Below are 141428 nucleotides of genomic sequence, written 5' to 3'. Positions count from 1 at the left end.
TGTCTCTGGTGTGACGTTTACAAACCACATGGCCACTTTCCCAGCAGCTGACCTGAATCAAGGCCAAATCTGTGCTGGGGCAGGCCCCACTGGGCTCCCTGCAGGTAACTGAAAGCAAGTTGGTGGGGGAGAGCTTGACCCACATCAAGCACCCGGTGCACAGTTACGATGCTGCAGAAAGTAATAAACCGTGGCATTTTACCCGGCAGCAGTCACTCGGCCATGGATATTTTCTTATTTTACTGTCCCACCTCAGCTAATTATCTGCTGCCGCTGCAAGGACCTCTCCCCCATGGCCGCGTACGTCCCGACACCACAGTCAACAGGGAGGTGGAAGCCCGAGTCCATAAGCATCTCTCGCTCTTCCACTGAAGCCCAGCTCCTTTAAGTTGCATGTTTTAGATGCCGAAGACTCACGCCCCTGACAACCCTGATGTCTGTATTTATGCAGCTGTACTAGAAAAGGGTACTGCAGGTGGAGTTTGAACTCCTGTAGATCTAAGATGCATGGGACGAGCAGGGACTATTATTATTATTATCTGTTCTTATGGAAGCGCCGATGAGCCCCCATCATGGGCCAGGACCCCATGGTGCTAGGCGCTGTACAGACAGATCAAAAAGCTGGTCCCTGCCCCACAGAGCTCACTGCGTAACATAGGTGCTGGAACTAGGGGTGTGTGTGTGTGTGTGTGCAGCCCCCCCACCCCCCACCCCTTGGCTTCAAGTGGTTTCCATTATACACAGGGTTCACAGTTTGGTTCAATGGCTCTCAGCACCCCCACTATACAAATTGTTCCAGTGCCCCTGCTGTGTCAGAGTGCACTACCTTCACTTTAGCGCTGGATGAAACTTTTCAAACCTATTTTGGGGGGTCAAAAGTGGCCTTTTTCAGAAAGGAAAAATGTTGTGAAAAACGGTTTTTGGTGATGGTTTTGATGGAAAACATAGAAACGGTCCTTGAAATGGTTCTCGGCATTCTTTCATTTGCCAAAACACGTTGGAAGGGGGGCTTTTATGCTCACCAAAAGCAGGTTTCTCAGTAAACAACGTCATCGACCACTTCAGGAATCTTTTTGATTTGAAACTGGCATGAAAGTTTTTGAAAAAAAAAAAGAGAGAGAGAGAGAGAGAGAGAGAGAGGTCATTTGGAGCCTGTGAAATGGAAACATTTCAATTTGTTTTGTGAATTAAATCCTCCCCCCCAATCTAGCAGCTCTAATTGCCTTAGTCCGTGTGACTATGTTCCCCTCTGGCAAACAATCAAGTGACTCTGACAGCCTCCTACTTACACACAGCTAATGGGATTACACCTGTATCTCCCAGGTCCCTCAATGGCGATTAGTAAAGATGGTCGGGGGGCAACCCCAAGTCCTGGGTGTCCTAAGCCTCTGACTGCCAGAAGCTGGATGACAGGGGATGGATCACTTGATAGTTGCCCTGTTCTGTTCATTCCCTCTGGGGCACCTGGCATTGGCCACGGTCAGAAGACAGGCTACATTGGTCTGACCCAGTATGGCCGTTCTTATGTTCTCATCTCAGCTGATACAGATGTGTGTCGGGTGCAAAGGTTCTGGGTTTGGCTGCTAATATTGACGGATGGTGCCTGTACATATGTGGCCACCAATTCGTTACACAGTCCTACACTGGGCCAGAGCCTCTTCCCACTGACCCTATTACCCAGAACCACTGGATCGAATGGGGGAAGGGGCACTGCGTTATTTTGAGTACAACTGTTTTGCCTTGCCCTTGTTTTGATCAAATGAGATAGAAGCTGGAGCTAAGCAGGGGGCCTGGACTGATTGGGTGGCACTGTACAGATGAGAATCAGAGATCTAGGAAGATAGGACTGGAAGGGACATGCTGGGTCATTGCGTCCATTCCCCCGCTATCACGGGCAGTCCCGTCATATGACCCCACGGTGTGACGACAGCACCAGTGCTAGGTCTGACAAACGGTGTGAAATTCACCTCTGTCCAGCGGGCTAGTGCGAGCCGGGAACACCAGTTAAGTCCTGCTTATGCCACAAAACTCAATGGCTGTAGGGCTCCCTTAAGAGCTGTTAACTCCAGCGACGTCGTGCTGGAGGAGAGGACGTGGTTTGCTTTGTATTTTACAGAGACTGTCACGTTTCTTCTTTTTTATTTGCAATTCCCTAGACGGATGGACCACCACCGTTCCCAACGTGACTGTTGACGACCTGGTGGGCGACTTTAAAGTGCCAGTCATCATTGGCCTGATCATCGCCGGGGCCGTGTTGCTGGGGCTTATCACCTACATACTCTTCATCACCGCGCGCCGGACGGGAGGTGCGTCGTGGCAGGGGCGAGCGGGGCCCTGACAGTCTGCTGCCCTTCCCCTCCGGTGCTGCCGTTGGGGGCAAGCCAAGGCTAGCTGCAGAAAAAAGGGTGGGGGGCAGGAGGGGTGCTCAGGGACTGTGGTGAGCAGAGGCTTGTATAGACTGACCCGACAGGGCCGCTGTGGACGGGACGGCTAGCTCAGCCATTCTGCCTCCATCCCAAGAGGTGCTGAGTGCTGTTGAGCTCGGCGGGCCGAATGCTGGGGCCCTTCCGGGGTGTTAACTCGGGTGAAATTCCCCCTGGCTTCACTAGGAGTGGCCGGTGCTCAGCGCCTCCCAGGCTTGGGCCCCAAATCTCTGACATTCCCCCAACCCCGCATTAGATTGGCTCGGCCCATTGTAGGGCCAGTGGTGGGGACGGTACAAGGAGCCTTCCCCCTGCCTGGAGCCCCCATGTAAAGGGCAGTGAGCCCCCAGCCCCTGTCTGGGTTGGGTGGGGCCGTGGCCTGTGGAGCTGTCTGTGGGGCCCCAAGAGAAGGTGTGGTGGGTGCCCTCCCACTGGAGCAGGGTCATGCCTCCCAGAGCTCCCCTCCATGCTCCTCTTCCTCAGGCCTGGCCTTAGTGAGCCCACGGTGGGCAGGGCTGTGTGAGTGCAGGGTCCCCAGACGAGGCTTGGCCGGCTCACTCAGTGCAGCGCTCTGTCTCCGTCCAGCGGCAGCCGGACTCGATGAGCCTGCTGCAGCCTTGGCTAGCAGAGCGGGGGCGCATTTATTGTGTATCCACCGGCTGGTCTCTCCACTAGGCCGGCAGAACGCTGGCTGCTGGCTACCAGAAACTGAGAGTGCAGCGTGGCCAGGGAGACTCCCGGCTGCTGCCCAGAGACCTGTGAGGTGATTCCAGCCCACCAGTCCCAGCAGAGCTCTCCCCGTCTGGATACCTGGGCTGGTGGCTGGGATCCAGGAGCTTAGCTCCCTCACTCGTGCACATGGGAGAAGAACCTGAATAGAGCAGAATCAGGTCAGGCCCTAGTGATCAATTGCTCACGATTGGAGCGCTGGAGTAGAAAAACAGGGCACGATTCTCCCCACGGTGGGCCTCTGCTCCAGAATGCCAGGCCCAGCCCTGCAGTCCGTGTGCCAGTGACTCTCCCGCTGGCTTTGAGGGGAGCTTTGGGGACCTATGTCTGGATCGGTGGATGTCGGCACATCCTCCAGTGGGATCTTGCTGAGGGCAGGAGTCTGTGCAGCCCCAGAGTCGTTTGCAGGGAGCTGCAATGCCGCGGGAAGCAGAGCTAACTCTGACGCCCACTCCCCTTGTGATGTTCGCTGCAGCCCAGCTCCTGTGCCTGGTCTAACCAAATGTGTTACTTTGCAGGGCAGCAGAAACCACAACGTGAAAACGCACTCTTGGTAAGTTCCCCGTCGCTCACGTGCGGCTGGCAGGAAAGAACCTGGGCTTGTCAGATCTTTAGTAGCAAGTGCCCAGATCCATGCCAGGGCGGCAGGCAGAACTGCACAATGCCACAGCTCCTCACCCGTCCCCACAGCCCAGTCCGAGTCCTTCACGGGCCAGTGCCACCGGGAGAAAGGAGAGAGAGAGAAAAGAAACAGAATGAAAGACTCTTAGATGCAGCTGAAGTACTTTGCTTTGCAGGCAATGGATTGTTATTATCAATAATCGTAATGGAGTGACTGTCTGTTTGTATGGCCCCTTTTGTCTCCAAATAGCCCCCAAGCTCTCTGAGCAGTGACACAAACACTTCTGATACGGATCGCTAATGTGGTGTCCATGCTCGGCAGCCCCAGAGCACAGCGAAGAATATTGCATTGGAAACAGCCAGCGGGAGAAAGCAATTCTCTGAGCTGGAGTTGGGCCGGGACAATTGGATTAACGTCCCTCCTTTTGATAAAAGGGCCAGGAGCGTGTGGACCTTGATTGTATGTCAGGCCCCAAAGGTGGCACCCGTGGTGTGTCTGACTGCCACCCTGGGGCACCTGGGCCAGCCTTGACGCACAGAGGAGAGCTCCCTGCGAAATCACTAGCACCCCCCGTCCCTTGCAGTAACGTCCAGTTACTAGCCAAGTCCAATCCTCTGAGGTTGTGAGAGCTGATGGGATCACAGTGCAAGGTACTTTGACTACAGCCATGCTGATTGCATAGAGTTGGATGCTCTCTAGTAATGCCTTCTAGTGAGAGACTAAAGAAGCTCAATCTATTTAGCTTATCCAAGAGGAGGTTAAGAGGTAACTTGATCACGGTCCGTAAGTACCTACTTAGCTGAAGCTAGACCAATTCAGACTAGAAGCCAGGTGCATGTTTTTAATTCAGAGTCATTAACCACTGGAGCCACCTACCTGGGGAGGCGGTGGATTCTCCATCTCGTCGAGTATCATAGACTCATAGGGTACATCTACACTACAGGGGGGAGTCGATTTAAGATACACAAATTCAGCTACGTGAATAGCGTAGCTGAATTCGACGTATCGCAGCCGACTTACCCCACTGTGAGGACGGCGGCAAAATCGACTTCTGCCGCTTTCTGTCGACGGCGCTTACTCCCACCTCCGCTGGTGGAGTAAGAGCGTCGATTCGGGGATCGATTGTCGCGTCCCAACGGGACGCGATAAATCGATCCCCGAGAGGTCGATTTCTACCCGCCGATTCAGGCGGGTAATGTAGACCTAGCCATAGACTTTAAGGTCAGAAGGGACCATTATGATTATCTAGTCCGACCTCCTGCACAACGCAGGCCACAGAATCTCACCCATCCACTCCTGTAACAAACCTCTGACCTATGTCTGAGCTATTGAAGTCCTCAAATTGTGGTTTAAAGACTTCAAGGTGCAGAGAATCCTCCAGCAAGTGACCTGTGCCCCACGCTGCAGAGGAAGGCAAAAAACCTTCAGGGCCTCTGCCAATCTGCCCTGGAGGAAAATTCCTGCTGGGTGCAATCTGTAAATCAAGGCTTTTAAAAACATACCCTCCTGCTCAAAGAGAAGTTCTGGGCTTGAGGCAGGAATTACTGGTTGAGGTCCTACGGCTTGTGCTCTACGGGAGGTCAGAATGGCCGGTCACAGTGGTCTGTTCTGGCCGTAAAAGGTCTGAATCTGTGTGAGTGCGTCTGCCTGTGTGTGGGGTACGTAGAGAAGCCAGGAGTGTGTGGCTGTGACTCTTAGTAAAAACGCCCTCTCTTGTTGTTTGCGCAGCAGAAAGAACAGGTGACGACGTACACGGTGGATTATGGCGTGTTGGAATTCCAGCAGGATGAGCACACAGAGGCTTCGGTGGAGAGTTACCCACCTGACAACACAGAATATGCCGTCATCGTGTTCCCTGAAGAGAAGCCTGTCACCCCAGAAAGGGGGAAGAAAACGAAACACCAGAGGACCTGTCAAATCTGAGCGCAGCCCCGCTGATGGGTCAGGAGCCCGACCGTGCTTCTCCTTCTGTTTGTCGTCTCTCTACAGCTTTCTCGGAGGCTTTCGGACAGGAAGGCCTGGCGGCAGCATCTGCACTATTTGTACACGCTGCGCCCGGTTTTACGCCAGCCCCTGACTCTCCTTCTTCCCCGTATCGGACAGCCGCTCGAATGACTGACATTTTACGGCAGCCTTCATCGGGGTCCTTCCCTCCACCAGCAGGCCGCAAGCAATTGTTTGCTGCTAAGGAAGACGTGCAGTCAGAACACGCTTGAGGATCTGGACTAATGGACATGTGGTTTGAGCCCTGTGTTGCCGTGGCGGAGAGCCACGTTCATCCCGGTCCTTGGTTTCTTGCGCTGCAAGAGGCCGCATGATCCATCCCTTGGGGGCCGGGAGGGGAGGAAAGAGGTACAGTCATGGGTCACTCAGCAGTTACCCTATTGGCCAGTGATGCTGGGCTCCAAAGAGAGGCCTTGCCCATCCTCCTCGTTCATTAGGATGGTGATGGCAAAGCTGGGTCTAAAGGATGGGAGAGGGTAAACCGGTGGGAAAGGATGGGATCTTTAGGGCTGGAAGGTGGATGCAGGGGCACCTGCTGGAAGATGCTACCATAGACTGTTGGAGCCCAGTTCTGCCTTGCTTACGGGCGAGGGATACAAGCTGCCACCTCACAGATAAACTAATGCTGACCTGCAGCCCTGATATTTCAGTTCCTGGGCTCCCCAGTCATGCCAAACGGAGCACAAACCTGCCTCTTTTGACTTCCTGCTGGGTTTGACCCTACTAAGAAATCTTAACATTGGGAGAAATTTGTGAATGCATGCCAGTGGCTGCAGTCTAAACGGATACTATGAAACCGATTGCAGCTCTGATGCGTTCTAATCGTCACGAGAGCTGCAGCACCCAGCTGAAATCAGTGGGTCTTCTTGGGTGCAGTGGACAGGAGAAGGTTGCTCCTTCTGTTCGGTACCGAGCTAGGGGCGTCTCCTAGCTTTGTGGGAGAAGCTGCGTTGCATGTAACTATTTAAAAAGACTAATGGGAAATGTACTGTAATGTGGTTTTTTTTCCTTCTGTAGTGTCATATATTTGCACTTGAAAGTTAAGAGCTGCAGCTGGATGCAGCTGGATTGAAACCAAATCAGGTGGAAATCCGACCCGTGCACGGGCGGAGGAGATGGCAAGAACACGGAGCACTCTGGAGCACCTTACTTCTCGACCAGCCCTGCTGGAATCAATGGGGCTGTCGGAGCAGTAAGGTGTCACTCCTGGGGTTCACAGTCAACCTGAGGGCTTGATCCTGTTGAGTGGGTGCTTTGCCCTTAGCTTTGGCAACAGGGGATCAGGCCCCGGGAGTTTACACTGAAGTGGTCGAAGGTCTTTGTGAATAAAAAGAAGCTTTAACTTTATCTTCAGTTTTGTTTATTGCTTCTGGACTGATACGTGGCGAGGAAAAGGCTGGAGATTGTGCTGGGGCTGGGGGTGTCTTTTTGTCCTGTGTCTGTACAGCTCGCAGGGCAAGGGAGTCCACAAAAGGTGCACAGAAACCAACACTGGAAGACAAAAGACATTCCAGGGAACCGAAATGCCGGTGAACTAAACTGACTACACAGCCCTAGGAACATCCCTAGGGGTGGCAGGTTTGTATAATTTTTGGTGGTGCCCAGAATGGTCCAAGTCTCCCCCCCCCACAGAGCTGCCCAAGGCTCTGGGAGGGAATTTGGGTGTGGGAGGGGGTTTGGGGTGCAGGCTCTGGGAGGGAGTTTGGGTGCTGGGTGCAGGCTCGGGGCTGGGGCAGAGGGTTGGGGTGCAGATGGAGGTGTGGGGTGCAGGCTCTAGGAGGAAGTTTGGGTGCTGGGTGCAGGTTCTGGGCTGGGGCAGAGGGTTGGGGTGCAGAAGGAGGTGTGGGGTGCAGGCTCTCAGAGGGAGTTTGGGTGCTGGGTGCAGGCTCTGGGCTGGGACAGAGGATTGGGGTGTGGCAGGGGGTGCAGGGTGTGGGGCTGGGCCAGGACTGAGGAATTCGGGGTGTAGCAGGCAGGCTGCCCCGGGGCTGGGGTGGGGGGCCAGAAAGGAGCACTCCTCCCAGCCCTCTCCCCGCCAGCAGCAGCGAGCTCTTGGGGAGAGCGGGAGGGGGGCCCCCTCCCAGGCCCCCCCCCGGCACAACACTCACCCAAGTGCCCCCAGGCTGCTGCTCAGGAGGTCCAGCCAGGATAAGCCTCCCTCCTCGGAGTCAACGAGTCAACTCGGAGTCGCCTGCTGGCGGCGGGGGCTGTCACGCACCTGTTCCCCTCCTCCCTCCGCAGGTGCAGGATCCGCCTCGGCCTGCCCCTTGTAGCCGGCAGCGGCCGGCGACGGAGCGCAGTGCAGAGCTGCAGGGGGCAGCCGCCCGCTGCCCAGGGCAGGCAGGGACGTTCGGGGGACACACGCGGGGGCGGCAGGTGGGGTCGGGGGACACTCTGGGGAGGCGCGCGGGGGCAGCAGGTGGGGCTGGGGGAGGGACCCGGCCCTGAACATTGGTGGAGCCGGGCCCCCGGGCCCTGAATTTGCTGGAGCCCGGGCACCACGGGCCCGTATAACTCACCGCCCCGCCTAGGAAATGATCAGTAATAACCAATATCTCATGCATATTGAGTGCTGCTCATCGGTGTCTTTTTCTTACCATTGACTGAGTTCCCAAGAAACCTCAAATTCCCAGAGAGGGTTACATCCTACAAATCCTTGGCTCACGCGAGAGGGCAGGTTTGGGGATCCACCCAGTGCGGGGTGTCTGGGGCTGTGAGCTCTCTCAGAACTGGTCAGCTGGTAGGATTAGGGCCACAGAGCCCACTTGGACATTCATCGAATCATAGATACGTCGGCTGGAAGGGATCTCGAGAAGTCATCAAGTCCAGCTCCCTGTGCCGAGGCAGGACCAAGTAACCCTAGACCGTCCCTAACAGGTGTTTGTCCCACCTGTTCTTAAACCCCTCCAATGACGGGGATTCCACAACCTCCCTTGGAAGCCTGTTCCGGAGCTTAACTACCCGGAGAGTTCGAAAGCTTTTCCTAATATCTAACCTAAATCTCCCTTGGTGTAGATTAAGCCCGTTATGTCTTGTCCTATCTTCAGTGGACATGGAGAACCATTGATCACAGTCCTCTTTAGAACAGCTCTTAACATATCTGAAGACTATCAGGTCCCCCATCAGTCTTCTTTTCTCAAGACTAAATGTGCCCTGTTTTCTTAACCTTCCTTCATAGGTCAGCTTTTCTGAATCTTTTATCGTTTTTGTTGCTCTTCTCTGGACTCTCTCCAATTTCTCCACGTCTTTCTGAAAGTGTGGTACCCAGAAATGGACACAGTCCCCGAGCTGGGACCTCCCCAGTGCTGAGTACGGCAGGACAATTACCTCCTGTGTCTTACCTACAACACTCCTGGTAATACACCTCGGAATGACACGAGCCTTTTTCACTACTGCCTCACACTGTTGACTCATATTCAATCTGTGAGCCACTAGAACCCCAGCTCCTCTTCTGCAGTACGACCACCTAGCCAGATATTCCCCATTTTGTAGTGGTGGATTTGCTTTTTCCTTCCTAAGTGCACTGGTCTCCGTTGAATTCCATCTAGATGAATTCAGACCAATTCTCTACTTTGTCAAGATCATTTTGAATCCTGTGCCTGACCTCCAAAGCGCCTGCAACATCGCGCGGTCTGGTCTCAAACCGGATTGAGGATGTTGCTGCTCCACTCCCGCCTGAGTGTGTGTGAACAGCCTCCTTAGAGCCAAGTCATGACGGGTTCTTGCATGAGCTAAGCTTGGTAGACTCAGACCTGAATACTGTACAGCAAGTGGGCTGGGGCCAAGTCACCAAACTGAAAGAGCGCTGATAAGCATCAGCCATTTGCTTTTAATAGTGAGCCCAGGCGATATTTGCTGAGTGCATCAGAACAGCACAGAAGACGTGGAGGCAGCGGGGGTGAAGTGTTAACTCAGTCAGCAGTTTTGTTTTTCGTTTTCCCGTAAGACCTGACACTTTCTAGATGCAGCCCTGGGACTGGTTCACTCTTTCCACTCTGCCTCCATAGCAGAGAGAGGAATCAGAGCTTCAAGGTGTCACTGGCCGCGCAGTCGCAGGTAGTGTGCTGCGGTTTGCTGAGCACACACGTGTGTTTGTGGATGGACCCTGCCAGGTGCTTGTTTACGTCCCACTGTGCTTTCTACCTGCCAAGGAAACACAGCTTGGGGCTGTAGTGTGGGGGGTTGGGGCCAGAAAGAAATGGCCTCCTGGAAAACAAGGGTGTTTGGCAAGAGCTCAGGGGTAGTTTAAGGAAGTTTGAGCCATATTCTTGGCACAAGGAATGAAGTGCTAGTATCATGGCTCCCCTGACACTAAAAACACAAGCCTCAACTACTTCAGCTAAAGGAGAAACTCCATCAGTAATAGCAGTATTAGGCTCTTATCCTCTTTACAGACAAGCCACTAGCGTGGGTCAGGACACAGACACTGGGCTCGTGTGGCTTTCAGCAGCAGCTGAACAGGGGATGTGACGGTGTACCACATAAAGCTTTATGGAAATATGCTTATGAATGTATATATGACATAACTGGAGTATGTTTTAGGCTACATATGCCATGTAACACATCTCTACAAAGGTTATGAGCCACTGAATCTATTCATCCTATTTGTATGCATGTATCATTTTTGTATTCGAAGTTATGAATATTGTCTTGATTTTTAAGTAGCCTTTGTAAAGCATTTGGTCAGCTTCTTGAGAAAGGAATGTGCAAATTAAGTGCCCAATCAAGAAACACTTAACGAACAATGGATCTTGGAAGCTCCAATCCACATAAGAAGTCGTCCTGGAGACATTCAAGATAGCATGTGGGCAGTGGCGGCTGCCTGTAAAAACTGAGTCATGCATGGACATGTGACTTGCCCATGTGACTCCAAAACTCCATCTTGGAGCTGAACTTTGCATAGGAGAGAGGAGGGGGTCTCCAGCCACAAGAGAAAGTCTATTTAAGCCTGTGGGAGACCCCTCCATTTTGTCTTCAGCTGGCTCAAGAGATAGCAGCTCCACCCCAAAGGAAACTCAGGGATCTCAAACTCAAAGGACCATGAGGGCCACCAGGGCCGGCTCCAGCATTTCTGCCACCCAAGCAAAAAAAAAAAAAAAAAAAAAAAGCCGAAAAAATACAAAGCTTGTTAAGCTGGTGCTTGGAGCCGGCCCTGAGGGCCACATGAGGACTAGTACCCGAGGCCTGCCTCACTGACACACACACCCCTGCTGCCCCCGCCCCCACTCCACCCCCTTCCATGAGGCCCCGCCCTGCTCCGCCTCTTCCCACCCCTTCCCCGCCCCCATTCCAACCCCTTCCCCAAAGTCCCCATCCCAACTCCGCCCCCTCCCTGCCTCTATTCCAACCCCTTCCCCAAATCCCCGCCCCTGCCCCACCTCTTCTCCGCCTCCTCCCCTGAGCGCGTGGCTCCCTGCTCCTGCTCCCTCCCTCCTGGAAAGCACTAAGCGCCGCCAAACAGCTGTTTGGAGGCGGGAAGCACTTGGAGGTAGGCAGAGGAGCGGGGACATGGCGTGCTGAGGGGGAGAGGGAGTGGCAGGTGAGGGGAGCTTGGTGGCCACAGGAAATAACTCGGGCAGGGGGCCGCAGGGAGCTTGGCAGTCCGCAGCTAATAACTCCACCCGCGAGCCGCATGTTTGAGACCCCTGCCTGAAAGAAACTGGAACAAAGGACAGTAACCACAGGAGGTGTGAGTGATTGCTGGACCCAGACTAGAAGGAGACTAATCTGTAAAAGGAAGCTTACTGGAACACCTCTGAGGGTGAGGTTTTATCGGTATTCAGTTTTCTTACTGTATTAATAGACTTGCATGTTTTGTTTTATTTTGCTTGGTAATTCACTTTGTTCTGTCTGCTATTACTTGGAACCACTTAAATCCTACTTTCTGTATTTAATACAATCACTTTTTACTTATTAATTAACCCAGAGTATGTATTAATACCTGGGGGGGGGGGGGGGCAAACAGCTATGCATATCTCTCTATCAGTGTTATAGAGGGTGAACAATTTATGAGTTTACCTGGTATAAGCTTTATAGAGGGTAAAACGGATTTATTTGGGGGTTGGACCCCACTGGGAGTTGGGCATTTGAGTATTAAAGACAGGAACACTTCTTAAGCTGCTTTCAATTAAGCCTACAGCTGTTAGGGGGCGTGGTTCAGGCCCTGAGTCTGGGTTTGCAGCAGGCTAGTGGGTCTGGCTCAAACCAGGCAGGGCACTGAAGTCCGAAGCTGCCAGGGCAGGAAAGCAGGGGTAGAGGTAGTCTTGGCACATCAGTTGGCAGCCCCCAGGGGGTTTCTGTGATCCAACCCATCACAGGGGGTTCCTCAGCCAACCTGCTTGCACAGGGCAGGATGGAGCAGGACAGCCGGGGAGGTAAAGTCCTGCAGTGCTCCTTTCTGTCATTCAGAGCAGCGTTCTCTCCTTTCCAGAACCTGCTTCCGGTAGCAACATCTTTGCTGGAGGTCTGGCTATGGCCTCCCACCTTCTGGCTATGGAGATATGGAGCACCGGCAGGTGCATAGCCGGACACCCCACCCCAGCGGTAACCCAATGGAGCAGGATTCTGCTCTGCCAAAGCCAACAGTATCACTGCCACTGACGTCAGCGGGAGCAGGGAGGTTAAACCCGTGGGTCCTTTGTTGTCCCTGCTCCTGTGCCGTTGCACTAGGTAGGTGTGGGGAAGGGTCTTTCCCCCCATTTTCGCCCCTTCACACCTGCAGGAGGCTGGCCAAGATTTTGCCCATCAGCTGGGCACCCCGTTCTGGCTGAGGAAGGGCGGATGCATTGGGGGTGAGTACATGGCAGGCAGCGGCCTTGGGAATACAAGGCTGTGATTCCCAGGCATCAGACCTTTGGGAGCCTGGTGTCAGCAAACGATGCACGTCCCAGCAGTGCCTCTGAGACAGTTCCCAGCGTGCCGGGCCTAGTGGGGTGTGGCGTGGAGAGGAGGGAGCCCCCCTGTGACACTGCAAAGCAATGAACAGAGAGGGGAAGCAGAGAGGAAGGGGAAGGAGGGAAGGAGCCAGGTCTATCCAGCACCCAGCATTACATGGCCTCCCATCCCAACTGGCACCCGGAAGCGCCAAAGTCATAGAAATAGGAAAGGGCAGGGAAGAAGCAAGGCCACGGGCCCCTCCCATCCGCACCAGCCAGCAGAGCCTGCAGGATGTGCAGTGGAGAGCAGGTGGGGTTCTCCTCAAGGCGCGTCGGTGGGCGAGCTCATGGGATGTCTGGGAGCTCCAGAAGGGACGCCAATGGAGGTAATCGCTCCCAGAGCTCCCCTGTGCCAGTGGGCTGAGACTGCAGTCGGGCGTTGAGGCTGTGAAGGAAACGAGAAAGAGGAAGGGAAGGAAGGGCCGAGGCGGTGGAAGGAGGTTGTGGGACAGAGCTTTGCTCGTTCTCAGGATAGGAGCAGGCCCCCTCGGTGGGGGGAGGATGTTAGTTCAGGCAGTTCCAGTTCCACTTCACACGAAACCGAGAAAATCAGTGCGGTGGGTTCAGGCAGATTGTCATTTTCCACACCGGCTCCCCAGGGCCAGGGGACATGCGTCTGCAGAGCTGCTGGGCGTTCATGACTCTTCAGCAGGAGGTTCCACACCAAACATCTCTTTGGAGCGCCTGCAACCGCAGCACAGGTGGGGCACCCGAAAGGCACCCGAAAGACAAGGAGCTAGGCCCCCCTCACACAGAACTCTGCTGGTGCGCCTCAGCACCCCCTGCTGGTCCAATCCTGGACCTCTACAGCTCTGCCCTGGCCCGATGGACCGGCAGCCCCCCCGTGCTATCCTAGTCCTGTGGTCCTCACGCCTGACCTGCAGTGCCCCCTGCTGTTCCAGTTCTGCAGGTCTTTATAGTCCAGGCTGCCAATGGTATTGAAATGCCGGGTAATAGCTGCAGTGTCCACCCTGCACTAAGCTGAGCCCTAACAAACTCATTTTCCCTTGTGATCCTAAGGCAAGCTTGGTCGTGGATCCTCCAGAGGGGAAAGGCTAATGCTGCAAAGCCACCTCCCCACCCCCGTTTACCAGCTTGGGACAGAAGCTGCCTACAGACCAGGCAAAGGTCGAAGGCGCCAGCAGGCTGTGGTAGCCGGGAGACTCTGGCCTTTCAGGAACGTTCACTTTGCTGAACTGGCTGGTTGGTCTTTCTAGGAACAGAGATAAGACGAGGTGGGCTCTGTGGTTTTGGTGGGATTAGGTTTCGGCTGTTGAGAAAGCGTTTTGTATCTAGAATGACTAACCTGAGTCACCACTGCACCGACCTCCAGCTCTGTGAGGTGTCACCTCACGGATTTCAGCGGCGTTACAGCCGGGCCGGAGGCTGGCCTCACTGCAGTGTTACAGCGGTGTCGCTGCACTGCCTCCTGAGGAGTTACGCCCGATTCACACTGATGTAAGTGAGGAGACTCGGGCCCACCAACATTAAATGACAGGTAGCGATAACGTCGTGGATTTGATTGTCCATTGTGCTAGCGTAAGGGTTCTCGAAGTTCATTGAACTGCAGCCCCCTTCTGATAACAAAAATCACTACGCTCCTGAGGCAACCCAAGCCCTGCCGCCCTGGGTGGAGGGGGGGCAAAGCCAACCTGAACCTTCGCCCCAGGTAGGGGGCCAAAGCTGAAGCCCCAGGCAAGGGGCCTGTAACCTGAGCCCGCGACCCAGAGCTGAAACTCTCGGGCTTCAGCTTCAGCCCTGGGCGGTGGGGGTTGGGCTTTGGCTCCGGGCCCCAGCAAGTCTAACGGCAGCCCTGGCAACCCCATTAAAAACGGGGGTCGCGACCCACTTTGAGAACTGCTGCCACTAGCGCTTTGGGTCAACATTTATACCTGTGCACAGTCTCGTGTCTACAGAAAGGTACATCCAGTGCTTAATTTGTAATGACAGAGGTGCCCGGGCTCAAGCAATTTTTTTACTTTCATAACTGACATGACAAGCCCAGAAGTGCCGGGCTCTGAACTGCCAGGCCCAGAGGTGCCGGGGCTCTGAACTGCCAGGCCCAGAGGTGCCGGGCTCTGAACTGCCAAGCCCAGAGGTGCCGGGGCTCTGAACTGCCAGGCCCAGAGGTGCCGGGGCTCTGAACTGCCAGGCCCAGAGGGTGCTGGGGCTCTGAACTGCCAGGCCCAGAGGTGCCGGGGCTCAGCCCTGGCATGCCCTGGCACAAATTAAGCACTGGGTACATCAGTGGGGATGGGGAATCAGACCCACTGAATTCGCTCCAGCCTATGCCAGTAGCTAAAGCAAACCTGTGCTTGACCAGTGCTTAATTTGTGCCAAGACTTGCCAGGACAGAGCCCCGGCACCTCTGGGCCTGGTAGTTCAGAACCCCGGCACCCCTGGGCTTGGCAGTTCAGAGCCCTGACACCTCTGGGCCTGGCGGTTCAGAGCCCTGGCACCTCTGGGCCTGGCAGTTCATAACCCTGGCACCTCTGGGCCTGGCGGTTCAGAGCCCCGGCACCTCTGGGCCTGGCGGTTCAGAGCCCCGGCACCTCTGGGCCTGGCAGTTCAGAGCCCCGGCACCTCTGGGCCTGGCGGTTCAGAGCCACGGCACCTCTGGGCCTGGTGGTTCAGAGCCCGGCACCTCTGGGCCTGGCAGTTCATAACCCCGGCACCTCTGGGCCTGGCAGTTCAGAGCCCTGGCACCTCTGGTCCTGGCAGTTCAGAGCCCCGGCACCTCTGGGCCTGGCAGTTCAGAGCCCCGGCACCTCTGGGCCTGGTGGTTCAGAGCCCCGGCACCTCTAGGCTCGCAGTTCAGAGCCCCAGCACCTCTGGGCCTGGCGGTTCAGAGCCCCGGCACCTCTGGGCCTGGCGGTTCAGAGCCCCGGCACCTCTGTTCTTGCCGTGTCAGTTATGAAAGTAAAAAAATTGCTTGAGCCCCGACACCTCCTTCATTACAAATTAAGCCCTGCCCCTGACAGTATGTTCTCCAAAGCCACTTCCCAAGGGAGACTATTGCACAGTCTAATAACACAGTAGATCTCACTGCTGGGAAATGCCGATAGTCTCACACACACACACACACACACACACACACACACACACACACACACACACACACACACACACACACACACACACACACACACACACACACACACACACACTTCTCTGATACTCTCACAGCCAAACTGAACGGAGAGGTGTCTGTTCAGAAAGCTGCTGTTATCCGTGCTGGACAGCGGGTCACTGGAGCTGTACATGACTACGCGTGGTTCCCCCAGTGCGCCACTCACCAGTAGGAAAGGAATGTCAAGGGGAGCAGGGACAGAGGCAGCAGGTCAGGCTTGCAGGGGGAGAATACCCCCAGCTGGCGGGGGAGCATGTCCAAGGTAGAAGGGAAACAAGCGTGGGGAGAGGTGGTGGTGACCACCTAGTGGAATAGCATGTCGATGGGAGCAGAGGGAGAAAGGCTGGTGACTTCAGGTTCCCAGGGGCCAAAGGCTCACTGAGCCAGGGTTGGGAGAATGTTGTTCGCAAGTGGCAGGATGGGGGCTGGGGGTAACTGAGACCAAGACCACAGAGAGTGACTGGTGAAATAGGGTGGTAGTGGACACATGGCTACCAAACTTCGGAATGAGGAAGGAGATATGAGGAAGGAGATAAATCTGGGGAGTTTTCTCTGATCACTATGAAAGTTCTGCTCACTGCGGACACTGGTAAACCCACATGGGTACAACTCAGTGAGAAAAACTGGGGCCCGAGGAAGCTGTGTATGGCAATACAAATAGTCTTGCAGAGGTGTGTGATCAAAATGAAAACTGTCTCTGAGATTCAGTACTCGGTTTACCATGGTGCCAACGGCACTGCCACACCAGCCCCACACTCACAAGGGACCCATAGCGACTACATGGGGGCCCACAAATATGTTTGGTGCCGGGCCCACAAAAGATTAATCTGGCCCTGGCTTCACACAGGGCTATGGCAGGCTTGGTTCTTCCTCTCGCTGATTGCCACACAGGCTTGCATCAGTGTGGTAAGTGTGGTCTCCAGAGCAGCTCTCCTTTTCCTGTGTACTTTGGGCTGTCAGTTAGTGCAACCACTTCCGACCACCAATACCTGGCGCCGCTCTGACAACTGGGCCAAGTCCAGGCGCACTCAGTCTTGCTGCATCATTCTCCCACCGGCTGGGATAAACACCTTCCCCCAGCTAGGGCTGAGCTCACAGGTTCTCTGCAATGAAGACCCCTCAAACCTCCTTCTACTCCTGGGCCAAACACGAGCTGAGACTTTGATAAGAGACCACCCCTCCCCTTCCCAGCATGACCCCAGTCTCCTCCCTGCATTTTCCCCACCTTCAGTTTTGCCTACATTGGTAGGTCTCAGGGGGCGCCATCACACCCATCTCCAGCACAGGGGGTCTCCCCTATGGGGTGACCAAATTGCCTGCTCCCCTCCTTTGGTTCTTGTTGTCTGGATGGGCGACCCGTCTCTGACTTCAGCGGAGTTACTCCTGATTAGAGGGGTCTGAAACAAGGGGCTTTCAGTTCGTTTAAAAGTTTCCGTGTTTTCCAAATGTGCTTTCATCCCGATTGGGAATGTGCTGCCGTGTGCCGGTGAACAGGGGTGATCATGATACATCCCTGCGCAAGGGGGTAGTGTGAGCCTTCATTAATGTTTCTAAAGGGCTTTGAGATCCGTGGATGGAAGGTGCTGCTACGGAAGGACAAAGGAGGCATCCTGGGACCATTGGGATCCGAAGCTGAGCCTGTCCCTAGGTGGCTAAACATGAGCCATGGACTGGAGGCTCACACTGGGATAATGGCTGATGGCCACTCTGGGGCTTATAATGATGACCTAGAGTTGAGAAATAAGGCTTCCATCCCTGCATCCGGACAAGCAGTAAACTGGAAGGGCCTATGCCGTAACAATCAGTGGATCTAAGGATACGTTCACCAGCATGCCGTCCGCTGGCACCTCCTCACCAGCTTCTCTCTCTCAAATTTCCCTCTGTCAGAAAGTCTCCTCCATCTTTCCCCCACTTGAGAACTCTGGCTGCCTTTCACTGAGCGTGCTTCAGGGCTACATTCCGTCTGCATTTCCTCCCTGTTGACTAGTTTTGCTTTCTCTAGTTTTGCTTTGAGTTTGCTCTGGCATCTCGTTGTTCTGTGGCTTCCTTCCTTCCTAAATACCGAGGCATCAGCCCTGCATGTGGCTGGATTGAACTGGATCAACAGTGTCCTGTCCTGGAAATACACCAGCTTCCAGGGGTTGGAAAGGAAACACGTCTCAGTGGGGTGTCCCCCCGGGAGGGAGCATCTCACTGGGGTGCTGCCGTTGCGGGAGCAACCAGATCCCTACTTTCCTAGAGGAGGCGCTAATGTTTGTCTTGGTGGGTATCGCTTTTAGGGTTTCCATACCAGAAGTGCACAGCTTTCTACTCCTCCCTTTACACGACGGTCCCCCCCCCCCCGAACTTCTGTTTCCTTTCTAGAACCTCAAGGATCATTTCATCTCTGCAGTTCAGTGAGTGTCTGGGCCTAACTCCCATCCCCTACCTCCTTTAGAGTTCAAATCCCACACAGTTTGGAGGAAGTGGATGGCTTACAGGGTTGGCAGAGCCTTTCTCCATGGTCACAGATAGGAATTTAGCCTGGCTCGGGCGTGAGCTGGTAGCTCTTCACTGCACTATGTTACATGAGGCCGGCGGTCCTGTTCCGGCATCTACATCACAGCTGGCACTTCTCCTAGTACCTTAGCAAGGAGGACTGAAGGACCATGCAGATCTAGCTATTTAATGGTCCCCCTCTGCACTCTTCACAGTTGTTAACATATTCATCCTCCCAACGCCCCTGGGAGGAACCAAGGCACAGAGGGACTAAGGGACTTGCCCATGGTCACACAGGCAGCAGTGGCAGAGCAGGGAATTGAGCCCAGCTTTCCTAAACCCCAACCCAGTGCCCTCACCACTAGACCAGACTTCCTCTCAGGTACAGCTCCACGTAGGGAGCATGCAAAGTATAGACGCTGCCCGCCCAGCAAGCGTGGGTGGAAACAGCAGTGTAGACGGCAAAGACTGCATAGGTGGGTAGAGTAGAGTGCTCTACATGCCTGAACGCCAGGGTATGTACCCTACACAGCTCTCTACACGCCCAAGCCGTGCTTCCCATGTCTACACTGCTGTTTTTAGCAGCGTGCTGTCTGGTTGCCTCCCCGCTGCCGGAGCCTTTCCCTGTTGCCGGAGACTTTCCCTGCGGCGTGTAGCTACGCGTGTGCTGCCTGCACTCTATACCCCCACCATAAATGTAGATGTAGCTTCGGATGGAGACATAGTTGGGGGATCCTTGAAAACTGGATGCGAGGCATAGCCAGGGGCAGAGGGTGTACGCAGGGAGCCTGCAGTTCATACCGCAGCCCCAGAGAGGAGGGGTGGTGTGAACTGTGCGTCTGGGACAGGGAACAGAGAACTATTGGGTCCTGCATGGCAGGGGGTGGGTCACAAAGAAAGAGAGGGAGCTGGAGGTGACAGGCAAAGGGGAAGATTGTTGGGGGCCGTGGGCTGCTATACCCCGAGGCCAAGGGGAGGACAGATAAGAGAAAAGGAAGAAATGGTGAGGTGAGGAGAAGAAGAGAGGCCCAGCTCCACCCAGTCAGTTAGGAGGCCTGCCTCATTAATAGAGCTCAGGTTAGATTAATGTGGATGCTTAGTTTAAGCACAAACAGCTCCAGGGGGTTTGAATGAGGCAGGGGAGCTACACACTGGGCTGTACTGCCTTAAAAGTCTCTCTTTATTCTGATGAGCAGCCATCACGGAGGTGTCGGCGTGCCATCCTACCAACCAAGGCGCTGGTACTGCAGGGCGCGCTTTCGTTTCCACGGTGACTGCCGGGAAGAGGCAGGGTGCCCGGGCAGGGCTGGTAGGTGTGTGCATGCGATGGAATAGGACGTCAGCGCACTTTCAGGCTCGGGGGCGGTAACGGGAAAGTCCCCTTTAGTAATAGCAAATCAGAGACTTTAATAAAGGGAGCAGAACCCAGCGATGACTCCGGAGTCTCAGAACTTGAGGAGTTGTGATCTGAGTATTGTTACCGTGGTACAGTGAGGGCTGATTTCCATGACACCAGCTTTTCTAAGGCGGGGCGCATTTCAGATGCAGAGGCTAGAAAGAGATACTGGTTTACTTTACATCTGCAACAGGCACATTTCTCATGATCGGTTTGGAGATGAGAGGGCATTCGGGACCAGCTAGCTACCAGAGGGGGGAAAGAATAGACTCGATTACCAGGCTCCTTCCTCCACGGCTGTAGCAGACGGTAGGAGGAAAGGATATTCTGCTCGTACCACATCTGCTCCTGCTGAAGGGGCTGGTTTGTATGGGCACAAGGAAGAAAAGTTACAATGCACCGATGACAGGCTAACTTCACAGGCGTTTTACTCCCATTCAAACTGGACTGAGATTTTTAGACCATCCTAGAGGATTTGGGCACATCTGCCATTAAAATAAATGGAAGGCATGTACCTAAATCCCCTAGCCTGCTCTGAAATTCTCAACCAGTAACGCCGAAGGAAGATGGGCAGGTACCATAACCAAGTGACCACATGCTCTGAGCGTTGGAGCCCATGTCCTTACCCATCCTCTCCACCAACTCACGTCTGCATCTGACACAATGGGGCCATAATCGAGGTTCCCAGGTGCACTGCTAGCATAATAATAATATGATAATAATTAATTAACCACAACAACAATAATAATTAATAATAAATACATAAATAATGTCGTGTATAAAGTTAGCCTGCAAGCACGTTGGGGCAGGGATTATGTCTTTGTTCGGCAAAGTATCCAGCACACTATATGGCACCGTATACACATTCTATAAATAAATACGAATGCTAATCTATGGCAGTCTAAAATCCTGTACGTGACTGATCAGTGAGAGAAACGAGCAGGTGACTGGTGCTTTAATGTTGCCAGTTCTCTTTTCTCGTCCTTATGGGGCCGGGGCTTTCGTTCCCCATGATGGGTTCGCTCCATGGTTCACTAGGAGACCATTGGCCCATGGTTCTGCTGCTGGGATCGGGATGGAAATTCATGTCCCGGGCTCGACCCTTGCTGAGTTGTGGGTTCTGCTCTGAAGGCAGGTTCTGTTCCCTGGGAGAGAGGCTCTGTGTGGGGCTTCCACAGGGACCATGGATAACTGGCCAGCACTCTCATCCAAACGCCTTTGAGCCCATCCACCTCCAAAGGCAAGTCCATTCAGTATCTGCTTCCCTGGCGTGTTCTCAGCATTAAAACGGTGGCCTGGGTATTGCCTGGCTACGCTCAGGCAGCTTGAGAGTGAGAAGTGACTAAAGTTCTCACCCAGACACAAGGAGCTTTAACTTCAAGAGAACATCAGTTTCCACTGTAGGAGGAAGAAGCGTCTGCCTGGGGTTCGCACCCCGCTGCAAAGGTCACGGTGCTTTGCTGATCAGCCGTGGAAGTTTGGATCCAGTGGGCAAGCGCTCACTAAGGCAGACACAGCCCATCTTTGCACCCTGTTCACCGTTTGCTAGTGGGGTCTGAGCTCCAGTGGAAGAGACCTTTGGGGGCTCGTGAAAATGACCTGTCACTGGTGCATCTGGTATTTTACACTCCGCTGTCTGGGCTGAGTTCTGATCTCAGTGACACGGCTGTCCCGGTGACTCCAGAGCGATCCATGGAGTCTCCCCAGACTGCGGTGGGGGTGGGGTGGAAGATGGGAATGTCACCCTATGTCATTGTGAATTCAAGGAACACGCTGAGCAGCGGGGTTGGGGGTGGGGTGGGAGGTGTGTGTGTGTTTTGTCTGGCCTGTCGTGGAAACAAAGGGAGAAAGAAAGCAGCCCACAAACGGCTCTGCCCCCGCTGTAAACATGGAAAGTCTGTTTCAGTGCAGCTCCCTTGAAAAACAGCTCAGGGACTAGATGTAGCCACATGAAAAGGCTCTGGCAGCCAATGAGTGAGAGCAGGGAGAGCTGGCAGCAGCAGGTAATTTGCACACAGGGGGTTAACAGCCTCTGCCTGAAAACACTGCAGCTCCCTGCTCAGCCAGGGAGACTGGGGTAGGCACAGGTGGAGCTGGGTACTGATCCCCACCGTGGTTAGCTTTTGCCCCATAGCAGCTGGGAAATGCCCTGAAGCAAGCAGTCGCGTACCACTTCCCTCACCTTCACCGGAGAGATCCCCCAAAGAAGCCCCAAGTCTGTGTCCCACAACCAGACGCAGCTTGTCCCAGGCCTCCAACCCTCAAAACAAAATCTCCCACCTCCTTTTCTCCCCCGCCCCCCAAGAGCAGGGCATTTCCCAACATGGAGCTCTCCAGAGAGAGTCAGCGAGGGGAGGGGATGTAGGTGCCTTGCAGGTGCCCCTGTATCATTCATTGGAGGTGGCTATAGCAACCCCAAACTGAGCAGGAGGCAGGATTGGTCAGATAGTTTACTGGACAAATTCCTTCCGCCAGTTTGAGTCAATACTGGTTACAGTTTTTTCACTGTGGGTATTTGTCGTTGTGACGCATGGCTAGAAAGGGTTAAACAGCCCACCAAATAAATAACCCTCAAAAGACACAGGGGGAGATAGTGTTTGTGTTTTTGTGTATTTACCTATGTATGAGTAGGGTGGACAAAGTAATCAACAGTCCCTGTCTGTGCTGTACTCTGATAATTCAGAGGTCAAAAGAAGATCCTAGCACTTAAATGAATTGTAAACACGGGATATCTCCGGTACTGTGAATGGCGGAGGAAAAAGCAAACGGCCTTACGTTAATTCGTATAGCTAAGTACTGGTGATGGACCTCCTTCAAAGTCATCCTAATGACTTTTTGTTCCTCGAGGAAATCCCAAAGAGGACATGAAATTGTATACAAGATCCTTGGGTCCTGATTCTGTCATCTCAGATCTGCTTAGACTTCATCAGGGGAAGTTTGAGTCGCAAGACTGAGGTCCCAGTTCTGCTGGGACACCCTGAATATGAGATTTGGATTGGATTATGACCTATGACCTGAATTCTAAAGGAACTCTTTGCAACTACAAAGCTCACCATCTCTGCTGTGAATCTGCACCTCAATGGATTGAACTCATGTCTGTCTGTATATTGATCTTTTAACCAGCCTCTCTCTCTTTTGTTTTTTAATACATTTTAGTTTAGTTAATAAGAATTGGCCGTAGTGTGTATTTGGGTAAAATCTGAAATATTCATTAACTGGGGCTGGAGAAATGAACACGAGATGCAAACAACATTCTTATAAGAAAGTTCGCAATGCATTTTTGCCCGGCACAGGAAAAGATCCTAAGAAGTTGTGGGAGGAAGACTGTGGCTATAGGGAGGGGAAGTCACAGAGGGAAATCGTGAGAGATGGACCCACATGGCTAGTATTTGCCTATGGACACATACTATAAACCCTAGCTTGGGGTGAACAAATACATAGGAACTGGGTTAAAGCAAAATGAAAATAGCAAGGAATGGGGTGAACTGTGTTTCCTGAATCCTCCCCTGCGTGTTGTCTATCTAGACTGCAAACGCTTTGGAGCAGAGAACTGTCTTTGCTTTATGTTTGGGAAGCAGGGTGGGGGCTAGAAACATCCTGATACTAGTTTAATCATTATCATTTGAACCCCGCAAGTGACAACACTCCCTAGGACACTTCCTAAGCACCCCCAGATTGGCTGAAGTGCTGGGTTGGCATGGGAGATGCACAGAGACACTGACAGACAGAGCCACCCACGTGAATGGCCACTACTTCACCCCCCCACAGCCCACAGGTGCAAAACCAGCAGACTCCTTTGGGAGAGCTGTTCTGTATTGTGTTGTGGCCAAATTCTGCCCTGGCTGGAACCGCACGGCGTGCCCGCACTGTCAGCAAAGTCATTCTGGGTGTGACTCAGGGCAGGGACTTTGTCTGGAAGCAAAGGTCGAGCTTCACAAACATCAAACTTGGTTCTGTGCCATGGGGAAAGGAAAGCAACCCGCAAAGGTCTCTTCCCCAGCCACAGCCGTGGAAGTCACAAGCCAGGAGACTCAAATTTCAGTCCAGATCGCTCCAGCAGATCACGGTCATAGTGCAAAAACGGAACCAGCTCCAAAGGCAGATGAGTTGGGACCATGGAGATATGGCAGCAAATATTTTCTCAGAAGATTGGGCAGATGAAACCAGGAGACAGGTGGACTCTGAAGGCGGATTATAACCTTCAGTCCAACGACCTGGACCCTGGATGGAAGCAATTCCTGCAACAACATGCGTTTGCCAGGTGAGGGGTAGGGAGCAGGAGAATGGGGTTAGCAAAGGGCTTTGTGAAGAACAGCATCTTCCTTGCATAGCACTACCACAGGCTGTTAAGAGCTGGTTAAATAGTAAAGGAAGAACTAATGCACAAAGAGTCGGGCTGGTGGCAAATCTTCCTCCTAAATGATTATTCAAAGGGAAATGGCTTTTTGGATCGAATGGAAATTTTCATGAAAAACAGCTGTTTTTTTTTTTTCAAAAAACGTTGGGGTTTCCCCCCAAAACCCCAAACGGAAAATGTTTTGGTTTTTCGACATCCCCTCAAAATTTTTCATGGGGAGGGGGGAAGGGAGGAATCACTTATCGGCTCTAACAAAGAGATGTTTACTGACAAATTTTGTGGATTTTTTGCACCAGTTTTGAACTTTCAGGCAAGCTCTATTCACTAATAGTCTGGCGAATACAGACTCCAAGTTCCGTTTCCTGTGATGAGTGAGATCATATTATTCTATATTTGTAAATAGCTGCACAACTAGTGGGCATTTGTCAAAACGTGTGCGAAACCCAGGAGTTTCACGAAATGTAGCAGCAGCGATTGATTCATCGCCTGAAAGTTCACACCTGAACTCCATCGTTTGTTAGCCTCTGCTTTAGAATGCTCGCCATCCAATCAGGGCGCAGAAGCAATAGCGTATGGCTCAGGTGACCAGTTAAAGAGCCCGGCTTGGCAACAATTGAAGACGGTGAAGGCTATTAGCCCAAAGTATTTGGTGAATCCTTACAAATAGCAAGCCCATGAACAAATGTAGAATCAGTTGATGAATGGTTCACTAATAGGGCTCAATCATTGCAAATAATCGTAAGGAATAATTTGACCAGTTCTAACAATGTCTAGTTACCTAAATATTTGCAGTGTGACCATCATTGTAGTATCTGGGTGCTGGATTTTTATGATAATATCTATTGCTCTGGAGCTGTCACAGACCACAGAAAGCCATGGGCGGGGAGGGAGAAGTGTCTGGAAAGTACAGCAGGGAGGGAGATGGTGACAGAAGGGGAGGGCGAGGAAGAGGGGGTGAGGAGAGACCAAGAGGCTGACCCAGAAGGAGGGAGATGAGAAGGCCGAGGGGTAGGTTGGGGGTGGGTGAGTGAGGGGCCAGGCAATGCAGGGGTGGCCGTGGAGGGCTGGGTCATGCACATGGACGGGGCTGGGGGAAGCAGTGAATTACACCCACCTTGGCTCTTCTAGACATTGTCAGTGTCATCTCGAAATCTGACCCAGTGCCGCCGCCCACTCATTCTGCTGATTTTCATCCCCGGTGTTTATTTCCCCACCCCCAGGGCTCCAGGCCTGCAGCTTCATGGCTGCTGAATTATGCTGAGCTTGCTCTCCTCGGAGGTGCCCACGGAGCCACCATGCCCAAACTGGGTCAGTTTTGCTGCTGGCTCTTTACTTCTCTAGGGTCGCCTCTTTGTTTCTCGCCTGCATTTCCAGGCAGCGGGGCCAGTCCTGGCTTGAGACGGAGAGGAAGACTCTAAGGGTCAGCCCGAATCCATGTAACAATGGAAAGATCAGCTGGAGCCAGGGGCCGGTTGCGGTGGACAGGCAGCAGCCTAGGAGTGGCTTGCAGAAGGATTCTGGGAGCAAATATGGATGCAGAAGCAGCTAAATCTATACCTCGTTCTACTGAACACTTGGATGATTGTTATATGTTACTTATGGAGCACTATGGGGCTGTCCAATACAGCAAAAGTGAGATTCCCTGCCCCAAAGAGTTTACAATCTCAATTAAGAAGGAGATGGAGGAGCCGGGAAAAGGGAGAGAGGAGGGAGAGGACAGTATGAGCGTGTGGTCACTTGGGAAGCTAACGCATGTGATGTACAGTTATTTGGATGGTGATAGGACCCGAAGGCCTCTGTCAGCTTGCACTCCCTTGGGCTAGGCATTCTCAGCCATAGAGCAACGAATCTCTGCCCCTAGAAAGCTCTCAATAGATGGGGCCAAAGGGGATTTTTATGACCATGACCATTATTATTTTTAAACCTCTGAGGGGCTACAGCTTGGAAGCCTTCTTGAAGCAGTAGGTTTGGAGGAGGGGTGTGAAGGTGGCTGTGGGGATCTGTGGTGTTTTCGACGCAGTGAGGGCATGGCATGCAGGGGGGCTGGGAACAGACTGGTCTTTATTTCTTGGCCCTCGTCACCGCACCTGGGACAATGTTACAGAAAGCTGTGTGTTGGGTCAGTATCCGATAGCTGCTGCTGCAGATCAGGAGGGAATTCTAGGCATCGGGGAAGCGTGAGAGATGGTCCGGAGGCTACTAGAGTCCATAACTATTTGAATGTCAAACATCTGTAGCCAAAACCAGCTCTCAATATCTGTCATATAGAGGAGCAGAAGTCATCCTGTTTAGAGTGGACTCGTGCCGGAAACCATTTGCAAGGCATAACAACGACAGCTGTATTGAACCTACTAACTAATAAACAATGCTCTACATCCCTCAGTGCTAGTAGATAGCGCTCCGTCGAGTAATACCTACACCTCTCGAGCTCCACTGCCCGTGTACAGCGCTCCGGAACCCATCCTGCGGGACAGAGGCTGTGTTCGCAGATTAGCAGCTGCAGCCGGTTGAGGGCTTTGAATCCGGGTTAAGTTTTGTCTCCTGCTTTCTCCTGTTAGGTTTCAGTGCTCACAGTGCTGGCACACCTGGCACTCGGCTCAGGTGAACATTCTCTTCCACATGCACCTGGACCGGAAGCAGAGACGGGGCCAGGTGAAGATGAAAATCTTCAGACAAGAGTGCAAGAAGTGCCTTGTGCCGAAACTGGAACTGCCTGAATTCAGCCAGGAGAACGTCGAGAGAGTCCTGGAGAACCTGATGCTGAAGATTCGCGGGAAATGCTACAGAGAGGCCATCAATCCCCACGACCTGTCCAAGATCATTGTGGAAGCTCAGATAATGGGGCCGCATGATAGCTCCCACTGTGAAGCCTGCCGGTTGGGCATCTGTTGCATGAAATATGAAGCCCAAGCACCAGCCAGCACCTTCTTTAGGCCTGCTTCTCTATTGCCACGCATCTTTCCTGCCCAGGAGGAATGGAGCGAAGCAGAGACGGGGAGTGGCCGTGACTCGGGGAGCAGCTGTGACTGGCGGCGCTTCTGTTGCTACAGTTGTTGTTTGGTCATATTTTTGGCTGTGCTCATTTTTGTTCTGCTTTATTTCAAAAACCAGTAGTGGAAATTCGACACTCATACTTGTCCCTAATGTAACTGAACTGTAATAACCTGATTAGTCTGTATCCACAATCTGTTAGTCTTCAAGGTGCCACCGGACTCCTTGTTGCTTTTGTAATAACCTGAGTAATAATTGGGCTTGGAAAGATTAAATTTTTATCTGTAAATGTCAGGAAATGTCAATTTTCACCACACACACATAAACCAACATCAGTAATTGAAATTTACCGATAGGCAAAGTAAGAAAAATGCTGCTTGGGGCCTTGTTAGCATTTGATTTCAGGATGCCGAAGTGGGTATTCACCCACTAAGCTTATACTCCAATACTTCTGTTAGTCTATAAGGTGCCACAGGACTCTTTTTACAGATCCAGACTAACACGACTACCCCTCTGATACTTGATTTCAGGATATTTACTTGGTATATTTTGATGGGCGATGTTGACAGTTTGCGCTTTAACGGTTATAAAGCTTTAATTTTTTGAATCGCAACAGTGTCTGTCATGAAGTAATTATTGTCTGACCCGCCCCCAACTGCCTCCTAATTTCCCACAACTATGAACATTTAAATCAATAAACATTTGGAAAAAAACGCCTAACCCATTTTTTTTTTGCAGCTGTGAAAATTTATAGAGATAAAAAAAAAATGCTTAAAAATAGCCATGGATATTTTCTGTTAAAATTATATCAGTAATCAAATTCTGCCAAGCCTAGTAATAATAGATAATGTACCTGTATATGTAGGGTTGAATGCGTGCATTGGGCTGAGAGCTAGAAAAATATCTTTTTATTGGCCAGCTGAGCACATTTCATCTAAGAGCCATTGGGGGACGGTAGCTATGGACCCCTAAGTTCCCTTTTTGCGTGGTCAGTTTTCAGAGTAGAACGGCTCTTTAATTGTTGCATATGTAATCTTCCCCAGGATCCAGCCCTGGATAAGCCGAGCAATAGAACAGAAAGATGTACGTCAGGCAAAAGACCTTTGAATTCGCTCACCTGATTCTAGGGAGTTCAAAGGAGTGTTTAGGGCTTCATTGATTCTTGAATTGGTGGAACCCCTGCCCCTAGATAGAGAACTTGGGCATGATTTTCTAAGCTGCCCGAGGACAGACAGCCTCCTGTTTAAATATCTATGTAGCTGCAGTTGAGTTGGGAGGAGTCTAGATACCCTCCGTGATGCCTGTAATTTTAGTGCCTGTAGATACAACGTTTCCCGCCTGCAATTGGGAGGCTGTTTCACAACCTCAGGCCCTTTGCCTGTCAGCTGATTGGCCAGGCCTTGAGCCTTTACATTCAACGAGGGTTTGATGCGTTCCTATGAAACGTCCTGGAAACCTCTCCGTCCCACGGGCCAGGTGTTGTTGCCTGCCTGTGACAAACTGCTCGGAAAGTCTGCTGCAAACCCCTGGCAAGTTCTCCTCTGCGTCCTTTGCTTTAAAGGGTGGTGTTACCAGTGCCCCCCCAAGGAGATGCCCTAGATTCCTGGGGCTCTGTCTGCTGGCAGCTCAGGGAGAGGCGCACTGTCCCTGGTGGGAGGGACAATAGGGAGTGAGATGCCCCTCCCAGGGAGTTCAGGAAAGGGGAGGAGCCATTTTTTTGAGTCTGTCTGGAGCCAGGCAGGGCAAGGGCAGCACTGGCTGTGTGGGGAGCTAAAGTGTCCCAGGCCAGAGTTCCCCCTGAGAACTGGCCTCTAGGGACCTGACAGCAGATCCCTCAGCTGGGCTTTTCCTTCTCCACTGATAAGTCCCAGTTTGTAGAGTTTTGCTGGGAAACTTCCCCAGCCAGGCTGAGTTTGCCCTCCAGCTCCCTAGGGGAGACCAGTCCCCACATGGTCAGCTCTGCTCTGGCTGCTAGTCCGGGGCTGCTGCCCACTGTGTGTGTGTCTGGACGCTGGGCTAGGAGACGACAGTTTGGATTTTAGTACAGTTGTGTAACCTGCACCTTGAGCCCTGCACCCCTTTGTGGGGAGGGGAAATCCTGGGACCGAAGCAGCCTGACTCCTGCCTGGAGAGGATCCCGGCCAGCAAAGATCAGCCCCTCTGCAGTGACTGAGGAGTCCAGAGTCAGCTCTGAACGTGAGGATCATTCATGGAGTTTGTGAGTGCACCATCTTTTAGTCAGTCACGGAACTTGTTTTGGGGACCCCCTACTCCCTGAACTGTGTCCTCGAGCCAGGGAGTGAGGGGTTGGGGATTTTATAACCTGCTGCCTATTAAACCTGTGGGGGAATTTACCATCTTCTCCCACTTGTGAGTCCTTTGCGCTGTACTGAACCCAGTCACTGCTAAACCACTGCAGAGACGATCTCGTGGTCATAGGCCATCAAGGGCCCCAACAAAGTACGCGTACCAACGGGACACTAATCTTACATTTGCTACATCAAGTCACGTGACTGGGGAAAGTCACGGGTATTAGCAGCGTGGGCGCCGGTGACCCTAAGAATAGTGTTTTACCCTGTTACGTTGTATTTGTCTCCTGTTTAATATAATTACTGTGCTGAAGATATTGTATGTGTTTGTGTTATTTCTTGGGAGTCTCCAACTATCTGGCAAGTAAGTGGGGGTTACCCTGTGGTTAGAATTTTCTTCCCAAGCTGCCCTGGTGACCCTGCCAGGATGGAGCGAGGAGGTATCTTCATAGGGAAAAATAAAGAAGATACACCCTGCTGAGTGGGTGGCGGGATCCAGAAGAACCCAGACCTAGCCATCAAAACCTGTCAGCCGATTGGCATTAAAGAGGGTAACCGGGTGGAGAGGGGGCGCTACACAAGACTACGCTGTGTGCGTATATCAGTAACTAGATACTAGAGAAGGTGCCGCTAGATGGCGCTCAAGAATACATTGTTCCTGGCGTTTGTAGGACCAGGAAAACGTCTTGTGCCCTGCAAATGGCTTCTTGTGTGTCGGTTTTTACACGGCTCTTCCCAGGAGGGCTTTGCAGCCTTTTGCAGGGCAAGGAGAGGGTTGAGGCCTGTTTCCCGAGGACGGCTGAATGATGCAGAGGGCAAAAACATTGATCCAGAGACCGTTGGCCCCGGCTGGAAGTCCCTCCCCTGTCTCCCTGAAGCAGTGCCTCCTGGTGGCAGCAAAGTGGCAGCACCACCCTATGGAAAGGGAGGTAGATGCCTACAGGAAGGAATCAGTGCTGCAAAGTCAACTGGGATACAGTGGGGTCTGCAGCTGAGGCTGTGTGTGCACGAGGGGACGAGAAAGCTGTGGAGTTCCAGCAGGGATCATAGAATCATAGAATATCAGGATTGGAAGGGACCTCAGGAGGTCATCTAGTCCAAACCCCTGCTCAAAGCAGGACCAATCCCCAGACAGATTTTTACTCCAGTTCCCTAAATGGCCCCCTCAAGGATTGAACTCACAACCCTGGGTTTAGCAGGCCAATGCTCAAACCACTGAGCTATCCCTCCCCCCCAGGGATGTGTGGTCCCCGGGCTGAATGTGGCCCAGGGGAAATACCGTGGAGTTGATCCCTGCGGGGAGGGCAGTCCTGCACACAAGCAGCATGTTAGTTCCCCTTTCAGTTTCGTTTCTCACAAGCCCTGAGTTTCGATCCACACCCAGGTTCCTGAGTCGGTAGCAACCAGGCAAAGGAGACCACCTGTGCAAGGCTGTTCCTCAGAGAGGGAGGGGACGGTTGCAGACCCGGAGCCCCCCCCCCCTTAAATAAGTCACATTCCTGGTTCAGACAATAAATGCTGCTGCTCAAGAGAGGTTGTAAAGGGGAAGGTGAGAACACGAAAACCTGGCAGCGGATGTTTGATCAGAAGATGGAATGGGAGAAGCCAAATGACACCTGGTCTCTCACCGTGGAGGATAACCTCAGTCCTCGAAACCCAGAACGCCGATGGCACCTATACCAGCAGAGAAAAGCATTTGCCAGGTGAGGAGGAGCAGACAAACTGGGCAGTGAATGATGCTTGAAGGCATGGATGGCGTGTGAACCCCGCCTTTGGGGAGGCGAGCCTCCCGTCCCTTCCACCTCCCTTGCCTGCCAGAGCCCTGAGCCCTCTTCCCCCACTGCGGCCAGAGGAGCCCAGCCAAACCATGCTGAGCCCTGCCCACTGGCCCGAGCTGAGCCCCCGCCGGCTTTGGGGCGGAGGGGGAGCAAGGACAGGGCCTTGGGGTGGAGCGTGGGCAAGGCCACAGCCTGGGTTAGGGGAGGCTTAGCTCAGTGTTAGTGGGGAAGGAAGCAGGGAGGGCAGGTGCGAAATTGGGGAATAGCTGCGACTGAATGATCGATTGGGCTAGTCCTTGTGTTCGCTGCACACGCGTGTAAAAGGGATTTAGCTGTACGGCACCTAGCCATTAGTGCTGATGAGTCACCGTGATGGCACTAAATATTTGCCTCCTGTTAATTAGCATTTTCCACCACTGTAAAAGTCTGTAGAGCAGGAAATTGTGACTCCCCCCTCCCAGGAGTGGAAATGATGTCATGGTTACAGCAAGACAGCATATTTAAACAAATTCCCTTGAATTTCCATCAGTAGTTTAGCAAACAAGCAGAAAGCTGGCGGAAGCAGTGAATTTACTAGTGCAGGATATATGCATCTTTCAATTTCATATCTGACCACACGTCTTCACTCCAGATACCGTCAGCTAAGAGCTGTGTTCATCCAATCCGGGAACAGAGATGGATCATGTGATATACATGGCATGTCAATACTGATCACATTTCGAATGTCAAATACTCACTAAGGAACAGTAGGCCAAGATTTCAGGGTAGCAGCCGTGTTAGTCGTATCCGCAAAAAGAACAGGAGTACTTGTGGCACCTTAGAGACTAACAAATTTATTAGAGCATAAGCTTTCGTGGACTACAGCCCACTTCTTCGGATGCATATAGAATGGAACATATAGGCCAAGAATTATTCACAGAGATTATCCCTCTAATAATATATTATTATCACTACATATTTGTATTACCAGAGCACCTAGGAGACCCAGTCAGGACCTCATTGTGCTAGGTGCTGTACAAACACAGAACAAAGACAGTCCTTGCCCCAAAGAGTTTACCGTCTACATATAAGACAAGAGACAACAGATGGATACAGACAGCACCAGGAAACATTTAGTCAGGATTGGTCAGTGTGATAGGCAGCGGTCAAGACAATCGTGCTCTGCTTGCTGGCTGTGACGAGAAGGAGAGATGAAAACTGTGGAATAAATGATTCCAAATTAATTTTTTGCTCATCTCTCGTTATGGGTGAGAGACTGATCCACAAATGCAAACAAATTCAGGTTGGAGGCTGCTCCTGAATGAGCCTAGACTTCAGCTGTAAATTGAAAAGTGCCCCAGTTCTAGGCTCAGTCCAGCTCGGAAGGCTTAGTTAGAAATCCGTTGCAAAGCTGCAGTGGGCCGTGCTGCATGAAATATGACCCATGGGCATGCTGAGCCCAGGTGGAGGAAGTGACTATGCTCCCAGGCTGGGTTTTGCTTGGATTGATTAGTAAGTAGAGTCTTTGCCCATCTAGAACTAGGGGAGGAAACTTAATTGCATTGGCGCTTTCCTCTGGGGAAGTCATTTGAGTTGGCAATGTTTGCAGAAAGGTCTGGAGATTAAGGGCAAAACTCCCATTGAGTCCAACAGGAGCCGGCTTTGAAACCCAATACGTTGAATTTGTAGGGTGGCCAGGTGCCTGGTTTTCGACCGGAAAGTCCGGTCGAAAAGGAGACCTGACAGTGTCTGATCAGATCTACTGACCAGACACCCAAAATCCGGTTACTGCGAGCAGGGAAGGCGGGGAGGCGCCGGGTCATCACCCTCTCTGGCCCCTACTCAGCCTGGGCTGCCTCCTATCTTACCTCTTACCTTCATCAGGTAGCTGCAGCTCCCAGACCCAGCTCCACAGGCGAGTCCCTGGGCGGCCGGGGGGGAGGTAAAAGCAGCGAGCAATGGGGGGAGGGGAGAAGAGGAGTGGACGGGGGCGGGGCTTTGGGGAGGATGGGTGGGGCAGGGGTGGGGCCTCAGGGGGAAGAGGCGGGGCAGGGGAGGTTCTGGCACTTCTGCTGGAGTGTTCAGTTATTAAATATTACCAAGTTGTGAACTTGTCCAACACTTTGCTGCCTGACCCTTCGGGGTGGCAGGTGAATGTGAGTGAATGCTATTAGGACTATGCCATTTGGGCACTCGATCCTGCAGAGCGCTGAGCGCTGCTTGCGTGGACAGCAACAGGGTTTGGGGGTGCTCAGCCCCTTTGCAGAATCAAGCCCAATGTCAGGGGATGCGTCTTTCTCAGCATTGAGCTTGGGGGCTGGTGTGGGCGCCGGGTTAAATGTCCCTTCCTTTCCCCCCCGTAGGTTTCAGTGCTCATGCTGCACCCGTCACTGGCCATCGGCTCAAGTGCTCATTCTCTTCCACATGCACCTGGACCGGAGCCAGCGCCAGGGGCAGGTAAAGATGAGGGTCTATGGGCAGAAGTGTAAGAAGTGTCATGGAGCGAAGTTTGAGACGCCCACGTTCAGCCAGGAGAACATTGAGAGGATCCTGGACAAGTTGGTGCTCAAGGTCCGTGAGAAATGCTACCGAGAGTCCATCGCAAACCGTGATTTAGCTGACCCCGTAGTCGAAGAAGATGTGGGAGGGCCACATGACACGACCCGTTGTGAGGCGTGTGCTCTGGGGATCTGTTATCTGAAGATCCAGCCCTACTCATCTAGCTACGGATTCGTTCGCCCCACTTCTCCGGCTGCGGCTTCTCAGCCTGGCCAGCAGGCGTGGCAGGGAGCAGACGCAGAGAGCGACTGGAAGCTCTTGTGTTTTGTGGTGGTTTTGCTCATCTTTGCTGTGCTTTTTAGTGGGAAGTAGGCAATTCAGCGCTCAGAATGGTTCCCTAATATTATCCACACGGGTTGCTAATGCACCTTCCCTTTTTCATGGAGAAAAAAAAATCTGGCCTGGGAAATCACCATATGCTTAATATTACCATGAAATGCTTTAGAGAGACTGATCATGCCCATGGGTAATGCATCAGGGTAATAAACAGGGGCTGTAAAAAACAGGCCTCCTCAAAAGCAAGAGGGCACATTATGCCCCTTCTTGTTGGCACCTGTGCCCCCCTCTGGAGGTCTGATCCAGTGCCCAGTGGAATGAATGGAAAGACTCCCACTGACTCCAGTGGGCATTAGATTGGGCCCTCTGCCCCGTCAAATCCTCATGCTCCATCTCTATGCCTTGTACCCCCCTGAGAGGGGAAGGGTAGGACCCCAGAGGGGGCTTTGCTGCCCGAGGAGAGGCTGGACTTGAGAGTAACTGCTCTTGTGTGCAAGATGCATCCTGGATCGTCTGCACAACTGGAGGGCCATTTCCCCGTCCCTTCTGGGGTGGTGGGAGGGGTAAATGCCAGGAGTCAGAGCCACATAGCTCCATTGCTGATTTCACCAGCTGAGGAGTTAATCGATCCCCGGATAACTTGCCCCTTCCATGGGAGTGGGGCTGATGTATGCCTAGATTTGAGTAGAATCCCCAGTGGAGGAGATTGGCACTGGCGCAGGCCAGAAGCAGGAACCATGTTCACAGGACAACGAGTTCAGATCCTTAATGACAGCCTTCTTGGGCATTGTATACCTGGGTGTTTGCATGGCAGGAAACAAGGGGCTGCTCGTCAATCACTGGTCACATCCCGCTTTGCAGTGTGCTTTTCTGTCTCACAGACAGAATCCTGGGCAGAGCAGCGGTCTGAAGATGAAGGAGTTTCTTGGCTTGGTTTACATGTAACAAGGAAAAGGCAACTCCGTCCGTGTCCCTGTTGAAAAACGGCCCCTGCTGAGTTTTAGTGCCTCTGCAATACTATATAAGGACCTGTACTGGATAGAGCAGTTCCTTTTCCTGCTTCCTGTATTTTCCATGTTAATAGACCAATACTTGGCTTTGGTATTTTCTCCTTATTGTATCAGTTCAATAAAGCATCACATTTAAATTGAAATATCAGAGGACGCAGGGGAGCTTCCCTCTCTGCTGGGGTGTTGTGTGAACCCTACACCCTTTGGGGAGGCAGGAGTTCACTCAGCAATTGCCCTGGTGCACAGATCTATCCTGGTCCCTTTATTAGCAGGGGCAGCACCCCAGGGTGATTGCCAACAGTAGCCACTCAGTGGGAGTGTAACAGAAATCCCAGATGCCTGAGAGGAAGCTCTGCGTCCATCCAACACTCAAAGCCTCCACGATCCCTCCAGCCTTAGCGTCTCAGTCCTGGACTAGGGCACATTCTGAGGTGCAGTGCAGGGTGACGGGCGACATGCTCAGGCTGTGCCCTGGCCTTGCCCCGCCGTCCCTCCCAGCTCAGGCTCTGGTTGGGCGGGCTTTATCCAGCCAGCACACGCCCTCTCCGTGGGGGTGTGGAGAGATGCTTCTCCTGCTTGCCCGTCCTTTAGCCAATCACGGCTCTGGTGGCAGGGCTGGCCTTCACAGCACTGCTGCTGATCTGGGGTGTGGGGACTCCACAGATCCGTGGCACATCTACACCGTAATGGCTAAAGTCTGGAACTAAAACTATTGGCCTAGCAGCACGCTGAGGTCTATTAACCTCTAAGCTACCCGCTGGAGAACAAGTGAAGGATCCCCACTGTACAGCATGTATCTGTCCCATCACGTCCTGCCAGCACATGAAAACGTCATTCCCAATATCTGCCCAGAGGGCTGTATTCTTAATGCGTTAACTGCCTGATTACATTTGACCAGGAGAAAGTTCTTGAAATAGTTACCGCGATGGCTGTTGGTGGGATCACGATGCCTTCCAATTTTAGCTAGGAGTGTCTTGGTTTGATGGAGTAAGAGATACCAGCCCAGTTAGTGCTCTGGGGTCTACACAACACGTGGTGTTCGGATGCAGAGCTGATGTAAGTGGAGGTAACTCCACTGAGGGAGAAGGAGGAGGAATCGCCAGAGGAGATGCTGAAGAACAACCACAGAACAAAGTAGTAGCCGCAGTTCAGAACTGGAGGACTAAGTGACAGAATGGCCCAGTCCTGCAGGGCTGAGTGCTGGAGAAAGACTTTCCGGGAGGCGTTCTTGACCAGGGACTGGCTGACTGGTCCTGCTTCCATGGGTCTGTCCTAGTATAGCAGCCAGGGGCAATACAGGAGCCCATCTTTTCTCCAGATGTCATGACATTCGCATTTTGACACAAGGACATGGGAAAAACCTAGGCCCTGGGATGACGTCTGTGTCCCGTTTTCTTCTCTGCCTGTCTCAGTAATCACCTGGCCGCGGCTCTGCTGAATCTGAATGCCAATGGGGAAAACAAAGCCAGTCCAGCTTTTTGTTTGAGTGACTATTCACACACATCATTTGGAGGCATTCACCCATCTTGGAAATACAGTCCTTATCATATACCCCAGGCGGAAACTGGAGAACCAGATTAGCTTTGGAAACAAAACTCCTTTTAGTTTCATTTCTCACACACACAGAAGTTATCCGGTATCTAGCAGCGAAGGAACTCAAATCCCCACCCTGCCGCTCAGCAGGTGATGAGATAGAAGTGGGAAGTAAACAATCAAAACTCCATTTGTAACGCAGCACACTTTGGAGTGTCCTCACGAACATCTGAAGAGATGAAGAAGCTGAACATGGATTCTTGGAGAGAAATGTTTTATGAGAAGATAGAGGAGGTGAACCCACAAGACTATTGGGACCTAAAGATGCACCAGAACCTTGATTACAATGACTTGGGACCTGGTTGGAAACAATCACTGCAAGAACATGCATTTGCCAGGTGAGAAGCAGCAGCTGATAGGGCAGCTGGGGATTTCTTTAGGACTTCACATGTATCACACCCCCTTAGTCATTGACAAATGATCTATTTTTAGTGAGGGATGCAGTATGTGTGTGTGGGGGGCGTAGTAGCATATATGCAGTTGCTTTAATTATGCCTTGGAATTAATTATGCCTTTAAATGCATCCCCCGATTTCAAAAATGTTTCCTTTTTTTAGAGGCATTTTCTGTTCCAGCCACCACACGCCCCTCCCTCCCCCCGCTTCTGCAAAAGCTGCTGCTACTCCTCTTGGTTTAGAAGTTTAGTTTTTTGTTTGGGTTTTATAGTCTCTCTCTTATGCTATTTGAAAGTTGTTGGACATGGAGATAGCACCAGGACAGCAACCCAAGCCAGTGCTTAATTTGTAATGGAAGAGGTGCTGGGCTTCCGCCTCGACAAGCACAAATTAAGCACTGGCTGGGCGGTTGGAGAGCGGCGTCTGCTGGCCAGGCCCCCAGCTCTGAAGGCAGCGCCGCTGACAGCAACAGCACAGAATAAGGATGGCACGGTCTGGTGTATTGCCACCCATACTTCTGCGCTGCTGCGGGCGACGGTGCTGCCTTCAGAGCTGGGTGGCTAGAGCGTGTGGCCGGGAGCCCAGAGGTGCAGGGGCTATGAATTGCCGAGCCTAGAAGTACAGCAAGCCCCCGGCAGAAATTAAGGACTGTCCCCAGGGCCTAGTGAGGAGGTGCTCCTTCTAATGCTTCAGTAGTTATGGCACTATCATACGGTTTGGGGGACCTGGGTTTGAGCCCACGCCTGGCTAAATAGGTCTGAAGATCTGGGTCTCAGCCTCTCTGTGTCTCAGTTTCCCATCTGTAAAATGGGGGTGAGAGCACTGCCCTGCCTCACAGGGGTGTTGTGAGTATAAATGCTTTAAAGATTGTGAGGTGCCCAGATGCTATGGTGACGAGAGCCAGATAAGTACCTTAGACCAGGGGGTTTCAAACTTTTCTTCTGGCGACCCAGTTGAAGAAAATTGTTGATGCCCGCGACCCAGTGGAGCTGGGAGTGAGGGGTTTGAGGTGTGGGAAGGGCTCAGGGCTGGGGCAGGGGGTTGGAATGTAGCAGTGAGGGCTGTGGGGTGGGGACGGGGATGAGGGGTTTGGGGTGCAGGAGGGGCTCTGGGTTTGGGGGGGCTCAGGGCTGGGGCGGGGTGTTGGGGTGCGGGAGGGGGTCAGGGCTCTGGGCTGGGGCAGGGATGCGGAAGGGGGTCAGGGCTCTGGGCTGGGGGTGCAGGCTTTGGGGTGGGGCGGGGGATTGGGGCGTGGGTTGGCGCACGGGCTTACATCGAGTGGCTCCCGGTCAGCAGCGCAGCGGGGATGCTAAGGCAGGCTTCCTGCCTGTCCTGGCACCGCGGACTGCGCTGTGCCCTGGAAGTGGCCAGCAGCAGGTCTGGCCCCTAGGCGGAGACGCGCAAGCGGCTTCACGCAGCTTTCGCCTGCAGGCACTGTTCCCCCCTCCAACTCCAGTTCCTGGCTAATGGGAGTGCGGAGCTGGTGCTCGGGGTAGGGGCAGTGCGCGGAGCCCCCTGGCCCCCCAGCCTAGGAGCCGTACCTGCTGCTGGCCACTTCCGGGGTGTAGCACAGTGTCAGAACAGGTAGGGACTAGCCTGCTCCTCACCTGTTGTAAATCAGAGTAGTTCCTTTGGGTGCCCTGGAGCTAGGTCAACTTACACTGGCTGAGGATTCGCCCATCAAGTAGCTACAGTATGAATATGTATAGATCTATGTCCAGTTGCCTGGCAGTCAGGGCAATACCACCCCAAGGGCATGTATTGTTGTGAAAGCCTCTGGTACATTTAGTGCTGGTGGAAGGTGCTGGACTGACATTGATGGTGCCTGATACAAGGTGCTACTCCGGTTTTACCTCATTGTAAAAAGATTTGGGGGTGGTGGTGGATAATCTGCTGTATATGAGGCCAAAAGTGCTAATCCGACCCAGGGACGCATAAACAGGAGAATCTCACGTAGGAGCAGAGCGATTATTTTATCTCTGAATTTGGCATTGGTGCGAGTGCTGCCGGAATCCTGTGTCTGGTTCTGGTGCCCACAACTCAAGAAGCATGCTGATAAATTGGAGGGTTCCAAGAAGAGCTATGAGAATGAATAAAGGATTAGAACGCATGTCTTATAGCAATAGACTGAAAGAGCTCCATCTATTTAGCTTAACAAAGCGAAGGTTAAGGGGTGACTTGATTACAGTCTATAACTGTCTACATGGGGAACAAATATTTAACAATGGGCTGTCAATCTAGAAGAGAAAGGTCTAAGAGGACCCAATGGCTAGAAATTGAAGCTAGAGAAATTCAGACTAGAAATAAGGCGTACATTTTTAACGTTGAGAGTAATTAACCATTGGAACAACTTACCAAGGGTCGTGGTAGATTCTCCATCAGTGGCCATTTTAAAATCAAGACTGGATGTTTTTCTAAAAGCTCTGCTCTGGGAATTATTGTAGGGCAGTTCTCTGGCCTATGTTACACAGGAGGACAGACTAGATGATCACAATGGTCCCTTTTGGCCTTAGAATCTAGGAATCTGTAATTACATTGAAATGCATTAAAATAAGGCAAGGCAGTGGCGGACACAGCGTGGTGAGCATTACATCTGCTTACACCAGATCTGAGGTTGGCCACAGGCCTTTAATTAGCCCTGAGTTTGATTGCAGGCGCTGCTGGTTGGTTGCTGTAATGGAATCTACAAACCCCATACTGAGCTTGGGCAGGAGCGGGAGTGGAGCCTCTCCTGTCTGCAGGCAAGCAACTCAACCGCATCTACAAGCAGCTGCCGGAGCTGCCAATCATGGAGACACTTTTTTGGGGGTGGGGGAGGTAATAGTTGCCTATATAAGACAAAGCCTCTAATATCAGGATGGTCCCGATAATATTGGGACATCTGGTCACCCTGTGCATGCTATATCTCTTTCCTCTTTTTAGCTTCCAGTGCTCATCTTGCCAGCATTTCTGGTCATCAAGTCAAGTGGTTATTCTGTTCCACATGTACCTGGACCAGGAGAAAAGGTTGGGTGAAGATGAGAGTCTTTAGACAAGAATGTTATGAGTGCTCCGAGGGTAAGTTAGGAGAGCCAAATTTCAAGGAGGAAAGCGTCCAGAAGGTCTTGGAGAACTTGGTCATCAGCATTAGAGAGAAATGCTATGGAGAGTATGTGGGCCAGTTATCTGAGGTTACAGTGATAGGACGGCACTATGGACCACATCGGAGTGACCATGGTGAGGCTTGTCGGTTGGGAATACATCAGAGGCCCAAACACACGATGTATTATGGAAGACCCAAGGACACAGTGTACCATGGGACATCCAAAGACACAATGCCACCAGTTCAGCTACCATCACACAATTTACCCCAGGACACGATTTGCGGTAGTTTTGTGTTTTGCTGTGTTTTATGGACTATTTGCATTTTGATTTTTATTTATATGAACAGTTGAATACTAAAGCTAGTCAAATAGTGGGGGTAAACCCCCTCGATTCATGAATAATTGCAAATACAGTCAGTAGTTTTGTTTGCTCTGACTGGTGAGCTTGTATTTCTTACTTTACCTGAGTGTGTAGATAATTACTAGGGATTCAAGAACATTTTTGAAGTCCCCAAAAACTTCATGAATTCTGGTGGGAATGATTCTGCGTCAGAAAATTCTAACCAGAACTACATCATTCATCCCTTGCTTTTCTCTAGTTATTGTTCTCCTGTTTGAAAACTTCCAGTTGGCTAATCAAGGAGCAGAAACAATACCACTTGACTTAGGTGACCAACCACACACCAAGAGTAACAAATGGCTAAAACGAACGGTTTGTGAACAGTCCAAGAGACTGAAATTATTTGTCTGGACTATTTGGCAAATCTAAATAACCAACACGTTGGATCCATGAACCTAGAAAGGAGCTACGTTAATAATGAACATGATTTGTGACGACTTATGCAGCTGGCTCCATCTGTTACCTTCCTGCTTTTTGAGGCATTTGACATTGAAAACTGAACAAGGAGAGAGACTGGATTTAGCAACTGAACTATTTGAGGAAAGATGGGCCAAAGGAAATGAGCTAATTCAAAAGAGAATCATACAATGTCAGGCTGGAGGGGAACTCAAGAGGTCATCTAGTCCACCCCCACTCCCATGCTAAGGCAGGATAAAGTAAGCCTAGACCATCCCGGATAGATGTTTGTCTACCCTGCTTTCAAAAACCTTCAGTGACGGAGATTCCACAGCTCACTTGGCAACCTGTTCCAGCGCCTAGCTATCCCTAAAGTTTTTCCTGATATCCAACCTAAATCACCATTGCTGCAAACAAAACCCATTACTTGTTGTCCTACCCTTGGTGGACATGGAGAACAATTGATCACCGTCCTCTTGCCTTGGACAGAGTTGAAGAGAGTTATCACATCTCCCTCAGCCTCCTCTTCTCTAGACTAAACATGCCCAAAATCGTGGATCCAACTTTTACAAAAACGATATGTACCCCTAATGCAACTCATAACACCGACTGATTCGCTGTGATGTAGTCAGTTACCTTTTGTGTTTGTCACCCTTTTTTCCCCTTGTGCAGGAAATGAATTATTCCGTCAATAATTGTGTGCCTCTTTAAAAAAAAGTAAGTAACTGAAAAAGCCAAGGTGATGGGGAAGCTTAGTTGCTGTCTCTTTAAATGCCATAATGCAGGTTGGGTAGTTACAAAGCCACATGTGTAATGTTGTGGTTAACAGTGAAGCAACTCTTCGGTTTGCCCTTGAAATGGGTTGTTCCTGTTGACTAATATACGCTGACTAGCATACTTACATTTTATGTTGGTAATACCACCCGCAATATATATTCCAAGCATTTAAGTATATATATTATTAAGCATTAATACAACAGTTGTATAGCCCAGCTTGGCCTGTAACTTTATTATGATCTGTTCACCTATGCTAAGTGTCCCATAACACCTCTCATTAGCTGAAATTGACTTTGGCTTAAGTAGATGCGAAAACGGTCAGGATCAGGACATGTGAGCATTGCCTCATAGCTACCGTGTCAAGCCTGTTTATCCTGGTACAGGCTGAAAGGGTGTCTTCACACCCCTTAAGACCTGGAAAGCATGTGGTCAGAAGAACAAAAGCTACACTGTGGTACCAGGAACAAACAAGGTGAAAAGCTGATTAATGAAATCCAGTTTCAGGTGATGTATGTACTAGCTTTTACTGGTAAATAAGTAGGGTATAAAAAGATGGCTTTAGGGCTGTCACTTTGGGGAACACACCTGGCACGGAGCAGCTCTGCGGAGACTGGTATCGTATAGAACCTTTGCCCTAGACCATATTAATAAACCTGAGTGACATTGATTATTTAGTCTCTTGAGTATATTTCATAATGAACCAAAGGGGGGTGAAGCAACTGACTAGACAATTTACTCACAGTTCTAAGGATTCTTTTGTAGCCTGGATTCAGTGGTTCCTCTCCCTTGGCTGGGGGGTGGGGGGGGCACAGGCTCACCCATCACAGTATCAACTTCTGCACCAAATGAGGCAGGGGCTATCTAGCCTCATTTGCTTCTCAGGCCTGCGTCGTTCCCAAGAACCACCTCTCTTGTGCACTGAAAGAAGCAGAGGTCTTGGGGAAAATATAGTGCCCGATCATGTAAATTACCTTATCAGAATTCATAGGCACAAGGGAGCTGGATTAAAGCTGCACGGGCGACCTTAGTGCTGGCATTTCCGGAATTCAGGAGGTTGCAGTCTTAATGTTTCGAGACGCCTGCTCTGTCCATCTCTCTCTTGTGTCCAAGGGGCAGCGCTGACTCGGCTCAAGGAGGTGTTTGAGTTACACACATCGGATGGGCACAGATAATCCTCACTTGTAACCATTCCCTGCATGGCCTTGCTTAGTGCAACTGTGCAACGCTCCCACAAGGTGCTCTTCCGGTGAGTTTTCTGCCCCCACCCTCCCTGCAAGCCCCCATTCCCACCCCTCTGTTAGGCTGGGTAGGAAAGGGAATCTCTGTCCTGAACCCAGAGGAGAGAGGCATCAACCAAAGTGTTGCACTGAGCCTGTGCCTGCAGATGGCGCCCTGCGCCCTTAGCCTGCGATTTTATTCCTCCCAGACAACACTTTAAACCACCTATTGCCTTTGGGCTACAATGATTGACTCAGGGACAGACGTAACCTAGAGAAGCCTGGTTGGGTTAAATCTCCGTCGGGGGTCTGTGCTGTTGAAGGGCAAGGCATTGAATGTTCCTTCTCTCGTCTCAGTTTTGCCCCTTCTGCCCAACCAACCCCTCCCAACCAAAGCCAAATCGAAATTAATAAAAGCGAAACAAATGTCAACCTGAGTTTTTACCCTGAAAAGGGAGAAGTGCCATAAAACCCACTCTGGACTTTGCTATTGCTATTGACGTACTTGGAAAGTGACCGGATGCTGCGATGGTGGGCAGTGGTATAAAACTCTATTAGAAAGATAGAGCCTCAGAAATATTCCTCGGGCCTTGCACAGAATCCAGCCTGAAGCAAATGAATCCGCATTGAATCAAACATATGGCTGGTCTAATTTAAAGGCAACCGAAATCTCATCTGGGCAACCCTGGGAGAGTCCCGAGCTCCGTGCTCCTCTGCATTTTACCTACTAGCCAGCTAAGATGTTTGAAAATTTCTGCTGGGCTCTTTCAGCGGTGAGAAAGTTGCTGTGACGGAGAGTTAATTATTCTGCTTGCTTTATACTAAACCCAGCGCACGCCGCTGGGCATTCTAATGAAGTTGAATTCTTTTGTAGCTCTGTCTTTCAAGCCAAAGTGGCTTTTTGGCTGCTAAAAAGCGGCCAGGGACTTCCCACCAGGCCTGTGTTTGTCTACGCTGTTTCTTAGCTATTGAACTTTGAAAATACACATCCAGTGAAACATAACGGGCCAAAGTAACCCTTGATGAAAGGCCACTGGTGCCAACGATTTCAGCTATTCCACTGAGGGCACAAGCCAGCCCTGTGTTTTCTGAGGGTGTTTTTTAGGGAGGAGCAGCTGTGTTCCTTGTTTCCAGGAATAACGTGTTTCCCATTGCGTTTGCAGGTGTGACTCGATGTCTCCTGCCAGCTCTTGCCTGTCCCGGTACACATGCACACTCACACCCTCTGTCTCACACATGGGCACGTTGTTCATGTACGTGCAGATGAGACCGAAATGAAATGACACACTAAGAGCTCTGACGTGGGCCCCGTGCACCTGGGGCCCCTCTGACTTTAGGAGCCTCCCCGAGGTTCCTCAGTGGAAGAAGGGGCTCGGAGCGGGTGCTGATTTCAGTCACGCTCACCGTCCATCCCCTCCTTTGCTGCACCAGGCCCAGGTGGTGACCAAACGCCCCACCCCACCATTTGCGCTCGAGTCTTCATTCCCACTGGCAGGGAACGGCCAGGAAAGCGCCACTCCCCAAACCAGGGGTTTGGCTGCTGGAACAATGTCTGGGACTGAACAGCTCGGGAGGCCAGGCCTGGCCAACGCCCTCACCCAGAACAATGCCGGGTGCTGTGCCCGAGATGCTCCATTCCAGTCAATAGGAGAGGGACTTCCACAATCTCCAGGCAAAGCAGACTGTCCAGGGGTTCTCTCCAGCTCCGATGTCGGGGGGTTTGTGCTGCATCCCTTCCCCCCCTTCTGAGGGGAGTGTGTGTGTGTGCGCACGCGCGTGGGTATGACAGCAGTGCCCAGCGCTAGTTGTGATGCCCCTTGTCTCTGTTGGGAACGCTCTGTCTGTTCCAAAGAAACACACTGACTGTTGGTTTCCATTGTGCACCAGCCCCGAGTCTAATCACGCCGTGCCTAATGGCATTCCTGGGACGGATGCTATAGAAACGTACCGGGCCTCATTTTCTTTGCTAAAAAAACATTTCTTCAAATAAAAAGAAGATTCTTAAAAAACTTCTTGTTGTAGCTTCTCTGCCACAGACTCCTGGTGTGACCTTGGCATGTCACTTACTCTCTCTGGGGAAAGGAGGATGAAGATCATTGTTTTGTCCCACTCTTTGTCTGTCTAGACTGTAAGCTCTTCAGGACAGGGCCTGGCTCTCGCTACGTGTTTGGACAGTTCCCAGCACAAACTGGAATACAGATGATAGAATTCTGAACTCAGCAGCAACCTAATCTACCCTCACAGTGGTTTTCTGTCTAATTTAATCGCTCTGCCTGTAGGCATTTTTAGGGCAGTATCTTTGTGCCATTGACTTCATCTGAGTAACTCCGTTTTTACCCTGGTGTCCATGAGATCAGAATCTGGCTCTAAGTCCTTGCAACTCCCCCTTTGAAGACGCAACTCCCTTTGGTAAACATCCCAGGAAAGGAATTTGGTTTCTTTTGAAGTAAAGCTTCCGTCCCCTCCTGCTCAAGAATCTCCCTTAGTCATTCTCCTTTCTTCTTCCTTGACTGAGTTTACACAATAATCGATCAGTGAAAGGAATTCATGGCAGGCTCAGGTACTGCGGGTGGATAACGGCTGGCTTACTGACCACTGGGCATTACGAGAAATAGTTCGATCAGAGTTTAAAAAATAATATTATTGAGCAGTTATATTTTTGGAGCACAGGGCAAGCATTCCTGGACCATGGTTACCTCCATTTTGCAGATGGAGAAACTGAGGCACGCAGAGGTAATGTGATGTAGCACAGAAAGGCTGGGATTCAGTCTCAGTTCTTGGTGGAGGTGGCGTTCCAGAGCTGAATTTTGCAGCAGAGCCATGCTGTTACCTAGCTCCTCTGTGATGGCCGAGGAGCACAGAGTTACAGCTCGTGTGTGTGTGTGTGTGTGTGCATTTGTGTGTGTGTAAGGGTCAGTTACTGCAGCCGGGGACCAGCTGGCAATTCCCCCCATGCCAGCAGCATGGCAGGGTGGGATAGCAAGCGCACACTGAGGTTCTCCTCCTGAGGCTAGGTCTGGAGTAGCCCACCGTAGTGCCCTGTATCCCAGCTTCTCTGGGCCAGTATTCTCTAGCAAGCCGGGGTGCCCCCCGGCAGTTTTTGCGTGGTGCGCACCGCTGACCCATTCTCCCTTACTTGTCCTTGTTGTAGCCGGTCTAGAGGCTGTCACTGAGTGAGTCCGGTGGGCAGAACATAGGGGCCTGCCCGTGGTACGCACCGTGCATAAGACGTGTACACCTGCGGGTGCCTGACCCCTTGTTGGTCCCGGGGTCAGCGAGTGGACATGCGCCATCCCAGTGACCTTGTCCTCGTCCTTGGACGCAGCAGCCAGACTCTGCCTGCCTCATGCTCGCTGCAGAACAGGGCTTGCGCCACCGACAGGTCGAGAGGTGCCAGCAAAGGTGGTGTCCATCATTGCTTTTTCTTTTCTCTGCGCCCTGTTTTCTAGCCCTCCACTGCAAGGATCAGCTGCTGGGCGAGCACAGAGGGGCCAAAGCCCAGCACAGCACCTCCGTGCATTTAATGAACAGGGTCCTTAGGGGCCTTTGCTGCAGGGATTTGGGGAGATACGGGGCCTGATTCTGCTCTCGCTCACCCCAGGGGAAAGCCAGTACCAGTGAGATCAGGGTCAGGGCCAGGACATTTGGCTCCCGACTCAGAGCTCAGACCCAGGGTTCTGCTTCAGCCCCATCTCTCCTGTATCACAGACCTGAGTGAGTGTTGTAAAGGGGGAAGGAGGTGAGTCTCCCTGGCTGAGCTGAGATCTCTCACCCCACAACAGGTCACCCCATTCTTCCCTTCCACTGTCTTTTCTGGGAAGTAACCCAGTGGCCTTCTACCTGCCATCCCCCCCATGCCCCCGATATCTCCCCCATCCTGCCTTCCTCAGGGGAGAAAGACAGCCAGTAAGCTTGTATCACCAGGGTCTCCCAGAGGTCAGTGTCTGGCCCACTCCCCATTCTATGGCAGAGAGCTGACCCCTCCACTCAAGACATGGCAGGGAAGTAGAGGCACTGGTTGGTTTTCAGCTAGTTTGATGTGAAATGTACTTTTCTGGGACGGTAGCTGCTTGCTACTTGCCCAGCCAGATTGTTAATTTCTGTTATTCTCTCTGTTCTCAGCCTATGTGCAGCTACCTCCCCGCTGGCTGCCGAGTGCTTCTTTAAGGCTGTTACAAGGTTATAAATATTTGAACTGCAAGGTGCAAGCCATAGTCATTTTTAACAAACCCTGTTCACCTGCAGTTGTAGAGACCTGCTTCCGATCTTCCTTCCTGAGCGATGCTAGAAGAGCAATAGCTAAACGGCGGCCCTTACGGTAGCTCAAAGGCATGAGAGAATACGAGCCCAAGTATTACACAGGTCGCGTTGGAGTGCTGCACATGCGCTGTGTTTCCTATATGTTGCATACATCTTCTATGTGCTTGAGGTGTTTTTTGCATGTGTTACATGTTGCATCTTGCAAGGATCACTGGGTGTTTGGCTTGCCCGCTGTGGACTGACTGAGTCGACCGGGTCTGGTGGGCCTTTCAGACCATGCCAACGAAGCCAGGAAAAGCCGACGCTGAAGCTGGCAGAGTTGACAGAATGGGGAGCTTTATTACGTGATCATTGCAGCCTTTTGGTACCCGACTGGTGAGCATCCCCCAGCAGGAGCCATGGTGACCTAGGGCCTGATTCAAAGCCCACTGAAATTTGCATCTGTCTGTTGAGTTCAGTGGGTTTGGATTGATCCTGTGGGCACCGGTTGTCTCAGCATCACCTAATTTTAATAGGCTTTAATTAGAGTATCAGACAGGTAACTCCTCAAGTGCAAATGCTAAATGCCACCGGCAGGCCTGTGTATTCCAGTAGGCAGTGGGTCTGACCCGGCTGCTGCTCTGTCCGGGGGAGTTTTATTATTGGTTTCAAGGGGGGCAGAATCAGGGCATAGATTTGGACAAAGTTCCGCTCGCTGTAACCCCCGCTCCCCTTTCCTTGGTATGAATATTGGGTGTTGAAAGAATAACATTGTTTAACCTGTGGGTTACTGAGACGCAGCTGCCTGCTAGAGACAACAAAGTCATTGGGAAAGGGAATGGAGAAGTTAGAGCCAAATTTAGAGCCCATCTAACAATCATGGGTTGTACGCTGAGGAAAGAACTTGAAACATCCAAGGGTCCAGGACCCTTTTGCTTTGGCAGATCCTGAATTTGGAGCGGCTGCATGTTTTGAAAGACATTCTTCTGCCTAGGTAAAAATTCACCCCTGGGCAGACCCGGACATGCCACCTAAGTCCCACTTATGACTTAAATGTGATATAGATCTTGTGTTGGCTTTACACAGAGGGGTGAATTTCATCCACTCTATTCCCAGAAGGAGTATCTTTTTCAGGCTTGTGTCTGTAATTTTCACTCCATGCATCTGAAGAAATGTTTTTTACCCACGAAAGCTTATGGCAAAATAAATCTGTTAGTCTTTAAGATGCCACCGAACTCCTCGTGGTTTTTGTGGATACAGACTAACAAGGCTACCCCCTGATACTATCTTTTTCGGGGTTGATCCTGGAAATATTACTGGGCATAATACATCTCTACCCCGATATAACACGACCCGATATAACATGAATTCGGATATAATGCGGTAAAGCAGTGCTCCGGGGGGGGGGGGGGGGGGCTGCGCACTCTGGCGGATCAAAGCAAGTTGGATATAATGCAGTTTCACCTATAACGCAGTAAGATTTTTTGGCTCCCGAGGACAGCTTTATATCGGGGTAGCGGTGTACTTTGAATGCTCCTATTAGCATCACAGTAGGGAATACTTAAGTATTTGCAGCATTGGGCCCTTTGCTTGCATACCATAGGCTGCCAATTAATTAGAAGCACTTTACAAATATTCAATGGTCTTAAAAATAATTATTTGGTTTCAGGTGCAAACTTTCCTTTGCAGTGTTTCATAACAGAGAAGTTTTGCAAAACCCCAGCTTTTTAAAAACATAAAAAAAGTCTCATGGGCTTTGTAAAACCCCAAACTCTGGCAGGATTCCCCCCAGTCTAAATCATTAGTATTGATTATGGCATCAGGTTTATCCTGTCCTTTCCTGGTAAGCGCACAGTTACAAGGAATTGCAGAGTTGTCCGTGCGTGGCTGTCGGTGCCTGGAAACCAAAGGGAAATTGACTTATCCCTGCAGGGTCGGCTGCAGAGATGGGCTCAGGTCACTGGTCAGTTCAGGTAGGTGCAGGAATCCAGTCTCAGCCTTTCCTGCCACTATATTTACACTCTGAGGCATCCAAGGCATCTCCCTGAGGTGGCTTTTTTGGCAGAAATTGGAACAACCCAATTATGTATCACCGACTTCATTGTCTGCTGCAGACCTGGCAAACTTGCTGCACCTCCCAGCTGTTCTCACCTAGCCGGGGTTGTGAGCAGGCCAGAGAATTCAATATTCCACCCCAGTGACCTGCTGAATCCAGGCCAAGCTCTTGGACACGCTGGAGTACACTCCATATCGATCGTTCTGCCCGCATCCATCTCCCCAGGACACTGTGCCAATCAGCTGCCAGTGGTTATTCTGGTTGCTTAATGTGACCATGGGCCCCCCTGAATCTCCGCTACAAGCGTCTTTTCCTCCTGCGGGAAGAAGAGAAGGTTGGTCATTTCTGGGGCGCCCAAGGGACCCAAACGTGCTGCTGACTTTGCAAATTGCTACTTCAAAGTTACGGACAGGGTTAGCCGTGTGCCCCCACTAAAATGCAGCCACCTCTGAGTGGCAAACTTGGCAACTCTTTACCAGTGCACAGCAAGGCTGAGAAGCGATTTAAGACAGGAAGGGAGGAAGAATTCTGGACCTAGTTGAAACTAAAGGAGAAATAGAGGGAGGCAGAATGACCCAACCTAAAATTTGGCCAGGACATCAGAGTTAACACTCTGATATGGAAAGTGGTGTAGAACTTTTAGTGACTACATGTGGCCAGGACCTTGGTTTGATGTTTCATGCAAAGTAGGGTGACCAGATGTCCCAAATTTATAAGGACAGTCCTGATGTTTGGGGCTTTGTCTTATATAAGCACCTATTACTTCCCACCCCGTCCTGATTTTTCACACTTGGTATCTGGTCACCCCAATCCAAAGACATCCAGCACAGGAGAAAATATGGGTTAACTTCTCAAGCTGGTTTCAAGGAGATGTGAAAACCAGGTGTTAAGATGTGACCACATCTTATCAGGAAACAGGACCTGGCATTGTATGGACGAATCTATCTGTCCGGAACCAAACCGGATGCTGCGTCCTCTTTGATTCCCTTGCAGGAGCTGCATGGAGTAAACCTCTGTCCATAGCCCATCCCCACTGCGGAACTTCCCAGAGTTCATGGCTGTAAGGCCAGACGGTGAGCATCCGTTCTGATGTCCCGTCCGACGCAGGCCAGGGCAGCTCACCCAGGAATTCCTAACAACAGCCCAATAACTTTTGGTTGCATTAGATCAGAGATTTTCAAAGTGTGGGGCATGACCCCATCAAAGGTGTAAGGGGGAGGGATAGCTCAGTGGTTTGAGCATTGGCCTGCTAAATCCAGGGTTGTGAGCTCAATCTTTGAGGGGGGCATTTAGGGATCTGGGGCAAAAATCTGTCAGGGATGGTACTTGGTCCTGTTGTGAAGGCAGCGGACTAGACTCAAGGTTCCTTCTAGTTCTACACTTCTATGATTTTATGACCGGACAGGGCTGCGCTGAAGGGTCAGAGTCAGCAGAGGGATCTGTCTGGATGGGAAGCAGGAGGGGCTCCGTATAGGCCGTCTCGGCTGCCAGGATCAGGCTCCCTGCCCATCTTGCTCCCCCACGGCTGCAGCCACAAAGTGCAGTCACCCTCCTCTTCTGGAGAGGCAGACACAGACTCTGAGTGGGGGGCTGCAGGCTGCACCCTGGGAGTACTGCTCTTTCCCTGCCAGACAGAGCCCCCTGCTGGCCCCAGCCCTTCAGCACAGCCTGAGGGCACAGAGCCCCATCCGGGTCCCCTGACGGATAGCACCTGTGCGGGGGAAGCAGATGGGGCCATGCTGATGGGTCACACCACGGGGTGGGTCAGCACAAGGGCTGTGCATCTCTTCAATCCACTGCAAGCTCTGCTGGGTGGCGCGTAAGCCTCGAGCTGGCCTCTGCACAGGGTGACGTGCCCTCTGCCCCCTCTTCAGACGAGGAGTTGGTAAAGAGCTGTGACCCCCTTCGAGTTCACCCCCTCGCCAGGTGTCTAACAGGCAGCATGAGGGTGAGACCTTCCCGCTGGGGCGGATGGAAGGACACCCTGGCACCAAAGCTGGTTTGTTTAGAAGGAAGCTGCACCTTCTTTCTCTCCAGCGCAGATCATATCATCCGTCACCTTTTTCTTCAGCCTCCCATAGGCTTCCTGGCACAATGCATGGTCAGTGAGTGGGATCTCAATCTGCAAGACAGGAAAAACAGTTAGTTACCAGGTGCCCATTGGCTAGCGGCGGCCCCTGCTGTACCTACGTAGGCTTGGAAGGATCAGATTTGTAGTGGTAAATGTCACTAAATCTCACACACCGAACTCTGTAGACACACAAACCGCACACACACAAACCAACGGAAAAATATTTCCGTGAAGAGCAACTGAAATTCACACGTGGCCCAAGTCAGAAAAATGCTGCTTGAGAACTTGTGAGCGTTTGAGTCGAGGCTAAAATGTTGACATCTGATGGTCGCAGTTTGCATCGTAATGGTTTATGAAGCTTTTGCTTTTGGAATCTCAGCCTCAACTGGCATGAAATAATTGTCTGAGCCCCACCTTTGCCTGAACGGCCCAGGATTTCCCACACCCGTGAATATTTAAATTGATAAAAATTGCAAAAAACAAGCGTATAAATAAACACTGATATTATCCACTGAAATGATAAAGAAAACACAAACTGAGTTCTGCAAGCACCTCCCCCACCTTCTCTTTCTAATATCCTGGGACTGACACAGCTACAACTACAGAAGCCCAAAATCCTTTATTCTTTGTTATACGCACCCTTGGCTGGGGGTCGGAAACAGGGATCGAACCCGGAACATCTAGATCCCAAAGCAAAAGTGTCTAGTGCTTGAGCCAAAGGAGCCTTCCCCCCGTACTCAACGCTGTAGCAGGTTTCTTAATTGCTACGTGGCCAAGCCGCTGTCAGAGGGGTCAGACCACCACGACAAGTCGGCGTGGGGGCCTACACCTGTAACCACATCAGTTAACCTATAGAAATCAGAGATGGAGAAGACCCAGCTCCTTGTGTATACTGAAAGCTTCCTCATCATGTCCTACTAGAAGAGGGCAGGTGTGGGCGTTCACGCCGAATGCCTTCACGCAAAGGGTCTAATCCTGCCCTCAGATACGTGTCTGCAGTTCCCGTTCACACTCGTGTGTTTGACCACAGAGTCTGGCCCAAAGTGCGATGGAACAGGGAGCCAGCTGGAAAAGCCGCCGGCATGAGTAAATCCAGTAATGGAAGAGACGAGCACAGCTTAGGAACAGGAAGGGACATGAGGACACAGCTAAGCAGAGGTGGTGGGATGAGGAGGTGGACGTGAGGCTCCGAGGTGCCAGATGATTATGGGCTCTCCCAATATTTGCCAAAAGGTGTAATAAACCCTCCCTGATCTGCTCTGGTCTCCACTGCATTGCTCCCTGCCCCCATCACCCCACCAGTGCCGCAGCCTCATCCATGCACTTGTCTGCTTCTCCCACACACCTCGTTGCACCTTCTTCCATGCTGCCCTCCGAGAACTGATCTGCAAGGCCACCAACATGGCCTCCTTTCAGACCCACCCCTACCACGATGCCTACAAGAAACTGGCCTGCTAACCACGGATAGGTTGAGGGCGGCTGTGTATTTTTTTCTAAAACACACACACACACGCTACCTATCCTTGATTGTCTCACGCGCTCTTCTTGACTTTGTAGGTTTTGTCTACACTGCAATCCCAAGTGTGACTCCAGATCAGGTAGACAGACCCATGCTAGCTTTACCCATGCTAGCCTGGTGAAAAAGATCAGTGGAGATGCAGTAGCGCAGGCTACCCTGGGAACACGCTCACATTGCTGAATTCAAACAGGAGTTATTGGTGGGACGTCCGAGGGCCTGTGTTATACAGGAGGTTTGACTAAGTGATGACAGGGGTTCCTTTGGGCCTTGAAATCTAATCAATGAGTGCACTCACACCTCAGATTGCTGTGGAGACAAGCCGTTAGATTTTTAAGCTCTTCAAGGCAAGGACCACGTGTTCCTGTGTATGTGGACAGCCTTTGACCACGTTGTGGGCACCACCATCATCCAAACAAATAATAATTATGCTCCATGGGCTACACTGGCACCATGAGATCTGCCTGTAGGTCCCCCAGCACCTCCTGTTGGGGTTTGTCTGGGAAAAGGATGACTAGGACGAGCCATCTGGGCTGACCCGCAAACTAAGATCACACTGAAGCAACAGGTGAGGCCTGGTGGGGCTAGAGTGAGTCGAATATACCATGTTCCCATTTGATGCAGCGTTCATGAACAGCCTGTTGTAAAGGGAGAGAAAGCCAAGCCATTTGGATTCCATTAGCACAGCTGATCTTACACGTCTCCAGTTGATGCTGAAGATTTGACCTGCTTCTCCTTTGGACTCTGCTGCTGGCAGCCTGGTCCGCAATCGATGTCTTTCAAAGCCCCCGATGTCTCATAGCCGAGTGAAGCGGTTGAGCAAAGCGCTCATATTTGCTCATTGCTCAACACGTGTCTGTTGGTTTCTCTCAGGTCGCTGGCCGCATGCAGTGATTTTGGGGAAATGATGCTAGGCCGAGAGGTGGGTTTACTCCCGTTCAAGGCCCTGGTGGCTGTTTGACTGCAGCGGTGTACCCAAGAGGCATGGAGTTTGGAGCCACTCTGGCTTTAGACAGATTCATTTTTCTGCAGAGTTTTCCAGGCAAGGCACTACCAGGATTCCAGCAGCCCTTGCACTGCATCGACGGCGGCACTTCCTGCCGTGTCCGTCGTGCTGCTCGGCTCCCAGCGCTGGACAAACCGAACTCTCACTCGGCTGCCGAGAAGGAGGCCAGCACCAGCATCCTCGTTTTACAGCTGCGGTAGCTGAGGCACACAGAGGGGAAGTGACATGCCCAAGGTCACAGAGGAGGCCGGCGTCAGAGGCAGGACGCTAGACCCCCATCCCTGTGCTTAGGCCCCTAGATCCTGGTATTCTCAGGTTAATAATTCTCACCTCCATCAAGGCTTCAGGGCGTTTTTTCAAGAATTCCTTCCCCCATCCGCTGACAATGACCATGGCATCTGAAAGCAAAATCAAGAAGAGTTTGCTAGTGAAGGGATACTCAGGTGTGGGAAGAGGATTCTGCTATTAACTGGACCCTGCTGAACATGGCAGTGAATCAGACTATGTGAAGCCATTCTTTCACTACCCCAGAACTGGCCTGTGCCCAGGCAACTGTTAGTTCCCTCAAAGCAGATTTTGTATCCAATGTGCCTGGTTTGTTTTACAAGAGGAGTCCAGGGCAGGCGTATAAATTCCTTTCATGTAGCCCGCTGCATCGTTAATCCTTAAAAGTGCATCTTTCCACTTAGCTGCTCTGATATTGGCCTGAGGCACTGATCCTAGCTTGTAAGTCCCCTCTTCCGAAACTAGGTGCAGTGAGGGTCACAAGCAAAGCAGGTCTCGGGAGGGACGGCTGCCTGGGGAGATGTGGGGCTCACACACATGGCGAGCGGTTCTTGAGACAGTCTGTGTCTGACTGTCTCAGGCAGAGGAGATGCCTTTTGGAACAGTCCTCTGTTCCCTTTGCCCAGAGACAACGGGATAAAGAACACAGCAGCCAGGAGAACCAGAGAGAAAGGAAAAACTCCGGGGGTTGGATCAAAGAATCACATGGGTCAGAGCTGGGCACCTCTAGGTCATTTAGTCCATCCTGAACCCAAGTCAAGCTTGTCCCTGTCGCGTATTTGCTAGCACTTTGTCCAGTGACTGACATGAAGGACCATCCAAACCTCCTTTGGGGAGATAATGCCATCATCCCATAACAAACTGCCCACAGCTAGGCTGGGTGTCGTGAAAATCTTTCTAGCCTTTGGATCAGTTTTGCCCCATGGCCTCTCACTAATAGCCCCTTGAGGCACCATAAGCACTTCCTCTCCTCCCTCCTTGGGGTCTCTGTCTTGCACATATCTTTTGGTTACCACCTCGGTCTGTGTTTAGCCTGGCAGTTGGGCTTTATGGCCTGCTCGCAGCGGGAGCGACCAACCGATTGGCACCTCTGCATGGTCAGTCCCTGAATCTCAAGAGCTGTAGCCAGTTTTCTGTTGCCCGTTTCGGAGCTGGCCCAGCACTGTCCCTGAGTGGGCGAGGAGAGAGAGCCAGCTCTTGCCTTTGTGGTGCGAGCCATCAGGAAAGCAAATCGGCATCACGTAATCATTCAGCACCGCCTGCTCAGACAGCTCCACCAGGCCTATGTCGTACTCCAAGGTGGCCGCCCTGTAGGAGGGGTGGATGATGATGTTCTTCGGCTGCAGCTGCTGCTCCGTGTCGTCTTGCTTTAAAGTCCGGTGTTTCCCTGTGAAGGAAGGAGGGCCAGGGAGAGGTGGCTACATGCAGTTATGGGAGGCCATCACCCTGCCTTCCCAAAGGGGAGGGAATTCCCATTAAAGTCGTTCGGGGGCTTGGAGAAGCAAAGAGCTCAGAGCAGGACACGTCCTAGCAAATTTGTGCCTGGCAGACATAACATATCCTCATGGCACAACTAGCTTGTGGGGCTCCCGCGGCAGGGAACCCAGCTCAGCAGGCGGGGGCAGAGAGGAGCCACAGAGAACATCAGACGCTGTATATTGAAGGGTTCCTAGAGGAAGTGGTGAGCCAGTGTGTGAACCAAGGACACACACAGCAATCGCACAGGGGAATGGCATGAAGGGTGCTGGCCTGAGCTCACTTTGCCTTTAATTACCCAGGCCATGGGATCGTGGGAGATGGCCATGCCTCTGCCCGCCTCGAGGGCCACGTAGCCAGTGACCTGTCTCTGCCCCATGGCCACCCCTTGAGCCAGTGTGCAGTGCGGATTGCTGGTCACTCACCCAGTATTATTCTGAATGATGAAGGGCTGAGAACATCCGAGCTGCGGAACACTGGGTTCTCCGGTTCCAGTTCCTCGTGGAGGCAGTGAGCAGCAGTGACAATCCATTTGGTTCCTAAAACATAACAGAGTCAGCACATTTGTCCAGTCCAACGCAGTCCCCACCCATGGGATAGCTCACAACACCCGTCCAGCGCAGTCCCCACCCATGGGATAGCTCACAACACCCATCCAGCCCAGTCCTTACCCATGGGATAGCTCACAACGCCCGTCCAGCGCAGTCCCCACCCATGGGATAGCTCACAACGCCCGTCCAGCCCAGTCCCCACCCACGGGATAGCTCACAACACCCGTCCAGCGCAGTCCTCACCCACGGGATAGCTCACAACGCCCGTCCAGCCCAGTCCCCACCCACGGGATAGCTCACAACGCCCGTCCAGCCCAGTCCCCACTCACGGGATAGCTCACAACGCCTGTCCAGCCCAGTCCCCACTCACGGGATAGCTCACAACGCCCGTCCAGCCCAGTCCTCACCCACGGGATAGCTCACAACGCCCGTCCAGCCCAGTCCTCACCCACGGGATAGCTCACAACGCCCGTCCAGCCCAGTCCCCACCCATGGGATAGCTCACAACACCCGTCCAGCCCAGTCCTCACCCACGGGATAGCTCACAACGCCCGTCCAGCCCAGTCCTCACCCACGGGATAGCTCACAACGTCCGTCCAGCCCAGTCCTCACCCACGGGATAGCTCACAACGCCCGTCCAGCCCAGTCCCCACCCACGGGATAGCTCACAACACCCGTCCAGCGCAGTCCCCACCCATGGGATAGCTCACAACGCCCGTCCAGCCCAGTCCCCACCCACGGGATAGCTCACAACGCCCGTCCAGCCCAGTCCCCACTCACGGGATAGCTCACAACGCCCGTCCAGCCCAGTCCCCACCCATGGGATAGTTCACAACGCCTGTCCAGCCCAGTCTCCACCCATGGGATAGCTCACAACACCCGTCCAGCCCAGTCCTCACCCACGGGATAGCTCACAACACCCGTCCAGCGCAGTCCCCACCCATGGGATAGCTCACAACGCCCGTCCAGCCCAGTCCCCACCCACGGGATAGCTCACAACACCCGTCCAGCGCAGTCCCCGCCCACGGGATAGCTCACAACGCCCATCCAGCCCAGTCCTCACCCACGGGATAGCTCACAACGCCCATCCAGCCCAGTCCTCACCCACGGGATAGCTCACAACACCCGTCCAGCGCAGTCCCCGCCCACGGGATAGCTCACAACGCCCATCCAGCCCAGTCCCCACCCACGGGATAGCTCACAACGCCCGTCCAGCCCAGTCCTCACCCACGGGATAGCTCACAACGCCCATCCAGCCCAGTCCTCACCCACGGGATAGCTCACAACACCCGTCCAGCGCAGTCCCCGCCCACGGGATAGCTCACAACGCCCATCCAGCCCAGTCCCCACCCACGGGATAGCTCACAACGCCCGTCCAGCCCAGTCCTCACCCACGGGATAGCTCACAACGCCCGTCCAGCCCAGTCCCCACCCATGGGATAGCTCACAACGCCCATCCAGCCCAGTCCCCACCCACGGGATAGCTCACAACGCCCGTCCAGCCCAGTCTCCACTCACGGGATAGCTCACAACGCCCGTCCAGCCCAGTCCCCACTCACGGGATAGCTCACAACGCCCGTCCAGCCCAGTCCCCACTCACAGGATAGCTCACAACGCCCGTCCAGCCCAGTCCCCGCCCACGGGATAGCTCACAACGCCCGTCCAGCCCAGTCCCCGCCCACGGGATAGCTCACAACGCCTGTCCAGCCCAGTCCCCACTCACGGGATAGCTCACAACGCCCGTCCAGCCCAGTCCTCACCCACGGGATAGCTCACAACGCCCGTCCAGCCCAGTCCTCACCCACGGGATAGCTCACAACGCCCGTCCAGCCCAGTCCCCACCCACGGGATAGCTCACAACACCCGTCCAGCCCAGTCCTCACCCACGGGATAGCTCACAACGCCCGTCCAGCCCAGTCCTCACCCACGGGATAGCTCACAACGCCCGTCCAGCCCAGTCCTCACCCACGGGATAGCTCACAACGCCCGTCCAGCCCAGTCCCCACCCACGGGATAGCTCACAACGCCCGTCCAGCCCAGTCCCCACCCACGGGATAGCTCACAACGCCCGTCCAGCCCAGTCTCCACCCACGGGATAGCTCACAATGCCCGTCCAGCCCAGTCCTCACCCACGGGATAGCTCACAACACCCGACCTCCTCTCTAACAATAACCCTGCTTATAAAGTACATGGCACCTTTTATCTATGGCTCTGCGGGCACTTTACACAGATCAGTGACATCTCTCAACACCTCTGCTCCATGGGCTGCACCACGCTGAGAAAACATCGGATGCCCTCCAGGCCATCTGCTGCTTTCGAAGGGTTTCTTGGTCCCCAGGGCTGGGCAGTTGTGGCATCTGAACTCCTTCCGCGGAGGGGTGTGTGTGTGTGTCACACACACTAGGGCCAGGCACTGCTTACGCCCAAGTGGGACGCAGACCCCGTGTGCTGGACTCTGGGTTGAACTGGGGCTCACGTGGGAGGTAGGCTTTGTGCTGAATTTCACCCCATGCGCAGAGGGGCTGCTCCACACTCCTGGGGCCCGGGGCTGAACACAAGCGAGAGGCCGCCAAAGCCCACTCACCCTAAGGGGAGTCCCAGCTCTCAGGGCCTTCCAGGAGGGGAGCCCTGAGACCCGCTACTGGCTGGTCAAAGGAAACAGCTGGCAAGAAGGTGGCCAAAGAGCCGCTGATCCATCAAACTGACCCAGGAGTTGCTCAGCAGGAGGCGCTCTCCTGCTCCCCACTGCCCCGAGATGGCGCCCATCCAACCCAGCCACCCCGCTCCTATCGGTATTTCGTGTGTGTGGGGGGGAGAGTTCCACGAGTCTTTGCAAGGAAACCAGCGGGCAGCACTAGGTCGTTCTGCTCCCCTGCCGCTGGGGGCAGAGCCCACGCGGGAGCTCCAGGCAAGGTAAGCAGTAGGCACAGAATTCGCACAGAGAGTCTCTGTCCCCCTGCACACCCAGGCCTTGTCATGCAAGAGTTCAAGGTCTGCACAGGGACCAGGCATATCTGACACGGTCTGACACTTGGGCCTCAGCCTGCTAATGCAGCTCGGAGGTGCTCATTCCCCTCCTAGGCCTCCCCGCAGGAGTGACCGTGCTATGCAGGATCGAGCCCCGCAGCATAGGTTTAAAGCAGAGCATATCTTTGCTTCAAAAGTAGTATTATTTTCACACAGCGCACAGTCAACCTGTGGAACTCCTTGCCAGAGGACATTGTGAAGGCCAAGACTATAACAGGGTTCAAAAAAGAACTAGATAAGTTCATGGAGGATAGGTCCATCAATGGCTATTAGCCAGGCTGGGCAGGGATGGTGTCCCTAGCCTCTGTTTGCCAGAAGCTGGGAATGGGCGACAGGGGATGAATCACTTGATTCCCTGTTCTGTTCATTCCCTCTGGGGCACCTGGCGTTGGCCACTGTTGGCAGACAGGACACTGGGCTAGATGGACCTTTGGCCTGACCCAGTATGGCCGTTCTTACGTTCTTATATCTCCTTTATAGCCCATCCCCCAGCAGTGCGTGTGCTCAGACACCAGGGGCATGGCTCACTTAACAGTGGGCCTAGTGGGCCAGTCACTGGTGGGTTCATGTCTTGCGTGTGGACTCCAAACCATCCCCGTTTCTGTCCCAGGGCAGCACGAGGGGGTGTCGGAGATGCCTTTTTGGAAAAAGGTATTAAATTGTCCCCTCTGCTGGCTGCCTGGTTGGAAGTTAAAGGTCGTGTTTCACCCACGGAAAAAAATTAGTGGGTGCTTAGCACCCACTGGCAGCCAGCTCCCCCTTCTCCCCACCAGTGCCTCCCGCCTGCTTGCTGCCCCGCCGAGCAGCACCTCCCCCTCCCTCCTAGCACTTGCTGCCTGCCACGATCAGCTGTTTCGCGGCATGCTGGAGGCTCTGGGAGGGAGGGGGAGGAGTGGGGATGGGGCACGCTGGGAGGAGGGTGTGGAACTGGGCAGGAAATAGGCGGGGCAGGGGCAGGGGCAGGGCAGGAAGAGACAGGGCTATGGGGTGGGGGCAGGGCCTGGGGCGGAGCGGGGGTGGGAAGAGGTGGGATGGGGGTGGGGGCTTGGGGGAAGGGGTCGGGTGGGGGCAGGGCCTGGGGTGGAGCGGGGGGTTGAGCACGGCTCGGAGGAAGCCGGCACCTATGTCGTGTCTGAAGAGATGAGGGGAGAACCCTGGTGTCTGATCTGAATTTCCTTCTCCCGGTAAAACAAACTCTGCTCTCCAAGGTTGCATGGGACCCACTGCATGTAGAGACATCTTCATAGCCCTCCACGGTCACTGAGCATTCAGTGTCTAACTCATGGCTTTGCAATGCACTCTGTGGTCTAATCTCAGATTACACTCAGTACCAAAGAGATTCTTACCAAGCAGAGAGCCTCCGCAGAAGGGCTGTCCTCCCCTATACAGCATGGCGATCCACGGAGATATTCCTCGCTTGGCATAGTGTCCACTGGAAATCCGGGCCAGCCAACTCCTGGAAAACTTTGGCTTCCCACACACTGAAACCGCAAGGAGTAAGGTCAGACACAAGAGAGACACACACAAAACCCACCTGAGACTCCAAGTTTTCTAGCATAGATGGAGGCAAATCCCCAGATCAGTTGTTTACTCTGTTTTATTGGGAATTTGAGTAAAACTGGAGTGAAGAGTGCATCAGGACTTCAGGATTCGGCCTAGTCAGATGTTACTACAAGACATCAACAAGAAATCATCTCCTGTTGAATTCTAAACAGTTCCCAAGACCCCTTTCCCCTCAGTTCACCTCCCCCGCATCTGATGTCATTTCTCTAAATATATCCGACATAAGTGTGATGGAGTTACCTGGGAGTTACTGGATTATCATGGAGCAAAATATGGCCCCTTAGCATCCCTGAGACCCAACCAGTGGGGACCCCAGGCCTCCAGAGAGAAAAGGCTCATGGAGCAACTCACTTTGCAGCCTGTATTCCGGAGATATTGTTTTTCTTTAAAAATGTAGCTGCACTGTGGGACAAGTCCCGAGTCCCTTGGCTCAGTTCTTATGTAGGCAAGTTGCCAAGGAGGCCGACGGCAGTAGGCGGGGAGAGTTCCAGAGGTGACCAAGTGACTTAAAAGCACCAATAACACTGAATGTCAACGGGACTGATGCTCGTAAATCATGGAAAGTTTGTCTTCCACGGCGCTGTAAACCCGGGTCTTCATAGCTCTATCATAGACCTGTCACTCAGGTCGACGGCTGGTCATGCTGCAGTGTGGACGCAGGCTGAGCTGCAGACCTGAGTCAGAAGGTCTGCATGGTGCAGTATAGACACGTTAGCACGGCTGGGAGACCCAGGTTCAGCGATTGTAAACCCAGCCTTGGAAACACCGAGTCCACAAGCCCGGGTCCCACAGACCCTAGATAAATTCATGGAGGATAGGCCCATCAATGGCTGTTAGTTAGGATGAGCAGGGATGGTGTCCCTAGCCTCTGTTTGCCAGAAGCTGGGAATGGGCGACAGGGGATGGATCACTGGATGATTCCCTGTTCTGTTCATTCCCGCTGGGGCACCTGGCATTGGCCACTGTCAGAAGACAGGATACTGGGCTAGATGGATCATAAATCCAGTATGTGCATGGTCCATGGTCTCCCATGGTATGACTCTGAATTATGTAGGTTACGCTTTCTAAAGGAAGGCACTATTCACTGGGGATGATGGGATGGGAATCAAAGGCCTGGCACTGTGCGGGGGTGAACTGCACTCAAAGAATTAGCCATGCTGGAAGATGGACCAGCACTCGAAGAGCTAGGACGGGGGTGGTGGATTGGCACGGCGCATGCCAGCAGCTGGGGATGGGTCGGCATGGCATGAAAAGCTGTCAAACCACTTGGAAACTTTGAAAGCAGCCTTCTAGTTAGCCCCAGTTTTGATACACCTCTATCCCAATATAACGCTGTCCTCGGGAGCCAAAAAATCTTACCGTGTTATAGGTGAAACCGCGTTATATCGAACTTGCTTTGATCCGCCAGAGTGCGCAGCCCCGCCCCCCCGGAGCGCTGCTTTACCGCGTTATATCCGAATTCGTGTTATATTGGTTCGCGTTATATCGGGGTAGAGGTGTACTTTATCGTCCCTCTCTCTCCTTTATTAGAAGGATGTTTGCATGGAGGTATTTGCTTGTTTCATATTTGCAGTTCCTCTGCTCCTTCCTCTCTGCCTGAAGACACATCACAGATGGTCTCGATGCAGAGGTGCGCGGTTTGCAGTCTTCAGCAAGGAGAGGACACTTGGTCCTTAGTAGGTTGAATCCCACTGATGCACACAGGGCTAAACTGATCGTGGGTCAGGAAGGAAATCCCCACCCAAGGGCACATTGGCAGGACCGTGGAGTGATGTTTCACTTCCCTTTGGGAGCAGGGATTGTCTGCTGGAATCAAATAGGTGTATCCACATATGGCGAGTTCCCCGTGGCCGCAGGGGTTGGGCGTTGGTGAGCCTCACCCGTCCCATTATTCCCCGTGCTTTGATGCATTATTTTTGTGATTGGATTAAGAAGAGGATAACGCTTGTGGTGCCAGGGCATTGGGAGGGGATGCACAGAAAGAAGAAGCCCCGAGGTTGTGGAAGGGGAGCAGCACAGCACAGCAGGGTGAATGCAGGGGGCAGTCCCATGAACTTCACTCAGGCTGCAGTCTCCCGGTTAGAACAGTGGATTGCCAGCACACAGGCTTTGTACATACCAGGGCTTTATTTCCTTCCCGGTCAGAATGATACAGACAGTCCATACACAGCGTTCGACAGCTGACAGAATAGAGTACAAAAAATATAATATCTTCTAGCTACGCGGCATAGTCGGGAGTACAGGCCATAGCATGTGTGTATAATAGACACGTTCCTTTGGTCCCTGGAGGATCTCGCTCCTCTTGCTGCTATACGACTGCTTAAATGATTGTGGGTCAAAGCCTGAGGGTCTAGCTCGGTGTTTGCTCACCCCGTACCCAGGCAAAGCTCCCCGGGTCTGAGTAAAAACAAGCCAGAATAGTAAGGTTTGGCCCAGCAGAAGCTACATGCACGTATCCATCGGAGAGCAGCTACCTTTCCGCGTTTTACTACCCGGCATCGCTATGGGAGTGTACGTGGGGGTTCACAAGCACACAGAGGAGACCGACCCTCATGAGGGTGACGGTTTAAACACGTGGCGAGCTAGACGTGCACGGAGTGTGTTGTTTTGGTCTGTAAAAGCCGCTTTCGCTGAAATGGTAAATAAACGATTCTTTGCTTTAAGGAGGGATCCGGTCACTGAGTACCACCGTCCCGGCCCATTGCAGGAGCTGAACGTAATGGGAGTGTAGCCCAGACCCGGTCTGAGAGAGGGAGAATCGTGTGATTCCACCCTATGCCGGCTGACGACTCGAGGCCTGAGGTTCAGGATGGGGGAGGCGCTCAGAGAGACAGGAGGGGTCAGCAGTGCCGTTTGCCCGGTAGCTGTGACATGCACCACACCCAGAAATGAGTCTCCAGTGAGCCTGGGGCTGACTTCTGCCCAAATCTGGGTCAGTTTATGGAGTCGTGCTGACCCCATTCATACTCAGGAGTTTTATGTGGCTTCAATGTGCAACCACGGGAGGTTTGACTCAATTTGGCTTTGGGAACCCTCCAACGCAAAGGAGAACTCACATGGGGCATACCCCGCTGGAAATGAAGTGCAAGGAAAGGATTGCAAACGCCTGCCAAGCTGCACTATGTGTGTGTGTGTGTGTGTGTGTGTAGAGCGTGGATGCAAGCTCCACTCCTTTGCCTGGCTTTATTCTGCTTTATCCTCGGCCCATCTCGCTCTCGGAACAAGCTGGGTTTGCTAGCAAGAGGGGTTCGTCCTCTCACCAGGCACTGATGGTGTTAAGCTCCATCGCACGTGCTGCAAGTCCCAGCATGACGTGCTCAGCGGGGACAATGTGGCCCATTTAACTCTAGAGCAGGGGAAGGGTCATGCATAGTAAGTGCCATGAAATGCACCCGGACTCTCCCCATCTGGGATAAGCTCAGGCCGTTGCATGGCAGTCTGCGCTTTGTAGGGGGAAGAAGGAAAAGCCTGGGTGTAGTACAGTACAGAGGCCTCTCAGTGCACCTCCGTGTACTGTGCTTATAGGCGTCTCATGGCACAGGTGGAACGGGCGTATCCTTATCATCACTGAACTACTGATGCTATACTAGGAAAGGGAGCGAGGAAACCTCCTCCCAGACTCCAGCCTAGGGCACCAATGGAAGGGAGCGGGATGGATTTCACACCTTTGCTCCTGTGTGTCCACACTGAAAAGCCAGCAGAGAAGACAGAGGCGGGAACAGCCGGGAAAGCGTGCACCGGGGCTTTCTTGCTAACCAGTGGGTTGTTGAAGTCAGTGGAGTGACTCTGGATCTACACCAGTGTAAACGATAATCAGGACCTGGCCTCAGAGGACAGAGCTGGGATATCTTGTTTCACTCTGAATTCGGGCCAGTGACCCCCTTGCCCCCAAATGCATGTCAGTTAAGGGCCTGATTCTGGTGCCTTGACCCAGCCAGTTCAAGCCAGAAGCCCTGGTGGAACCATGGCCTTTATTCCGGGCTGATGTTAGGACACCACCGACTGCCTGGTGCTGAAGGGAGCTCCCAGCAGGAGTTTGGTTTGAAGATAAAGCAGGATAAATTGATCAGCAAGAACCCCCTCCCCTTCCCTGTTATTGCTACCAAGGAGGTGAGTTCTTTCTCTAGAGTCAGGGTGAAGGGCTTTGTGGGCCCTGTGTCGGTACAGCTGAGTTTTCCTGCCTCTCCCCGCCCCGGAGGAATTTCAGAAGTGGGTGTAGAGCTGGTGGAATGTGCTGGCTTGACAGCCCTGGGTACTGATGGCCTCTCTGCACAGCGCGAGATGCGGGTCAGGCAGTGGCAGGCACGGCTTCCCCCGTGAGGGTACGTCAACCCTGACCTGAAGGAACCATCCCCCAGCAAGAGTGAGGGTGCAGGTCAGTCTCCACAGCCCCACCCATTCTTTGGCCCCTCTGCGGAGATGCCGGCACAGGGGCCAGGTAGTTGTGGTGGTATCTTCTGGGTGAGGTGGATGCCTGTCCCGCTAAGGAACCTGTCTGAGGCCCATCAGCTCATTTCCCATGAGCTGCCGAGTGGACGTTTCCTATGACAGCACATGAAGGAAGGTGATGCCAAGCAAACCCCGTGAAATAAGGCTGGAGGGGACTTAGAGTTGCTGCTACCGGTTGCAGAAGACCAGAGTCGTGCCTGCTGGCTGGGGCGAGCTCATCTCTTCAGTTCAGGATCCAGGAATGTCCACCTCTGTGAGGATCCCATCTTCTCCTCTACCCAGTCCACGTAGTTAGACACTTTGGTGTACACCCCATACACTTGCTTGCTTCCACACTCTTCTGGCCCACCCCATGAGACCAGGCCTTGGGCCACCCACCTCTGGGTCCCGGGGTCCTGAATGACGAAGGCTCCTCCGCTGTCTCCCAGGCAGGTGTCCTTCCCCCCTTCATAATAGCCGGCACAGAACATGTTCTCGGTCACGCTGTAGTTGCCTGAGCGGGACTCGTAGCTGGTCTTGCATTCAGCATGCAGCACCACCGGCAGCTTGACGTACTGCAGGATGTCGGACAGCGTCCTCATCCCCGAGCTGATGATCTCGTCCACGGTGATGTTGGGGTTGGAGATGCCCCAGCCGGCTACCAGGCCCAAGGTGTTGGGGTGAGGCCCTTCCAGCTCGTGCTCAAACTGGGGCAGGCAGACTGGCATTACGTAGGCATCCATGGTCACCTTCTCCTTCAGCTTGACCAGGGCGATGTCGTGGTTGTAGTTCTGGATGTCGAATCCCCCATGCAGGATGATCTCCTCCACCGTCCGGTTGACGGCATCCTTCTTGTTCCTCACGTCATGTAGGCCCAGGTAGACGGTGACGTGCTCCTTGGACACTGGGATGATGGTGTTGTCCCGGCGCTGGGAGCGGAGGACGTGAGCCGCCGTCAGCACCCAGGAGTCAGAGAGGAGGGCCCCGCTGCCGAACCACTTGTCGTTGGGGACCCTGGACGTGTCCTCCACCACGATCAGGGCCTGCCAAGGGAAGAAGCCGGGCTCCGCGTTCCGCCCTCCAATGATGCGCTTGATTATCCCAGGCAGAGGACGAACTGGCTGGCCACACACTGGTGAGAGAAAGGACAGGACAGTTAATCTAACAGGGGCGAGCACTTCCACAGGAAACAGTAGAAAGGCGATTCTCCAGTAGATTATGCCAGTTTGGATTGGTCTCTTAAGAACCAAATACTCTTATTTCTGTCCCCAGGGGACAATCCTTATTCTCGTGGACATCTCTGCTGGAAAAGACCCAACCCCGTCTGCCTCTGCAGGTTTGGTTCCTACAATATATGCACCAGGGTGTGGAGCAGGCTGATTTTAAATGACATGGGCACCCCAATTCCATGTCCTGAATGGGCCCTCTCTGTTATGTCTGGAAAATGGGTACATACATTTTCTACCTGGTTTGCGTCCCTAAAGATAGTCACTTGCTCCATAGGTTTGTACCTCCATAGCTTGGTGGAAGGTGGAATTACTTGGGTTGGAAGGGACCTTCTAGTGGAATACCATGGTCCATTACGCTAGTGTTGTGACAGGGATGGTGATGATGGTGGTGGTGATAATAACCATAATTATTTAGCATTTCAAGAGCCTTATTCTGCTCCTGTTAATGTCAGTCAGGACCTATAGGGGCTGCTCCAGAGTTTGCTGAAGTCACTGGGTCTGCCCATTGATTTCAATGGGCTTTGGAGTAGGGCCAGATTACTTCCATCACTAGGTCTGAGCAGTCCAGTAGACAAGGCACTGGAATGTGCCTCAGGAGACCTGGGTTCTAGTCCTACCTCTACCATTAATCCCCTGAGTGACCTTTGTGCCTCAGTTTCACCTCTCCCTATTTTTCTGTCTTGTCTATTTAGACAGTGAATTGGTGGCAGAGCCGGCATTAGAACCAGGTCTCCTGCCTCTCCTGCCCATGTCCTTGCCTCTTGGTCATCCTGCTTTCCCTTGGTGACCTCTGTCCTGTGCTGTCACTGATGTATGTAATTAAATGAACTACCCTTGCACTCTACTACCAATGCATGTGTTACCCCTGAAGGCTGCTGGCAGAGTTTCCTCTTGGATTTCTGACCCCACAGGACGGACTCACATTGTAGGAAGGACATGCTGTGAGTAGGCAATGTGCCATATTATCAGCATCACTTAGGCGGAAAAGATAGGCCCTTGGCATAATCTACCAGCAATGATGCATGTACACTGCCTAGCATCATCCATCATTGCACCTTTGAAGCCCAGAATACCTTCATGGGGTGGGGGGAAGAGTTTGAACTCTCTCTGTCCCCCCCAACACACACACTGAAACGAGGCTGCAAGGGTCCCACCGCCAGTGCACCTCGCCCAGAATTGGATGGTCTTCGGTTCTAGCCTAGGCTGGCAAATGAAACAGAACAAAAACAAGTTGCACCATCCCCACCCCACCCTGGAGCTGGGATGGAGGGATCCGTGGCGCTGGATCCCACCCCCGGTTTGCCATCAACGTGCCGTGCAAGTCAAGCTGGAATGCAATGCCTGTGTAGATGAAATCGAATTGATCCCAAGACCCGTGGCTCAGTTAATGGGATGGACTCCCTCCCCGTATCCTTTCTTCTGCCCCATCATAGACCTTGTGGCCATCTTCTGTCCCCTCAACAGACATCACTGGTTTTCTTGCAGCTCTCAAAGGGAAAGCATTCGGTTTCCTAATGCAGTTGATATATTACCGGGCCGATGCCAGAAGAACCTCAGAAACAGGGAGCGGAGCCCCAGCTCACTGGCACCGGTTCTGCACTGATGTAACTCAGCTGGTTTCGTAGCTGTTAGCAAAGCAGCTAAGCCTGTGCGTAACCTTAAGCGCGCGAGGAGTCCGTTGACTTGAATCAGGCCTTGCTCCTGTGTCGCTGAGAGCAGCATCCGGCCTCTGGTCTTTATCCGGGGACCATGTAGGTGGGTATCATCCCATTTATGCTAAGACCCCCAAATACTAGGCCCGGGTTACATGTCTTCTGCAGTGTCCTAGGGCTGCGGGGCCGGGTCGCAATTTAAATGGCCATTCTAAAACAATGCTTTAATCGATGCTATTAACAAGACAGGTGCAAACTGATGCTAAATAAAGACCTGATCCAGGGAAATAAATACAGAAATAAAAGAGAAATAATAAATATTAACAGCAAGAGGCCAAAGGTTTACTGGTCTAGTGGATGGGTGGGGGGAAATAATAGACACGAGGTATCTTGACTTAAATGAAACTAGAGTGAGGCTTTTGACACATTCTCATAAGCGAACTGGGGAGCTGTGGTCTAGATGGATGCCCAAGTGGCTGGAAGACCGTGCTCAATGGTTCACCGTCAGACTGGGAGGACGTACCTAGTGGAGTCCTGCCGGGGTCAGTCCTGCGTCTGGTACCGTTTAATATTTTCATTAGTGACTTGCAGAGTGGAGTGGAGTGTGTGACTAAAATCTGCAGATGACACCGAGCTTGGGAGGGGTTGCAAGCACTTTGGAGGCCAGGATTAGAATTTAAAACGACCTTGACAAATTGGAGAATTGGTCTGAAACCAGCCAAATGAAATTCAGCAAAGCAGAGTGCTACGCTTAGGAAGGGAAACTCAAAGGCACAACTACAGAACAGGGAATAACTGGCGAGGTGGTAGCACTGCTGAAAAGGAGCTGGGGGCTATAGTGGGTCACAAACCGACTGGGTCTACAATGGGATGCAGCTGTGAAAAGGCTAATGTCATTCTGGGGTGTAGTAACAGGAGTGTAATACATGAATATGGGCGGTAATTGTCCTGCTCTGTGTGGTACTGCGTCCAATTCTGGGCACCACCCTTTAGAAAAGATATGGGTAAATTGGAGAGAGTCCAGAGAAGAGCAACACATATGAGAAAGGGTTTAGAAACCCTGACTTCTGAGGGAAGGTTAAAAAAACTGGGCATGGTTAGTCTTGAGAAAAGACTGAGTGGGGACCTGATCACAGTCTTTAAATATGTTCAGGGCCGTTATAAAGAGGATGGTGATCGATTGTTCTCCATGTCCACTGAAGGTAGGACAAGAAGTCATGGGTTCAATCGGTACGTTAGATATTAGGAAAAGCTTTCTAACGCTAAGGGCAGCTAAGCTCCGGAACAGGCTTCCAAGGGAGGTTGTGGAATCCCCATCAGCAGAGGACTTTAAGAACAAGTTGGCCAAACACCAGCCGGGGTTGGTGAAGGTTTACACGGTCCTGTCTCAGCGCAGGGGACTGGACTAGCTGACCTCTTGAGGTCCCTTTCAGCTTCACACGTCTGATTCTGCAGAAGCCTGACATTCTTGTGCAATTTCGACTCAGTCCTTACTCATGCGACACTTCCTGCTCTGCGGGAAGCCGGGGGAACTGAACTCCGACGCTCTCGCAGTGCGCCCCCTTTGGGTGGAAATGTTCTCACTGCTGGCTCAGCTCCTTGTCCCAAGATCTGTTCGATACAAGGGTTCTTTAAGAAAATCCAGCTGATATGTCGGCTCTCTCCAGAGCATGGTGCCTGGAGGGTACACAGCGTTCTGGTGCACCTCGGAGAATTGTCTTCCCTTAATGACTCCACGAGCAGTGATTCCTCTCCAGCCCCCACCACATTTCTGGCTACCAAACAACCTTCCCCTTTGCCAGGCTGATGCAAGCAAATTGGTTTGGCTGCCAAGCACTGCAGTATAGGCCTTCAGAGCCTGATCTATAGCCCACTGCAGTCAATAGGCCCCAAATGAATCTCCCATGCCTGTGAATTATCCCCTTTAACTGTTTCTCCAGTTCATTTCTCTCCGCTTGGGAAGGAAAGGTGCCCGCTAGAGGAAGACAGTTGGCAATTCCGATTTCTAGCCAGGCCTTCCGAGGGAGGCTGGCATGGTGTAGAACAGAGCAGAGAAGATAAAAGAAAGCAACAGGAGGACAGATCGCGGCTGTTCTGTTTGGTGCCTGGGAAAGTGGGTCACAGAGCAAGCCAGGGACAGATTCAGACACTCACAGACTTCAGTGAGGGGAGCCACTAAGTAGCTGATTCGGTTGATTCACGGCTCACAGCCACATGCTCAAGCCGGTAGACTGCTCTGCCTCTCCGGGAGAGGGCCCCAGTGATTAAGGAAGCACAATAATGCTGAGCTCCAGAATACGGAGCAGGGACATGATCAGCTTCATTCCTCCGTGCTGCCGATTTTGTTACACAAGCATGACACTGTTCTGTCTGAAATCCAGCACTGGGGAAAGTCTGACTTGAAAAGATGAAACATCCCGGAAATGTGTGTGTGTGCGCGCGCATGCATGTGTGTACATGTGTACATGTATGTGAGTGGGCAAGTGTGTGCGTGTGTATGTGTACATATATGCGTATGTGTGTGTACACGTGTAGGTGTGTGTATGCGTATGTGTGTGCACACGTACATTTGTGTATGTGTATCTTGTGTACGTGTGTGAGCATGTGTGTATATGTGTATATGTGTGTATGTGCCCGTCTGAACATGTACACGTGTGTACATGTACATGTGTGTATGTGTGTATGTGTACGTGCACATGCGTGTGTGCACATGTACATGTATGTGTGTACATGTATAGGCATGTGTGTACATGTATAGGCATGTGTGTACATGTACGTTTGTGTATGTGGGTGTGTACGTGTGTGTATGTATATGTGTACATGCATGTAGGTGTATGTGTGTATGTGTACTTGCATGTGTGTGCACATGCACATGTGCGTATGTGTACATGTAGGTGTGTGTAGGTATACGTGTGTATATGTAAGTGTGTGTATGTGCATATGTTTGTACGTGTATATGCATGTGTGTGTGTGTGTACATGTACATGTGTGTATGGATACGTGTGTGTGAATGTGTAAGTGTGTGTTTACGCATAGGTATGTGTATGTGTGTGTATGTGTACGTATGTATATGTGTACGTGTATGTGGTGTGTATGTGTATGTGTGTGTACGTGTAGGTATGTGTGTGTGTATACATGTATATGTGTGTGTGTGCATGTATGTGTGTGAATGAGTATGTATATGTGTGTGTATGTGTACGTGTGTGTACATGTGTGTGTGTGTGTGTGTGTGTGTGTGTGTGTGTATGCATGTGTGTGTGTTTAGGGTCCCTGCCATGTCAAATACTGTCAGGAATATAAAATGTGCTTAGCCAAACAGTTCCAGTATCCCAGCTCTGGCCAGCTGTCCGGCTGCCGGGACGCTGCCTTTCCTCCTAAGGCGATGGGCCGCGTTTAGAGGAAGCTCTTCTAGCCAAATATTTATTCTAATAAAAATATAAGACACACTGAAAGCCCTGGAACTGCTCTTGCTAATGGCAGATGCGGGATGCAGAGCAGGGGCTGAGAGAGGGGTTTAGTAGCGATGGGCACCTGGCTGGAGCCAAAAGGGGGAGAGGAATCTAACCGCAGCTGAACGGACACAGATATTTGGACAGCTTTTCCCCCGCTGTTACGCTTCATTACCCCCGAGTCTCTATGAGCTCCTGGCTGCCCTCGGGGCTCAGAAGCGGGCGCACTGGAAGTGGCGCACAAAGGTTGCCTGCATTGAGTCCCTAGCCCAAACAGCAGCTCCAATGACTCAAGTCCAAATGTTTGTCACCGAAGGCTCCCGGTCGTGTGGAGCCGGAGCACCGTGGACGGGGGCAAGGAGCAACCAGAAAAGAGGAGGTTGCCACAGTCACAGTTTAGGGGATTCTCACACCTTCCTTTGGAGCATCTGGTGCGGCCACTGCTAGAAACAGTTTACTGGACTAGATGGCCAGGGGGCTGAGCAGGATTGGCAACTCCTGTGTCCTTGGCAGTGGTTCAGAGAGCATAAATATGGAGCCACAATGTCATTTATTCTCTGGCTTTGGCCCCAACCCTGCAATCAAACCCGTGCACCCCTCCAGAGATCTGTCCATGCAGATCCAAGTGCAGGATTGGGGCCCATAATTGTACTTAAAAACACACACACACACACACACACACACACACACACACACACACACGGTAATCAATCCTCTTCACTCTCCATTGGCCCTGAAACCCTTGAACCTTGGGGGTGGGGGGGGGAACACACACATGTTCTGGCGACTTTTATCCTTTTCCATTTATCAATGTATGTTTTTGCAAAAAGAAAATAAGAGTTTTAGGAATGGGGCTGAAATTAACATGGTTGTGTTTGTTTCACCACGGAGACTGTGGTGCAGAGATCAGGGAGAGAAATGGCAATAGGACATGAGGCTCCATTTTCATCTCTAAAGGTCACAGGTCGGACCCGAGCTCAGCTGATAGTGAACAAAGTGAAGGCACCACCATCTGGCTGCATTCCAGCAGCCTGGGCCCAAACATCCCAAACGATGGTGGGTTCCAAACCCAGATGCTTTGCAGCTTGGGCTGTCCCTGGATTGACCGGGTACGGCGTGTCGGGTCGTTGAAACGTACTACACCTGCACTCTCTCGGTTCGGTGTGATTTGCCAGCCAAGTCCCATGATATTGTGTCTAGTCCTCCCTGACTAGGGGAGCTTGCAAGCACTTCATACAGGGGTGTGTGGCTGCAATGGTCAGTTTCAGTGAATAACTGTGAGCTTGGCCTGAAATTCGCTTCCCACAAACACTCCTGCCAGCGCATCCCGACCACAAAGGCTCTTGGGACAAGACCGCTAAAGGAGTGTGGGATTCCTGAACGAGTCCCAGCAAATATTCCCAGAAACCACGTGCTGGGATTTGCCCAGGGCCAGGTCAGATCTGGGTGCATTGTGAGGCGAGGGAAAGGGTGAGGGAGGGTGTTTCTAAAGGGCAGACAGCTCTGCCCAACGCTGTATGTGCTGTGAGCAGAGGGGAATGTTTGCCTTTTTCATGTCCGCTGAGAGGTATCATTGCTGGCCTGCGGGGTCCCAGGAGATAGCGGCACGCACTGTAGGGGGTGGGCGGGTAAGGCAGGGCACGTTTGGCTGGAGTGCAGCTGTAGCAAGCCGTATGCTTGCCAGAGACTGGAGTGAGGCGTGTGTGCCAATCAGAGGGAGGGCAGGAGTCGGGGGTTCTCTCTTTTCCAGAGACAAAGCAGGCAGTGAGCTGGAGGAGTGGAGGTGGGAGGGGGACAGATACATGCCTTTCCTCACCCAGGAGCCAGCTGAGGTTTTGCTGCCTCTCTCTGTGGCTCAGACTCTAGGGTCTAATTGCTCCTAAAACACTGCATCGTGGGTGCGCGTACACAGAGAAAACCTGCATTAACAGCCACTGGCCTTAGGCAATCGGCCACCGAAGCCACAGTATGAGGTGGTCTGACTGCAGGCAGGGTACCTAGCAGCTGCTGAGCCTAATTCCCTCCTCGGACAATGCCTCTCCTTGCCACCTGGGGCCAGACCCTTACCTGCTCAGCCTCAGTGTCTCCAGCTGTGAAGTGGGGCTAGTTCTCACCCAGGGGCCTAGTGGGGACCACTCAGTAAATGTCTGTGGAGCACGGTGTGCTGTCGGAGTAGATCTCAGCGGGCCCAGTACAGCACCCCCCAGAGGGGATGCTGTTGGGCCGTTATTTAAGATCCGCCCCTGCCGGGTGTCTGAATTTTGCTGGGCTCTCGGGTGGCGGCTTGAGGCAGGTTCTAAGGTGCTGGGCCAAGTTCCACCAGTGCAATCGCGTTAACACCTCTGGTGACCTGCAGGGCAGGAGTTGGCCACCTGGCATTAGAGATGGCCCTGAACCACCCCCCCGGAGCTCAACTCCTGTGGACTTTGGAGTGTTCAGAATCCAGCCCCATCTTGGTGACACACAGTTACCGCTCCTTGCTCTGCCCTTCATAGCCACAAGGCCCCTCATCCCCTGTGTACAGCGCTGCGGATTCTCACTGTCCCTGCCTGCTGCTCAGGTGTTCCTAAGGTGACGTACCTGTGGATCACAACCTGAGGCACCACTGTATAGTGAAGGCATCGGGCTGCCCCAGCCATGGAGTGAAGCCAGCGGAGCTGTGCTGAACAGACCCCCACCTTCCCCAACCTGTACCAATTGCGTCATGCTCTGTTACCCCTTGGAGAGCGAATGATGGATTGGCCTACTCATGGCATAAACAACCCTGCTACGAGACGGCAGTTCGTTTGGTGGTGCATCATGCCAGAGCTCTCTAGGTACCTGGTCGACAAGACGGCAGCTTGGTCCCCAGCTCCTCGCTCTTCCACACCCCTTTAGCATCACAGGTGTACGTGCCTGGAAGAAAGCGAAACGTTAACTGGGAGCATAGACGCACACCTGCATGACCGGCTGTCTGTTGCCTATGCAGGGTTTGCACATGCAGCAGGTGTATGCGTTGTTGGCTGTGGGTCAGCTACGCATGTTCAGACATGCAGCCAATGGGGTATTGCCATAAATATATTCTAGGAGCCAGAGTCTATGCTGGGCTTGCAAAGGTGCCCTGAAGGTGGAATTTGGCCCTATGTGTTTGTCAGAGGGGAGATGGGTTGTGTGAAAGGCCCCTCCCCTGCCTTCCTCCCCTGAAATGATTTTGCAGGGCATGGAGAAATTACAGACGTTACTCAGACTGCACCGCGGGGCATCTGCACGCCGATGTTTATGGGGATTTCCGCTCCCCTACAGCCTTTTCGGAATGCTTGTGGCATGTCACTGTCCGGTGTCCTAGTGCCAAACAAGTGGTGGCCGGAGCCCTGCACTGTCCCAGGGCACTGTGCCCATTATGCTCAGGCCGAAGACTCTGCTGTGATCTGCTTCTCCCTGCCAGGCTGTTAGTCCCTGATAAAGTAGTGCAGGACAGATGTGCTGGGCTGGGCTGATCCAGGAAGCAACCAGCATGCCAAAGGTTATTGCACACTAGGCCTGGAGGCCGATTGGGTAGCAGCAGGATTATGGACAGGGGGGCTGGGATGTGAGCAAATCCTTCCAATCTCCACCCCTAGCCTGGAGCAGCAGGTCTGTTTTTCTGGATGGGTTTGGGGCAACCTACGAGCCGCATCCCCTGGTGCCAAGGCGTGCCCTGAGGGTGGCCGTGAGAACAAATGTGGCTGATGGAAGTTGGCAATGCCACTGTCATCACTATGGAGCAGTAAGAGTATTTAAAGCGGAGCCCTGGCATGCACTGAAATCCAGGGGAGTCAGGCACCTTGTAGCAGTGTGGTTACCCCGCTCCTGGGATAAAAGGAGTGAGAGCAGCTGAGGGTGTGGCCAGCTCAATCAGGGCACAGCTGGCCCTGATAAGAGGCCTGTGAGCCAGGACAGTCTCACTAAGGACCTAGCTGCCTGGGAGCACCGGGTACCTTGGGCAGACCAGTGCTGGGGGAAGGCAAGGGCTGAGGCCTTGGTAAAGGCCCAAGGAGGTACTGGGGCTGCAGAGGTGTAGCCCGGGGATAGGCAGAGGCAGCCTGTCCACCCCCCTTGCCAATGAGTGCCCATTACAGACTGCAATCTGCCCCAGAGATAGGGGGCTGGATGAAGACTGGCAGTAGCCACTGAGGCAAGGTGGGTGTAGGGGGGTTGGAGTTCCCCAAGGGAGGGGAGACCCAGAGTGTGGGGGTACTGTGGGGCAGCACCCCAAGTTAAGGGGCACTGGGGTCTGGGAGGGATGCGGGGCCAGAGGTGGTAGAGACAGCAGGGCTGGTAGCCAAGGGAGAGAAACTGGCCAGCAGGAGGCGCTCAGAGGCTGGAAAGAGCTCATTCCCGGATGACCAGCAGGAGGCGCCATGGCGGTCAGTTCCCGCCGTGTGACACACCTACATTCCTTTGAGGATCCGGGCCTCAGTCTCTGCAGACTGCAGCTGCTCGGGTCCGGCTGGAAGCATTGCATGCTGGGACCTGTCGTCGCTGCAGACCACTCCCCGTAAGAGGGGAGAGTAGCGGAGACGTTACCAGGCTATCGATGCTCTGACCACTGTACCGTGAGCGTATTTCTACACTGCAATCAGAGCCCCAAGGCAGAAGCTGTGGCCAGCCTGGGGCAGCCGACTGGCTGGGGCTGCGGGGCTATGAAATTGCAGCGTAGATGTTCAGACTCTGACTGGAGTCCGGACTCTGGGTCCCTCCCTGTGGGGTCTCAGAGCCCAGGAGGCACGTGGAAGCAGGGATCCGTGGGTTCCTTTCTAAGGAAGCTGCTGAGGAGTGGGGCTGTGTAGGGAGAGGTACCAGAATGAAGCTGGAGGGAGACCGGGGCCTGCCAAGGCAGGGAATGGCTGCTGGGAGGGAGCAGACTCCAGGCAGGGAAGGCCTGGGAGCTCCCAGCGGGCCGACTGGGAGCGCAGCTTTCACAGGGATTGGAGAACTCCATTTGGGGAATGGCTGAGCTAGAGATGAGTTTGGGTGGGGGGTTCTTAAAGGGCCCTGAAGAAGGGAAACAGAGGCAGAATGCCGCAGGTCCACCTCTGGCCACGAGGGGGAGCTCAGGAAGCAGCCGACCCTGTGACAATTGTATTGTCTCTCGGTGATTCCAGGGGCCTGACCTGGAGGGGTGCTAGGCGCCTCCAGCTCCCATTAGCTTCATCTGGAGCATTGGCCGCTCAGATCTTCTGAAGATCAGGCCCTGTGTCAGATCCATAGGACCAGGAGAGCAGCTAGTCTGACCCTGGAGCGGGGTGGTTACCCGCTCCTGCCCTGAGGGGTTTAAAACAGCCCTGGAGGAGGGCTGTGGAAGGGCAAGGGGCCTGGGCTGATTGGGAGGAAGCAGACTCAGCTGGGGCCACGCCATAATCAGGGCCCAGCTGGCCCTGTAAAGGCTTGAGCTCAGGCAGTCTGTCTCTGTTTGCAGAGGGAGATGGGCCTGGCTGCAGGGTGCTAGAGACAGGGTACCTGAGTGGAGCAGGGCTGGGGACAAGCTGAGGAGCTGGGGAGCTCCAGCCTGGAAAGCCCCAGGCTGCGGCCTAGCAAAAGGCAAACAGGTACTGGGGGTTGCAGAGGGCAGCCCAGGGGTAGGCAAAGGCAGTAGGTCCAAACCCAACCTTGCCGATGATGAGTGGCCTATACTGCAGTCTGCCCCAGGGCGTGGGGACTAGTTGGTGACTGGCAATGGCCTTATTCGTGGGGGTTCCGTGGGGATGGGAGACCCTAAGACTGAGGGGTTACTGCCAGGGGGCAGCACCCAGAGAAAAGGGGCACCGGGGTCCTGGGAGGGACATGGGGCCAGCGGCAAGGCGGATCACTGGCCTGCAGAGGGCGCTCCAAGGCTGGCAGAGCTAATTCCCAACAGAGACCAGCAGGAGGCGCAGCAGGGTGAGACCCGCACTGTTACAGACCCTCCTGCATATCACAGGCTGTTACATTTCCCCCTGACACTGAGCCCACTAACATTAGTTAGGCTAAAGCATTTCAATCCACTGTTGTGAGGGAAAGACTGGTTCTTCAAACCGCCATCCCGGCAAGCGTCCCCGCAGTGGTGTGCGCCAGGGAGGGCTGGTTCACACCCTGCTGCAGCCCTGATTTAACGGAGTCAGGTTGGAAAGCCATTTAGTTCAATCGGTGCAATCCTCTTGCATGCACAATCTGGGTTTGGCAGCCGAATGCTTTATACTGATTGGCTTCAATGGAGGTGTCAATACCGAGAGGGAAAATGGCTTTTGTGGTGAGCCAGCCACTCCCGGTCCCTATTCAAGCCCCAATTGGTGGTGGTAAGTTTGCAAATGAATTGTAGCTCTGCAGTTTCTCTTTGAAGTCTGTTTTTGGAGTTTGTTGTTGTGGTTGAAGGATGGCTACTTTTAAATCTGTTATTGACTGTCCAGGGAGATTTTTCCCTGCAATTTTCCCTCTCTTGATATTGACACCTCCATCAATTATTGGGAGTGGACCACATCCAACCTCATTGAATTGGCCCTGTCAAAATGGTTCTTCACTTGTAAGGTAACTCCCTTCTCTTCATGTGCCAGTATATTTAATCCTCTCTCTGTAATTTTCACTCCAGGCATCTGATGAAGTGGGTTTTTTACCCACAAAAGCTTATGCCCAATCTATGTAATAGATACACTTAGATACCCACTAGATTATTTGCACAATGCTCCGCAGATGCGTGCTTATTATTAACACTAGCCTCGTGCACATCGACTAGCCCAGCCATGAGCATGCCGCCCGCTCTCCCTGTTCAGAGCCCCACCCCCGCTTGAGTGGCCACAGCCCCTTCCCCAGCGGCGGATGGTCTCACCAGTGATATTTGGGGCTATCTGATAGTAGGGTCGCTGGCAGGAGTACCGGATCCCTGAGCGGTACGTGGTGAGATTGTTCCTCGTGGCGAAGGTGACGGACCCGTGTTCCAGCTCCACCGGTGCTTTGCAGTCAGCAACTAAAAGTCCACAAGGAAAGGAGATTTTTAGTAGCCTACGTACATATCCCGCCGTAGCAGGCTCTGCCCACTGCCTCTGTTGGGTATTGCTGCATGGCTTGCCCCTGGGGGAGCTCGAAAGGGGGTTGTATGTCAGCTGGCCTGCCAGCCCCTCCAGAGCTAGGCCGGCAGCAGGTGGGGATGTGTGCAAGTGAGATGGTTTTAACCCTTCGGGCCCTGAGGAGGGGTATATCTGTCTTTAGTTCCTCATCTTTCCCTTTCCCATTGGAATCGCTCCCATTGAAGACCTGGCCCTGTTGAAGTCAGTGGGAATTTTGGCAATTTGATTTCACGATTTAGCCTCGCCACACAACACCTTGCAATATGCCCCCTACCAACCCTTCCCTCTGTGAGTTTGCCCACTCCATCCCTACGCAGGGCAATGGTTTCCTGTGATGAACCGTAACTCCAGTCAGTCTGTGTGCAGATATGACTCTAAGTCCAGGTCACTGATGCAATGAACTAGCCAGTGTGTACGTGCACCCTTGTGTTGCACTGGATTGCTCAACTGTGTGTCATAGGCATTATACTGCTAATAGCAAAGGGAGATTCTCTTTTGGCTCCAGTGGTAGGGCCTGGCCTTTAGGATGAGGAGACTGTGAGTTCTAGCCCTGCTATTACTGTCAAAGTCTGAGCGACTGTGCTGTGTATTGTAGTGTTAACTGAAATCACTAGGCAGCTATGGATTTGTTACCATAAAATCCCTATATATTCCTGGTTAGGGAATGAATACTGCACAGGTGAGTAGGAGCTAACCGGTCAGACACGCGTGTCAAAGGGGTTCTGATGGCATCACGGGAACTCTGCGAATGAACTGCGAAGGGCTCATGCCATTGCTGGACTGAGTACTGCGTGTGGAGCTCGGTACCTGGGCCGTGGTTGGATTCTCAAAAGATTTGACCATGTTCAGAGCTTGTAGACACTCAGTTATGACACTTTGCCTTGCTTCCTGCTGAGTATTCATTCCCATCAGAGCCTGGGAAAGGCAGGCATCGGTGTAATCATGACCAGCCGGGCCCAGACAAGGGGGATCCCCTGCTAAACACGTCAGTAGCTTTATCTGGCTGCACGGTTGCTGGTGGACAAATACGTAGAACTGTCAAGCAGCAAATTAATCACTAGAAGGAGCAATGCAGCCCCAGGAACGTAACACCCAGCACAAGAGCAAACGAATGATCTAAACCCAAGGGCAGGATGTTCAAAGGGCAGCCCCTGCTCATACTAACCCCTGCAACTGCCTTTTTCGTAGGACGTAAAGCCTGTGAAAAAGGCCACTGGATCTTTAAAGAGCCTATGGCAACTTGGTGCGGTAAGCAGGATGTGCTCTGAATTCTGATCCTCTCAATGGGCTGCTACTTATTATGACACCTTAGCCCACACTATGCCCGGCACTGTGCAAACACCGGGCGAGAGATGCTGCCTGCCCCGATGAGCTTACGCGCTGACTAGAAGATGGATAGACACAGGGTGGGAGGCGACCAGAGGCAGGAAACGCCTGGTACAAAGTCATTCAGTAAGTCAGGTCAGAGACAGGAAGAGAACCCACGTGTCCTGGATCCGAGCCCAGCGCTCTATCCATTGACTCGCATTGCGGCTTGGATTCATGCTTTTGCTTAAACGTGGGCTTTTGTTGTACCCCATCCCTCACTTTGTCTAGAACTCAGCGCTGCCAGAAACCAACAGAACGACTCCCCTAGCAAGCACCACGCCAGCTAGGAAGTGTTTGAAGGATCAGAGACTTAGGTTTTGTCTCCACTGTTACCACCCTGAAGTGATGAGCTAGCTTAGCGTCAGTGAGAAGTGGCCACGCTGCAGAATAATACCGGGGCGACACAGCGCGATTGGGTCAGCCGCTGATGACTTGTGTTAACACCAGCGGGAGTCCCATGCCCACTGCATTAGTAGATGGGGCAGCAGTAAGACTTGAGCTTCCACCATGCCTGAAACATGTCAGTTTAAAGCCCCACTGAACTTAAGCAGAGATTTGTGTGCGTGGATGGGCATCAGGGTAGCAGCAACACTCAAGTTATACTTTGAGCTAACATGTTGGTTAAGACAAGCTCTGCGAATTCTACAACTTGAGAAGGGGGGAGGGATAGCTCAGTGGGTTGAGCATTGGCCTGCTAAACCCAGGGTTTTGAGGTCAGTCCTTGAGGGAGCCATTTAGCGAACTGGAGTAAAAATCTGTCTGGGGATTGGTCCTGCTTTGAGCAGGGGGTTAGACTAGATGACCTTCTGAGGGCCCTTCCAACCCTGATATTCTATATCAAGACTGCCCATTCTGCTGGACAAGGACATCATATTTGTCTCTGAGCTGCATAGCACATGGTTAGCGCTCTATAAATAATAATCAGCCAAGGGGCCACATTTGTGATGTCTGAGTCACGCAACTGACCTTCTAGGAAAAAAATGGATCTTCACGGTAAAACCGGACAAACCCCACATCACTTCAAAACTTCCTCCCCTGCTGTTTTATTTTCTTGTATCTTCCTGGCTGGGGCTTTGTCACATTTTAAAGTGGCAACACGTTTGGGTTGGAAATGGAGGCGGCTGTCATGACTCTGGGGCTAATCAACATCTGTGGTGACCAGGGCCGGCTCCAGGCACCAGCGCAGCAAGCAGGTACTTGGGGCGGCATGTCCGGCTCTTCGGTGGCTGGAGGGAAGGACCTGCTGCCGAAGAAGAAAGCGGCATGGTGGAGCTGCCGCCAAAGTGCCACCGATCACAGCTTTTCTTGTTTTTTTTTTTTACCGCCGCTTGGGGCGGCAAAACCCCTGGAGCCGGCCCTGGTGGTGACCTGTTGACCATGAGCAGTAACACCGGGGTGTTATAGGAAAGCCCAGGGGAAATGTATGCTGTTGTTAATTATTATTGTTTGTATTAGGGTATCACCTAGGAACCCTAGATATGAACCAGGGCGGCATTGTACTAGGCACTGTACACACACAGAGAACCACCTGTAGTTACTAAGCGGCACAGAACTTTCATAGACTACAGTCAAACTGGCTACAAGAACCGTGGTGAGGTCTCTAAGATCAGCGCTCTCTTACCTGCTAAGCCTCAGGTACCTGCTTGGGGGAGCTGAGGGCCCAGGCAGAGATGGGCACTGGCTTGGTCTTCCACACGATTGGTTTTCGGTAGAGACTCTGAGTTACAGGTGAGCAATGAGCCTCTTGGAAAAGAATCATCAAACAAAGAGGGGTAGGGTGGTGTCCAAACATCTCTCTCCAGACAGACACACTCTGTCTTCTTTCTCCGCTCTGCCTTTGCTTGTGGCACTCCTGGATGTCAAAGCCATCTGGGCTGAGACTACAGATTATGCCCTTGGTGACCAGAAAGCCCTAAACCTAACCCTTTACCATCAGGAGTTAGAAGGGACCCAGACAGCCCTGGCCATTCAGGTGTCCGTATGCAGCAGTATTATGGCGTTACCAGCGTGTATCAATCAATGCCCCCCACAAGATATTACCACTGGGGATGACGGTAATTCTGTCACGCCATTCCCAGGGCCTCTGCCTTCAACTGCCGCTACTTCTGGGCCTGTGCACACTCAGTTGCACCAGTTGCTGGGCCTTTGCTTCAAAACACTGCGCAAGAGTTGAGTGGCACCCGAGCAGACTTGGTTAGGAGTCGTCGAGGGTGGGTTTGCAGTAGGAGAAAGACTGTGGTCTCTTGAGATGGACAGCAAAAGGGGAGGGTCAGGAATGGAGAGACAATGGTTATCCAGAGATGGCAGCTTCTTCTGCACCATCATCATGATCTTCCTCCTTCTTTCAGTCTCATGCTGCCCGCTGTGGGGAAAAGGCCTCCAGTTAGCAAGGTCTTCAAGCTGCCAGAGACGTGCCGGGTCACAGGCCTTCCTCATGAACGACGAGTGGTGCAGAGTGGTGCTGGCAGCAATGGCCTGAGGATGTGGCCTTCTCAGGGTGTTGAAATCTGCAGAGTCTAGAGCCGGGATCTAGTTCTCCTCTGCTCACCCCTCACAATGTCTGCTCCCACCCCCCGCTGCCACTGGAGGAGACAGTCGGTACAACCTGTGACCCAGTGGCCATTTGTACCCTTCATAAGAATGACCTAACCTGATTCCTGGCCCTCCAGGGTGCCTGTGTTATGAAGAGAATTTGCATTGGATTATGGATGGAAAATGTCGTGCCTTGTGACTTGTACACGCAGGGTTTGCCTCAGGCCTGTCTTTGCAGGGAGGTGGTGTTCGGGTGGTATGGGGTGAAGTTAAACTCCATGGTCCTGATTCTCAGTCACGCGAAGACTCCTTTTCACTGGCATGGCACTACCCCATTGGGGAGATCTCTGAGGCTTCACAATAATGCTGATTCCAGGCCTTAAATATTACTGAGGTTTGTGTCACAGTGTAGCCCCCAGGAACCTAAGAACAACCATGCTGGTCACACCAATAGTCCAGCTAGCCCAGTACCCTGGCTTCCGACAGTGTCCAGTGCTAGGTCCTTCAGAGGGAATGAGCAGAACAGAGCAATTTATTGAGTGATCCATCCCCGGCCGTCCAATCCCACCTTCTGGCAGTCAGAGGTTTAGGGACACTCAGAGCATAAGGTTGCATCCCTGACTGTCTTGACTAATAGCCATTAATGGACCTATCCTCTGTGAGCTTTTCCATTCTTTTTTTGAACCCACTAATACTTCTGGTCACAACATCCCCTGGCAATGAGTTCCACAGGCCGATGGGCGTTGTGTGAAGGATACTTCCTTATGCTTGTTTTAAACCTGCTGCCTATTAATTTCATTGGGTGACCCCCTGGTTCTTATGTTATGAGAAGGGGTAAATAACCCTTTTTCTCCACACCAGTCATGCTTTTATAGACCTCTATCATATCCCTGTTAGTCGTCTCTTTCCTAAGCTAAACAATCCCAGTCTTTTTAATCTCTCCTCCTATGGAAGCTGTTCCAGACCCCTAACCATTTGTGTTGCCCTTCACTGTACTTTTTCTAATTCTTCTATATCTCTTTTGAGATGGGTTGACCAGAACTGCCTGCAGTATTCAAGGTGTGGACGTTCCATGGAGTTATACAGTAGCATTATGATATTTTCTGTCGTATTATTGATCTTTCCTAATGGTTCCTAACATTCTTTCAGCAACCTAGCAGATGCAGAGTCCTGGGAACAGAGCAAAGGGGATGGGGCCTTAGCAGGTATGTCCAGAACTGTGGGGCTCTCACAGGAAGATACATTTGACCTGGACAGTGAATTTGGCTTGGGGTGAAGGTAGTTATGAATTCTGTAGCTTTTCTTCCATGGGGGTCTACTGCTGCCGGTCCCCATGGCAGGAAAGAGAAGACAGATCTGCTGGTCCTCCCATGTGGGGCAGATGAAGGGAAGCTCTCAAGAGCCCATCTTCATCCACTCTCTCCCCATCACTCCTGCTGCGGTGTATCATTTCCCCTGCCCATGCCCGTCACTACCACCTAGCCCTTCCCCCGCCCTTGACTCCCCCGCTCCTTTCCCTGGCTTGCTCTATTTTCTTCCCCCTTTCTGTCCCCAATAGCATGGTTCCAGCCCTTGCCCCAATTCCTGCTAGCCAGTGCTCTCTGGCCCTGGAGGTCTCTGCTAGATCTGGGATGGGTGGCAAGGAGATGGAACCCTCAGCACGGAACCATGAAGAGTCCAGTTGTGTCAGGGCTTTGGGCTGGCAAAAGCAGGTTAAAGAGACTTGTGATCACAGACAGCTTCCCCGTGGATCTATCTTGTAAGCACCTTTTAGTCCCAAAGAGCTGGGGGCAGGGGGTTGAAATGCACTGGAACATGCTGACCTAGGCTGGCATTTTTTGCCTCATGCTATTTAGCTAGAGTAGAGGGAGGAACATTTCTTATTCATTACACTGAAACAGATTCCCAGATTTACCCAGAGAGCAAAGAGTTAAATTAAACCAAGCCAACAAAACAAGCACAGACAAAGCCGCCAAGCTGTGCAGAACGACTTTCATTGCGGTGGGGAGCGGGGCTGGGATGGAGTGGGAGGAGCGGGCGTGTCCGTGGAGAGTGCCAGGATGCGAGCTCCCTGGCGTGTGTTATGTCTCCCAGCAGCCTAGAGGGTTGTTTGTTTGTTTTCCGGCGGGGGCTTGAGCGTTTGAATTTGTTTCAGTTTTGTTTTTTCTTTCCCTTTCCGGAGTTAAGCGCGGGCCGGGCAGAAAGGGGTTAAGCGCACAGCCCTGTACGTACAGCAGCGATGAATCCCATTGTGTCCCATACAGGTCAGGAAGGGTGACGGGGTGAGGATACCCCGCTGGAGCCCTAGTGACTCCCTGACACGTCTAAGAGACACTCTGGCCACTCTAAGGGGTGTGGCTTGATGGCACCCGGGCTCATGCTGTCGCTTGGTCCGACTCAGCTCCTCTCTCTGGCCTGGGGTCGGTTGTTTCTGCAGCTGCACCGAAAGCAGAGGAGAAGGGGGGAAAGAGGAAAGCAGAGAGAGAGAAAGCAGAATCAGTGGATGAGCAGAGGAAGTTCATGCAGGAAAAACAGCCCAATAACACCAGAAATCGTTAACGCTCCGCGGTATCAATTCAGCAAGCGTGAAAGGCAGCTTGGGTTGTACACATTGACTGCTGTGCTCTGGAGTTTGTGCACAGGGATTCATCTCTATTCAAAATCTATAGGCACTACAGTGCAATGGAATCTGCTTCAAGGGAAACCTCTCTTAGAGGCGTAAAAGTCCTCTATCGGCTTCCTCATTTCACACATCCTCCTCGGCCTCACTGTGCTGACATCCCCAGTGGGACGCAGCCCACACCAGCTTGGCCAGCTCCCGTTCCAATGAAACTTTCCTCATTGGGCCCAAGTCAGCTCCCCCATCAGTGTTTATTAGCGCTCGGTCCAAAATCTATGTATTTACGGCCAAATGTTTTGGGGGGAAAGTTTCGTTTTTGTGCATCTTTTTCATCGATTATTTCTTTGGAGGGATTTTAATTGACAACAGTTTCCCCCCCTCCCTCCATTTTTTTTTTTCAACCAAAACTGACAGTTTTGGGGGGTTCAATTTTTCAACGAAACCTTGAAAAGATTTTGATGACCATTTCTCTTTGGTCCAAAAGCTGGTGGGGGAAAAACATTTGTGAGGAAAAACTTCCAGCCAGTTCTAGTTTTTATTCAGTCTCCGCACAAGCAGAGCTCCCAATGAAATCAGTGGGAGACTGGGATAGTAACAGGGGAATTGGAAACTCAAGGTTTGACTGAATTAGGGGCATTCCTTTGTATTTTACAGTAACAATTGCTCCACACGCTTCAAAGACAATATTGTAAGATATGATCATGTTTAGCAATTCTAGCAGCGTCACGCTTTCCATCTTCAGCGAGATTTGCAAACCAAAATGTACCCTTACAAACACCACCGGGCAGCGGGTTCTGCAGATGCCTGTAGTATTATTATTTTCAAATAAAGATCCCGCCCGCAATGATATTTGCGAGGAGAAGGTTGTGGATCAGGAAAACTCCAGCCAGCAACGTTTCTGGGTCCTCAGAGTGTCCCCTGTTCCCAAGTGTCCCCAATACAAGAGAGGAACAAGAGCCAAAATGTGCATCTATGGCTCAAAGCAACTGCATGGATTAGCAAGAGAGTAGAATCCTAGGCGCCTATCCTGGATATCCATGGGTGTGTGGAGAGAGAGAGTAGATGGGGGAGAGGCAATGTTTCCTCACAGCTACAGAAGGGTCCAAGCCACAGGATTTGGATCCATGATTCCACACAGGGGTTTGGATTGATCAGCCGAATGGGTCCCAAGACTCCAAAGATTGAAGCGGGATCCAGGTCCGAGCTCCACCAAAGATCAAAGGCTGGGAGTGAGCTTCCTGGGCTGGTATGGGATCAGAAGCGGCAATCCCAGCATGCCCAGCCTAGCCACAGGCTGGATCTACTGGAAACCTTAGGACGGGGGTCTGTGCCCGTGACATTGTAACTGTGATTTTTTTGAAGCCCAAAAGCTCTGGTCAACCTCCAAAATGCAGGGGCCTTCTTCGAGCTGCGCTACTTCCCAGAGCCTTCGGAAGCTCCTCCATCCATAACCAACAAAACCTACCTTGGTCCTCTGGTCAGCCACCAGAGTGTTTCTTCACACAACGCACAGTCAACCTGTGGAACTCTTTGCCAGAGGATGTTGTGAAGGCCAAGACTATAACAGGGTTCAAAAAAGAACTAGATAAATTCATGGAGGATACGTCCATCAATGGCTATTAGCCAGGATGGGCAGGGATGGTGTCTCCCAGCTTCTGGCAAACAGAGGCTAGACTGGGCGACAGGGGATGGATCACTTGATGATTCCCTGTTCTGTTGATTCCCTCTGGGGCACCTGGCATTGGCCACTGTCGGAAGACTGGACACTGGGCTAGATGGACCTTTGGTCTGACCCAGTGTGGCCGTTCTTATGATCTCTCCTCAAGTGTGTGCTTGGTTGCTAGATGGATGATAGGGGCTAAGGGTCAAGGTTCAAAGAGTCCCACAAGGGTTTCAGGCCATGCTGCCATTGCTCTCAGTGTGAGTAGAACGTTTTGCAGTGGCTGGAGTTGTAACCCCTTTTACTGACCTCGAGACTTCCTGAATGGTGATTGCCAAGCGAGGGAGACTGGCTGACTTCCCCCACCCTTCCCTCTTCTCTGCTCTGGAATAGGTGGCAGCAAGTTCAAGCATCGGAGCATAAAGGAAACTGTCAGTGTTTGGGGATTGGTGGTACTTCTTTCGCGTAGAGGAGTTAAACTGGACGGTTCTGAACGTACTGCTCTGGAGGCCAAAGCCCTCCTCCATTCATCACAGATCAGCACCAGCTTGGTGCGTTCTTCCCCAACGCTGCCCCATGTGCCTCCACCTGACCGGGCCGGGGTTGTGTGTCGGGGTGTGCAAACCCTGCACCAGCCAGGAAGGGATGGTGGAGTGGTTCTGGGCTCACCGAGCCCTGCCCGGCCCGTCAGGAGTGGTGTGAAAGTTCAGCAAAAGGCTGCTCTGGGATGAGGACAGACCTCAAGTCTCCAGCTCCCAGGGCGAGGCCTGACGGAAGGCAGGGGCTTCTCCCATGACCACAGACTGTCCAGGCCCCCTGAGAGGAGGGCCAGGCTATAAACAGTCACCTCAAGACCCTTTCCGGTGGCTGAGCAGAGGACATTGAGCCGGACTGTGGCTTGCCCAAGACTGCCTGAAGGAAGAGAGGCTGGGGGCTCGTCTGGGACTCGTTTGTTTAATTTTCTCTTTGCCTTTAACCTCGGTGGGGGTGAACTCCAGGGGAGCTCAGCTGGAGGGCTGGGTTTCCGTCTTTGGGCCGGTGATGTTAACATCCACAACCTGGATGATGAGAGCCCAAGTAAGGACGTGACCCAAATGGGGGCTGCAGGGGGACCAGGCCCTTGACAGACTACCTAGAGGGGACAGAGGGGAGTTCAGACTCCAAGCTGACATTGCCAACATTCAGGTGCCAGCTAATGCCAATTGGGATGGTGTTTTTCATAACGCACACAAGTCCTCTGCTAGGAGCTGGGTGGACCAGTGGCGTGCCGTCTGCGTGTGCAACGCATGCATTGCATGCCCCAGGACAGGAGGTGCAATTCCGTCCGGCCCCCGAGTGCGCACAGAGGATGCCATTTTCTAGAAGAAAATGGCGTTCTCCGCACAGCATGACCTCGCAAGTGCCATATGTGTAAGGTCGTGTTGCATAGAGGACATCATTTTGTACGCAAGTGTAGAACTGCACGCATGCCTACATGCCCCTGGGGTGGATTCTGCCAGTTCATTTAACACTGGCCACTGTCAGGTGATAATGCCTTTTGGTTACCTCTGACCTGGGCTGGATCGGCACCGATGACCTTGAGGTCAAAGGCTCCTTACCCCGGCACTAGCTTTTTAATCTTGAACATTTCACTCAGCTGATCATTTGGAGGAACATTTACCTTTCCTTTTTCGCTTCACCTGCAGCACAAGAGTGAGCCTGGACTGCCAACCTGGTACCACCCAGTGTCCTAAAACCCTGGGGATGCAGCTATTCCTGTTCTGTAAGAGCCACCTGTAGATGGCATGAGAGTAGGGACATGCGGGTTTAAGCAATCTATACGTTCCCTGACATGGAAACCAGGGCGCTAGTTCAAAAGGCAGACATTAGTGAGGAGAGCCATAGGTGTGCATGCTGGAGAAAAGCCAGTGGTTGCAGGAAAAAAATAATTGTGATGAAGGGTGTAAATAGTGCATTTCATTAGCTTGATTTCAGAGACGGGGGAACTGGGTCAGAAGACATAAGAAGTGATCTGAGGCCTGGTCTACACTACAAAGTTAGGTCGACATAAGTCGCCTTGCACGGACCTATTTGTGCAAGTGTCTACACTCAAATTCGTCTCTGGCTGATATAAGCGCCCCATTATGGTGATGAAGTAAAACGACTTCCTTGAACGGTGCGAACCTCAGCTTGGTGAACCCCTTACCAGCTCTCTCCTGTGTGCAAGCAGTCAGGTACGCACGTGCACAAGCGGTATACTAACGTTGGCAGCTGTCCACCGACGCAACTTGTGTCGACCAAAGTCTGTAGCGTAGGCATGGTGTGAGTCTTCACGCATTCTTTCAAATGGAACTTTTTTTTTTTTTTTTTTGAGGTTTGCAAAAATATTTGGCCAACATTTCTAATTCGTTTGATTTGTCTCTGCATTGCCTAGTTCTGGGTAGAGTTAGAACCACACCAAAGCTGTGGTTTGGAACACCCCCCCCCCCGAACTGGCAAGAAATTCAGATTTAACAAATGGCCCTTATGTCTATAATGGGCAGAGTAACCACATCCATCCACCCAGCTCCAGACATCTCCCAGACTTGGGCAAGTCCAGATTCACACCAGAACTCAGCTCTCCGAAGCTGGGAGTAGAAGCGAAGGAGTGGAACGATCACAACAAAGACTGTTCTGGTGAGATCTCCATCCAGATTTTGTGGATGAAAAGACCTTCTCAGAATTTCTAAGTGGCACCTGAACCTTTCCATATCCCCCCACCCATCGCTAGTAGCTTTCGGGCTTGATCCAGCTCCCAGAAAAGTTAACTGGAGCCTTCCCACAGATGTCAAGGGGCACTGGATGTCTGGCTGAAGATTTACTCAGATGTGCCAGGCTGTGGCTTGCTTGGCCGTCTGAGATGTGAGAAGCTCAAACAGCCTGGAAATCCAATTGCATTAGTAAGTTACTCAAGGGAAAAAATAAAACACCCAACCTGTGGCATTGGGCACAACCTCTGTTCTGTTTAGGAGAAAAAGCCAACCTGGATTTCAGAGGTATAATTAATAGCCACCCTGGCTGGTGAGGTGCCTCTGAGCAGTGGATTGCACTCTGTGAGCCTGGCACGGTAGCTCCATTTAGCGTTCAGTGGTTGCACAAGATGAGGGGGGGTAGGGGGGCGGGTTTCTTACTTTTGCAGATGGGGATCTTGTTGCTCCATGTTCCATCCTTCAGACACTCAATCTGGAAGGAGTCGATCTCCATGTTATCCTGGGCGGAAGGGACGAGCGAAAACCATTATCCACGCAGCCAAAGGACCTTCCCCTCCCACTGCAAAGACTCATCTTCCCAACGCCTGACCGAGCCAGCTATCCACCTTAAAGAGACGCTGCTCGCTGGACAAGCCAGTAACAAAGAGAGTTTCCTCTTCATTAAAAACCCCTCAGTTTACTGAGTTTGAAAGAAAATTAGAAAAGAAATGTTTGTTTGTTTTTCAAATATGATGGCAGTGGGCGCAGTATTAGAACCTAGAGAGGAGGATGGAGCAACCTATCATAGGGTATTAGTGTACTGGGATGTACGAGTGATGTTAGAGACAGATTATGTAAGGAGAGAGAGAGAGAGAGAGAGAGAGAGAGATCATTTTATGAAGCCCCAGGGAGGGGGTAGGTAGAGCTGAGGACAGCTCAGTACTGATTCAGAGGTAAGAGTTCCACCCACTGATTCTCAGCATTTCCCTCAGTTACCAGCTGCTCCGTGGAGGTCACCTACCAAAGGACCAGCCCTGCTTGGCTTGGGAGGGCGTAGCGGGGCATCACAGACAGCGGCACACCAGGTGCCTCCGTCTCTTGGGAAGATGCCAAGCCTCGCATCTGGCTTATTTGTAGGTAGTTAGTTAGCTGGCATGGGGGAGAGGTTTGGCTGGTGGTTGGGGGACGTGCTGTATTCTCTCTCGTCCCACTTCTTTAGTGGCTAGTTTGTGGATGTAAGTGTAGTGGACCCTTGTGGATAGTTCTTGCTCTGGGAGAGTTTGACGAGCTTTTGTTTAATTAATTTCTCCCTTCCAAGCACTGTCCGAGGAAAGGAAATGAGATAATGGAAGAGCCCGGTTGCCTTGAAATGAAGGGAACCTCTTAGTGAAGGAGAGCCAAATTCTTGGTTTCAGTAGAGTCAGACCAGCAGAGAAGCTGGCCCAATTAGGACAATGAGGCGGCTTGCTCATGTATCGCTGGGGCCTTGCAGGGTGCACCTGCAGCCTCCTGTGGCAACGACGCCCATCCCGGGATCGTTTCAGAGCGTTTAGGGACCATCCGATCATCTAGCCTGACCTCCTGTGCCCGGGTTTTGGCTCATTACCATAGAACACTGTAGGCGTCCTTAAATAAGGACCTGCCTTTGGCTCGAACGCCAGACACGTGGAGCGCCCCCCCGTGGCCCCAGGTTTCCTCTGGTGTAAGAGAGAAGAGAACCTGGCCCACCGCCCCAAACTCTCAGATCAAAGCCAGTGGCTCTTGTACCTTTAGCACGTTGTAGCCGGTGTTGCAGCTGACGACCACCTGGTCCTTAAACGTGTACGTGGCCTGCGAGGGCTCGATTTTCCCGTTGATTGGCGGCTGCACCAGTGGACACGGGTTCCCTTCGAGGGGGGGGACAAAGAAAGACCACGCTGACTGACTGGCGAGAGTGTGCGTGGGGGGAGCCCCAACCTATGGAGGCTGTTCTGAAATTCCAGGACCCACAGCTGTTTATTAGGATAATAGTACTCAGCAATTCTCACTGGGCCAGACCTGCAGGCAGAGGGGCGTGTCACGAGGGGCACAGATATCGTTGCTTCCTAGCGGGTTGCCTTTGGAATCCCCCCCTGAGCTGTCTTGCCCGCGCCCTGGCCTGGCTATTTTCTAATGTTTTGGATGAGATGAGGCCCGATGACTGCAGACGTAGCATAGACCTCCTGTTCCTCCCAGTGGCCCAATGCTCGGCACTGCTGCTGTTAGAGTCAGGTACATCCAGGTGGTTTCCAAGTGGCAAAAAGATTTGTTGGTGGGGCCAGTCGGTCCCTGCAGCTAAGCTAATGCCTGGGGTGAGCTGCCTGCTGTGCTGAACCTGCAATGTGATTGGCACCCCGTGTACCAGGCTGGGACTGAACCATCCGGCTGGTAGGTCAGGGCAAGCCGCTGGGGGGAGCAAGGAACCCAGCAGTTGGCTCACCCGCGGGAGGGGCGGTGTGACACTTGCACTGATAAGCACGGGCTCAGTGACCTCTCCTGGGCAGCACCATGCAGAGGAGGAGGATTAGGGCGGGGGGTGAAGGCTGGGGAAGAGATGGAGCTGGAGAAACTGTCCTCATTGCCAAAGCCTGAGTCTCTGAATGGAGGGAGCAGAGAACTCCGCAGTGGGAGCGGTGCAGAGAGACAGGCTTTACCACGGCCCGGCAGACACTCCCCCGCCGCCAGCCCAGCAGAGCTGCTGCCTTTACAACCCCACAGAGACACACCCGAGGTCAGGTCCCCCCGTGGGCCACTCCGAGCAACGCTGCGCCCCTGGGTGAGATGCCAGCAGCAGCAACTGACCCTAGGAACCTTTGCATCCAAAAGCCTGTCCTAAGCTCAGACCACTACCTAGCTGTATTAGCCCAGGCTGCCGCCACCTGTTTCTGCGGGCCCGCCACCACTAGAGGGGGCCTGAAAGCCGCGCTGAATGTGGGCGGGTTACACCCTCCAGGCCAGCAGGCTCCTGCGTGCCAGTCTGGGCTGCGCTGCCGGGCAGGCTGCACACAGACTTCAAGCCGTTCCCCAGGCCTGGCTCAAGACAGCTGTGGCAATGGCACGGAGTGACGTTACTGAGGGAGGGCGCGCCATGAAATTAAAAAGGCAGCCCATTTAGCGTGCAGGGTTAACCTCTGGAACTCGCTGCTGCAGGATGTTAGTGAGGTCAATAAAGAGCTTGGTAAGGTCCAGAAGGGTCCCTTACAGGGGGGTTGATGCTTGTCTGATTGGCAGTAGCATGTGCAGTGACACTGGCTAGTGAGGATCATGGGAGACCCCTGTCCCCATGTTTGAGGACACAGCCGCGCTCAGGGAGAAGTCCCCGTCCAAAGGACAGGATGGCTCAGTTAAATTCATTATGCAAGATCTATCCCATCCCCTGCCTGAAGTCTCTGGCCTTGGCCATTGTCAGAGACAGGATTCGGGACCTGGTGGAGCCTTGGTCTCCATCCGCAGGGTCCAGCCCCCCATGCACGGTGAAGGGAAGAAGCCAGAGCAGTTACCGATTGCTGTGTAGGATAACTTCCACCCTCGATTCTCTCCTGAGCTGTCGCTGTGGAACAGGATCTGGACGCTGTTGCTTTGGGTTTCTAGACGTCCTGGGGATTTTTCCCCACAGAAAGGGCCGAACTCCTTCCGACCGGCTTTAATCTGCCAGGAGCAACAAGAGGAGCTAATGCAGAGAGTTCAGATCCTCACTATGTCCAGGGGCCGGTGTGTGGGTCTCACTACGCCCTGAAGCTGGCACGTGGATCTCACTACACCCGGGGGCTGGCACGTGGATCTCACTACGCCCAGGGGCCGGTGCGTGGGTTTCACTATGCCCTGAAGCTGGCGCATGGATCTCACTATGCCCGGGGGCCGGCGCATGGGTCTCACTATGCCCTGAAGCTGGCACGTGGATCTCACTATGCCCGGGGGCTGGTGCGTGGGTCTCACTACGCCCTGAAGCTGGCACGTGGATCTCACTACGTCCAGGGGCCGGTGTGTGGGTCTCACTATGTTCAGGGGCTGGCGCGTGGGTCTCACTACGCCCTGAAGCTGGCACGTGGATCTCACTACGCCCAGGGGCCGGCGCGTGGGTCTCACTACACCCTGAAGCTGGCACGTGGATCTCACTACGCCCAGGGGCCGGCGTGTGGGTCCCACTACACCCTGAAGCTGGCGTGTGGATCTCACTATGCCCGGGGGCCGGCGCGTGGGTCTCACTATACCCAGGGGCCGGCACGTGGGTCTCACTACGCCCTGAAGCTGGCACATGGGTCTCACTATGCCCAGGGGCCTTGCAGATATAGACCCTTAGCCCCTCTATGAAATGCAGGGCCGGGGACAAGGAGGGGCAAGTCTCAAAGGCTTCGCAAGGTCACACAGGCTGGGGTCCATGAGACGCTCAGGACTGACCCAGCCATGGTGCTGTGTGACGGCTCAGGAATGGGGTACACGGGCAAAGCTGGGGGTGCGAGGCGGGCTCTAGTGCTGGACTAGCAGGGGGTGCTGCAAACACGGGGTGAGCTGGGGCTCTGTTCTTACTCAGGGAATGGAGGGAGTTTGCTTGAGTAAAACCTGAGCAAATCTTCAGTGGTGGGCTTTTAGTTTTGCAGGCAGGGCTTAAATTCAGCCGGAGCTGTCCGGGGCGGAGCTGCGGTAAATATTCAGCCCTGCTGTGAGCGGGCTCCGCTCCCACTGGCTGTCCCCACTTGGGCCTGGGTCGTTGGTGTCCGATGAGCTAAGAGGTGAGGTAACGTGGGGGGATTCGTGCCGGAGATCTCCCAGAGCTGGGGCCAGCCCAGCCAGCTCACCTTGATGTAATCGTAGGGGCAGGACACCTCCGGGTGGTCCTCGATGTCGAAGCTGTCTTCGAACTGCAGGCTGATGAGGAAACCTTCCTCCAGCTCGATGCGGTACAAGCAGTCGGAGCTCTTGGGATAGGGGCTGGGGAAATCGGCGCTGGTGATCACCCCGCTCCTCTGGGTGAAGAGGTTGCTGCTGCACTCCACTGAAAGGCACACGGGAACCCTGAGCAACCGGCCTCTCTGGGCTAGACCCTTGGTCCCGGACGGAGCCCAGGGTTCAAATCCGGCCTGCTGCCCCGTAGAGCAGCTGATGCTCCTGTGGACCCCGTGTTGTCTCCTAGTCCTAGACCTGGGCAATCTCCCCTCAGAACACCTTGACCTAACCTCGCTGACAGGGCACCTCTGGCCCAGAACCTGATCTCACGCACACCCGCGCCCACCAGGAGTGGTGCCGCCGAGGCCAATGGAGTTACGCTGGTGCGAGCCTGAGGGGAATCGGGCCCATCGCTGCTGAGAGGAAGCGCTCTGCGCATCCCAAGCTCAAGTGCTGGGGCCAGGGAAGATCCACGGGGATCCATGGAAGTACATCTCCATCCCCAGGCTGCTCTGTTCTCACAGCCCCCATCGCTGCTCCAACCCTCATACACTCCCAGGGAGGTTGGCTGGTGGCTCTGCATCATCGTGGAGCCACTGGCCCTTCCCTGCCGTAACCCCCGCACGCTGCTCGGGGGCAGGGAGCCCCCTTACAGGTGTGCTCCAAACAAGCGTGTTGAGACCCTCGTGAGCAGCGGAGCTCGGCGCGGTCGCAGGAATCTGCACCGGCCAGTCCTGATGCACGATCAAGGCCGAAGATAAAGCCTTCTTTGGGCCAAGGTCAGTCTTTTCTTTGGTGTCGCGCATGCCAAGAGCAGAGGTGAACTGGCCACGCTGGCCGACCACACCCACTCGGGCACGCCGAGCAGAGAGCGCACGCCCAGGGTGCTCCCCAAGTCCCAGGGAAAGAAGACACAGGCAAGGGAGGGCAGATTTGCCATAAGGGCTGAAGACCCCAGCGTGGCAGAGAGCGCGGCATGAGCCGTCCCTGCTGCCCGATGTGCAGAGCCCGGAGCCGGGCCGTACCTTTGCAGGTCCTGTTGTCGGAGTGCAGGATGTAGCCAAATCGGCAGGAGCAGTAGTACCCCCCGATGTAATTGTGGCAGTTGTGGTCGCAGGCCAGCTCCTCGTCGCTCTTTTCCAGGCACTCGTCCACATCTGCAGGGGAGCGAGAGGAGAGCGGGGCATTAGAAAGGCAGGCACCATGACGGGAGGCCCCCTGCCCCCCCTGCACAGGCAACGAGGAGGAACTAGGATGCACTCGGACCAAATGGCGACGCGGTTTCGGACCAGATTTCATGGCTCGTCTGTAATGGGCTGAAGCAATAGCCCACATCTGACCATCCCACGATGGGTGAGCACGGGGCTGACTGGTGTGAGAAAAGGAGGCACCAGCCTGCCCTGGCAATCGGCACACCTGCCCCACCGCGTAGGGGGTGGGGGGATGGAGGTTATGATCCTACCGCCTTACACATCCAACCGTCCAGCCGAAAGCGAGTGTTTTGTTTGTAACAGCAACTCACTGTCTATCAATGGAGGGCCCCCGCAGGGCAGGAATTCGACTGCTGGGACCAGGGCCCTAGGGCTATGTGTGCATGTGTGTTACAAGGGAACATGCTTAGGCTGTTCTGTCTCCCAGTGCTCTGATCACTGTGTGTTGCCTTCTAAACGCTTCGGGCCAGATTCTGCTCTCAGCTACATCGGCATAGTTCGGGAGTAACTGCATGATGTCACCCGGATGTCAGAGTCTCTCAGAGCAGCCATAAATAGTAGATGGAACAATTTCCTTTAAAAGTTCTCTCCACATCACCAAAATGGCAGCTGATATGCAAGGGTGGATTAAGGGGTCTGAGGCCTGGTCCCCAAAATTGAGGGCTGAGGGTAGGATAATCTCACTGGGGATTCCTTAGTGTAGGAGAGGGAAAGGTGATGCTGGGCCAGTCTTGGAGCGCAGGAGCTGGGCTGGTATATCAGCCTGAAGCCCCGATTCCCAGAATCTGAGGGCACTTCGGGGAGCGACAGACACCGACCTGACTATCTGTTACTCTGTAGCAACCTGCCTGGAACTTGGAGGGAAGAGTAGAGGTTGCAGAGGGGGAAGACTTAGGAAGAGGCACCAGCAAGTCAGTCTGTGTGCACATGGCTGGAATGCTAGCTGCAGTTGGAGCATCTCTGTAAATAGTTTTCCTAATAAAGAACCAGTTTAGGTTTAGAAACATGGAGTCCTCTCGTGTTATTACCCAGCCCATGGTGCACGCAACAGACTTTGCCACTGCAGGGGTCAAGACTAAATCAGAAGAGGATAAAGAAGAGAATGACGGAGAGCCAGGGGCTCTGCAAAGGGGCTACTTACCCACTGCTGTGTAATGGGCATCAAAGCCAGTGAAGCGCTCCTCATTGGAGAAGTCAGATCTGAACGTGAGGCCCATGTAAGGACCCGGAGACAAGACCACCTGTTGCCCAGGGGCCTGCTCCGTGTCTGTAGTCTCCCTGCCACAGAAAGTTGCCAAGACTTGGTCTTCAGCCTCAACCTATTAAAAGCCAAAGAAAGACTCTGTTAACACAAGCCATGGCTGGAGACTCACCCGTCTGCTCAGCTGAGGCAACCAGTATGGTGCACGGTATTCACAGTGGACACTCTACTCATAGGAAAGGGCTCAGGCCACCAAAGGCATCAACGAGGAGACTGACTTGGTGTGGAAGAGCTTCCAGTGAGGTCTCTAGTCAATCCCGTATCAGGGCAAGTTAGATTTCTTCCTAAACCACCCATTTAATAGACACTAAGACCCGAAGGGCCCACCATGATCAGCCAGTGAGACCCCTCCCTACACAGCACAAGCCACCAGACTTCACTCAGTAATGTCTGTAGCGAAGGGAATTTTTTCTCCCCGGCTGGGTAAGTAAACACCACTGAACCCAATAACTTGCAGTTGAACATTGAGAAAGGCGTCTCCAACTGATGAAGAACAGATGAGCTTTGAAGCACTCCAAAGCTGGCATCTTTGCAACTGCTCTTGGTAGCTTGCCCCATTGCCCAGGCCCATCCTGCAGCCACATAAAGTCCCCCTTCCTATTGAACTCACATTCTGTTTGCCGCAGCTTAGGCGGAGAGTCAAGCGCCATCTATCATGTGACCACTTGAAATGGTTCAGCAGGTTGTCTTAATTAACAGTGCTTAAGAACAGCTGAGGAATGACTCTCTCATGAGGTATGAAAAAATAGTTTCCATAGGGTTATTATTTTTATTGTAATTAAAAAAGATATATCTACATTTTAGAGGATGAAGAGCTAGCGAGACACGTCAGATCGACACTGCTGGAGACTGAAGCTCCCTCTTTATCTGCACAGCGTCTGGATGAACTTCCACTCACCCCCAACCCTGCTAGTGTACCAGGGAACAGAGAGAGCGCCCACTCCTCGTGATCCATTTGATTCGAACCTCTCTGCTGTGCCTGACTACAGGATGCCACTTACAGCTTTATGCTGGAGGCAGACAGAGAAACCAGCAACTCTTTTCTCGACGGCTGCCAAAGGGTCACCAGATTGAAAGGTGCCAGATTTACATCCCTGAAGACTGAAGTCTTCTGCTTAACCACCCACCAGGCCCTGTGCTGGCAAGGATACTGCAGACTTCCCCCATACACTGTCCATCCTAGCACGCTCATGGCTATGCATCTTTCATGACATCGTTGCAGCAAAAGCCAGCTGCCTGGGGTTAAGAAGAAGCTTCCTCTAGGTGAGGTTGTTCTATCAGTGTCCCTTATGGATGTCTGAAACCTCAGCTGGTACTGGTCATTCTCATGGACAGCATTAGTTGGGCCATTGATCTGATGCAATGTGGTGATTCCTCTGCCCCTAAGACGCAACATCGAAGTGACATAACGCAACATTAGCTTGACATACACATGCAGGGTCAGGGACACGGCTGTGTGTTCTATTCCCGGACAGAAATCAGGGGTTATTTCTGTGTCTTCCAAGCGAAAGCGTCTCTCTCTCACCCACAGCAGTTGGCCTGCTAAAGATATTACCTCACCCACCTGGTCAGACAGAGGGAGACATTCAAAAGACCTGGTAATATCAGCTACACATAACAGAGAAAAGGGGAGGTGAGTCTGCTTTGGGAGAGGGGGGAATCAGGGAGGAGGAGAGAATGTGAAGGTTAGAGCCAAGGTGTGCAATTTATATTCACAGCTGTTCGCCTCTGGAAGGTTCCCCCCACCCATCTCCTGCCTATACGCTGATCAGCTCCACGGGCACCGCTTAATCCTTCTCTGCGCTTGCTGGGAGCCTCTTCAGAACCCCAGGAGAACGCCAGGCAGAGAAACAGAGCGACCAAGGGCGCTCCAATCAGCAAATTCAAGGGAGGCCATCAAGGAGAGGGAGGCCCAGCGTTTAGATTTTGTTAAAAAGAAACAAACCAACCCAAAGATTTCCACAGGCTTATTGTTAAAAATTGAATTGAGAAGTGTTTGGAGTGTTGTTGGGATGTACGCTCCCCTGCAGTGTTGGAGACCCAAACGCAACCGATTTTGTCCTGTGAACCAGATCCAGAAAGTGAAACTGACTAGGAACCAAAGTGAAATTGACCAGCCTAGTTTTACTGTCTCAGCTGAGCAAAGTGCGATAAGTAACTGAACTGCATCAGGAACCTGTGGAATTGCATTCAGTTTTAATATCCGAAAGAGAGATTAGGAACAGGGGCAGGGAGATTTTTTTAAATAAGCAGATGGGACCAAGTACCGCCCCACCCCAGCCCAATCGCCAAACTTTCCCCTCTGAATTTGCATGCCTGTGTTTTTGCATGCTGGCCTCCTGGGGCCTATGTGGTACACACAGAGATTATAAGAACCATCAGCAGTGGGACAATTCCATTTCACAACTATTCCTGAGGTTTCAAAATTTGTTTTCGTTACGCATCAGAACAAAACCAAAACCCTTTGAACTTTTTTCTCGAAATGGAATTGTGTCCAAATGGCACTCGCCCCCTCTCTCTCTGCTCAGAAATAACCCGAGAGCATCAGACCTCAAAACCATTCTGATGAAAATGTCATTGGAACTGATATGTCTCTCCAAAACATTTTGGCTCCGATGAAACAGCCCATTTCAGTGAAATTTCATTTAGCCGAATATATTTCATATATAAGTGATTATTACGATTATTATTTATTCATAGCATGGTTGCACGTAGGCACCCCAGTCCTTGACCAGGACCCCACTGTGCAAGGCGCTGTACAAACACAGAACAGAAATGACCCGCCCTGCCCCGCAGAGCTGACAGCCTAAGTATACCGATGGATACAGGCAGAGAGAGGTGACCAAGGCCACAGTGCGACAATATTGGTCATCAGAGAAAGTCATCTCAGTCCACCAGCTGCCTAACCGCTGAGAGGATTTTTGTAAGCGTTGTGGCAAAGGAGAGATGACTCTTGTGTTCTGCTCTAGCTGTGCGTCTAGCCTCGGGTAAATTGCTCTGTAGCTCTTCGTTCCCCTCTATAAAATGGAGCTAATTCCTGACTCCTAGTGGGATGGGGAGGCTAAATTCCTTGACGTTTGGTAAAGGCGCTGGGGTCCGGTTTTCTAACACATCCGAAGTGACGTCTGGTTCCCAATTTCAAAAGGCTTCAATGCCCCAGTCCCACTGAAAGTCCTGCAGGTCACTTTTGAAAATGGAACTTTTGGCTGCTTTGGAAAATGTTTCTCTTTGTGATCTCTCCACGGAAGGGGGACAAATGAATCGTGTTAAATGACTGTCAGCCCCGGATTTCAGTAGGCTGGTATTGTTTAATTACCCATCGGAATAAGCTCTCATACGCCTTTGCTGGAGTTCACTGGCGCTGGAGGTACAATTTCCATCCTGGGCAGACATACCCGTGTGAGCGCCGACGGAGCCGGTGCACAGGCTGCGGGAGGGGCTAGTCACCCTGAGTACGCCCCTAGGATCTTGGCGGGGGTGGCTGCCCATGCAGATCACAGGTACACTGCTATTTGTAGCATGCTGGCTCCATCAGGCCGGTGGGAGTACGCATACCCATGCTGGAAATGACACTGCCAGACCCTCAGTGAAAACCAGCGGGTGTGCAGATTGCCTGCTGTACAGAGCACAGAGAGACCCCAGATGAACGCTGCTGCGGTAAACCCATCTGGGCCCGTTGCTGTGGTTTTCTGTTGTCAGCTTGTCCTCTCCCTTGGCTCCTAGCTCCATGCTGGCCTGTGCATTGTAACCCCTTCCAGCTGCTGTTCGCAGCACCCTGCCTGCATTCCTATGAGGAGATTTGAATAGGAAGAACCCCCCTGCTTCCTCCCACAGGGGGGATGGGGGGGGGGGGAAGAAGGAATGTTGCTTTCCTAGCTCATGCCAGCACTGCTCCCTTTCATGCCAAATGAATTCTATTAAGGGGAGGACTAAAGAAGCCATCCCCCATTGCCCAGAGGATGGGTCAGCACTGAGGCTGCCCTGATCTTCCCATTTCCCTCCCTCCGGAGGCTTGTCTGGTCTCGGGGTTTGGAACGGCTGCTCCCCGTGCCCCACAGAGGAGAGGGCTCTGCATGCTGGTGGGTTTGGACGATCTGGCCTGTCCTGGGGATGTGAGGATGGGTGGCCAAGCGACTGAGCTCCTGTTTCTGTCGGGATGCGGACAGGGGTGGGTGTGACACGGGGCCCCCGCCGACCAAATGAAGAGGTCTGAGAGTGCGACAGGTGTGAGAGAGAGGCGAGTGAGTGTGTGCGTGCGAGGAAGGGGAATGGGTGTGTGCGGCGATTGTGTGTTTGCAGAAGTCAGGGGAATGGGCGTGTGGGGGGTTGTGAGTTGGACAGGGCTGTGTTTGTACGAGTGAGGGGGGTGTGTGTGTGGAAACTGTGAGCGTGACAGGCAGGAGGTTTCAAGATGTTCCTCACGCTCTCGCCAGCATGCAGAGCTGCAAATTCTTTCCTTAGTGCCAGGCCTGCAACCCAGCGCCCGGGGGAGGTGCCAGGCTCAGAGCGGGGGCTGGGTGGCAAGCTTGGCATGGCATCCATCCCCCCGACATCTCTGCCTGGCCATTTCTGTTGCCTCAAGGCAGCAGCCCTGGGCACTCGTGCCGTCCCCCTTCCTGGACTGGAGGATTTCACTGTGCTGCTCCCCTGGCCCCAGCCCCACTGCTTTGAGCCCATGCCTAGCTCCTCCCCTCCAAACCCTGGGGTGCAGGGAGCCCCTGTGGGACCCTGGCTCTTGGCTCACCGGGGACGCAGAGCCCCACGTACAGCCCACCCTTTCTGCCTTGCACTGGCCCACAGAGACAGGGGGCAGCATTTGGACCGTGACAGTTTTAGATTTCGCATTAAATGAAGGACAGATATGTAAAGGTGGAGCCGATCTACAACCCTGGCTAGATTTAACCTAGACTCCAGGCCCAGACTCCACGCTGGCAGCACCAGGGCATACATCGTCTCACGTTACTGTGAGCACTTGTCTGCTGGCCTCGGTGGCCGACCGATCCAGTGCGAACGCCAGCTGCAGACAGGCCCGCCGCACAAAGCAGAAAGCCATCTGCATGCAGTATGGCGCCTACAAGGCAGAGGCAGCATATGGAGAATGAAAGCTCCCGGAAAACGCTCCAGCTGGTACAAAACGCAGCAGCCCCTCTGCTTGCCGACGCTGTGAAGGCATCAGGTGGGCGCTTTGCTCTCTGCTCTGCCTCACCAGGCCTCTGCCCCAATACTCAAAGCCCTCTGTGGGATTGACCGTAGCTACCCGAGAGACACCACCCCCTCTGCAACTGTGATCTCCCACCACAGCTCCATTGTACTGGAACAACGAATCTGTCCGCCAACAGGGGGAGGGTCACACGTGTCGGAGACAGGAACCTTCCCAGGAGTTGGACGTAGACTGGGGAACTCCTTCCCACAAGGAGACGAGAACACCGGCTGAAATGTCAGCTCAACACCTCCCCTCCCAGATTTAAACGATGAATGAAGATAGGTCTCCGCCATCGGTTCTGAGCCCCAACTTCCCTCAAAGTTTCCAGGGGTGTAGATCCGCTGTTCTGCTCCTGACGCAGAGGAGAACCTGTCCTACATCCTTCAGATCTGACTTTCTGCTGAGACCGAGGGGGCTCGGGGCTCATGTCCCAACTTGGCCTCATCTCTAATAATAAGAATCATCTTTGGGAACGTTGTGAGGATCCCACATACCGTGTGACTTATTTCACGAGACGGCGGTACACGTTAAAGGCAGAGACGCTCTGCAGACGCTATTGAAGGTCCTTCTCCAATCTGTCGGTATCTCCCCTCCTGCTGTCATGTTCCCAGAGGGCCTTCAGCCCTGCCCTGGGATTGCTCTGCCTAATGAGCCATGTATATACATTACAAGTGGTATGTTTTGCTCTCCTCCGTCCAATTAGTGCATTCCTGGGAGGGCAAAGGAAGCGGTGATGGCTGCGGTTCTTGACTGCCTGCTTTGTGCTGGTTTCCTGCTGCAGATATTTCCAGTGCTGAGCAGAAAGACCAAATTCTATTTGGAGCTTACGAAATTCCATTAACTTGGGGATTTCAAAACAATCTCCAAGGTGTTATTGCCCTGTTTATCCTTCCGCCCGTGCCATACGAAGGGCAGTGTCAACAAAACCGTTGTAGCTCTACCTAAGTCAAAGGAACTATGGTGACTGAAACCCGCTGAGGATCAGGCCTCGAATATGAAATCTGACGGAGCAGGGCCTGCATCTCTTGCTTCAGTGTGTGCCTAGGTAGACCTCATTTCTTCTGGACCCCTCAGCAATTGCCCAAGAAGAAATGCCGTGGTATGCTAATAAATCATTACCCTCTGGGTGCAAATGGCTTTGAACTACGGACGCGAGGTTGACTGAATTGGAAAAGATAGTAAAAGCTGAAGGCATTTTGTTCAACTTTTAAGAGGATTTAACAGGCAATAGAGAGACTGTTGCTGTTTTTTAAACCAGGATTCAGTTCAGCGTAGTCTTGCAGTGAATTTCTCCGCTGCAATTGATGTTTCCCGAAGGGACACATCTTCTCTAGTGAAAATGTTGACATAATGACCCTGGACGGGGACACTCCAAACAAACAGCCGAGATTTAATTACCAGCCGGCTCTCTGGATGTAAATGATCTATGAAAAAGTATACAGTCCCCAGCAGCAGCAGCAAATATTAACCAGGGAGGGTGACCTTGCTGTTTGTTTTACTGCCAGAGGCCTGTCACCGCGCCATGTGCTGGAGGGGATGGAGTCCATCGCAGATAAAGAGTTGCAGATACCTTCAGTGAGGACGCTGCTCTTTTCTGCAAGCCTGGTTCCGCGGCTCTTACGTTGAGTACGTGGGACTCGTCTTGAGAGAAAATGCCATCACCTGGATGGGTTCCAGATTCTGTCTCAATGTTTGTGTCTCTATCCATAGAAACCTAGAAATGTCGGGCTGGAAGGGACCTCGAGAGGTCCTCTAGTTCGGTCCCCAGCACTGATGCATGACCAAACATACCTAGACCATCCCTGACCGGTGTTTGTCCAGCCTGTTCCTCAAAACCTCCAATGACGGGGAGTCTACAGCCTTCCTGGTCACCTGCTCCAGTGCTTAACTACCGGTAGAGTTAGGAAGTGGTGAGCAGCTGCTTAATGCATTTGCTCACAGTTGTGATAGCTCCAGGGCCTGCTTTTTCCTTGCCTCTGCCCTGAACCCATCCCTGCTCCTGCTTTGCCTGACTCCAGGCTGACCCTCGGCTCCAATTCCTGGCTTCTGACTTTGGTGCTGGCTTCTGGCCTCTCACTCCAGCTCTGAGCCTGGGCTCTGACTCAACTCCTGCTCTAGCCACTGGGCGTGACCACCCACATCCCAGTCACTGACATAAGAACATAAGAATGGCCAGATTGGTCCATCTAGCCCAAGATCCTGTCTTCCGACAGTGGCTGGTGCCAGGTGCTTCAGAGGGAATGAACAGAACAGGGCAATTATCGAGTGATCCATCCCGTCGTCCACTCCCAGCCTCTGGCAGTTGGAGGTTTAGGGACACCCAGAGCATAGGGCTGTGTCCCTGGCCATTTTGGCTAAGGGCCATTGATGGACTTATCCTCCAGGAACTCGTCTAATTCTTTTTTGAACCCAGTTATGTTTTTGGTCTTCACAACGTCCCCTGGCAATGAGTTCCACAGGTTAACTGTGCATTGTGTGAGGAAATACTTCCTTAGGTTTACTATAAACCTGCTGCCTGTTAATTTCATTGGGTGACCCCTAGTTCTTGTGTTATGTGAAGGGGTAAATAACACCTCCCTGCTCACTTTTCTCCACACCAATCATTATTGCATAGATCTCTAATCATATCCCCCCTTAGTCATCTCTTTTCTAAGGTGAACAGTCCCAGTCTTTTTAATCTCTCTCATATGGAAGCTGTTTCATACTCCTGAACATTGTTGTTGCCCTTCTCTGTACGTTTTGCAATTCTAATATATCTTTTCTGAGATGGGAGTGACCAGAGCTGCAGGCGGTATTCAAGATGTAGGCGTACCGTGGATTTATACAGTGACATTATGATATTTTCTGTCTTATTATCTATCCCTTTCCTATTGGTTTCTAACATTCTGTTCGCGTTTTTACCTGCCACTGCACATTGAACAGAGGTTTTCAGAGAACTATCCCTGATACCTCCAAGATCTCTTTCTTGACACTCATGCTGTTAAATCTGGAGTTCCCTGGTGATCACAGGGATCACTGCTGTTACGCTAGCCCAGCAGATGGTTTGAATGAAGATCCTAGGTGCATATACATCTTATGGGCTACGTTTTCTAAATTGTCCTGAAAATATGCCTGTGATTGTGCTAAGCTGGAACTTAGAGGCACTTGAGCCTGCAAATGTGCACATACAAATTAGGCAGTTAGGGACAAATTCACCACTAACGTAGATGGACACAATTCCATTTCACCAGCCGTTCATTTGGCCCATCGTTTAGAAAACGTTTAAAAAAACTCTGTATATTGCTAGGGTCTCACTCTAGCTACAGCCCCAGGTTCTCTGGACTGGCTGAGCTGTGCTTGTTGCAAGCCCAGGTTGGGAGCAATGGAGAGTGGGATGAGGGCAACGATGTACAAACCTGGAGCCAGTAATAAAGACAGAGCAACTCTGTCTTACCCTGGCTGCTAAGGGTCTCAAGGCAGTGAGGGATCAGTCAGATGCAGCGGTGTCCTGGCCATCCCCTTGGCTGTACACTTAATCTGGGTAGGGGTGGGTGACACAGGACAGTGACTGTATGTCACTAGACGATATTCCCATGCGCTGGGAATCTCCACTGTCTGGATTGGCCAGGAATACGGCCTTTTTGAATGCCATGAATCTGACCATACGTTGCGGTAAAACTTCTCTAGGAATGTTGTCGATTACATCATCCAGTACATCCAGACGTTCCTTTGCAGCACTGTGGTCCGAGCACTGAGCGGAGGAATCTGTAAGTGGGACTCACCAAACACCACGCAAGTGTGCAACATGACCCAGCGCAGGGCCGGGGAAACAACGGCCGATAAAGGCAAATCCGTGGGGATCCTTTTATGGCAGCAAGTCGCAGTCCCACGGAAATGTGAAAAATGTGCACAGGACGGGGCGCTCACTGATGCTGTCAACAGGGCCTCGTGTGGCTTGAGTGTGGCACAAGATGTATCCATGCTGCAGTGTTATACACACTTCTAAAATCAAGCAACCAACTGGGGCACCATTTGGCCTTTCCACAGTCCAGCCTGGCCTGGGGTCTTGCAATATACTTCACTGGAGACATCTCGCAAGAGCAGGGTCTCCACCAGTTCCTTCCACTCCTTGTGGGCTAGGGCCGGCAAACCCGGAGCCTGTAGCGCAATGCCTCAAACAGCACGAGGTTGATCCTTTGCATCCCACGCGCTGAACGCAGCCGCAGTCCTCGGGGGAATCACGTCAGTATCACAACACAATGATTTTTCCTCCTGGGATTAACATAAATACCAGCTTCTTTCATGATGCCCCTATTGGGCAGCTTCCCTGATCCAATGTGATTAACCACCTTGGTTTTCTCCGCCAGCTGCTCCTAAAAGCTCCTTTCTTTGGCTTGGCCTTTCCTAGCTAATCAGCCTCTCTTGCCTCTGCATCTAGTGGTGAATGTGAAATCTGCAGCCACTCGAGACAGGCCTGATCTCAACAATGAAAAGTCGCCTGACTTTATCTTACAGTCACGCCCTCCCCTGTGTCGGTCAGTGTGACAGCGCCACCCAGAAGTTCAGAGCTCCATTGTGTTGGGTGCTGCATGAACAAACAGTACGGGCTTGTCTACACGGGGAGATTGATCAGAATAGCTCTCCCACAATAAACTTGGCGAGTGCACTAGTTATTCCCAATCCAGAGTGATTTTTATTCCGGACTAGAGTGTTCACATGGGGAACAATTCCGGAATAGCTGGACAAGCCCTCAGGGTATGTCTACACTAAAGGGGGGGGGGTCGATTTAAGATATGCAAATTCAGCTACGCGAATAGCGTAGCTGAATTCGATGTAGCGCAACCGACTTACCCCGCTGTAGGGACGGCGGCAAAATCGACCTCTGCGGTTTCCCGTCGACAGCGCTTACTCCCACCTCCGCTGGTGGAGTAAGAGCATCGATTCGGGGATCGATTGTCGCGTCCCGACAGGACGCGATAAATCGATCCCCGAGAGGTCGATTTCTACCCGCCGATTCAGGCGGGTAGTGTAGACCTAGCCTTAGAGACTCTTCTTGCCCTGTTTACATTTACACAATGTGCAACATGCAGGGGTTGCAAACTGAGCCCCTAATTCCAGAAAGCACTTAAGCACATGCTAAAATCTCACTGATATCAACGGGCCTTAAGTACAAGCTTAAGTGATTTCCTGAATCACTGCTGATGCAAAGACCGGGGAAGGGAGGATGTGGGTTACATAGGCTCCTGATGCGAGTGCGATGCAGTCAACTCATTCAAAGGGTTGACTCTTAATTATAATAAAGAAATGACCAGATTAAAATCGATGTCAGGAATGTCTAACCTCAGCCCTGATCCTGCTATTAAATCCGCCGGGCTGACTCCTATGACAGAGATCCCTGCTGCGTGCATAAAACTGCAGGAACATGGACGGGGCCTTAGGGTGAAATTTTCAAATCCAGGTAGGGGCTTTTGGCAGAATCCCTCCCTTGAAAGGAATGGAAGTTGTGTGTCTAGATCCCCGAGTTAGAGCTGAAAACCTCAACCCAGCACAGTAAGCTCCTTGGAGATGAGGCTGTTTCTTCCCAGTTTGCCCGTAAAGTGCCCCGAGGTGACATAAACAATGAATATCATTGACTCTCGTTCAGGTGAATCTCAAGCTGCCCCTCCTCCAGTTCTATTACCCGGAGCTGTGTGAAGCTGCTCGGTCTGGTTCGCAAGAGATCACGCCAATCTGTTGTTATTTCGGAGTCACATCCCTGGTTTGATTTTCTGGGTCCGAGCGAGGTGAGAAATTCCACTGAAGTTGAGGCATTTCGCTTAGGGCTTGTCTACACATACCGGGGGACTGAGGTGTGGTGATTGATGCATAGACCGCAGATCGCTCTCCCATCGACTCCTGTACTCCACCTGAACGAGACGCGCAAGGGGAGTCGGTGGGAGAGCGTCTCCTGTCGCCATCGCGTAGTGTGGACCCCGCGGTAAGTAGCTCTAAGTACGTCGACTTCGGCGATGTTATTCACGTAGCTGAAGTTGTGTAACTTAGATCGATCTCCCCCGTAGTGTAGACCAGGCCTAAGTCTCAGGTGGAACCGTGCACAAAACCACCCCGATTGGCACCGGTTCACCTGGAAACTGAGTCAGATTTTCCCAGGAGGACCATAAGAACATAAGAACGGCCGTACTGGGTCAGACCAAAGGTCCATCTAGCCCAGTATCCTGTCTACCAACAGTGGCCAATGCCAGGTGCCCCAGAGGGAGTGACCCTAACAGGTAATGATCAAGTGATCTCTCTCCTGCCATCCATCTCCACCCTCTGACAAACAGAGGCTAGGGACACCATTCCTTACCCACATTCCAATAACCTCATTCCCACTAAGCAGTACCTAGGCCTTACGCTGTGATTAGTCCCAGTGTGGTGGAGGAAGCTGTCTGACTCGAATGCAGGGGGGACAAGAGGCAGACCTGGGGGAGTGGGGGGGAGAGAGCTTGGGACAGGACAGTCCTGGGGCGAATCAGGGGTTGGTAGGGAAGGAGGCTGTTGTCCGTAGGATCTCTGCCTCATCTGTTGCCGAAGCTGGAAGGTGTGCAGCGAACAAGGCAGGGGCCGGCTGGGAGAGAAGGGACAGATTCATGCTGAACGCGGTGCTGGAGAATTGGAGTCTGTCCCTGTCTCTGCCATAGAGCCCCTGTGTGATACTGGACAAGTCACTTCAACCAGCCTTTTCACAGGTGGCCATAGCTGTGGGTCCCTCATTTCCTTGCTGCCTGACTTGAGAAGCTGGGGCCTGACTTATAGAAGTGCTGGGCACTCACAGCTACAACTGACGTCAATGCTGTGAACATATCAAGTGCGGTATAATACTAAGTATGCTGAAAACTCAGGGCCTAGCGGGCTCAAATCAGCCACCCCAAATTAGTGAACACCTATGACCTTAATGTCTCTGTGCATCCCGGTTCCCCACCTGTAAAAAGGGGATAATAGCACTGCCCTACCTCGTAGGCAGGCTGGGAGAATAAACCCATTAATGTCTGTGAAGCCCTTTGATATAAGCACCCTGGAAAAACCCACAAGGAAATTAATGATCAGAGGGGTAGCCGTGTTAGTCTGAATCTGTAAAAAGCAACAGAGGGTCCTGTGGCACCTTTGAGACTAACAGAAGTACTGGGAGCATAAGCTTTCGTGGGTAAGAACCTCACTTCTTCAGATGCAAGAGGAAGTGAGGTTCTTACCCACGAAAGCTTATGCTCCCAGTACTTCTGTTAGTCTCAAAGGTGCCACAGGACCCTCTGTTGCTTTTTAAGGAAATTAATGATTCTGTCTTCAGAACAGAATTGGAACGGGGGCCAGTAAATAAGGGCTGGGGCCACCCACTGAACAATGAGGATAAAAGAAAATATTGAGTGAGCACCATCCATCCCTGGCACTGATTAAGGCAGGGATCCTCTGGAAAAAAATAGTACGTGCTCCTACAATTAAAGATGGTTTCATAATGCATACGTGCAAGGGGGCCGAATTAAGATTGCACAGGAGACCTTCATTCTGGTATCTCCTAGCTTCTGAGTGCTTGAGATTGCTCCCTTAACATTCCTTTCATGTCGTTTTGTGTGTGTGTAATTTCTTGTACTTTTCTCCTGGCCCCACTGATACGTCTCCTTTCTAAGGTGAACAAGCCCAATCTTTTCAATCTCTCTTTGTAGGAGGAATTCTTCGTGCCCTTCACTAGGCTCATCACAGTTCCCAAGTCTAATTTGCCAATTCCTTGCAAGGAGCAAGTTCTCTTTCTTTATTGTTTTTACGACGATTGTTTTAAACGAGGAATGGATTTAGAGCTCCAGAAAAGTTATTATTCACCTCTGACGAACCAATCAGGAAGCAGAGATTTGGACATGTTCTCTGATCGGCTCAGAGGTGATTCATCCTTTGCCCTGAATTCAGCAGCTGTCAATCTGGAAGCCTTCACCCATGTCGGCTTATTGGCTAATATGACTCTTGGCCTCAGTCGTGTTGACCTCTGGGAAACAGAGGCAAATGGCCAACGCACCACATGACCTTTCCTCGTCCTGTCCTGAGCCAGGATTTTCTTCCGTGTTACAATAATGGTCACAATGGATTAGCCCAGGTGTTTGTGCAGTGGTGATGTTGTAGAGTGCATTGACTGGTCCAAAATCCATCAAAATCGATGGAGAGTCTCCCACTCAGTTCGATGGGCCTTTAGAGCATATGCCCCCTTCATAAAATCCACCAATATTAACAAAAGCTGGGGAGATGAACCGAGGATGGAAATCTCCATAGATTCGCACAGCCACTTGGACACTCTCCTGACTTTTTCTAGCCAGGTCACTTGAGTCAGAACTTTGTAATTATTTCATCGAAATACAAATGGATCGTTTTCAGGTCACCATCAAAACAGCCAGACGGATGTTGCTGAGCGTTTCACATCAAGAATGTCATTCCCTGGTTGAGGCTTTGCAGGGTCAATTTCAGCCTGGAGCAAATTTATACAGCTGAGATTTAAATCCCTGTGAAAAATACCAGCTTCTTATGGAAACCCAGGGGCAAGGAGAGTTCTGCTGCCAAGTGGCACCAGGTGCAAATAAAAGGGATTGTTCTGACGAGAATGTGAGGGTTGGGGGAGGGTGAAGGGTAATGCTTGGAATTGGGGAGTTTCCAATGAATTCTATCTTCAAGCTCATTGGTTTTTTGTAAAGTTATATATATATGTATGTGTCTGTGACCTTTGTTCTTGGAGGAGAGCCAGGAGAAGCAGAAAGGACTAATCAAATAGCAGCGAGAGCCGTTAGTAAGGGAAACGGTTCCAGCACGCTGGAGCAGTTCAAACAACAACTAAAGCAGGAAAAAGAAAATACCAGCATTTTTGTTTTGTTTTCTCAAAGCAGAAATTGAAATGAGCTGGAAACGAGAGAGGGGCTAAGGCGTGAAAGTCAGCTCCAGATCGACGCTCCTCCCATCTCAGTGATTGGCGGGGTTTGGAACTGGAGGTGGATTTGGACTCGTCTCTACTGACAACCTTCAGTAATGACGTATGTCCAGTCCTATAGGCCAGGGTCAGCACAGAAAGGGGGAGCTAACTACAGGCGTATTGTCTTGTCTGTACTGGCTGCTCCAGTAGGTGGCGCTCCGTGGCAGCACGGCTCTGTTTGCCCCAGGATGGTAGTAAGGAAATGTGGTGTGGCTGGAGATGCTATCTTTCAGAGGAGGTGTTAGCCTGAAATCTTGGACTGCTCAGGGTTGCTACAGCTCCCATGGAGGGATGTCACCCAGAAAGTCCTACCTACAATGTGGGTGACTGTAAAAGACGGCCTGGAAGTCTGGATCCAAACTTTAACAGCCAATCCCTGCTCCTGTAATGGACCAGACAAAACCTTTGGGTCTGACGACCTTTGGGAAGTCTGGGACCAGATCCAAACTTTTAGCAGCACAAGCCCATAGCTAATGACTTGAACTGGATACAGTTTGAGTTGGATACAGGATTCTTCTTCACTAGAGGGTAAGGCGAAGCCTGCAAGGATCACTTAGCATTCAAGATGAGAGGCCCAGCACATGAAAAAGCCTTTCCAAATTAAAGGCATCTTCTATGCATGTTCCTGGCCTTGGCATTATGCCTCTATTATCTTTGCCATCTGCCATGATCCTGGCACATTCGCCACCACAGGTTCTCCTTAGTGAGCATCACGGTGTGCTGGCATTTGGTTCAGGTCCACACTTTGGGTCTAAGCCCTGAATCTGAACATCCTGCCTGTCCCTCCTCACAACACATTTGTTAGTCCAATAAAGAACATCACCCGATTTACCTTTGTCCCTTTTGCCATTGGCTGATAAGCGCCAACTCAGCTTCCTCTTAGTTTCCTACTTGGAAAGTTAACGCTTGTGCCCTGGGAATGAAAAAAGCTCCTCGCCCATGCTGCTGCTACATTAAGCTCTCCAACGCGGCCAACCTGCATGCCCTCCTGGCTCTTGGGTTGACACACTACAGCAATGGCATAGAGCCATTTGGCATCTCACCTTCACGTAGTCATATTCACAGAGGTAGGACGATTCCAGGTCAAAATGCATGAAGTAGAGTTTGATTCTAAATCCATCCGGCACCGAAATATTCCAAGTCACGTCCGAGTCACTGGGGTAGGAATCTGGGAAGTTAGGGGACTGGATCTCCCCAAACATGTCCGTCAACTCAATGGCAGCTGCACTACCAAATAGGAAGGCACAAAGGGACCAGGCCAGAAGGTACCTGCAAAACACACATGAAGATCAAATTAATGTTTCCCCAGGCTGAAACCCATTGAGGACACCATCTACTTGGTTTGTCCTGCGTTCAAGGGTGGTTCTACTCTGAAAAGTGCCTGGGACCAGTACACTATGGCTTCAGGATGGCAAGCATGCAGGTTCTTTTCACCTTCCTCTGCAGCATGGGATGTGGTTCACCTGCCAAAATCACCTGGGCATGTCTCACTTAACAATTCCCTGCCAGTGCAGGGGCCTTAGCGACACCTCGGTCTCTCCTGTTCCCTCCTTGTGGCATGCAGTTTAGTCTCTGTGGTAGTCCAACTGGTAGCCTGTGGGCCAGATCTGGCCCAGGGAATGATTCCATCCAGCCCCTGAACGTGTCTCCCCCCCTCAGCAGACCTGCTCTACAAAATGGCAGCCCTGAGCGGCGCGACCTCCCATGCACCGTACCTGCGAGGTCATGCCTCATGAAGGCCACCATTTTGTAGAGCACATATTTCTGTATGTGGCCTATGGCGGTGCCCTGCACAACTAGCATCCAGCCAATGGCACTGGAAAGGTTGACTCACCCTTTGAGCTTAAAATAGGGGTAACCGGGTGGAATTTAACAGTCTTTCCTGGGCAGGAGGTGAGACAAGATGACCTGATGGTACCTTCTGGCCTTGAACTCTATGAAACCAGGAATGGCTCCTCCATGGGGGGGATTTCCTTAGGCAGATTGTAATGACTCCAAACAGGAATTTGGTGAGATATGGGGCAAATAATCTGACTCTGATGAGAAATGTTTAGGATTGTTAAGGAACGCAAGCGGTCGGGACCTCATCTCACCCAGCCGGTGGGCGCCCAAGCAGCCCAATGTCCTCTAGCCCCATGTTGGGGGTGGGAGTGTCAGTGCTGACTCAGATAATAGGGAATCAAGTGTCTTTGAAAGATATAGCACAAGGTGCAGTCCACGGCTTAATATTTCCTATCTGTGCACACGGCCTCCTCGCAAACCCAGGGCACCTAACGCTTTCTGAGGAACAGACAGCAACTAATGCTGCTTTGTTCAGGAAATTTTAATTTAATGGAAGAATAAACATGCAAAAGTTTAATAAAATAATGGAGCTTCTTAAATAGACTTAATGAACGAATCAGGGCTATAACAGCTAAGCCTTATTATTAGTACTTACCCTCATCTCACTAAACTTGAATGACTGATGGTTTGTAGACACTACCTACACTGACGGGATGGGTTCTCTCATCAGCGTGGGTAATCTACCTCTCTCAGAGGCAGACACTAGGGTGACCTAGTGCTGTCTACACCGGGGGGTTGGATTGACATAACTACGTCTCTTAGAGGTGTGGATTTCTCATGCCCCTGGGAGACGTAGCTAGGCCAATGTAAGTTTCCAGTGTAGACCAGCGCTGACTCTCCAAGCTTATATATCTCCATAACTGCACTACAATAGACATATTGTGTATGTTATGTAAGGAGAGGCTAAAGTTAATTTTTTTTATCTATTTCCCTCTTTTCTGTTTGTGAGTCTTTCTTTCTTTCTCTTGGGAGGGTAGGTATTATCCCCATTTTACAGATGGGGAAACTAAGGCCCAGATCCTCAAAGGCAGACAGGCTCCTAATTTCTACTGAAATCAATGGAAGTGAGCAGCCATTTCTCAGGCGTCCTGTCTGGTTCTGGGCCTAGGTGACTTGCCCAAAGTCACAGCAGAGTTTGGATTCTATGCTTGTCTCAGGTCCCAAGAAATTAATGCTGATAATCCAGCCATCCTGATGCTCAGTCTTGTGCATTTTTCTGGCACAAAAATCTAATATAATTATGTTTGTTTTTTTAACAAAACCAGTGAAAACAGGAGGTCTGCTTGGCATGAGACATTCTGCCTCTGTCGTGCTTGAAACTAACCAGAACCTAAGCAGTTTAATTCCATTATCCAAGTGAATAAAGTGCATCACTAAAGGGACTGTGTAAAAAGTCAAATCCATTAAAAATATTATTTCAGTTTTAAAAACTAGGCACTCAGGCCTTGACTTTCAGAAGCCATTTAAGCCAACGGAACTATTTATGCACAAAGCCTGGATAAATGTTTGCGAGATCAGGGTTTGAGTTAGCTATGCCAGTGAAGAAATTAAAACTATATCTATGAATTATTTTTAACCTGATGGAGTCCTTTTAAAAGCAAGGCAGTAGATATCTGGGGTGGTTTCATGTACCACAGTCACTTCCCTCAGCTTTTGCTGAGAAGCAGAGAAAGTTAACGAGAACTGAGAAATTTGGATCAATTTTTCTCTCAACGCAAATGAGTTTTAACATGCAACTTTCTGATGGCTTCTTCGAAACCACAAAAATGTGCGAAGGGAAAAACTGTTTCTCTTCTGGTTGAAAAACATCTATGGGGCCAGATCTGTAGCGGGTGTAAACCATGTGAGCCTCCTTGACTTTGATGGAGCTACGCGAATTTGCACCAGCTAAAGATTTGGCCTGTTATGTCTTTGCTTTGCTTTCTCAGTAACAGAGAAGGAAAAATAAGATCAAACTTCTCTGCCATGCCAGGAAAGTCTTATCCTCAGGAAAGGGAGAAAAATGACTTTGGTGTGAACAGAGAAACAGAAACACGTACAGTATGTAACGCCTCTGCTGAAACTCACACTTTTCAGAATCCCAGCGAACGCTGTGTAAATAAAGCACTAAGCGGCAACGATATCACGCGCTTTCTTTGCAACCCAAAAAAGCCAGCCTGCATGGTGAGTCGTCCCCCAGTAAGCTAGAATTCCCGGGGACTCCGGCACGCAATCCCAGCACTGGCATGGATTCGAGACGCAGAGAATGTTTTATTTGCTGCTTGCCTCGCAGGCTAAGCAATCGAAAAAAAGCAATCATCAAAGTAAAGTATTTTCCAGAGGCAATTCCCCTCCCCAACCCTGCCCAAATAGCATGGGAATCCCCTTGTCAGTTTCCCAGATGGGTACTTACTTCATTTTGCTGCTGTTGGTGTTTTCTGATCTGCTTGGAATGAGGGTGTTTTTGGTATAGGCTGTCTTGTCCCAAACGCTCCGCTGTCTGCCTTATCTTTGTTCAACCCAGATTTGTGTGTGTGTGTGTGTGTGTGTATGTGTGACTGGAGTTGTCTGGCATTCTCCATGCAGGTCACGCCTTCCTCTGCCTGCTACAGTTCTACACACACAAACCTGACTGTGCTGAAACTGTCCTCCGCTCAGCCAGGCTGTTCTCACAGTCCCTTCTCTCACTCCACAGGGATGTCTCCTGGACTTCAACAAAAGCCATAGGGCTCAGCTAGGTTTTTGTCTTTCTAAATCTGCAAGGGTATGTGTGTGTGTGTGTTTGTGTTGTACGTTTTTTTTCCAGGCTGCTGTGCCAGATGGCTAAAATTTGCTTCTCAACAGGGCGCGCTGCAGAGACACCAGCACAAGACGAGCCGGGAATGTATGAAACACAAAATTGTCCAATGTAAATAACTGAAATTAGACTTGGGCCTGGGCGCTGGGATTCAGATAGGGGTTTTGGGGACCAGATTTCAGCCTGTCCCCACCACAGCTCCGAAGTTGTTCAGAGTTTGGGGTTCCACTCTGGTTTCAGAGAAAGCTTGTAATCACCAGTCAGATCTAGGCTCAGATCCAGGTTTCCAACCCCTGCAAAGCTCAGGACGGGATGGGTTCAGGATTCTCATTCCGGGGCTAACGGCAACATTCAGATCTGGGTTCGGTTCTGGATTTAGAGCCCCTTAACGCTCAGGGATGCAGGCCTTTGATCCAGACACATCTCTAAACAGAACAGCTAAAACCCTGAATGCTTTCTTACCCTAAATAGATTCCTTCCCCCTTTCTCTGAACAAAAGGAATGATTTGCCTATAACACATAATGGGAACAAAATCTATATGGGCTGCAAACAAGGAGACCATCAGCAGGGAATCGAAAGGAGCACCCACTCGTCGGCCAGACAAGATGCTCTTTGAGAGTTTCGGAGTAAAATTTTAATAGCTGTTTGCCGATGTCTGCTTAATCCGGTTAATGTAAAACCTGCAGATGCCCAGAGGCAGGCAGGCCTGGGTACACATGCAGCATGTTAAACACACACCCAGACAAGGAAAGCAACCAGGCAGGAAAATGAGGATGTGCTAGCACAACTTATTCTAAACAGCATGTTTCTAAAATCGCTCAGGACTTTACCAGCTCTCTGATGCAGGGCTGGGACTCAGTAATTAGAGGGGACCTGTTGATTTAAGACCTGTACTTCCGGCTGAAAGGCCTTCATCTTCTCTGGCTCCTTGAGACCTCCAAGATGATTCTAAATGAAGGAAGGAAAATATTTCGCTCTGCTTTTGTCCATGTTTCCTGTCAGCAGTTGGTATGTGTCAGTTTCACTGCTGCCCTCTATTGTTTGTGTGGGATTCCGCCTCAGCCGCAGGGGAAGAAATAAGGTTTGTTTGTTTTTTAATTAGGAAAATGTTATTGTAAAACCACAAAAAACCCAGCCGGGGGCTCTGAGGGAGGAGCTGTCGCTGCTATTCCTCCCCCCATCACTGTTCATTTAGGAAGTTTTAACAGGTCATCATGACACAAGCACCCGGATTCCGTGTTTACTTATAAACCCACCCAACTCCTCCCATCTTGCAGGATCCTAGAGCCAGGGCCCCTTAGCCTGAGCCCAAGTCAGCTGCCACAGGCCAGTCCCGGGTGTCTAACTGCAGTGTGGACGTATCCCCTGCGCACGTTTCCCAGACCCGAAGAGGAGCTCTGTGAAAGCCTGACAGATTGTCTCTCTCACTAACAGAAGTTGGTCCAATAAAAGATATGACCTCACTGTCGCACTGTGGGCTGCAATACAGACCAGTGGGGGGCGGTTGTGTCACCACCTGCCCTGCAACCCGGGGTGCCTCATAATGCTTTGCTGCTGTAGTTTCCACCTGGGCCACTCACAACAGCCTGCCAGCAGGCAGGTCACCCCCTGAGTCTCTGTGTATAGCTGCAGGCCTGAGCCAGCAACTCTGACCCCACATTCTGCTTTCCACCAGCCTTGGTTACCACCTGCAGAGCGACTTCAGCACACTCCCAGTCCTGAATTTCCCCAAAAACCAAAGCATGTGTTCGGTGCTTTCCTGCCCTCTACTGGACAATTCAGATATTCACGGTCTGTTGCCTCTGTAAAGGGTCAATGTTCAAGAGTTTGCTACTGTAACTGGAGTTCCCAAACAGTTCTCCTTAAACATAGCCCCGGATTGGTTTAGGTCAAAAATAAAACAAGTTTATTGAATTGCAGAGAGGTAGGTTTTAAGTGAGTACAAGTACAAAGTATTAACGTCAGCAATGGTTACAAGAAAAATCAAGATGAAACACTTCTTAGTAGCTAAAACTTAACAAGCTATACTTGGTTCAAGGTAAAATCCTTATCACCAGTTCCCAGCAACATGGCTGACCCCATCCTCAGGCCAGGATCTCCCCCCAAAGTCAAAGGGCTGGTTCCTTTGTCTTTCTAGGTGAAAGAGAGATGAACTGGGGTGTTTTGACCCTCACTTTTATAGTCCTGTCATCCTTTGAAATGCATTTTCCTGAGGTTTCTCCCAAATAAAGTTCATTCCAGCTGTGAGGAAGAAGACATGGAGTCTCGTAGTGAAAGAGGTTCCATATTGTTTGCTAAAACGCAACTCGATCTGTTCCTGCCCCCCTTCCTTGCCAAAGAATGGCCATTGACAGGTGATTGCCAATCAGCTTTGATGACGCCTGGCTAGAGGTGCCAACTTGTCCCTTGTCTTTGAGAAGCGTGTTTACCTCTTTCCCCAGACTTGTCTGGTAAACACACTTCGGTCATGATTTCAGTTTATGTTCATAACTCTTAACACACCTTTTGAACATACGTTACACAACAATATGAACGAGCAGTGTGTTGGTAGTTTTCAAATGATACCTCCTTAGGCATAGTTTGTACAAAGATCATTACAGGAGTTTGCTCCACACTCCCCCGACCTTGTCTCTGATATCCTGGGACCACCACGGCTACAACCACACTGCACCCAAGAACAATTTTGGCAGGGATATTAAACCTGCTTCAGGGTTTAAGCCAATCTGTAACTGCTAGGGATTAGGATGAGACCAAATGTCAGGGGCAAATTATCCTACATCTGCCTACTGCGAGTTTTCTTGCACCTTCAGCCTCAGCTGGAGTATTGTGACCAGTTTGGGAAAGATGTGGAGAAATTGGAGAAAGTCCAGAGGAGAGCAAGAAGAAGAAGAAAAAAAAGATGAACGGGATCTAGAAAACATGATTTACGAGGAAAGATTGAAAAAAAAAAAGGGTTGTTTAGTCTGCCAAAGAGAGGACTGAGGGGGGACATGGTAACTGTCTTCGTGTACGTAAAAGGTTCTTACAAAGAGGAGGGCAATACATTGTTTTCCTTAGCCACTGAGGACAGGAAAAGAAGCGATAGGCTTAAATTGCAGCTAGGAAGATTTTAGTTGGACATTGAGAAAAACTTCCTAACTATAAGGGTAATTAAGGGTAGTTAACAAATTACCTCGGGAGGTTGTAGAATCTCTGCCACTGGAAGTTTTTAAGACCAGGTTAGACAAATGCCGGGTAGGGATGGTTTAGATAATACTTTGTCCTGCCCCTTCCAGTCCTACATTTCTACGATTCCTATGAATTATCTGGTGCCGGGCACTGTCAGAACCAGATATTGGGATAGATAGACCTCAGGTCTGGTGCAGTCAGACAATTTTTACGTTCCTAAATTGGCCATTTTTTCTTAAATATCTTAGAAATACCAGAAATGGGGAGTCTTATTGTCCTTGTCTTGCTGGAGGTCACAGATGTATTTTTGGAGCTGTCTCAGCCCTTAATAGCCTGGATGGCTCTTTAACAAAGAGAGCTTTTCCCCTAAGCGTTGATTGGACATTTGAGTTAAGTGATAGTAATAAAAAAGGAGCACTTAGAACTGCCTGAATATAAATCACTCTCTGTCTCAATGAAATCCTATTGAACTTCCTTGACACCTGGCATGTCATAATCCGACTAGTTTCCCAATCCTCCTTCGAGTTTGCTAGAATAAACAAGATAGGTTCATTTCTCAGGTAAAAGACCATGTAGATTCCTCCACACATAGTTTTTTAACCGTCCAGGCCTTCATCACCCACCGTAAAGACAAAAATGCACAGCGCCAATCCCCCCGTTTGCAGGCCTCCTTTTCCGGTTGCTGTTTAAGCAACATGTCTGAGAGCAGGAGCCGCTCTTGAGATTCTTTCGGCCGCTCACATGCCTGCAAAAAGTTCCAAGCTGGATGCAAGCTTTTGAATTGACTCAGTTGTTCCACTGTAGAAAAGCCCCGAAGATGTGTCACTCCTGTGTGTAGTTAAAAGCTCATTACCCCATGACTCTGGCCTGTGGCACTCGATTCATTAAAAGGGCACCGCACTTTGCAGCTCCGAGTGCAAACTGTTTAGTAAATCCAGCTGGTCTTCAGCAGGCGTTTCTTTAACTTCTGGGGCCTGATTTCGCCCTCCCCGACAATGGTGTAAATCAGGCACAACAACGGTGTCAGTCAGCTGTGGCCCTGCCCCTTTCCCTCTGCCTGTTCCCTGCTGCACCCTGGCAGTGTTCTTCTGATTGTATAGAGGGGAAAAATGAGTCACATGGCCTGATTGTTTAGACCGGGGGGGACAGGGAAGGAACGTTAGGCACCACTGTTGTTCTCGGCACGAAGAGAAGAGCATGTGTATTGTAACAGGGACATGCTTTTATTTAAACATGACGCAGCTCAGCGATGGCTGCACCCGCAGCTCCCCGATCTGCCCCCTGCCCTCCCGGGTGGAAGATGACCTCCAGATCTCTGCACCCACCCCTGCATCCTGACCCACCAACCACCCTGCTCCACGCGCAGCACCTATGGTCACGAGGCAGCTCCTAAGCAAGAGGCCGGATTGGCAGAGGTGCTGGCCGTCTGCAGCGTGACTTGGGGTGAGTTCTGGGCAAGGTGTGGCCAGGCAGCCACAGGCGCTCTCTTAAGGAATAACCTGGCCAAGGAGCCCCCTGGTGGCGCAGGTAGAGAGCTGCGGGCTACCGAGGCCACAGAACCGAAGAGTGCGAAACTTTCCTTATCCAGCCCCTGTACGAATCCCAAGCGCTGCTCATTTCCCTGCGCTGGTGCAGGCTCCGTAACAGACTCGTCGACGTCTGTCCGTCCTGCGAATCTGGACGTGGTTTCATGTCACCAGAGTGCTGATATCACTGAAGGGGCTGCCAAGGTCGGCGGGGGGCCCAGCTGGGCCACTCTCTGCCCTGCTGCTGTTCCGGGCCTGGCTCCACACAGGAGAGGCTGCTTTGTATCCCTAGTCCAAGCAGGATGCCCCTGGGGCCCCAGGAAGGGGCTGGCCCTGTCTGGGCTTGGCAGCTGGTGCAGAGTACGAGCGGGATGTGCTCTCACCCAGCAGGTGGCCCATGGGTCAGACCAAGGAGGAGTAGATTGCAGCAGTCCATCCGGGTGGTGGTCAGCACATGGATCTCCATGGGTGGGTGGCATTGGAGAGGGGAGGGTGCAGCTGCCCAGCCTTGGAGATGGGGGAAAGCCTTGGTGACCATGGATGCCCTCTGCTTATCTATGAGCAGTGAAAAGTTCAACAGGACCCTTGGACATGGCCTCCCCTGGGCTGCATGGAGTGAGTTCCCTTCTGCCTGCCGGCATCATCATTTCTCCTCCTGGACTAAGCCTGACCTTGATGTTTTCCACCCTGGCGCCCCTTTCCCTTGGCACTGACGCAGATGGCAGCGCCGCCTGTGCTCCCGGAGCCACAGAGCAGGGTCATCAGCGCATTGCCCAGCGGAGCTCCTGATCTCTCCCAGCCGCAGCCCGGAGCGCCCTGCAAGACGGCGCTTGGGAGGGGCCTCTGCATGTCGCAGCCCTTGGAGGAGAGAGCGAAGCCAGCCAACGTGACTCCCAAGGCACGGAGACCCCCTAGCACCACTACGAGCAGCACCGATCCTGCCTGAGCGCAGCACTGATTAAACTCCCCAAGCCCTGGCCCGGCACACCCTTTGCTCAGTGCAAAACCTCCTCAAGTGCTGTCGCTTCTCTGGTTGGTCCAAAGTCCTGGTCAGGATTCCGAACAGACCTCAGCGCTAACAGCATCAAAGGCGGCCGGCAGATCTAACAATATTAGCATGAGCATTCGACCTCCATCCATAGCCCTCCGTCAGGATGACCAGCACGGCCTCCGTGTTGTGACCCTGGTGAACACAAGTAGCCTGGATTCCAGCTCTAGCCTACTTTTCTTGTATTACAAGAGAGAGAGGAAGGGTGTCCTAGTGGTTAGAGCGCTAGAGTAGGAATTGGTTTCAAGTCCTTGCTCTGTCCCAGGCTTCCTGGGTGAGCTGGGGCAGGTCACAAAGGCCTTGTCTTCCCTGCTAACAGCTGTGTCTTTCGTACCTCGGGGAACTAACACGCAAAACCCCTGGGAAGAAAATGCACCGTTGGTGGGGCAAATAGCGCTGACCTCGCCTTGTTAATGAAAGGGGCCTGCCGCCTGGGAGTGTTTACCTCAGGAGAGCTCGCACACGCATTACTCTGGGGTAAAAGGGCACCTTTTTCAGCAGCACAGACAAGGCCGCTGTCTCGCCGTACCGTGGGGAGAACACCCGCATTCACAGGCATGTTTGAGGCTTCACACATTGAAGATTGCGAGGTGCTCGGGGACTCTGGTAAAGGGGGCCAGAGTAGTGTGGTAGGCAGAGGCACCCAAACTACCTTCTCGGCACAAGTCTCTCTTTATACAGCCCCCATCACTCTGGGATTCAAGGCTGTCTAGCCAGCCCCTTTCACCAGACTGTTCAGATAGGAAAAGCAACTTCTTGTATTTGCCACCATCTCTCCTGACTGAATGCAGACAAGGGGCCAGGGACGTCACTGTTTTCTCTCTGTTTGTAACTTGTCTTTGTCACTGGTGCGGGCTCTAGGCCCTCGCTGCTTTTAAAAATACCAGGAACAAGAACAGCTGCAAGGCCGCTATCGACATGAGGCGATGAATTTTTTGTGGTGGTGCAGGGGCTTCTTTTGCCCACTAGATGGCACTTTAATCTCTCTTTAGCAAAGCCAGGGTGTCTTCATCCTCCCTACGCACTAGGAAAGTGAGCGTCTCGCCCTGACCCATCCCGGCTAAGGGTTGCTCTGGGTTCCCCCATTTCATGTGCCTTCTAATCGGATTGTGAAAACATTCTCCGGGCCAAAACTCACCAGTGTCACCCCGCCTTGCTCTGGGCTCTGGTGGGATTTCCCAGGCTGAGCAGAGTTGACACTGATCGGTGTTTGGAGGGGAGATCCGGAGGAAAAACGGTGGGGCTGGGGAATGGGGCTAGGGATGTGGTGGAATGTGTAGCGGGGCGGTCACCCCGCTCCGGCCCTGAAAGGCAGGGCCGCCCAGAGGATTCAGGGGGCCTGGGGCAAAGCGGGGGAGCTTGTACTCATCGGGCGGCGCTCCGAGTCTGCGGCGGCGGCGGCATTTCGGCGGCGAAGGGCCCTTCAGTCGCGCCGCGTTTTTGGCAGCACTGAAGGGCCCCCTGCTGCCGAAATGCCGCCGAAGATCCGGACTGCCGCCGGGTGAGGAAAAGGATTCTCGGCCAGGGCTCACGGGGCCCCTGCAGGGCCCGGGGCCTGGGGCAAATTGCCCCACTTGCCCCCCCCCCGGGCGGCCCTGTTGAAAGGGTTAAAAGCCAGCCTGTGGAGAGGGCGGGGGCAGAGCAATCAGACAAGGCTGGGAGGCAGAGGATCAGGGCCAGGCTGATAAAAGAGGGCAAACAGGCTCTCTCTAGCTCTGGAGAGAGTCTCACTCCAGGGCCCAGCTACCTGGGAGCACCGGGTACCTTGGGCAGAGCAGGGCTGGGGAAGGGCAAGGGCTGAGGCCTTGGTAAAGGCCCAAGGAGGTACTGGGGCTGCAGAGGTGTAGCCCGGGGATAGGCAGAGGCAGCCTGTCCACCCCCCTTGTCAATGAGTGCCCATTACAGACTGCGTCTGCCCCAGGGAGCGGGGGCTAGATGATGACCGGCAATAGCCACTGAGGCAAGGTGGGCTTAGAGGGTTGGGAGGGGAGACCCAGAATGTGGGGGTACTGCTGGGGGCAGAACCCCAAGGTAAAAGGGCACCAGGGTCCGGGAGGAACAGGGGGGCAGAAGAGACACCGGCCAGCAGGAGGCGCTCCGGGGCTGGAAAAGAGCTAATTCCCGGACTGACCAGAAGGAGGCGCTGCGGTGGTGAGTCTGCGATCTGCGACAGACTGATTGCTAGGGACCCTTTGTGCCAATATTTAAGCCAGCTGTTATCCCTCTTCTGGAAGGGTGATTATAACAAGCAGGTCTTACAATTGGAGAGGACCCCAGCTACGGGCCTTATCCTGTCCGGATTTAAATCCTTTGCCATCCATGGGATTTTTCGAGAGGATGGAGATCTGGCCATAGTTCTGTAGATTGGGCAAAGCGTTGCTGAGGTTGTGGGCCATGCCCTCTGTTTAAAATAGCTGGAGGAGACAAGCCACTCCCTAAAACAAAGGCATATGGGAGTTCACCCAGGAATTTGAATTATGCAGGAGGAGGGCTTTGACAAGGCATTGCAAGAGAAGGAGATAGCAAACAGGGAGACAGAGAATGAGACAGACACAACCTGGACAAGCCTGGTGTGTGGTCCTGGGAGAAGCCCAGAGAGGGGACTTCTGGTGGTGCTGATGTGAGCAAGGAAACCATCTCCTGGTATCAGAGGGGTAGCCGTGTTAGTCTGAATCTGTAAAAAGCAACAGAGGGTCCTGTGGCACCTTTGAGACTAACAGAAGTATTGGGAGCATAAGCTTTCGTGGGTAAGAACCTCACTTCTGACTTGCATCTGAAGAAGTGAGGTTCTTACCCACGAAAGCTTATGCTCCCAATACTTCTGTTAGTCTCAAAGGTGCCACAGGACCCTCCGTCTCCTGGTGTTTGTTTCCTCCTGTGTTCAGGGAAACGGAACTTCATATGGTCCTTGTAAATAAACAAGATAGCAATGAAGAAAATACCTCATTCCATTGTCAATTTCTCCTCTGAGGTGGAACAATCTGCAACACCTGGAGTTTGGCAAACTGCTCAGGTCAGCTGGGGTAAGAAGAGACATGTAACCAGTACATACATCCACGCTTTCTAAATCCCTTCCTTGCCAGGGGTGTAAAGGGAGTTCCTTAGCCATATCTGCACCATCTAGCAGGGCTCTGATTTTGCTGACGTGAGAAGCCCAGTGAAGGAAAGAGGCAATTCCAACCCCTCCAAACTCTTTCGAAATGAGTGCTTTGGTAAAATACCCGCTGCAGCAAAACCATGACAGGGAGCTTTTCTCACCAGGAGTTCGGGAGGACTTTGTTATGCACGAGTGGGGCAGCTATGCGTGTCATAGGCCCTGCACTGGTAAGAGTTGAAAGGGATTCTCCCTTGCCACAAATGGTGGCCACCTGTGATTTGGATCAGGCGGAGCTGAATTATCCCCGCTGCCGTGGACGTGGTGCAATACCCTGTGGCGGTGGCAGCAGACACACTGAATGCTAGGTCCTGGGGGCTGAAGATTTGTTATGGTTTGTACTTGCCGCGAAGAATCTTTCATCCCGGGAATGGAGCTCATTCTGGGGTGGAAGCGGCTTAACAGCACAATGCCACATGATGGTTTAGGCCAGGAAGTGAACACGAGTATGGCATTCAGGGAACAAGGAGGCAGCCTCCTCTTAGTTAAGTTTGGTCAACCACCCGGCTAACACCCCCGTCTTTCTACAGTACATGCCACCATGGTAGCAGAGCATCTCACAGTCTTCAATGTACTATCAACCCCATTGTACAGAGGGGAAACTGAGGCACAGACCGACTCTGTGATTTGAAGCCAAGTCACCTAAGTCATAGGCTAGTGTTCTAACCACTAGGCAATCCTGAGTTGTGACACACTAGTTCCTTCCCGCTCCTCTAATGCAATACACGGGCCAGGCTCAAAGCGTCCCACCCAGCTCCTTTCTCTTCCCTGTCATACACTCAGATGAATGTTGCCTTGTCTGCCTTGAAAGTGTGTTACTGTGGAGTGCTGGGCTCGGCCGGGGGCCAGAGCGAGACGCCCCCTCCCAGCACAGCCCCATCCCCGCCCACGTCTACATCCCTTTAAAGGGAAGCGCAAAGCGCCTTAATACTTTAAGACAAGCCCAAATCATAACGATTTCCCCCAGCTGAGGAGCCATGAAATTGCAGCAGTGGAAGAGCGCGGCGTGACCGATGTGATTACTCGGGTGTCAGGGGATGATAGCCAAGCCGCAGCGTTTGCAAGGGACCGACTTCCAGCTGCAGATCATGCTGAGGCTAGTCAAACCCCTCCGCTAGCTGGATCAACAGTTTGTTTGCCCTGTCTTTCCTTTGGCTAAGCCAGGGGCTGCAAGGGGGCCGGTTCAGTGTCCCACCGCGGGAGAGCTTGCCATTCTGAAGCTGCCTGTGTGCATAACTAACGCCACCTGTGTCATCACTGGGGACTGAACCCCTGGCCGTGAGGAGGGAAAGAACAGGCCTCTGCTGATGCTTGAGCTGAAGAGTAACGCGTGTTGCGGGTGGCTGTCGCAGACGTTTATCCTCGAAGCGCAGCAACTAGAGAGGCACAAAGAGGCCCATTCTCCGACTGAGTTATGCCTGCAGAGGCTTAGAGAGACGTCATGAGGCTGGGCAGTGAACAGACGGGGGAACCCTCCCATCTCATCCGTGTGCAGTGGCACGGCTGCTAACCGCGTGAGCTGCTAGACTCCTGACTGGACCCCTCAAGGGAAGTGCTGGGAGCCTCTCTCATTGGGCCATTTGAAATGTTACTGGGTGAGGCCCTGGAGAACACATGGCAGAAATCTCTCCTGGAACATGGAGAGGTTGGGCTGGGCTGGGCGGGTCTTTACTCTCCAGGACTGGGGATCATACTGCCCCAGTGTGGGACATGCTGCATAGCAACATTTGATCCATCTCCAGGTCTCTGATACATGGCTGCTTGGGGGAGCTGTCTGATGGCTCCAGATGGGGAGACGTGCTGGGAAAACACCGCAGGTAAAGATTACGATCTAGCCGTCATGTTTGGATCTTAGCAGCACGAGGGGAGACCTTCCTCGCCTCAAGCTCCCAGCAGCTGAGTGGCAGAAGTAACACTGTTAGCTGTGCCCAGGTAGCAGCTCTTAGCCTCACTGGGGCCAGCCACAAGGGGGCGATAAGATCACCCCCCCACCCCCTTAGCAACATCTCACATCCTCCCTCTGCTAGGCAGCCCAGTGCCGAGCACCTGCATTTAAAGCCTGTCTTTTGTTGCACTGTGATGACATTCATGCAGACATCAGCAGGGACTGAACCCGGGTCTCCCATCCCCTCGGAGCTGAAACTATCCGCCTGGAGGAGCCACGATCATTCCTGCTGAGGAAAGGCTCAGAGTTACATCAGTAGGCATTGGCGCAAGGCGACGCGATGGTGGCTTGGACGGAAGGACCCTACACCCAGCTCTCTCCTGCCATGTCTGTTCCCTTCCTGGGCAGAAGCTCAGCAGAGGCTTGCGAAAGCCGATGTGTTTTCAAAGCAGATCTGTCCTCGGCAGGACTTAACGAGGTTCGCGGCCTTGCATGGGCCAGCGTTAGCGTCAGCAGCACAAACTCAAGAGTCATGGAGCTTTCAAAGGGGGGACCACAAAGCCAGTCAATGATCGTGTCTCCTCCAGGCTGGGAGGCGGCCTGCGTTTCGAAGCCAGGGATTAAACAGCGCCGGTAGCATTTATTCCCCCATTTCACCCATCGCTTATCTGCTCCTTCCCAGGAGGAGCCAGCCATGGCAGGGGGTGTCAATTACAACTCAAGAACTAAGGAGGTCTGCTAATTTCCTCCTAGTCACTAAGCCAAATTCTAACAAAGCCATAAAATAAACCTGACTCCCTGGCTTGTTCGTTACCTGTTGGAAGATGATTAATAGCAGGGGACAGTGAAGTCATATGTCCAATCCGAGACCATATTGCCAATCCAGGGGAGATCACCTGTCCCCGTCATGTGACACAGCCGTCACCTCTGAACTGAGGGGAGGAGTCCAGGGGGCCTAGTGCTTGAGAGATTGGGGTGTCACCCCTGGCTCTGTGGCAGACTTTGTGTGTGACCCTGGGCAAGCCACCGAGAGCTAGGCAGCTAGAGGGGCTTTCCGAAACGCCAGGCTGCACCTTTAGATGAATATCTGGCCCTAGTTCTCTCTGTGTTTTAGCTCCCCAGCTGTACCATGGGGACGGGAGCCCTGACCTGCCTCCCAGGGGGTTGTGAGGATAAATACATTAAGGATTGTGAGGTGCTGAGCTCCTGGGGTCATGGGGGCCTGTGTACATACATTAGATAGACTGTACCCCCTGGATCAGTAGGCCTGGTCCCTTTACAGGGATGAGGCACATGGACGGAGGGAAATTCCCAGATCTGCCAGTCACCGGGCAACCTTTCCTCTCTCGCTGGGCCTCCTGGCCCCCGATTTGAACCAGCAGCACTCACCCTGCTTTGAGATCTATGGCCCCAGCAGCCTGGTTAAGACCTAAGAATCTCTGTTCCAGCTTCAAATTCTGCATGTGCAAATTCTGCCGATGCATCATAACCCTTCCGTGGAGCAACTCTTCCTCATCTGCCTCCCCAGGCCGCTCTGACCCCGCCCCTCTTCAGCCTGTGCCCGGAAACAATCTCAGCAGCTTCTTTTACGTTTTCTTTTTTCGATTGTCAAACTTTCTTCCAGACCCGTCTTCAGAGTGGCTCTCAGGGGCACTTTATTTGCTCTTTACTACAGATCCGTAGGCACCAATTGGCCAGGACTTAGTCAGCGAGGAGAGCAGAGAATCAGTGAGTTGTATGTATTAATGCCTTTCACAGTCAAGGTCTCCCAAAGCACTTTACCCAGTAATGACTTAGATTCTAGTAATGCAGCGAGTGTATTGACGCAAAGGCAACGGCCCAGCTCTGGATGTTAGAACCTGTTTTACTAACAGAGGGAATGTTCCATCTGTCTGCTCACGTGGCTTTCCTCCCCAGAGTGCCTGGTACTCGCCCATGGCCTTGGGAGGTAGGGCAGTGCCAGTTTGCAGATGGGAAACTGAGGCACAGAGAGACAAAGACCCAGATCTATAAGGGTATGTAGGTTCCTAATGTCCATTGAAATATAAATCTAAGTACTTTTGTGGCTCTGATTGCAATGGAAGTTAAAAGTCTGAATATCTTTGAGGGTGTGGGCCTAAATTACTGGCATGAGGTCACACAAAATTTTTTGTTGCTTAGATGGGAACAGAACCTGGGACCCTTACAAGTAGAGTCAGCCCAGGGCCCTTGTTTAGTACGGCACTATTCTATATCGAAAGGGAAGCTAGTTGAGTGGCCCTACTGGCTTATTAGTGCTTACCACATTCAGTTAGCCAACCACCAGAGATGGATAGGAGGGACCTCAGCTGAGCATCTCTGCAGGTCGGCACCCACAATGCACTGCACTGTAGCAGCGGAACTAGCTATGAACCCACAGCGGAGTTCCCATCATTTCCTGGCTCAAATAGCTAACGAGGGATATATTTAGCTAAGCCCCCAAACCCAGGTTGCTAAGTGGGGACACATTAGGGCCCTGTCCTGAGATGCAGGAGAGCTTGATTTATTTCCCAGCTCTGCCATCAGGTCCTTGTGTGGCCTGAGACAAGTCACTTAACTTCAGCTTGCCTCAGTTTCCCTCTCTGTCACATGGGGATAGCAGCACTGCCCTAGCTCTGAGGATAAACCCATTAGTGCATGGGAGATGCTCAGATAGGGTGGTGATGGAGCCAGGAAAAATGAATTGAGACAAATCTTTAATCATTTCTTGAATAAAATGTGTTTTCCAGAACAGACTCCTTATAATCCTGTGAGCGGAAGCAGGCAGCTAGAGAATAACATACCCCAGAGCTGGTCTGGTACCCTGGTCCTGAGGTAAAAGAAACTCCCTCAGTTTAATTGAATTGAATCCATTTAACCCTTTAAGAACATAAGAACGGCTATACTGGGTCAGACCAGTGGTCCACTAGCCTAGTATTCTGTCTTCTGACAGTGGCCAATGCCAGAGCTTCATGGGCAGTGTACAGAACAGAGAAATACTGGGAAGATTCACATCTGTCTTCCCCTCCTGGCTTCTGGCAGTCAGATGTTTAGGGTTGCATCCCTGACCACCTTAGCTAATTGCCATGATTGATGCACCTGTCCTCCATGAACTTATCGAGTTCTTTTTTGAACCCAGTTATATTTTTGGCCATCACGACATCCCATGGCAATGAGTTCCACAGGTTAACAGTGTGTTGCGTGAAAAGGTACTTCTTCTTGTTTGTATTAAACCTCCCACCTATTCATTTCATTGGGTGACCCCTGGTTTTTGTATTGTGGGAAAGAATAAATAACACTTCTCTAGTCACTTTTTCCACATCATTCATAATGTATAGATCTCTATCATATCCCCCCTTAGTCATCTCTTTCCTATGCTGAACATCCCTAATGTTTTTAGTCTTTCCTCACATGGAAGCTGTTCCATACCCTCAGTCATCTTTGTTACCCTTCTCTGAACCTTTTTCAGTTCCACTATATATGTGTATATATGGGATGACCAGAGTTGCATTCAGTATTCAAGGTGTGGGTGCACCATGGATTTATCTTGTGACATTATGATATCTTATTATCTATCCCTTTCCTAATGGTTCCTAACAGTCTCTTCGCTTTTTTGACTGCCCCTGTGCAGTGAGCTGAAGTTTCCAGAGCACGATCCACAATGACTCCAAGATCTCTTTCTTGAATGGCAACAGCTAATTTAGACCCCATCCTTGTATATGCGTAGTTGGGATTATGTTTTCCAATATGCATTACTTTGCACTGACCAGTGTTGAATTTCACCTGCCATTTTGTTGCCCTGTCATCCAGTTCTGTGTGGATAACTCTTTGCAGTCTGCTTTGGACTGAACTATCTCAAATCATTTTGTAGCGCCGGCAAATTTGCCACCTCAATGTTCACCCTCTTTTCAGACCATTTGTGAACATATTGAACAGCGCAAGACCCGCTATCTACCTCTCTTCATTGTGAAGACTGGCCATTTATTCCTCCCGGTTGTTTCCGATCTTTTAACCGGTGACTGAGCCACGAGAGGTCCTTCCCTGTGCTCCCAGGACCGCTTACTTTGCTTAAGAGCCTCTGGGGAGCCTTTCACTGATTTTTTCCCCTGAAGCAACAATACAAACCCATGAAAACTCCAGGCAACGAGGGAATAGACATGGAGAGGAGACGAATGAATAAAGGACAGGGACTGTACGTGGACTGGAAGCCGTTCATTGTTGTCCAAGAAAGCATTGTGTATTATTTCATACCGACAGCAAATGACCATTCCTCAGATACACCACATAGGCCTTTTCGCCTGCTTGCTATTGAATATGATTGATAAGCCATCAGCTCCTTTCTCATTAATAACTGTTAAACGATTGCCAACCGCCTGTCAATGGAACGTGGGGCGAAACACTGAACTGCAGCCAACACACAACGTGTTCTGGGGGGAAAAGTTGTGTTCTGAATTCCAGAACCGATGGCAGGCGCGTTGGGCTGATATTAAGGACGTAACTGCATTGATTATATCTAGGAGCAGGTAATTATGTATCGTATAGTCCCCGATGGGACGCGGGGCAGTATTTACTATCTCATTCAAGCCACAAGGCTTGTTGTGTCTCAGCCCCCAAAATAAAAAGCATGACATACAAATGAAACCGAAGAGTAACAGTGCATTTCAGAGGCAGAGAAAAACAGCAAGCGTGAAGGCAATATAGTGGCTTATAGTAATAGATGATGCCCCAGGTTTATTCAGGGAGAGCGATGTTTTCACTCATCCTTCAGGAGTGAATTCTCAGTGGCACATTCCATCATAACAGATCAATACTTTATGTTTATACAGTAGTTTTCCTCTCAAAGTGATTTATACAGAAATCATTTCACCCATCCCTGAAATGCAGCCACTTCTGGGGCAGAGCACAACAACACATGGCAGCACAGCACAGCACCTTTTAAGAGAGGAAGGGAAGAAGAAAGCAGTGTCTGATGGAAAGTGAAGGGGGATGTGACGGGATCGCCGGGGTGCATCCTGGGACTGTGGGACTTCTGTGCCCCCCTGAACTCTCTCAGAATGCCTTGCTAGTGATCAGCAGCAACCACCTCCAAGCGCTGTTATCACTCAGCACAAACGTATGTGGAGACCCCACACCCAGCTAAATTGCATGAATGCTCCCAGAGCCACGCATGAATCACACAGAGAAAGGCACCAGCCAAATCCCCCCAGTTCCCAGCACTGCACCACAGGAATATACCGTCGTGCACCGCTCAAGATGGGCAGTGCAGATTTATTAATTGGTTCAACACTTCATCAATGGAAAGTGGACATACACCAGCCTTTGCAAATCCGAGCAGATTTGCCACACACTTCAGGCAAACTCACAGGTAAAGATAAACAGTTAAACAAATGTATTGACTACAAAAGACAGATTTTAAGTGATAGGCAAAAAGATCTGAGTTCGTTACCAACAGAAATAAAATATAAGCATGAGTCTAAACTCACAACCCTATTAGACTGGGCAACAGCCAGACTAAGCTGTTTTTCTCACCACCCCACTGGATAGTGCAGTTCATAGTACACAGATTTCACCCTTGAAATCTGGGCCAGTCCCCTCAATTGGAGTCTTCAGAGTGTCCTTGTTGCTTGCAGCATAGGTGGGTGAAGGAGAAATGCCAAGCATGGGCCCCCTGTGTTCGGTTTTATATCCTCAGTCCCATGTGCTTGGGGAGCACAAGTCCAGGCATGTCTGGGGGCATTGCTGAGTCCCCAGGCAAGGTTGAGCAGTTCCCCTGGTGTGGCCTCATGCAGGTGAGTCATTGCATTGGAGCTCCCTTGCTGGACAATGGCTGGTGATGGGTTGTTTGACACCCCGCCCGGGCGTTGGTTACTTTCCCTGCTGTTGCCTCTAGGGAGCTAATATCTGGCTGATTCCCCAACTCACAGCCTGCTTTAGTGACAACCATGCTACACAATTCTCATAACTTTATATGCATTAATGATACACATATATGGGTAGAAAAATGATTTTCAGCAGATCATAACCTTTCCCCGGGTAGTTTACAAGGCATGCTTTATATGTAAGATCATGATTATATAAAAATGAAGAATATGGGGGTTACAGGATAATCCCTAAAATTCCCCTGTGACAGTCTATATCTTGGGGAAGACAGACTGTGGATGCCGGAACTGAAATGTAATCAGGGCACTGGGCTAGTCTCACCTGGGACTAGCAAGGTTAAGACGTCAGTTGCACAGCTCAGACAAAGGAGAGCAGGGCTCCCCCTGGGCCTATGCAGAGCTCATTACAGGATTGGGGCTTTCCTCTGAATGGTGAAATTCCCCCTGCTCAGTTTCACTTTCAGCCCCTAGCCCAGTTCTGCAAGGCTAGGGATTTCTTGTAATGTTATGGAACTGCCCTGAGGCTGCCAGCCAGCAGTCACGGGGTTAAGTCCTCCCCAGATCTCACTCACATATGCAGGGTAGGGTAATGGGGCAGGGCTGTAGACCGAAGGCCCAATCAGAATGGGAACCCAGGCAGTTCTATATAAACAGCTACCTGGAGGGCAGAGGGGATTGAGAGATCTCTGGGGGAGTGTGGGCTGTTCTGTCGTGATGCTAGTTACAAGCTGGGAACATAGAGCTTTGTAAGGGGAAAAAGTCTCATGTGATGGAGCCGGTCTTCTCTGTTAGTGGACCTGTGTCCCACCCCACACCCTTCTACTGGGACTAGGTTTGCATCTGAGCAAGGGGGGAGGAGGGAATTCAGATTTCAGAGGCAACTGTGAACTGGCATTGCTAACTTTGCAGTGCTTGGCTTTGCTGCCTTAATGTTCTTTTAATGTAGATTTGTGTGTGTGATATATACTTCCAGCCCCTACCACAGTGGGGTATCTAGAGACTCCTGTAATACATATAATAATTCATAAAGAAATCAAAATACATAGGCAACAGCTAGCTAATATACCCAGAAGAGATACAGAGATCTTATACTAGGCTATTGACTGTGTATTTTTATTACGGTTCTGTTGGTTACTCAAATGAGGATCTGAAGATTAATTAAGAAGTGAAGATTTAAAAAAAGGAGAGGAGCAAAGGGAAAGAAGAGGATGGTGCCTAGGAAACAGGCTTTGGATCCATTTTTCAGGAGGATGCCTGCTGTTTCTCAGTGGGAAAGGTTGGGTTACACTGAGCTGGCTGGGATGTTAGCAGTGCTCAGAGTGTGAATGCACTAGGGTTCCCTTGTCCAGTGTAGTTTGGGTTGGTCCATGGCAGCTCCAGAGCGTGGTGCGATTCAGAAAAGAATGAGATTTTGATAAGGCCAATGAGAACATCGAGGGAGAACTGAAAAAATACAGAACGGTACATAGAAACCCTCATGCTTCAGGGCCTAAGGCAACCACTTACAAATGGGGGTCAGGAAGAAACGCACTCCACGGGAAGGTTATTCCAGAACTGTCTGCTAGGGGGTTTCTTGTACCTTCCCCTGAAGCAGCTGAGGCTGGCCATTCTTAGGGAGAGGTTATTGGACCGGATGGGTGTCTGCTACTGTGCTAACTACGCCTCCTGGACTCTGAGTCCGCCCCCGCTAGGTCTCAGGCCTGGGTGATCACATCTTTCTTGGGGTGGAAGCACAGGCTTCTCCCACTCTCAGACCAGGTGCTGGGTGTCAGTCCCCCGTGTATCAACCATGAGCACCAGAGCAGATCTGCCTTGGGCTCAGACCCTGCAGTTCCAGTCCGTCTGGGGCAAAGATAACGGTACTTAGCGACCGAGCTGCTTCCTTAAAGCAAAGGATCATTGATGTAGGACAAAAGCACATCAGTGAAAACCTCTGAAAACAATAGTGAACACATCCCTCCTTCTTCCCTAAGGCTCACCAGCCCCTAGAGCTCGGAGGCCCAGGCTGTCTGTCTAGACAGCTGCTCACAAGGGAAACCGCCCACCCCCTTCACTCCCTCTGAGCACCTTTTTAACTCCTTAGTCGCCTCTTGCCCCCTAGTTCCCAGCTCATCTTTCTAGCACGCTGGAGACAAGATCCAGGGTCTTTGAAGCTATCAGCGAGCCCCCCCCCCCCCTTAGCTTTCTTGTGTGTACGTGGGTATTCTGGGAAGCCATTGTGTTGCCTTCCTATCCAGTTCCCATGGGATACAAGCATTACAGGCAGATAACCGACATTCCACTAAGCGCAATCCAGGTTAGATCAATGCACTCCCACAGGAAAGTCTTAAAACCCCATGTACTGACCTGGTCTTATACAGGGCCCATACCAATATTGCATAGCAATACTCCTGGATGAAGACACAGCAATTCCTACAGCATTCATAAGCCTCGCGCATTTCAGCTCCGCTTCTGTTGCAATGGGCCATGGCTCTGATCCAGTCTGGCAGCGCCTCGTTTTGTTCCGAAGATCTCCATTGTTCTGCTTTCTCTCTCAGTAATTTCATTTGCCAAAGGTTTAAATGCCAGCCCCCCCCCCCCCCCCGATCGAATCCTGCCTTTCATCTTCCAGTCCCGCTTCAATTAATATTGATGCGGTGTTTATCTTTAATTAATATTCATGATGATAAAGAAATTACATCCATTCACTTTTAATTACATCCTCCTTTGGTAAACAACTTAGTGCAATTAAAGAGCTTCCAGCGTGTGAAAAAACAAATAAACTTCCCCTCCCTTCCCCTGAAGCAACCCCTTCCCCCGCCCCCCCCAGCTAGGACTGATGACATGGCTTTAGGACTTGTCAGTGCTGTTTTATCTTGCTGTCTTCTTGCTAAACATGCAGAGAGACAGGGGTCTGTAATGCCAGGCTAGGCTCAAAGGATATTAAAGACACAAGGGGCAGATTCTAATCTCAGTGAGACTGGATTGAATTGTGAGTAACCCCACTTACTTCAACAAAGTTGCTGTAGAATGAGGGGGAAGGGTGGTCTTCTAGTTATGGCATTTCACTGGGACTTGTGAACTCCGGGGTCAGGTCCAGCTCTGGCACAGACTCCCTGTGTGGCTTTGGACACGTCACTTGTTCGCTTGCTCTGTGCCTCAGTTTCCCCAGGAGCTCATAATATGTCCTTTGTCCTGTCTTCTTAGCTCATAAGCTCTTGGGGCTGCCTTGCTTTGTACCTGTACAGTCCCTAGCCTATTGGCAGCTCTGCAATACAATGAATAAGAATGAGGTAACTAAGATGAGAATCTGTCCCATATTTTCTTAACCCAGGAATACTGCAGAGGCAAAGTGCTCCGATACCATGGTGATGAGCATGGCATCACATCGTAGGTGGATAGGTGGAGAAGGTACCGCTCTCTCAGTCAAACATTCCTCTACAGTTGCCTGTCAACTTCTTCAGCAAAGTCAACGGGTTGTGCTGGTTATGTACACGAACAACCCGATCACACAGAGCCCTCAATGTAGGTTAGCCAATTGCTATCAGGACTGTGTCTCGGAGACACGTGGCCACCTTCCTGCAGGCCCCACAGTTGTCCCTGGGGATTGAACCTGGGCCCTTCTGCTCAAAACCATGAGTCCTTAAACGGCAAGTGAGTGGCAGGCTGTGATGGTCACTAGGGTCAGCCACTAGAGGGCGACATGACTTGTAGGTTCTCATGTGGCCCTGGTACAGGAAATTGAGTAGTCAGTGCTAGCGGATCCAGTTGCATTATGGGACCTAATACAGGGTTAGGCCCAGATCTCAGTGACTCGGGATTTTGGGTTGTCCACCCTGAGCCACTTTAAGGGGCCCAGTTTTCAGAAAATGCTGCAAATCTGCCTTTTGAAAATCAGAGCCCTCTGAGGAGTCCCAAGTGGGGGCCTGAAAGTTGAAGCATCCCAAATGACTAGTCAGTTTGCAAACCTTGACCTTAATTTATTATATTTTAAGCTCTCTTTTCAGGACCTAGTGCACATCAGAGAGGAAGGATGGTCCAGGGTTAGGCACCAGGTTAGGACCGGGATTCAGTTCTCTTCTCAGCCCCAGTTTCCCTGTGTGTCCTTGGGCAAGTCCCTTAGTCTCCGTGCCTCAGTTTCCCATCAGTGCAATGGGGATAAGAGTTGGGCACTGTCCAACTTTCTAAGTGTGTTTAGAGGACATAAATACATTGAAACGAGTGACTAGTGGTGTGAGATCTAGTGATGAAAAGCTGTATGAAAGAGCTAGGTGGTATTATTGTGTGTCCTCTTAAAACCTGGTAGCCCTTTCATGGGAACTGCCATTCTTTAGCAGTTTGTTTTTAACAGCAATGCTCCTTGGCGGAAAGCCTGTTAAGTGATCTTAGTGAAAAACTCATTTCGTTTTTCTGTTTTAATTCCCGTAGGTCACCGAGTCGACCAACAGGCTGATCATTTTCATCTTGTAAAACAGACATTATTGCATTTCCCATCAGGGTAACATAAATCTCCTCATCTGGGGCCTGATTTTTGAATCTCCCTGTGGCGGGTTGGATCACAGAAACCCTCTTGGGAGCTGCCACCTGATGTGCCAAGACTACTTCTACCCCTGCTTTCCCTGCCAGCTCGGGACCCCAGCACCCTGTCTTGCTGAGCCAGACACTCCTGTCTGCTCCAGCACAGACCCAGGGTCTGAATTACTTGCTCCAAAGCTGCAGGTTTACCTGAAAGCAGCTAACAGAAGTGTTCTTGTCTTTAACACTCCGATGCCCAACTCCCAATGGGGTCTAAACCCAAATAAATCCGTTTTACCCTGTATAAAGCTTATACAGGGTAAACTCATAGATTGTTCACCCTCTATAACACTGATAGAGAGATATGCACAGTTGTTTGCTCCCCCAGGTACTGATACATACTCTGAATTAATTAATAAGTAAAAAGTGATTTTATTAAATACAGAAAGTAGGATTTAAGTGGTTCCAAGTAGAAACAGATAGAACAAAATAAGTCACCAGGCAAAATAAAATAAAATGCGCAAATCTATGTCTAATCAAACTGAATACAGATAATCTCACCCTCAGAGATGCTTCAGTAATTTTTTTTCTCAGACTGGACCCCTTCCAGGCCTGGGCACAATTCTTTCCTCTGGTACAGCTCTTGTTCCAGCTCAGGTGGTAGCTAGGAGATTCTTCATGATGGCTCCTCTCCCTCTTCGTTCTGTTCCACTCCTTTATATATCTTTTGCACAAGGCGGGAACCCTTTGTCCCTCTGGGTTTCCACCCCCCATCACTGGAAAAACACCAGGTTAAAGATGGATTCCAGTTCAGGTGACATGATCACATGTCACTGTAAGACCCCCAAGCCTTCATTCCTCCCGGCCTGACTCACAGGAAGGCCTGCCTGCAAACAGAGCCATCCAGTCAATTGTCCTGGTTGATGGGAGCCATTAAGATTCCAAACCACCATTAATGGCCCACCCTTTGCATAATAACAATAGGCCCTCAGAGTTATATGTCATATTTCTCGTTTCAGATACAAGAGTGATACCTTGATACAAATCGGATGATCACACTCAGTAGACAATAAGCTTTGTAATGATACCTTACAAGAGACCTTTTGCATGAAGCATATTCCAGTTACATTATATTCACTCATCATCAAATTTTTAAAAAACCATACAGACTGCGTCACACTCCCGACCTGCTTTAATTACTGTCCTCCTGCCTCTATGTGTGTGTGAGGAAACCGGTAAAAATTTAAACCACTCTGGGTGATGGGGGGGCCCAGACCTCACTGAAAAATTAAAAACCCTCCTGTAGAAAAGAGATCGGTGCATAAATAAAGGATGAAGCTACCGCTATGGCAGACAGAGAGTTCTCTAGTGCTGTTCGCAGGAGTTAATGCTTTCATTGCTCATCCTCTGCTGGGCCTCCTGGTGATGTGTGATTGGTAGTTTTTTATTCCAGTAGCACTCTGAGGGCTCAGAGGAGATCAGGGCCCCCATTTGGGTAGGTGCGCTATAAGAGACGACTCTGCCCCAAAGAGCTTCCCATCCTAATAGACAAGCCAGACAAAGGGCAGAAGGAGAAACAGAGAAGAAAAGCAATTTATCCAAGGTCACAGAGTGGACTAGAGCCAGGCTTAGAACCCAGGACTCCTGACTTGGCCGTGGCAGCTTTCTGGTCATGCCAGTGGGCTTTGGAGCCGGCCCCTCTTGTGAGGCTGCAGTGCACTGACTTCAGCTCAGCTCAGCGGAACGACTGCTCCCCATGGTGCCCACGTTCCTGCTGCAGGTACCCGAGCCCTTTGGCAAGAGTCAGGGAGGGGCTCTCCCAGCTCCGCCGTCCCAAACTGCCGGATTCATCAGTGCTGTCTTTGCACCTTGTGTGCGGGGAAGGTGACCGGAGTGGAACATGAAGTCCTCACTGTTTGTGCTGGGAGATTCCTTCAGTCGCCTCCTCTTTGTTCTCCAGCCTCCGGGTTCTCTCCAAAACACCAAGGGAGGCTAGTACCATTCCTGGTGTGCCTGGGGTGTGTGTGCAAGAGAGAAGAGCTGCAGAGTAACACAAGGTCCTCCATCGTCCCCGGGGCCGGGGAGCTCTGTCTCTAGCACTGCTGACTAGAGTTTCTTCAGCTCTAGCAAGTGGTACCCACTTGACCAATTAAATCTCTGGTTTTGTAAGGTCTCCCACCACGGGTAGGAGGATGTTGCAATGGATGGACCATTGCTTTGGTTAAGCAGTGACTTCCTCTTCCTCCATGCTACCTTGGTCTCTGTCTACAATACTGCTCATCTCCAGTTGCCCAATGCGGTGCCAAGTGGCTATTACAGAGCCATGGGGTGTGCTGCAGCTGGATGGCCAGGAAGGACGATACCCCCTGGATGCCGGAGTTCCTCTTTGCGATGGTTCCGGAGCAGAATGCAGAGTGCAAGGACTTCAGTATTCCAGCCGCTGTCTGATGAGGGAATCAGGTCTCATTACCTTCGCCTGAGAGAGAAACGCTTTCTGATCTCTGGGTGATTATAGCACATTCATTAGAGTGACAGACATGAGCGGGGGCACGGTTGGGAGCATGGTGCAGAAAATAGGAGGGTGAGATCCTGACGCACTTAGACTCTCCTGGCTTCAAAGTGAAGGGAGACGGGAAAGGGAAGAGGATAGAATCCTGATCTGGGTTCAAACTCGCTCCTTTTCCCAGCATGTCGGACTTGGGTGATGGATAGACTATGTGCTAGCCCTCTGCACGGAGGTTCATTTCACCCCTTAGTCCAAAGGTGTCAGCACACACTGCTGCTATTAAGCCTCCGGGACCCTTTCTGTCAATATGAGCTCGGGTCTGCCTGGCTTCACCTAAGGCAAAGGGAACCAGAGAGCGTTTCTCTCTTGATCAGATGTAGAAGTGGATCCAGTTCAAAGCCAGTCCCCAGGTAAGATTGTGAGGCTGCTCAAGAAGACAAGTGAGATGAGCAGTCACTTTCCCCCATAGCTGGAAATCAAACCATCACTTGAGCACAAAAGCAAGGCAGCCCCCTCCCAGCCACATGGCACTGCCCGGGCAGACCCCACGCCTTCCCACGGAGCTTCCAGTCGATAAGGAAACCCCCAACATGTTACTCAGAATCATAGATAGATAGATTATTAGGGTTGGAAGGGATCTCAGAAGATCATCTAGTCCAACCCCCTGCTTAAAGCAGGATCAATCCCAACTAAATCCCCAAATGGACCCCTCAAGGATTGAACTCACAACCCTGGGTTTAGCAGGCCAATGCGCAAACCACTCCCCTTAGTAGAAACACAAGACCTTACCTGCCACCTCAGCAAGAGGTGCAAATGCATTCGTGCACAAGTGACGCGTGTGGTGTGTGCTTGTGCAACCAAGGTCACCTTTGCATTCTTCATACAAACCAAGCCACGCCAGTCCCAGCGTTAAGGGAAAATCAGAAGCCAGCCTTAATGTAGAAACGATCACAGTGATACTGCCTCATCAGTCTGTATCCCTCTGTTGTCTCTTAGATTGCAAGCTCTTTGGAGCAGGGCCAATCTTTTTGTTCTTTGTTTGTACAGCACCTAGCACAATTGGCCATGACTAGGGCTCACAGCTGCTACGATCATACAAATGATAATAATAAAAACTCTATGATAACGGTGTTACATTCAACGTATAGTGCTATTGAGGGTGCATAGAATAATTACTACTCAAGTCCACTAGGGAGCCTTTTGCAAACGTATGTTACAGTCCTGCATTATTCAGTCCTCAGTACGGCATTCCCATCTCCCTACCGTGTTATCCAGATGCTAATGTCGCTGTTTATCACATCAGGAGTCCTCTGGTTTTTTTTTTTTAACACAGTCTGCAGCTCTGTGGTGGTTTTCAGAAACAGTGACCTTTTTTTTTAATTATCAGCCACACCAGACATTACTTTGCCACCCGCCCAGTGAGACTTACAAGGGAAAGACAGATGCCCGGCCGGGCGTTTGCTCGTAGAAGCAGCAAAACAAAAAGGATTAGTGCTGAACGATTTGGTGCGAAAGGGCCTTTTCTGGGAATGAAGATGTATGGACGTGTTTTCTGCTCAGTGACACCAAAAATAAAGGAGTGGAGAACGCATTAGTGTCTATGCGCAAGGGATGGAAAGTCACAGTGCTTCTGATCAATGACATGCAGTGAGAGAATTTTCCGGTGCCATGAGGCATGATGAATTCTCCCCGTTTTTTTTAAGCGCAGGTAGGCCTGTGTGTTGCTATGCTACCTCGGCCCGGGAGGTTGACTGCGAGCAGCATTGGGAATGAGCCGTACATGGATGGAAGGCCAATGCAATGATGTCGCCGGAGTTCTTCTCTCTAGATTGATGCTGAATCAACGCTCGAAGCAGCATCCTGTGCTGCTTTCAGCCAAGATATAAAACTGCCGTGTGGTGACCAACGTTCCCCAGATGCTTTTTGTACAAGTTAGAGAGTTAGCCCCAGTGTCCAAGTGGGATAATTACATTCGCCCTGCGGTTTTAACTGGTTACGGGATTCTGCTCTTCCTCTCCTAAACGGTGGCACAGCGTTGCTGTGTGCTGTTAAACGTCTCTCGTGCTGCACCCCCGAGGTGGCTGCTCTTCAGCCATCGATGAAATGATTCCTGTCTCATGCAGTGTGTCAAACAGCTAAAGCGGTTTGTGATCCTGCTGGATGAAATGCCCTATGCAAATCGAAGGAAAGAAAAATCACACCCTCGAAGGAATCGGACATGGTTAACTGCACAGAGCTGGCAAATCCAAACAGAATACGCTTTCTTGATTCTCCATCTTAACAAAA

At 51.8% G+C, this 141428-nt stretch overlaps 5 protein-coding genes across 11 annotated transcripts in view; 4 read left to right on the top strand and 1 right to left on the bottom strand.

Annotated features, from left to right (window-relative positions):
- LOC101943275 (programmed cell death protein 1) overlaps positions 1-7123 on the top strand; it is a 16162-nt gene extending 9039 nt beyond the window's left edge. The window contains exons 3-5 of the mRNA XM_042843964.2: positions 2157-2306; positions 3671-3705; positions 5503-7123. Of these exons, the coding sequence (XP_042699898.2) occupies positions 2157-2306; positions 3671-3705; positions 5503-5697 (380 nt within the window). The 3' untranslated portion in view covers positions 5698-7123. The remainder of the gene's footprint in view (positions 1-2156; positions 2307-3670; positions 3706-5502) is intronic.
- Positions 7124-23678: 16555 nt separating this feature from the next.
- On the top strand, positions 23679-27678 carry LOC101943544 (receptor-transporting protein 3). Its single transcript, XM_005311777.3, has 2 exons — positions 23679-23978; positions 26633-27678. The coding sequence occupies exons 1-2, from the start codon at positions 23833-23835 to the stop codon at positions 27186-27188; spliced, it is 702 nt and encodes a 233-aa protein (XP_005311834.1). The 5' UTR covers positions 23679-23832; the 3' UTR covers positions 27189-27678.
- A 3074-nt stretch (positions 27679-30752) lies between these two features.
- Positions 30753-34147, top strand: LOC101942254 (receptor-transporting protein 3-like). The gene is made up of 2 exons (XM_005311772.4): positions 30753-31077; positions 33495-34147. The coding sequence occupies exons 1-2, from the start codon at positions 30890-30892 to the stop codon at positions 34000-34002; spliced, it is 696 nt and encodes a 231-aa protein (XP_005311829.3). The 5' UTR covers positions 30753-30889; the 3' UTR covers positions 34003-34147.
- A 2452-nt stretch (positions 34148-36599) lies between these two features.
- On the top strand, positions 36600-40955 carry LOC122172528 (receptor-transporting protein 2-like). Its single transcript, XM_065557552.1, is given in 4 exon segments — positions 36600-36907; positions 39886-39957; positions 39959-40329; positions 40646-40955. Coding segments are annotated over 4 exon segments (774 nt in total). The 5' UTR covers positions 36600-36746; the 3' UTR covers positions 40816-40955.
- Positions 40956-48710: 7755 nt separating this feature from the next.
- MASP1 (MBL associated serine protease 1) lies at positions 48711-115727 on the bottom strand. Of its 7 annotated transcripts, XM_005311775.5 has the most exons (16): positions 115101-115447; positions 111910-112135; positions 96585-96762; positions 95258-95389; positions 94145-94341; positions 92849-92996; positions 91098-91216; positions 89772-89850; positions 78205-78342; positions 74205-74279; positions 60410-60544; positions 55911-56024; positions 55211-55396; positions 54055-54122; positions 51154-51253; positions 48711-49447 (listed from the first exon to the last, which is right to left on the bottom strand). In XM_005311775.5, the coding sequence occupies exons 1-16, from the start codon at positions 115103-115105 to the stop codon at positions 49257-49259; spliced, it is 2091 nt and encodes a 696-aa protein (XP_005311832.2). In that variant the 5' UTR covers positions 115106-115447; the 3' UTR covers positions 48711-49256. The 7 variants fall into 7 exon arrangements, with proteins under 7 accessions (XP_005311832.2, XP_008163912.2, XP_005311831.2 ...); XM_008165690.4 differs by lacking the exons at positions 48711-49447; positions 54055-54122; positions 55211-55396; XM_005311774.5 differs by lacking the exons at positions 48711-49447; positions 51154-51253; positions 54055-54122; ... (1 more) ...; positions 55911-56024; positions 60410-60544 and adding an exon at positions 62735-66186.
- Between the last annotated feature and the right edge of the window lie 25701 nt (positions 115728-141428).

The sequence above is a fragment of the Chrysemys picta genome, chromosome 9 (genome assembly GCF_011386835.1).
Source record: "Chrysemys picta bellii isolate R12L10 chromosome 9, ASM1138683v2, whole genome shotgun sequence".
In the NCBI taxonomy this organism is placed as follows: domain Eukaryota; kingdom Metazoa; phylum Chordata; order Testudines; family Emydidae; genus Chrysemys; species Chrysemys picta.
This window is presented reverse-complemented; position numbering and strand designations above follow the sequence as displayed.

Excerpts from the sequence above, each read along its gene's own strand:
- LOC101943544 (XM_005311777.3), top strand. The coding sequence starts at position 23,833 with ATGGAGATATGGCAGCAAATATTTTCTCAGAAGATTGGGCAGATGAAA. Across the intron at positions 23,979-26,632 it reads CAACAACATGCGTTTGCCAG|GTTTCAGTGCTCACAGTGCT; the intron begins GTGAGGGGTAGG and ends TTCTCCTGTTAG.
- MASP1 (XM_005311774.5), bottom strand. Across the intron at positions 94,342-95,257 it reads CGACAACAGGACCTGCAAAG|TGGAGTGCAGCAGCAACCTC; the intron begins GTACGGCCCGGC and ends TGTGCCTTTCAG. Across the intron at positions 66,187-74,204 it reads GCTGCCGTCTTGTCGACCAG|TGTGTGGCCAGCCAGTTCGT; the intron begins GTACCTAGAGAG and ends TTCTCTCACCAG.
- LOC101942254 (XM_005311772.4), top strand. The coding sequence starts at position 30,890 with ATGCTGCTGCTCAAGAGAGGTTGTAAAGGGGAAGGTGAGAACACGAAA. Across the intron at positions 31,078-33,494 it reads CAGAGAAAAGCATTTGCCAG|GTTTCAGTGCTCATGCTGCA; the intron begins GTGAGGAGGAGC and ends TCCCCCCCGTAG.